Source organism: Pecten maximus, chromosome 12 (genome assembly GCF_902652985.1).
Source record: "Pecten maximus chromosome 12, xPecMax1.1, whole genome shotgun sequence".
NCBI lineage: Eukaryota > Metazoa > Mollusca > Bivalvia > Pectinida > Pectinidae > Pecten > Pecten maximus.
The window spans coordinates 17086756-17188890 of record NC_047026.1 but is presented as its reverse complement, the minus strand read 5'-3'; the positions used below and the strand labels follow the sequence as shown (position 1 = coordinate 17188890).

General features: G+C 36.1%; 2 protein-coding genes and 1 long non-coding RNA gene across 12 annotated transcripts; 2 read left to right on the top strand and 1 right to left on the bottom strand.

Annotated features, from left to right (window-relative positions):
* Positions 1–10498: 10498 nt before the first annotated feature.
* On the bottom strand, positions 10499–51572 carry LOC117339295 (pentatricopeptide repeat domain-containing protein 3, mitochondrial-like). 3 transcript variants are annotated; one of them, XM_033900807.1, is made up of 24 exons: positions 51483–51572; positions 50216–50277; positions 49844–49928; positions 49045–49090; positions 48519–48590; positions 40386–40490; positions 38458–38581; positions 37885–38020; positions 34400–34490; positions 34076–34136; positions 33525–33607; positions 32633–32774; positions 30829–30882; positions 24551–24613; positions 24196–24224; positions 22784–22893; positions 20369–20447; positions 19794–19884; positions 16809–16894; positions 15250–15314; positions 14825–14914; positions 13351–13404; positions 12590–12638; positions 10499–11327 (listed from the first exon to the last, which is right to left on the bottom strand). In XM_033900807.1, exons 1-24 carry the CDS (start codon positions 51530–51532, stop codon positions 11295–11297), a joined length of 1860 nt encoding a protein of 619 aa, XP_033756698.1. In that variant the 5' UTR covers positions 51533–51572; the 3' UTR covers positions 10499–11294. The 3 variants fall into 3 exon arrangements, with proteins under 3 accessions (XP_033756698.1, XP_033756699.1, XP_033756700.1); XM_033900808.1 differs by having other exon boundaries at positions 49844–49925; XM_033900809.1 differs by lacking the exons at positions 50216–50277; positions 51483–51572 and having other exon boundaries at positions 49840–49919.
* LOC117339297 lies at positions 42577–45799 on the top strand. The gene is made up of 2 exons (XR_004535160.1): positions 42577–42736; positions 44691–45799. It is a non-coding gene; the product is annotated as an uncharacterized LOC117339297 (long non-coding RNA).
* A 75-nt stretch (positions 51573–51647) lies between the features above and the next one.
* On the top strand, positions 51648–95267 carry LOC117340037 (proline-, glutamic acid- and leucine-rich protein 1-like). 8 transcript variants are annotated; one of them, XM_033901790.1, is made up of 17 exons: positions 51648–51804; positions 53212–53289; positions 54006–54116; positions 54624–54647; positions 60441–60548; positions 66234–66308; positions 67492–67539; positions 72494–72550; positions 74136–74183; positions 79051–79194; positions 79953–79977; positions 80357–80554; positions 84093–84289; positions 84892–85110; positions 86223–86306; positions 86638–86796; positions 87383–95267. In XM_033901790.1, the coding sequence occupies exons 2-17, from the start codon at positions 53221–53223 to the stop codon at positions 87491–87493; spliced, it is 1677 nt and encodes a 558-aa protein (XP_033757681.1). In that variant the 5' UTR covers positions 51648–51804; positions 53212–53220; the 3' UTR covers positions 87494–95267. The 8 variants fall into 8 exon arrangements, with proteins under 8 accessions (XP_033757681.1, XP_033757678.1, XP_033757679.1 ...); XM_033901787.1 differs by lacking the exon at positions 84093–84289 and adding an exon at positions 82866–83110; XM_033901788.1 differs by lacking the exons at positions 54624–54647; positions 84093–84289 and adding an exon at positions 82866–83110.
* Positions 95268–102135: the final 6868 nt, after the last annotated feature.

Here is a 102135-nt window from a genome sequence, read left to right as displayed (position 1 = left end):
TCTTGTTACATACAATCACAGGTAACCTTAATTGTTAGTCTCTTACTCTTAAATAAAACAATTTATTTTGTTACTCATCAAGAACATTGATATTGTTGTAGGATTGTCACTATTACCTTTGAGACATTGAAAACTGAGCACAGTCTTCTGCCGTGTTTTCCAGTAACGATTAAAATTCTTATGGACTATTCCATTAAAATATCTGCTCAATGGGAGGACTCCAGGTTTTTCAAACAGGAAGCACAGGAAAAAGTTATTTAATTCAAACATGACAAATATAAGTAATTTTTTCCAACACCTACCTTGGTAAGGATTTCTTTATTTTTGGAGACCTCTCGTGATAAATATTTCACTTGAATAAGTACTGTAGTATGTTTTTATAGATATATGTATACATATATGTTTGAAAAAAGAAATTGGGCGATACCGATATTATGCTGTGTGTACATGTGTAACAGGCATAAAATGGTAAAAAGCCACTGGATCTGGGTTTAAAGTAAGGGGCCGCGGTGGCCGGGTGGTTAAGGTGTACCGACACTTTATCACTAGCCCTCCACCTCTGGGTTGCGAGTTCGAAACCTACGTGGGGCAGTTGCCAGGTACTGACCGTTGGCCGGTGGTATTTCTCCGGGTACTCCGGCTTTCCTCCACCTCCAAAACCTGGCACGTCCTTAAATGACCCTGGCTGTTAATAGGACGTTAAACAAAAACAAACCGAAGGGTTTAAAGTGAGACTCGCTGTTGGCATGTCTTCTGTCCCCCAACTTGTAGGTCCATTATGTTTGCAACAGTAACCGTAGTGGACCAGGAGCTGCATTTTGTTTACAGCATTAACACAGTTTTTCTTGTTTTTATCATTTTTACACATTTATAAAAAATATTATGTAATTATCAAATTTTGTAAAATAATTGCTTTGATGTAATGTTGCAGATTTTTAGCTCACCATCATTAGATGGTGGGGGTTTACAAATTGCTTGTCGTCTTGTCTGTCTTCTGTTCATCCTTAAAAATAAGTTCAATAGGTTTCCTATGATATGTACATGTTAAGTTTCGAGTCTTAATAGGAAAAAATGGCCAGCAGGCAGCCATCTTGGATTTTGACTGTTGAAATAATTGCAATTTCTCAAAAAGTACAATTGCTATTTATCAGAAAGTATTGTAAACTAATAACTAAAATATTCCCTCACAAGTTTCCTTGGGCAAGCTGATACCACTCAGCAAATGGCTTACCGACTGAAATGGTTCAAGTTGAGCTCGTACATAATCAGAAAACAAAATGGTACTGCCCATGTAGAATAATAATGACTGCCATAAATTGGAAAGGAGTCTTTTAATTAGCTCATCTGGCCCAAAGGGTGGGGAATGAAAATGTTTCTTATTTCAATGGTAAATCCTGATGAGTTGCATGTTTTAAATCAGTCGATAGTGAAATGCTTGCGCTTCAACAAGTCACCGGCTGACCGGAACAGATATAAAGTAGGCCAATTCATCAGGAACAGATTGAATTTCCGAGACAAGTTACTTCTAACGAAATTTGTCAGAATTCTAATTAGGATACAGATCAGTTATTACATGGAGAGAAGAAAAAAAGCAGTAAATTGAGTACAATTTAAAAACTTACGGACCAAAATAAATTAATAGGAGAGTAATTCACAGGAATCTTATATATAGGGAATCGTGATGTGGTTTATCAAGAATCATGACAGACATCACAGATAAATCGATCAAAGAATTAAACTTAATCATAGTATGCAAATTCAAATGAGGTTTAAAAATGTAATTCTTTACTGTTCATCACCATTTTAAAGCAACCACAGCTTGTTTAAAGTAAATAAAATTCCTTAAAATGACAGGATAATCATCAGTAAAACAATGAAAAATGTCTAATTATTACATGCTATTTTATATTGATATAATATTTTGTTTAAATTGCAATCATGACTGCAATACTCTCCTGTAAGAGATCAAAAAATGAGAACTGACAGGTGGCATTTCTGCTATTTCTTGAGAAAAACTTAATGTTTCCAGATTTCCTAGGTTACTCTTGGTTGTGGTTGGCTTATTGGAAAATTTGGGATTGATTGTACGAAACAGGTGCCAACAGGTGAGAGAAATTGAAATATAATAAATTGGTGGGCGCCAAAGATCCCTTCGGGACCTCTCATAACTAAGGAACGCTGTGTATTATGTATAAATAAGAAACAGGGTAAAGGGATTACCTTATAAGTTTCTGTTAACAAACTTGTTTTTAAGTAATTATCAGTTATTTCTGACTAGTATTAAATCTTATGCTGGCACCATATAAGGAATCCTGTAACTGAAATCTCCATGGTAATAGATGGTTACCTGAAGTTTCCATGGTAATTATTGGTTACCTGGAGTATATATATCGTACACTTTCCCATCCATCTCTGTTCTGTTTCTTTAAATCATGTTCTCTTTCTTTAGATCATTTCACATTAACTCTTTGAAATGATTGGTGTCAACATTATATACAGAGTTACAGCCCTTTATTATATACAGATTTGCCTCCCTTTATTATACAGGGTTGCAGCCTTTGATTCACTGGGTGTCATACTGGGAAATATCTTGGAAACCACTTTTACCAACAATTACACAATTTTGTATGCAAACTCCTTAGTTTATGGTAGTATTAGTCACGACTCATTTTACCTCTGATGAGTTACGACTTAGTAACGAAACTGGTCAGGTATTATACTAAGTAGACGATATGGTTCTCTACACAACGAGGACAGCACGTTGGTGTCTTTTTCCCAGTCAGTTTTTATTATTAAACATGAAAATTCTTTGTATATCGGTTGGCTTGTCTTGAAGGAGTGTGATTGTAAATGTTGGCTACATTACTAAACTAAACTAAACTAGTTCTGCATACATTCTAGTTGGTTCTTTTGAAAGATTTTGGTCAATCTTTATGGAGAAACAAATCAAAACAAACATTCTGGAACTGGGAGGTCTTAAATCACACAGCTGCTCGGTCCATGTTCATTGTTGTGTTAACTGTACAAAGCAATTAATTCAGGGAAGCTATCAAGTGTGGGCAAGCGTCTTAATTAACCTGTGGTATTAAATAACCACCTCTGTTGTATTACAATGACTTCAGTTATTTTGGGTAATACTGTACTGTTGTAAATACATTGATATCAAAAGTATTGCGATTTATCTTACAAAATTATACTTTAAAATTTTGGTATTGAGCATACCTCATGTAATCTCCTGTTTAGGCCAAAATTGGTTTCAACCAGGTACTGTAAACAAATGTATTTTAGCGATTTTCGCAGTGGAAGAATTTCCCTAAATTTTGATTGTGTTAATGGTAGTTTATCTACATTGTTTTATATGGCAAGTATTGTCGATGGGCTAGTTAATCATTCCACTAATGCATTTAAATTGGCTTTTGTGCTAAAAGTTGAGTATGCAAAAATAAGTTTATTTACAGTTTTCAATGGCTAAAAAAACGCATTTACATACCTTGATGGTTTCTCCATAAAAATTATACACCAAAAAGTTGTGGCATGTTGTTTAATTCACTTTAAAAAAATACATGTACATTGAATACAATGCATTTTGAATTTGTAAACTTTTGTTTTTTAAGTTGCATCAGGATTGTAGTGACTTTTTTGCCTGTGACTTACATCTCATAATAACTACCTATATACCTGCATATCATACACTCAGCTATGAATCTTTTTTCTTGTTAATTCATTTTGTAGATGAATCTTTTTTCTTGTTAATTCATTTTTGTGGGACTCCCAACACACTGCTGCTTGGCTTGATGCCACCTAGAAATATATATTATCATGTAACTCATGACACTGGCTTTGAGTCTGCTTGCTAAGGGTAAGCACATCTAATGGTCCAGATATCATAAGTTACTTCTGATGATAGCTCTCTGGGAAAAAAAACATGAAGGACAATAAAAACAAACCATATATAAACATTTTTTCTTGTTGGGAGATATTAAATATTACTCTTGTTTCAAAATATAGTTAATCGGCATCATTTGTAATATATGCTGAAACATAATGGTGAAGGTATTGAAATAACATGAATGGCCACGGATAAAACTTCAGATATTTCACAACTTCATATATCTATTTCACAACAGTTGCAAAACAAGTTATATCAACTTATGTTTATCACTCTTATTGGCACGGATGGAAGCGCACGAGGGGTCTTAGTGTGGGAGGAAACCAGAGTACTTGGGAGAAAACCCACGTGGTCGGGTTGGTGTTCCCCATCCGATCAGGTTATCAAACACTGGATGCCTAGGTAAAAGATTAGTGTGTTACCACTTTGCCACCCGACCACCATAAATGACCAGTGCTCACCGAGGATACAATGTTAAACTAAGCAATAAAGTGATGAACATCTATATTCCCAATTAGGTAGTTTTGGTCTAATATGACCTGGAAAACATAGTTACTCGAATACCCCAATGTATTTGTGTTGGGAGTTAGATTAGGTTAAGTGAGCTTGTTCTCGTAGTGTACCATCTGTCTATCTTTCTTCTGCCGGACTGGCCTTCTTTCAAGGTCACAGGGGTCAAATGCTTTTAAAATATTTAAACAACTTACAATTTACCAAGAGACAAAGAGTGCCAAGATATTCAACTAGAAGCATTCATAGATTAGTAACTATGTCAAACTTTCAATGTCATCAGTGTCACATGTACTAGTGTCAAATGTGTTAAAATCTTCAAACGTCTTCTCAATATCCAAAAGACGTAGGGCCATTTTATTTGGCCTGGTATTCTGGCTTTCCTCCACCTCCAAAACCTGGCATGTCCTTAAATGACACTGGCTGTTAATAGGACGTTAAACAAAAATAAACCAAATATTTGGCCAACAGTATGCCGATTCATGAAGGTCTATCAAGTTTTTTCAAATAAATGACATTGATCTTTCTAAGGTCAAATGTGTTAAAATTAAAGGTTTTCTGTATTTCAAAATCACAATATATTTGACCCATTACAAAAAGAGTGTTAATTGAGGGTGAAATCTACAAAAAATGGTGCAGAAAAGGTGTGCAATACATGCCAATTGGGCCTTTATGTTTCATAATAAAAATAAGCAACACATGTACATAATGTAAGTAAAAGTTGAGTGTACTACCTGTTAAGTTCATAAGCTGTTAAGTTTGTTTGCTGTAAATGATTGAATCATTTTTGTTGTGAAGTTGGTATCTTTGTCTCACTTGTATACAAAATTTGAAAGCTGAAGAAACAAGGTTTTCTATACAAGTGAGAATTTTGTCTTGTTACTTACTAAGAGAGTAAGTAAGCTTTTGTTTCATCATGAGGTTAGTTAATAGCTTGATGTACAGCCTTGGGGCTAGTCATGACACAGTGATAAAATAATAAATCACATCTGTTGGCCCAGCCTTGCAACCCATTGAGTACATGTTGCTTGCTTTCCCAGAACGTAGGGACCGCGGTGGCCGAGTGGTTAAGGTGTCCCGACACTTTATCACTAGCCCTCCACCTCTGGGTTGCGAGTTCGCAACCTACGTAGGACAGTTGCCAGGTACTGACCGTAGGCCGGTGGTTTTTCTCCGGGTACTCCGGCTTTCCTCCACCTACAAAACCTGGCACGTCCTTAAATGACCCTGGCAGTTAATAGGACGTTAAACAAAAACAAACCAAATCCCAGAACGTTGTCAACAAAATTGAAAAGTCCTTGCAGAAAAAAAATGTAATAAAAAGCTAGTTTGTTTATATATGTAAATGTATGATGTATAATTGTCCTTGTAATGAGCATTATCGTATGACATAAATGTTTGTACAGGTATAGACATTGACATGTCATTAAGGATGAATACTACCTTACTGTGACATACAGAATGTATCTCCTTTTCATGAGAGTTCATACAGATACGTGAATGTTATACATAGATAAAGAACATTGAAAAAAAGATGCTACATCACTGACAGTGTATACACTGCTTGGCACAAAGAGGAAAGAAAATGACACAATATAAAACTCAAAAAAAAAATTCAAAAAAATTCTGTAATGGGTGTTGTATTAAAGGGATGCTATATTTTTGCTATTTTCCAAGAATAAAATGTCGGGAGAGAAAAGATACGCCTGACTGAACCCTGAAGTAAAATTAACAGAAGATATATACATATTTGGCCACATGTTATTGAAATTTGAGCAATTTAATAAAAAAAAAAAAGTCGAGCTTTTATGTGTTTAGTAGCATTTATCTTTTAAAAAGTTTAAATTTTTTCTTTCTTTCTTGAAGTTAACTTTGTATTGTTTTGTTTTTCCTCTAGTTAAATATGTCAAAGTACATTGTGAAAATAGATTGTATTCAAGAAGTCTAATGTGTAAAAATATCAATGTAATCAAGAAGTATAATGTGAAAATATAAGTTTGTGTTTTTAGGTGTGGTAAAGTAACCAAGATAAAATTTATTTCTTTTATAAATCCACCGTACTGGAGACATTCAGCCATTGATGCAGTCTTTGGATAGTATATCTTGTTATTTCCCTGGTCATGGCTGCAGTGCTCTCGTTTATCAATAAAATATAATCTGATTTCAGTTTTCTGTTTTTCTTCAATGACACTTAGAAATATGATCTACATGTATTACATTGCACTCAGCATATTAGCAGGTGTGTATCAATCAACTCTGCCAACATGGGTCTGGAACATTCAATTTCTGATTAACAAAACAAGAATGGAACCTGATACCCCCATTGCATGATTGTAGGAGGCGACTAAATTTGGGATCATGTTCTTTCTTAACTTTCTTCTTCCTAATGTCTCCCTTGACACAGCCTCACTTTTTTGGCTTTTAGTTGAAAGTTTGCCTCTAGGAGCAGGCTTACTGTTGTCTCATGACCCACCATACTATAACAAGCGTTTTCAGAAGCTATCTGAGTGGGTTGAATTTCAGAATTAGTATTTAACCAACATCAGGTGGTGGGCTTTTTCAAATCGCCTTATGTCGGCCCAACCCTTGTTACCACTATTTAGTGATTTTGAGTTTGAGCAGGAACAAGAGATCCCAGAGGGATCTTGGCGCCCACCATTGAATGATCTTCATAGGTTCCATGTCAGATTGATCTTTTCTCTACTTTTCCCTTCATTTTACTAATCTGTATAAATTGAGAAATATCCCTCCAGTACTTTTTAAACAAGGGAAATTAAACTTATATATGAAATTTGAGATTAAGCGATAATGGTTGTCTGTCGACAATGTTTTCAGATTGGTCCAAAAAATGCAATACGACGGACCAAGGAGAACCTACATATGAAAATTGAAAAAGATCCCTTCAGTACTTTTTCAGAAATAGCGATAACAAACTTCTATGGTCAAAATCCAAGATGGCTGCCTGTCGGCCATGTTGTTTTCTGATCGGTCCCAAAATGCAATATGCATAACTAGGCACCAAGGAGAACCTACATATGAAATTTGAGAAGGATCCCTTCAGTACTTTCTCAGAAATAGCGATAACAAACTTCAAAGGTCAAAATCCAAGATGGCTGCCTGTCGGCCATGTTGTTTTCCGATCGGTCCCAAAATATAACATGCATAACAAGGCACCAAGGGGAATCTACGTATGAAATTTGAGAAAGATCCCTTCAGTACTTGCTCAAAAATAGCGATAACAAACTTCAATTGTCAAAATCCAAGATGGCTGCCTAACGGCCATCTCGTTTTCCGATCGGTCCCAAAATGCAATGTGCATAACTAGGCACCAAGGGGAACCCACATATGAAATTTGAGAAAGATCCCTTCAGTACTTTCTCAGAAATAGCGATAACAAACTTCTATGGTCAAAATCCAAGATGGCTGCCTGTCGGCCATTTTGTTTTCTGATCGGTCCCAAAATGCAATATGCGTAACTAGGCACCAAGGGGAACCTACATATGAAATTTGAGAAAGATCCCTTCAGTACTTTCTCAGAAATAGCGATAACAAACTTCAATTGTCAAAATCCAAGATGGCTACCAAACGGCCATCTTGTTTTCCGATCGGTCCCAAAATGCAATGTGCATAACAAGGCACCAAGGGGAACCCACATATGAAATTTGAGAAAGATCCCTTCAGTACTTTCTCAGAAATAGCGATAACAAACTTCTATGGTCAAAATCCAAGATGGCTGCCTGTCGGCCATTTTGTTTGCTGATCGGTCCCAAGATGCAATATGCGTAACTAGGCACCAAGGGGAACCTACATATGAAATTTGAGAAAGATCCCTTTAGTACTTTCTCAGAAATAGCGATAACAAACTTCAATGGTCAAAATCCAAGATGGCTGCCTGTCGGCCATGTTGTTTTCCGATCGGTCCCAAAATGCAATATGCATAACTAGGCACCAAGGGGAACCTACATATGAAATTTGAGAAAGATCCCTTCAGTACTTTTTCAGAAATAGCGATAACAAACTTCTATGGTCAAAATCCAAGATGGCTGCCTGTCGGCCATTTTGTTTTCTGATCGGTCCCAAAATGCAATATGCGTAACTAGGCACCAAGGGGAACCTACATATGAAATTTGAGAAAGATCCCTTCAGTACTTTCTCAGAAATAGCGATAACAAACTTCAATGGTCAAAATCCAAGATGGCTGCCTGTCGGCCATGTTGTTTTCCGATCGGTCCCAAAATGCAATATGCATAACTAGGCACCAAGGGGAACCTACATATGAAATTTGAGAAAGATCCCTTCAGTACTTTCTCAGAAATAGCGATAACAAGAATTGTTTACGGACGGACGGAGGGACGGACGGACGGACGGACGGACGACGGACCACGGACGCAGGGCGATTTGAATAGCCCACCATCTGATGATGGTGGGCTAATAAAAATAGCAGGCAGGCAACCATCTTCAAGTTGGATTTTGAAAGTTGAAGTTTGCTATCTCTTATTTCTCAAACCTCACATGTAGGCTCTCCTTGGTACTAAGTTCTGCCCATTCAATTTTGAATCGGATCAAGAAAACAAAATTGCCAACAGGCAGCCATATTTCATCTTGACAGTTGAATATTGTTATTGCTATTTCTTGAAAAGTACTGGAGGAATATATCTTTTACTTCATATTGATGTTACCTTTGGTTCCTGGTTGTGCTGTGCCTATTCAATTTCAAGTTTGATCAGGAAAACAATACAGCCGATAGCCAGCTAGCTGTCTTGAATTTTCACAGCTGAAGTTTGTAATAGCTATTTCTTGAATGGAGAGAAATTTCTCAAAACTTCACAAGTAGGTTCCCCTTGGTCATATGTTGTATCCATTATAAATGGGTCCAATTAAGAAAACAAAATTGCTGACAGGCAGTCGTCTTGGATTTTCACATCTGAAATTTGTTACTGGATATATTTCGGAAAGATCTTGGGTCATCTTAGACTTCGTATGTAGGTTCCCCATGTTAACAGAACACAGGTCAAATATAAAAGCCCTATCTCGTTTGGTTAATATATTCTGGTCAAGGTTAAAAATTTAATTTGAAAGTAGGTCAAAGGTCAGCAAAAGGAACAAAAATCAGTAATGAAAACACTGTTTTTATGGATATGGACACAGAGGGTATAGCAATAGTCCTGCATTGTGTCCCAGCGAGCTAAAAAAGGCTATTTCTAACTTGCTATATATGTACTCCACATTTTTGTGAGTCTGACTACTGGTTTGCCAATTGTCAGTATAATGGGTTCCTTCAGATAGGTACCACTATAAAGTCAGCATATTTAACAATACAAAACCAAAACAGCAATACACTGAAATTTAAACCTTTAAATCTCTTCTAATTATATTTATTCAAAAACTAAATTCGTCTGTAAAGTGATTTTGAAAAAATTACTTGACTATGAAATCATTTGAAGACAAAAAAAAAAGAGAGACATTTTTATCCCCAAATGACAAATGACGAGAGGGATCTTCTGCAACTAAAAATTGACCTGTCATTTACCGGTACTCATATTGAAATTACGTACCAACTTTCACCAACATACCTTGAGGCATGGCTGAGAAAACTGAGTGGACAGACGTACAGGGAGGAAACCAAAAGTTGCATGTTAATACTGTACCAGTACCGGGGTATGTATTATTAGTGAAGATTGTAACTGGTTAGATCCTTGAGTCTATTTTTCATTAATTTGAATGTCTCTGCTGGCACATTTCATTCAGACATTCTTGTATATCCATGTATACATATACCTCATCTGCCCCTATGGTAAGTGACCTTGACCCAAAAACCCTGAAGCTCTAAGTTAACTTGTAGCTACTCATACTGAAGTTACATACCAATTTTCACCAACATACCTTGAAGCACGGCTGAGAAAACTAGAGAAAACTGAGTGGATGGACTGATTGACAGACAGGCAGGCTGACTGACACGGAGGAAACCAATTTCCCCTTGGTTTCACCTGTAGGGGACTAATAAATACCAAATTTTCATATCTTAATCACAAGTGACCATTTTTTAAATGATCTGTTTCTCCAGTAATCACAAACAACACAAAAATAATCTGTACATCATTCATTTTCTTTTATCAACTTGCTTTTATTTTACCAATACATGTACATGTATGTTTTTTTTAATTTTTCATACTATTTATCATCCAAAAACCAATGCCTACTGATTTACAATGTGTTCATCCCAAATGATAGATCTTATAGTTGATCACTCTCGGGTGCACACACACACACACACACAAAAATTCTGCCAACAATCACACAGATTTAAATTATACCTATCAAAACAATACAAATTTTACAGCAACAGTGACACATTCACACAATGATGGACCACACCATGTTTTCGCCAAATAAATTTATTACCATATTTTTCCTAAAATAATAGCCTAACCCAGTGAAAAGTTCAATTGTTCAAGTCTGATGAGGACTTACTTCTGAACCACTATTTTAAGACTGATGATTCTGAAAATGAAGAATGGGGCTTATTTGTGGGCAATGGCTTATTTTGCGGATAAATATGGTAGTGAGAGAAATCCTGGTGGATGCTTTAGTCAAGTTAAGCTGGCCTGACAGAAGAGATGGTCTCTTAAGTGGTGGCCTCGCAAGACATGTCCAACCGTACAAACTGACAGAAGATCCAGGCTCTGACTGACAAGAGAAAAGGTGCTGTCCTGACAGATGAGTGGTCTCTGAACACAAGTTCAATCAAATGATAAAAGGTACAATTCTGATGGGAATATTTCAACATTCTGGCATCACCGATTTACTATTGAAGACCAAACATCAAGGAGTCTAATGCATTGTTCATGATTTTCTGTGCCTCTTCAATTTTCAAAATCTTTTGTAGCAAAGAAACTTATAGAAAGTTTCTCATGTAAGCTTCAACTCTCTGAAAAGAAATTAGACAACTTTTAAAAATAATTCATTTGTTTTGCGAGTCAATTTTACTCTAAATCACAAACAACGAATCTGTGTAGCTTAAAAGAAACACAATTTCACTTAATATTTTAACTTCTGGTTTGCAAATAATTAAATCATAGTTTTTTTTCTTTAGTATTTCCTGTCTGAATTTTGTCATAAAAAGTACCATAAGATAGACTAACAAGATGCCAAGAGGGCCTGCATCGCTCTGACACCTGGATGTGGCAGTAAATCTGGGGAAACATTCTACATTTCTACAAAGAATGATTTTGAAGAATTTGCTATATTTTTCAAAAAACGCCCATGGCGGACCAGACCAAACCGTTTATACGAAACTGGTTCCCATTAACCCAAGGATGCTTCAGACCAAATATTGACCTATTTCTTTCATTCCTACAGAAGGATTTTAACCAATTTTGTGCAAATTGCCTCGTGTGGACACACCACTCAGGCCCACGATTTATACCAAACTGGTTATTCTTCACACAAAGATGCACCACACCAAATCTGTTTGAAAACTGCTCAGTGGTTCATGACCAATAGTGTAAGGTTGACAGACAACGAATGCTGCACCACAGCTAATTTAATCTAATAAATGAGAAGCATATCTGTAATAAGTGTAGCAGAGCAAATCTCAAGAGTCTAAGCTATACATTAAATTTGTGCTTCCTGTATTTTCCTGTATCTTACCTACTCTGGTGGACAAACTGTTAAAGAGGCTCTTTAAGTTAAGGGAATTGGTATAACCCAGAACTGATGTTATAGTCGTATTTAATACCCAGGCCTGATATTACAGTCGAACTTAATACCCAGGTATAATGTTACAGTCGAACTTAATACCCAGGTATAATGTTATAGTCGTACTTAATACCCAGGTATAATGTTACAGTCGTACTTAATACCCAGGTATAATGTTACAGTCGTACTTAATACCCAGGTATAATGTTACAGTCGTACTTAATACCCAGGTATAATGTTACAGTCGTACTTAATACCCAGGTATAATGTTACAGTCGTACTTAATACCCAGGTATTATGTTACAGTCGTACTTAATACCCAGGTATAATGTTACAGTCGTACTTAATACCCAGGTATAATGTTACAGTCGTACTTAATACCCAGGTATAATGTTACAGTCGTACTTAATACCCAGGTATAATGTTACAGTCGTACTTAATGCCCAGGTATAATGTTAAACCCACACCAGTAAATATACATAGCATTCATACCTCTGCCTTGTCACTGTCTCCCTTGTCGACACAATGTTGATGTAGTTCACTGAAACATTAAAGAAATATCTTCCATCAAATACACAAATTTCGATAACCTATAGCCATGAAGTTATGACACAACAATGAAGGAGATCAAATGGTTTAATAATAGCTAGCACAGATTTTAACAACACAGTACCCATACTGTGCACAAAACAGCTGTTCAAGGCCAATCCATGTCAGTTTCCATTTCTTATGATGAACTGGCTTGATAAATTTTCTGCTTATAAAAGAAGTTGAAATTCTGACTTTGGCTCAGTCTTATTCATTTTAAAATCCTATAACAAACTATTGTCTCTGGTCTTGTGAACTTCCTTACTATACGTTACGATAGAGTATATATTCTGGGCATAACCAACTGATAATGCGCTTTCAATTCATCATTTATAAGCTGTGTTTACTTAGAAGTTTTTAAGGGAATCAAATAAATAATTATGCACAAATATTTCAAATATAATGTAAATCAATCAAACTCTTCACTGTCTTGAATTTTTTTTTGTAAAAGTAATCTCCACAGATACATAATCTAAAGTTAATCAGAAAAAATGCTTTTGCATACACATCTGTATTCATTTGTTCCTGCAAAATAGCTGTCCCACTCTTTCATAAAATCACTTTAACGTATCACAAATCAAAATGAAACAAATTTTTTTAAAAGAAAGTTCAGATAAGAAAATATGGTATGGAGAAAAATGAATTATAATGAATTGAATACTTACACACAATGATTTTTTGTAAATCCTCTGTAGTCCTCACCCAACTCAAAATACTCCCTGAAACGATAACAAAATGACACTTAAACATCTTTCTATACAAGTTAAGTGTTAATGTCAAAATCTGTGGCATCTAACTTCCATACGTAATTTCTAAGTTCCCCAAGAATTCTATTATCAAACTCTCTTCAGTTTCATGGACTCGGTCAGCAGCATCCCCTGATTAGCTAATTATGTAACTTCCAATCTACCCGAGTGTAACTGAAGTCTAGTCAAGTACCACAGCTGTTATAGCGACGCGGCCCAATACAATGAATAAATGTTGTACAGTATTTAGTCTTATATATTTTTTTGTTCACAAAGTGCAGTTTATCATCATCTATACAAGTCTGGTTCAAACACACTCCCAATATTTGTTCAGTTTATCATTGTCTATTCAAGTCAGGTTCAAAACTCCCACCCCAATATTTCTACAATACCATCATCTATCTACAATAAAAAATGTATACAAGTCTGGTTCAACAAAACATCAATCCCAATATTTGTATACCAGGTAGTCAGACAAGAATGACCTGTCGTGTTGACCTTTTCGTGGAATATTCAAAGTAGGTGATTTTATTTGTGCATAGGTATGTCAACCTGTAAATTGATGTTTTGGTGCATCGAGTACATAATACACGTTGGGGAGTAACTGCAAAACGATTTCTCCAATACAATATTGCATATTGTATTAATCACAAAAAAATACAAGGGATTGACAGCGAACAGTGGAAGGTGTTATAAAAATATGCAATATAATTAAGCTTATTGTGTCACACGCTCAATGTGCCTATTCTCACAGGTAAAATGAAGAAGAAAAGATGACAGATGCCATTGTTGATTAGTATATATTAAATAACAATTGATAGTTAAGATTATGAAGCGTATTTACATATCTTGATTATCGCAGTCGTTGGGATATCTCATTGAAAGTTGTCTCAAGTGTTAATAGTTTAGTCGAATAGTCAAGTTTCCAGCAGTACGACATAAATTGAATGTAGAATTGAAAAAAAAATTTTAAAAAAATATGTACCGATACATGTTAAGCAACGCACAACAAAAACTAGAACTGTCGCCATGATGGCTGACTAATACCCCGCAATCCACATGAGTCAATGGACAAATGGAAAGGTGGCTGGAATATGTGGTGTTCAACCTAAAGAGAATTTAGTCATAAGTTTTGCTGAAATCAGTCCACAGGCAGACGGACGGACAGACAACCCAATTCCAGTATACCTCCCCCCTAATATCGTTGTGGGGGTATAAAAAATATATCTTACGATGGGAAAAATACCCTACAGGATTCTAACCCATAACACTGTCACCAGTACTTTGGTAATGTACCACTTAGCCCACACGACTGATTTGTCAATGTGGATAGTCATGAACATTATTTGTAACTGTTGCATATATACAAATCCAAAAGCACCAGAAAACTTACCATGCTTGCTCTAAGTGGCCTGCTTTCAAACTGACTTTGCTCGCAACCATCAGATAATTCAGTTCTGATTTATTTCTATTTGAAAAATTTCTGAAAAGCACAGCACAATACAGATTTAATATTAACAAAGGGCGATTCCATTATTTGTAGAGATAACTATTTTACCTTCACTTAACAGGTAAATTAGCATTATTGGTAGTGCAAAGATAAATCTGTCTTTGCATACGAAATGACAGCTTACACATATTTGAAAACAACATTTCACATTATGATTTGTCAAACAATGATTCTTTTTATATATACTTACATTAATTGATACATTTGAAAAAAAAATATGTGCAAATAATTTCCGAGCCTTACCTCAAAACGTGTATTTTCACAGAATAACCAGTGATTGATATCTACACAAAGAAGAATATTCTCACCTCTTCAACATTCTTACGGCATCATCCTTTATATATTCAAAGCTAATGGCTACTTCCTGTAACAACTGAAAACAAAGATTGATCCTGTTATAAACAATGAAATCAATCACCACTCATGAATATTCATTTAGTATCAAAATGACCTATTCTGCCATTTATTATATCTATGCAGAGGAGTTAATCAATAAAAATATATAATAATCGATTTGAAAATACCTTGTATGCTATAACCAAGAGGCCCAGAAGGCTTGGATATTTCGAGATTATGGCAAAACACTCATCCAAATAACCTTGATCTTTGGTCAGTTGACTCCTTGTTTAATTCTGACCAACAAAATATTTATCAGAAAAAAAAAGATACAAAATCTGACCTTGAACTTTTGGCCTAATGATCTTGACCTTGATTTTGGACTTCCTTATGTATTTTTGTGAATTAAAAGTCTTGACTAATTTCATGTAAATTAATCAATAAATACTAAGAACTATCAGCCGATGGACAGCGAGACAGACTTATGGACAGACAAAGTGAGTGCTTAAGGACACCCACATCTCTTATATATATATATATATATATATATATATGGGGACCTTAAATTAAGACAAAATCCTGTAGTCAAATATGAATGATATCCAGCACATAGTTATGGAGAAGAAGTCATTTATGGAAATATAGCCAAATTGCTCCCTTTTAGCCACACCCAAACGTCTCCTGGGCAGGGCCCAGCCCCACCATTTGTAAAATTTTGAATCCCCACCACCTAGCTTAAGAAGAAATTAAATTGTTGATGTATGGACACTGGACAACCGTCGACAGATGGACGGACACAAAGTTATGGCATAAGCTCACATTGGTTCTTCTGAAAAGTGTAGAGAAAATCAGTCTTCTATGGAAGATTAGTGAATGACTCTAAAGCTCCAGAACCAGGCAATATGGAGGTAATACTCACAGGTATGAAAACATGTCCGCAAAATTTGGAGTTGGCATGAAGGGGGGTATGTTTGTATGTACAAATGTAATATATTTATTCTTATTGATAGAACATCACACTCCTGTTATGTCATATATACTCTATAACCTTTCTGCAAACAAGACATTTCTTTAAAAATAAAAAATTCTTTATTACAATTTAAGTACAGGGTGTTCCAAAAAGCCTGTCCTGAATTTTTAACATTATAAAAACAATAAAACATTGATTGTAGAAATATGACATATATTATCTTAAAGAGTAGTATCATACAATTTCATTAGTGTGCAATTTTCATTAAAACTTCAAAAATTTCTTGCAGCATTGCCAAATTAATGCAAAATTCAAAAATGTCATGCGACATCATTTTTACCGATCATGCAACATGTAACGTCATTTTAAGCTACTCTTTGGTCTCCCAGACATGTTTTTGTTTTGTCATCAATTGTTCCATGTTGCTCAAACTGGAAACAATACATAATACATAGGACATTGTATTAACTTTAATCAAATTTCTCGGTGTGAAAATTTGAAAAACTTTTGAAAAATCCAACCACACATGAAACAGCTATATCTGTATGTAAATACACAAACCTCGGGAGGACCACTGATGGTATCAACGACATTCAAAGCCTCTTGAAAATGATCAGAATCCAATTTCTTTCCGTTTAGGTAAATGTCTGAAAAATAAAATAATAACAAGAGTTACCTATTATGTCTTGCCTGTACGGCATTGTCAGGATACAGTTAGTTTTAAGTAAACTCCAAAATTCACTAAAATTTCAGTATTTTTTCCAAAAACAACCAAAACAAAAGGCCCATAGACCTTAACAGTCACCTAACACTAATTGTAAAAAAAAAAAGAACCATGTATCCAACTTCTAGCATACAGATTTAAAACTATAGTACATTGGCCCTTGATAATCCGGACACTGTCGTTCACAGTCCAGTTTTCTGGACAGCAGAATTTTGTTGAATTCGTAAATAAATCTGTTGCGAAAGAGTTATTTCCCTTGATTATATACACCTGGAAACATTTAAATGACACCGAATAAATTATTTGAGATATTTTCGTGAATATGAATATTTACATATGTGTATTACATTTTGTATATGCTTCTTGTTTTGGTTTACGTTTCTTTCCTTCTAAAATTGGATTAAATGATTTTTTAAGAGGAACATCTTAAGTAAATTTTTAAGTTACCCATTACGGAGCGGCTTCCGTATAGCAAACGACGATGATGCTATATATGTTTAAACCGACGTTTCTGAATAATGTCAAAATAACGCAAAGGCTTGGTTCACATTTTTGTGGGACTTTTACGGGGTTTAAAAAACCTGAAATAACTGTGTATAATAAAATCTTTCAATGCATCGTTGTTACACACTTTGTCTTCGTGAAATACTTTCTATTTAAACAATATCTAAATTTGTGTGAATTATATTACAGAAATTCTTTCTGTATATCACTTATGATCAATAACAATCATATCTTGGTTACGTATGTTAGTTTATGGATTCGTACATAATAACTACAGAATAACATTTGTTGATATCATAGTTATCATCTGCTTTACGTTTGAAACAAAAACAAGACCAGTCAATAATCCTTTCATTAATTCGCTGTATAGAAAAGCAAAGTACCGTTACAAAAACTGAGTTGCACATGTAAATGGCTGGGGCCAGGACCTCACAGTGGTTACTATGACTACTCAGTTAATCAAGCGAGCTAGCTGTTCACCAGTAGACGGGTGGTTGACCCAGGTTTTTTTTCTCTATGTGGTGAGAAATCAAGCGAGTTAGCTGTTCACCAGTAGACGGGTGGTTGACTCAGGTCTTTTTTCTCTATGTGGTGAGAAAAATCGTCTGGAATATACTGTGGGAATTTTACTAATGAAAATACATTCCACTCCCAAACTGGAGTTCTGGATTTGGAATCCGAATTTCGGGACTGATGAGTACAAATAATGTTACAGAAATACGTTCCTGGACATTGCCGTCAGGATTGTGAGTTTTCCGGAAAATCGGTGTCCGGATTATCACAGGTCCACTGTATGATAATATTTTATAACTATATAACTCTGATATGTTAGGAGGCATACCACATTATCTCACCGGATACATCCTAACTACACATATGACATATGAGTGAAATTGGCCAACAGACCTTAAATAGTAATTGTTTGCGGAAACCAATATTCTATTTATAGGAACACGGACCGCTGACCTTCAGACCTAAAACACAGATCCCAAGCAAGCACTTCCACTAAAGAAACATTTAACAAAATTCATTATACGAAATTTGAGTGAAATCAGCCGACTTAACTTAAGGGTCATCTATATAGCAGAATAATGTTGAATTTCAAACACGAATAAATAGCTTAAAAATTGCACAAAAATAGTCATGTAATATACCAAAATGTTTGTTTGGACATGTAGTGTCTTAAAATCACAAATAATTTGATGTAGATGCTAACAATTTCTTCTATAGAGTTACTTTGTGGTAAGTTGTAGCATGGAATAATTCTAAGCCACAAAAATAACCAAACCTGAAAAATAGCCCAGATGTCATGCTCACAGATGTCTATAGCACAGGGTAGGAGCATTTGTTTGACCGGATTTGACTTTATGTAGGTATAAAGACATATTTTGTTTTGACCTTGAAATGCAAATGGCGGCTGTGGATGATATCCCACAAATATGGCATGAAGGGAGGCATTTCAGCCATTAAAAATGCTCCTATATAATACGTTTAAGACATCTGAATATAGTAAGAATGACCATTTTAAGACAAATTGTCAAACTGGTGAGTTTTGGACCTTTTTCAGAAATATATATCTTTTACCCCAAACTCAACGGATGAACATTTTTTCCTAAAAACAGTCTTCCTGCCATGTCTAGAGTTCTCTATAGTACATGTGTATCTAAAATGAGCATTTTTGACGTTTGAAATACCTTCTTATATGCCATAATTGTCTGATCTTATTCACAACCGCCATTTGCATTTCAAGGTCTAAATAAAATCAGTGTTAATACATATCATAAAGTCTAATCTAGTCAAACCAATGCTCCTATTTTGTGCTTTAGACCCTTGTGATCAAAACGACATGACTGTTTTGCACAATAAATGAGATACAAATGAGTTAATTATGTCCCCCTGAAACATGCATTTTTCTCATGTTTTGTTGAAATTTACGAACTACTGAACAAATTGAATGTCAACAGCAAGGCCCGCAGTTTGAAATGATACATATCAAAATTTTATCAAGTTATTTCTATTAAATAACACCCTAGTAGGGATGTATAACCTTGTAAAATATCAACTGTTTTGGCTGGATTTGCTGTTTACATGCCCCTTAATATATAATTGCGGACAATAATATTCTATTTATAATGCAGTGGCATTGACCTTTTACCTTCAAACCTATAAAGTAATCGTAATTGACTTATTCGGTAGAGTGTACCATACCCATCTATGATAGATAATATTATTCAGCTGTGTAAGCCTTTTGTTAAACATTTATAACACTTTAGCCCCTGTGGTGTATAATCAGTAAATATTTCCATGTATGATCCTACCTCTTAACAGTTTTGGCACGTGCTGAAAATTGTTATGAAGCTTCATAATTCTCCAAAGACGACGCAAAGGTAATGTAAATGTTGAGATTTTCTGAAATAAAACGCACCAAATGAAATCTTTAAGTGTAATGATCTAGAGAGTAAACCATATCTCAATTACAAAAAAATCATAATTCATATCTTCAATATCTATATACCTGATATTTCATTCCTTGTGTCCATGTGTACACATTTGATTTACGTGGACATAGCCTAACTACGTTTTTTCAGCTCTTTCACATCAAATTTGACTGCTGTAGCTACATGTACCTACACCATCTGAGAAGCTGAGCCACAACGTTTGTATGATAACAAGGATGTCAATAACCAATCTAATCTTTTTTCCATCACAAGGCGACAAAAATCATACAATGTTTTTTTTTGCTGTGACAAAGGAGCAGAATTCTTATAATACATTATGATTTAAATCCTGATTATGTATAAATTATAAAAAATAACTTGTCAAACAATATGTCCAGTTAAAATCTACAACCAGATAGAATCTGTCATCATAGGTATTCATATGTCATACTTACGTGGGGTACAAGTTTATCGTACATTTCCATGATATTTTCTAATGTATCGTTGAATATCAAAGCATACAACAATGAGCGGCTGAAACAAGAGGATTACAATAAGATATTACGGAGTAAATCTGAGATAAATACAAGTTTTTGTAACATTTTATTTTTTAGAAATTACATGTTAATTATTTCAATGTTTTAAAAATTCAACAAGGAGATTCAGTGAATTACAGCTCCCCCCTCCCACCAAATGTGAAGTTATGTGCCAAGAATGCTCTGATGATAAATAAACCCGATGAATATTTACTGATATTGGGTCCTGTTCGTTTATGCCGACAAACCGGTTCGTCAGTTTTTAAATGTAATATTTCAAACACATATTTTAACGGACCTGCAAGTTAATACAGGCCTTGGAAATCTTTGTCAATGCTCGTCTGAAAACAATATAAAATCACCAGGTCCGTATTTATTTCATAAACGAACAACATCAGTCAAAGTGGTCTAACCGTTTTGACCGCAAAAACGAAAACGGCCTAGGTGTCCTTTTGACCATGAATTTGGATTTAGTGTCACCTATTCATTATTTGATTGCATGTAAACATATAATCTTACTACCACTTCTTGAATAAGAAATATTTGAAAGAATATGGTTGTTTTTTTCGTGTGAATGGTCTCCATCACAGTAGTTCTGAAGTGTGGGTTAATGACTGACTTTTGGTACTCGGCACACGGCCTCATTAAGTTGAACCTATGCCTAAAGTATGAAGTGCCGATGTGGAAAAGTGTAGGAGATAGAGCCCGATCAAGATAATGTGCTGAAGGACAGTCAGTCGGAAACTGTCCCCTCCCCTCCCCCATTTTCCGGCAGGAAACTAATAAATAAATGTCAATATACAGGATAATTTCTATCCAAATAAAGTCAGGAATAGGGAATGATTTAAGCCGGAAAAATAGGACAGTACACAATGAATAACATAGTCAACCCTGTTTGTATTGTAAATTCAAAATGGAAACTGACTTACTAGTTAATGATTAAATTAAAGGTGAGATTTGATTTACTTACTAGTAGGCTCTAGATTCCTCCACGCTGTAAATGTATTTACTTACTAATAGGCTCTACATTCCTCCGAGCTGTAAATGTATTTACTTACTAGAAGGCTCTAGATTCCTCCACGCTATAAATGTATTCACTTACTAGTAGGCTCTAGATTCCTCCACGCTGTAAAAGTATTTACTTACTAATAGACTCTACATTCCTCCGAGCTGTAAATGTATTTACTTACTAGTAGGCTCTAGATTCCTCCGAGCTGTAAATGTATTTACTTACTAGTAGGCTCTACATTCCTCCGAGCTGTAAATGTATTTACTTACTAGTAGGCTCTAGATTCATCCACGCTGTAAATGTATTTACTTACTAGTAGGCTCTAGATTCTTCCACGCTGTAAATGTATTTACTTACTAGTAGGCTCTAGATTCCTCCACGCTTTAAATGTATTTACTTACTAGTAGGCTCTAGATTCATCCACGCTGTAAATGTATTTACTTACTAGTAGGCTCTAGATTCCTCCACACTGTAAATGTATTTACTTACTAGTAGGCTCTACATTCCTCCGAGCTGTAAATGTATTTACTTACTAGTAGGCTCTAGATTCCTCCACGCTGTAAATGTATTTACTTACTAATAGGCTCTAGATTCCTCCACGCTGTAAAAGTATTTACTTACTAGTAGGCTCTAGATTCCTCCAAGCTGTAAATGTATTTACTTACTAGTAGGCTCTAGATTCCTCCACGCTGTAAATGTATTTACTTACTAGTAGGCTCTATATTCATCCATGCTGTAAATGTATTTACTTACTAGTAGGCTCTAGATTCTTCCACACTGTAAATGTATTTACTTACTAGTAGGCTCTAGATTCCTCCAAGCTTTAAATGTATTTACTTACTAGAAGGCTCTAGATTCCTCCACACTGTAAATGTATTCACTTACTAGTAGGCTTTATATTCCTCCATGCTGTAAATGTATTTACTTACTAGTAGGCTCTATATTCATCCACGCTGTAAATGTATTTACTTACTAGTAGGCTCTAGATTCTTCCACACTGTAAATGTATTTACTTACTAGTAGGCTCTAGATTCCTCCACGCTGTAAATGTATTTACTTACTAGTAGGCTCTAGATTCCTCCATGCTGTAAATGTATTTACTTACTAGTAGGCTCTAGATTCCTCCACGCAGTAAATGTATTCACTTACTAATAGGCTCTAGATTCCTCGGAGCTGTAAATGTATTTACTTACCAGTAGGCTCTAGATTCCTCCACACTGTTAAAGTATTTACTTACTAGTAGGCTCTACATTGCTCCACACTGTAAATGTATTTACTTACTAGTAGGCTCTAGATTCCTCCACGCTGTAAATGTATTCACTTACTAATAGGCTCTAGATTCCTCCACGCTGTAAAAGTAGTGCCCTTCTCCTAAGATACGAAACACTCTGTCTACCTCCTTCGCCATATTAGGACTTCTCAATGGATTATCTACCTTAAAGATAACAAGATCATGTTATATATGATATCATTACTTAGAAGTTTTTGAGGGTTGTTATGGCCTTTTAAGGGGTTGTCATGGCCTACAAATTTAAGGGGATGTCACAGCCTACAAATTTAAGGGTATGTCATGACCTACAAATTGAAGGAAATATCATGGCCTACAAATTTAAGAGGATGTCATGGCCTACAAATTTCAAAGGATGTCATGGCCTACCAAGGGATGTCATGGCCTGCAAGTTTAAATGGATGTTATGGCCTAGAGGTTTTAATGGATGTCATGGCCTACAAGTTTCAAGCAATAGAATGGCCTACAAGTTTTAAGGGATAGAATGGCCTACAAGTTTTAAGGGATAGAATGGCCTACGAGTTTTAATGGATGTCATGGCCTACAAGTTTTAATGGATGTCATGGCCTACAAGCTTTAATGGATATCATGGCCTACAAGTTTTAATAGATGTCATGGCCTACAAGTTTTAATGGATGCCATGGCCTACAAGTTTTAAGCGATAAAATGGCCTACAAGTTTTCAGGGATGGAATGGCCTATAAGTTTTAAGGAATATAATGGCCTACAAGTTTTAATGTATATCATGGCCTACAAGTTTTAATGGATGTCATAGCCTACAAGTTTTCAGGGATAGAATGGCCTATACATTTTAATAGATGTCATGGCCTACAAGTTTTAATGGATGTCATGACCAATAAGTTTTAATAGATGTCATGACCAATAAGTTTTAATAGATGTCATGGCCTACAAGTTTTAAGGGATGTCATGACCAATAAGTTTTAATAGATGTCATGGCCTACAAGTTTTAATGGATGTCATGGCCTACAAGTTTTAATAGATGTCATGGCCTACAAGTTTTAAGGGATATCATGGCCTACAAGTTTTAAGGGATGTCATGGCCTACAAGTTTTAAGGGATGTCATGGCCTACAAGTTTTAATGGATATAATGGCCTACAAGTTTTAAGGGATAGAATGGCCTACAAGTTTTAATGGATATCATGACCAATAAGTTTTTATTAATAGATGTCATGGCCTACAAGTTTTAATAGATGTCATGGCCTACAAGTTTTACTGGATGTCATAGCCTACAACTTTTAATAAATGTCATGACAAATAAGCTTTTAAGGTTGTCATAGCCTTTAGGTATTAATGAATGTTATGGTCTATAGGTCTTAAGGGATGTTATGACCTACAATGAACAAATTAAAAGGACTGTCATGGCTTACAATTATACTAAACTGCTACTAAGTTAAGGGCATAATGAACACTATACATGTATATACTTACTGCTTTCATGGCATCTATGAAGAATCTCACTGAAAAGCAGATTGAAATAGAATAGACAAAAGACAAATATGATAATTGTCTTAATTCATTAAACAAATCATTAACTGGTAGGTATAGGGTATTACATTGTTTTAAAGTACCAATTGATCCATTTCTGTCCTATCCCTGATCCTATGTAATCGGTTTGAAATGGAATGAAATCACAACATTCTTTTTTTCTTCATATACTAAAAAAACTTCTACAACATAAAAGGAATGAAAAAGCCAACCCCAATTCTGAGAGAAACAATTAAACATTGAAGATGGCTAGATTTTTATCCACTTCAGTGACATATCAATCACACCAATTACTTACTTTCCTCTTCTGAGGCAGCCTTAATGTTTTCCGCCTCCACATGTTTCAGGATCTGTTGTAAATCTGTCATGAGGATAATAGAAAATAACTTGAGTTTTCTAACTTATTTATTTCTATTGCTGGGTAGTAGGGCTGGGGTAGTTGGGGTAGTAGTAGGGCTGGGTAGTAGGGCTGGGGTAGTAGGGCTGGGTAGCTGGGGTAGTAGGGCTGGGGTAGTAGGGGTGGGTAGTAGGGCTCGGGTAGTAGGGCTGGGTAGTAGGGCTGGGGTAGTAGGCCTGGGGTAATAGGGCTGGGGTAGTAGGGCTTGGGTTGTAGGGCTGGGGTAGTAGGGCTGGGTAGTAGGGCTGGGTAGCTGGGGTAGTAGGGCTGGGGTAGTAGGGGTGGGGTAGTAGGGGTGGGATAGTAGGGGTGGGTAGTAGGGCTCGGGTAGTAGGGCTGGGGTAGTAGGGCTGGGGTAGTTAGGCTGGGTAGTAGGGCTGGGATAGTAGGGGTGGGTAGTAGGGCTCGGGTAATAAGGCTGGGGTAGTAGGGGTGGGCAGTAGGGCTCGGGTAATAGAGCTGGGGTAGTAGCGCTGGGGTAGTAGGGCTGGGTAGTAGGGCTGGGATAGTAGGGGTGGGTAGTAGGGCTCGGGTAATAGGGCTGGGGTAGTAGGGCTGGGGTAGTAGGCCTGGGGTAGTAGGGCTGGGTAGTAGGGGTGGGTAGTAGGGCTGGGGTAGTAGGGCTGGGTAGAAGGGCTGGGGTAGTAGGGGTGGGTAGTAGGGCTGGGATAGTAGGGGTGGGTAGTAGGGCTGGGGTAGTAGGGCTGGGTAGTAGGGCTGGGGTAGTAGGGCTGGGTAGTAGGGCTGGGGTAGTAGGGCTGGGTAGTAGGGCTGGGGTAGTAGGGCTGGGTAGTAGTGCTGGGGTAATAGGGGTGTGTAGTAGGGCTGGGGTAGTAGGGCTGGGTAGAAGGGCTGGGGTAGTACAGCTGGGTAGTAGGGGATGGGTAATAGGGCTGGGTAGTAGGGCTGGGGTAGTAGGGCCAGGGTAGTAGGGGTGGGTAGTAGGGCCAGGGTAGTAGGGCTAGGTAGTAGGGCTGGGGTAGTAGGGCTGGGTAGAAGGGCTGGGGTAGTAGGGCTGGGTAGAAGGGCTGGGGTAGTAGGGCTGGGTAGTAGGGCTGGGTAGAAGGGCTGGGGTAGTAGGGCTGGGGTAATAGGGTTGTGTAGTAGGGCTGGGGTAGTAGGGCTGGGTAGAAGGGCTGGGGTAGTACAGCTGGGTAGTAGGGCCGGGGTAGTAGGGCTGGGGTAGTAGGGCCTGGGTAGTAGGGCTGGGTAAGAGAGCTGGGTAGTACAGCTGGGTAGTAGGGCTGGGGTAATAGGGCTGGGGTAGTAGGGCTGGGGTAATAGGGCTGGGGTAGTAGGGCTGGGTAAGAGAGCTGGGTAGTACAGCTGGGTAGTAGGGCTGGGGTAGTAGGGCTGGGTAGTAGGGCTGGGGTAGAAGGGCTGGGGTAGAAGGGCTGGGGTAGTAGGGCTGGGGTAGTAGGCCTGGGGTAGTAGGGCTAGGTAGTAGGGGTGGGGTAGAAGGGCTGGGGTAGTAGGCCTGGGGTAGTAGGGGCTGGGGTAGTAGAGCTGGGTAGCTGGGGTATTAGGGGTGGGGTAGTAGGGCTGGGGTAGTAGGCCTGGGGTAATAGGGCTGGGGTAGTAGGGCTTGGGTTGTAGGGCCAGGGTAGTAGGGCTGGGTAGTAGGGCTGGGGTAGTAGGGCTGGGTAGTAGGGATGGGGTAGTAGGGCCAGGGTAGTAGGGCTAGGTAGTAGGGCTGGGGTAGTAGGGCTGGGTAGAAGGGCTGGGTAGTAGGGGTGGGTAGTAGGGCCTGGGATAGTAGGGGGTGGGTAGTAGGGCCAGGGTAGTAGGGCTAGGTAGTAGGGCTGGGGTAGTAGGGCTGGGGTAGGAGGGCTGGGTAGAAGGGCTGGGGTAGTAGGGCTAGGTAGTAGGGGCCTGGTAGAAGTGGCTGGGGGTAGTAGGGCTGGGTAGATGGGGTGTGTAGTAGGGCTGGGGGTAGTAGGGCTGGGTAGAAGGGCTGGGGTAGTACAGCTGGGTAGTAGGGCCGGGGTAGTAGGGCTGGGGGTAGTAAGGGGCTGGGGTAGTATGGGCTGGGTAAGAGGGCCTGGGTAGTACAGCTGGGTAGTAGGGCTGGGGTAATAGGGCTGGGGTAGTAAGGCTGGGGTAGTAGGGCTGGGTAGAGGGCTGGGGTAGTAGGGCTGGGTAGTAGGGCTGGGGTAGAAGGGCTGGGGTAGTAGGGCTGGGGTAGTAGGCCTGAGGTAGTAGAGCTGGGGAAGTAGGGCTGGGATAGTAGGGGTGGGTAGTAGGGCTCGGGTAATAGGGCTGGGGTAGTAGGGGTGGGTAGTAGGGCTGGGGTAGTAGAGCTGGGTAGCTGGGGTATTAGGGGTGGGGTAGTAGGGCTGGGGTAGTAGGCCTGGGGTAATAGGGGCTGGGGTAGTAGGGCTTGGGTTGTAGGGCCAGGGTAGTAGGGCTGGGTAGTAGGGCTGGGGTAGTAGAGCTGGGTAGTAGGGATGGGGTAGTAGGGGTGGGTAGTAGGGCCAGGGTAGTAGGGCTGGGGTAGTAGGGCTGGGGTAGTAGGGCTGGGATAGTAGGGGTGGGTAGTAGGGCTCGGGTAATAGGGCTGGGGTAGTAGGGCTGGGGTAGTAGGCCTGGGGTAGTAGGGCTGGGTAGTAGGGGTGGGTAGTAGGGCTGGGGTAGAAGGGCTGGGGTAGTAGGGGTGGGTAGTAGGGCTGGGATAGTAGGGGTGGGTAGTAGGGCTGGGGTAGTAGGGCTGGGTAGTAGTGCTGGGGTAGTAGGGCTGGGTAGTAGTGCTGGGGTAGTAGGGCTGGGTAGTAGTGCTGGGGTAATAGGGGTGTGTAGTAGGGCTGGGGTAGTAGGGCTGGGTAGAAGGGCTGGGGTAGTACAGCTGGGTAGTAGGGATGGGTAATAGGGCTGGGTAGTAGGGCTGGGGTAGTAGGGCCAGGGTAGTAGGGGTGGTAGTAGGGCCAGGGTAGTAGGGCTAGGTAGTAGGGCTGGGGTAGTAGGGCTGGGGTAGTAGGGCTGGGGTAGTAGGGCTGGGTAGAAGGGCTGGGGTAGTAGGGCTGGGTAGTAGGGCTGGGTAGAAGGGGCTGGGGTAGTAGGGCTGGGGTAATAGGGTTGTGTAGTAGGGCTGGGGTAGTAGGGCTGGGTAGAAGGGCTGGGGTAGTACAGCTGGGTAGTAGGGCCGGGGTAGTAGGGCTGGGGTAGTAGGGGCTGGGGTAGTAGGGCTGGGTAAGAGAGCTGGGTAGTACAGCTGGGTAGTAGGGCTGGGGTAATAGGGCTGGGGTAGTAGGGCTGGGGTAGTAGGGCTGGGGTAGTAGGGCTGGGTAAGAGAGCTGGGTAGTACAGCTGGGTAGAAGGGCTGGGGTAGTAGGGCTGGGTAGTAGGGCTGGGGTAGAAGGGCTGGGGTAGAAGGGCTGGGGTAGTAGGGCTGGGTAGTAGGCCTGGGGTAGTAGGGCTAGGTAGTAGGGCTGGGGTAGAAGGGCTGGGTAGTAGGCCTGGGGTAGTAGGGCTGGGGTAGTAGAGCTGGGTAGCTGGGGTATTAGGGGTGGGGTAGTAGGGCTGGGGTAGTAGGCCTGGGGTAATAGGGCTGGGGTAGTAGGGCTTGGGTTGTAGGGCCAGGGTAGTAGGGCTGGGTAGTAGGGCTGGGGTAGTAGAGCTGGGTAGTAGGGATGGGGTAGTAGGGGTGGGTAGTAGGGCCAGGGTAGTAGGGCTAGGTAGTAGGGCTGGGGTAGTAGGGCTGGGTAGAAGGGCTGGGGTAGTAGGGGTGGGTAGTAGGGCTGGGATAGTAGGGGTGGGTAGTAGGGCCAGGGTAGTAGGGCTAGGTAGTAGGGCTGGGGTAGTAGGGGCTGGGTAGAAGGGCTGGGGTAGTAGGGCTGGGTAGAAGGGCTGGGGTAGTAGGGCTAGGTAGTAGGGCTGGGTAGAAGGGCTGGGGTAGTAGGGCTGGGGTAATAGGGGTGTGTAGTAGGGCTGGGGTAGTAGGGCTGGGTAGAAGGGCTGGGGTAGTACAGCTGGGTAGTAGGGCTGGGGTAGTAGGGGCTGGGGTAGTAGGGGCTGGGGTAGTAGGGCTGGGTAAGAGAGCTGGGTAGTACAGCTGGGTAGTAGGGCTGGGGTAATAGGGCTGGGGTAGTAGGGCTGGGGTAGTAGGGGCTGGGTAGAAGGGCTGGGGTAGTAGGGCTGGGTAGTAGGGCTGGGGTAGAAGGGCTGGGGTAGTAGGGCTGGGGTAGTAGGCCTGAGGTAGTAGAGCTGGGGAAGTAGGGCTGGGTAGTAGGCCTGGGGTAGTAGGGCTGGGATAGTAGGGGTGGGTAGTAGGGCTCGGGTAATAGGGCTGGGGTAGTAGGGGTGGGTAGTAGGGCTGGGGTAGTAGAGCTGGGTAGCTGGGGTATTAGGGGTGGGGTAGTAGGGCTGGGGTAGTAGGCCTGGGGTAATAGGGCTGGGGTAGTAGGGCTTGGTTGTAGGGCCAGGGTAGTAAGGGCTGGGTAGTAGGGGCTGGGGTAGTAGAGCTGGGTAGTAGGGATGGGGTAGTAGGGGTGGTAGTAGGGCCAGGGTAGTAGGGCTGGGGTAGTAGGGGTGGGTAGAAGGGCTGGGGTAGTAGGGGTGGGTAGTAGGGCTGGGATAGTAGGGGTGGGTAGTAGGGCTGGGGTAGTAGGGGTGGGTAGTAGGGCTGGGGTAGTAGGGCTGGGTAGTAATGCTGGGGTAGTAGGGCTGGGTAGTAGGGCTGGGGTAGTAGGGCTGGGTAGAAGGGCTGGGGTAGTACAGGTGGGTAGTAGGGATGGGTAATAGGGCTGGGTAGTAGGGCTGGGGTAGTAGGGCCAGGGTAGTAGGGGTGGGTAGTAGGGCCAGGGTAGTAGGGCTAGGTAGTAGGGCTGGGGTAGTAGGGCTGGGTAGAAGGGCTGGGGTAGTAGGGCTGGGTAGAAGGGCTGGGGTAGTAGGGCTAGGTAGTAGGGCTGGGTAGAAGGGCTGGGGTAGTAGGGCTGGGGTAATAGGGGTGTGTAGTAGGGCTGGGGTAGTAGGGCTGGGTAGAAGGGCTGGGGTAGTACAGCTGGGTAGTAGGGCCGGGGTAGTAGGGCTGGGGTAGTAGGGCCTGGGTAGTAGGGGCTGGGGTAGTAGGGCTGGGTAAGAGAGCTGGGTAGTACAGCTGGGTAGTACAGCTGGGTAGTAGGGCTGGGGTAATAGGGCTGGGGTAGTAGGGGCTGGGTATAAGGCTGGGGGTAGTAGGGCTGGGTAGAAGGGCTGGGGTAGTAGGGCTGGGGTAGTAGGGCTAGGTAGTAGGGCTGGGGTAGTAGGCCTGGGGTAATAGGGGTGTGTAGTAGGGCTGGGGTAGTAGGGCCTGGGTAGTAGGGGTGGGTAGTAGGGCTGGGGTAGTAGGGCTGGGGTAGTAGGGCCGGGGTAGTAGGGCCGGGGTAGTAGGGGTGGGTAGTAGGGCCTGGGTAGTAGGGCCTGGTAGTAGGGCTGGGGTAGTAGGGCTGGGTAGTAGGGCCTGGGTAGTAGGGCTGGGTAGTAGGGCCGGGGTAGTAGGGCCGGGGTAGTAGGGCCTGGGTAGTAGGGGTGGGTAGTAGGGCCTGGTAGTAGGGCCTGGGTAGTAGGGCTGGGGTAGTAGGGCCGGGGTAGTAGGGCTGGGGTAGTAGGGCTGGGGTAGTAGGGCTGGGGTATTAGGGGCTGGGGTAGTAGGCCTGGGGTAGTAGGGCCTGGGTAGTAGGGGTGGGTAGTAGGGCTGGGGTAGTAGGGGTGGGTAGTAGGGCCTGGGTAGTAGGGCTGGGTAGTAGGGCCTGGGTAGTAGGGCTGGGTAGTAGGGCCTGGGTAGTAGGGCTGGGTAGTAGGGCTGGGTAGTAGGGGTGGGTAGTAGGGCTGGGTAGTAGGGCTGGGTAGTAGGGCCTGGGTAGTAGGGCTGGGGTAGTAGGGCTGGGTAGTAGGGCCTGGGTAGTAGGGCTGGGGTAGTAGGCCTGGGGTAGTAGGGGTGGGTAGTAGGGCCTGGGTAGAAGGGCAGGGGTAGTAGGAGGGGAATTTTCATTTTAACATGTTTTGTAACAGGACATAATTATAAAGAAACATTTATATTATGAAAACAATTTTCTGGATTTTCTATTTCAAACTCATGACTTTAATTTGCTTGTAAAATTTAAAAATACATTTATATTACAATGTTTTCAAAATGTTTCAGGGACAAAGTCAGTTTGTAGAATTGCTTCTTTCCATATCACATTTATGAGATTCATCGTGCTTACCTTGTGAAGATATTATGAATTTCAGGAAGGGTCTACACATGGACAAGGAAGGTTCTGGGCACAAAATAAAAACAAAGTTAATTAAACCAGCATAACTCTAAAAACAATGTTACATCTTAGTTTCTGTTTAAGAGTACAAAATTAATGCAAATAAAAGCAAACTGAGCAAATACACTTATGCCCTCTATAGATGGCAAAGTGTAACATTTGACCTTTAACCTTGTGTGTGGTGTTGTGTGCTTATTAACTGATTTAAAAACCTTTAGTTTACCACTTTAAAATTGATGATTCTTCCAAAATGAAGATGGGGGCTTATGAGCACAGGATTATTTGCAGCTTATTTAGGTTCATGCTACAAGTATGATGTTCGATTGACAAGAAGTTTATGAAATACAGCCCAAACAATCTACAGCGTGGAACGATGGAAGGACAGATTCCCACAGGGGGGACATATTACAGTGTGGAACGATGGAAGGACTGATTCCTACAGGGGGACATATTACAGCGTGGAACGGTGGAAGGACTGATTCCTACAGGGGGACATATTACAGCGTGGAACGATGGAAGGACTGATTCCTACAGGGGGACATATTACAGTGTGGAACGATGGAAGGACTGATTCCTACAGGGGGACATATTACAGCGTGGAACGATGGAAGGACCTATTCCTACAGGGGGACATATTACAGTGTGGAACGATGGAAGGACTGATTCCTACAGGGGGACATATTACAGTGTGGAACGATGGAAGGACTGATTCCTACGGGGGGACATATTACAGTGTGGAACGATGGAAGGACTGATTCCTACGGGGGGACATATTACAGTGTGGAACGATGGAAGGACTGATTCCTACGGGGGGACATATTACAGTGTGGAACGATGAAAGGACTGATTCCTACGGGGGGACATATTACAGCGTGGAACGATGGAAGGACTGATTCCTTCGGGGGGACATATTACAGCGTGGAACGATGGAAGGACTGATTCCTACAGGGGGACATATTACAGTGTGGAACGATGAAAGGACTGATTCCTACAGGGGGAAATATTACAGTGTGGAACGATGGAAGGACTGATTCCTACAGGGGGACATATTGCAGTGTGGAACGATGGAAGGACTGATTCCTACAGGGGGACATATTGCAGTGTGGAACGATGGAAGGACCGATTCCTACAGGGGGACATATTACAGTGTCGAACGATGGAAGGACTGATTCCTACGGGGGGACATATTACAGTGTGGAACGATGGAAGGACTGATTCCTACAGGGGGACATATTGCAGTGTGGAATGATGGAAGGACTGATTCCTACGGGGGGACATATTACAGTGTGGAACGATGGAAGGACTGATTCCTACAGGGGGACATATTGCAGTGTGGAATGATGGAAGGACTGATTCCTACAGGGGGACTAATTACAGCGTGGAACGATGGAAGGACTGATTCCTACAGGGGGACATATTACAGCGTGGAACGATGGAAGGACTGATTCCTACAGGGGGACTTAACCTCCCCCCGGTAGTAATAGTGACTTTGACCTGAAAACCTTGAAACTTAAACTTGTCTGAGATATTATGGTCTTTTATCAATGTGTGAAGTTTGATCAAAATCCCTAAGGAATGAAGCTGCTGGAGTGCTGATGAACTTTGGCGGTACATACATATATATACACATGTACATGTATATATACGTACATATAGTCCCCCTTTTTACACTGATGGGGGATTAACAATCAAAATCCCAAGTTAGCAAAACATTTGTACCATAGAATCTAAAGATAATTGTTAAATGTGACATTACTCATTCCTAGGGCTTTGACTTCACTTAAGATCTTAGAAAAGAAGACAGATTCAGAACATTCTAAGCCTGGTCCAGAAGCTAATCGGGAAAATGTCTCCTGTGTGGGAGCCACTCCTGCTGCCTTCATGTCCCTGAGGAGGTCCTACAACACATAAAATGTAAAAACATTCATACACGATTCAATTCAAACACTAAATATCCATAAATAGGATTTGGATGTCCTTACAAGTATGTTAAAAATATGTATGGTATGTTTGCTTTGTTCTTTACTCCAGACAAATGATTACAAAATTGTCATACCATTCATAATTCCTGACAAATAACAACAAAGTACATACTATTTGAATTGACTGAGTAAAAAAGTCCTAATTTTTCTGATAAATGTTGACAAAACAACATACATGTACCTTGGTATATAACTCGAGTGTATATATATTGTATTTATCATGGATTAGTACTGTATTTGTACTCAAATAGCACCCACCCCTAGTATAAAAGTTAAGTACCTTATTTATCCTCAAATAAGCACTGTCTCCTGGTGTAAAAGCTTAGTACCGTACTTATCCTCAAATAAGTCCCTTCCCCTGGTGTAAAAGTTTAACATTGTATTTATACTCAAATAAACTCCTTCCCCTGGTGTTTAAGTTTAACACTGTATTTATACTCAAATAAACTCCCTCCCCTAGTGTAAAAGCTTAGTATCGTATTTATCCTCGAATAATCCCCCTCCCCTCTTGAAAAAGTATTTAAGTTTAGGGAGGGCTTATTCGTGAACCACTTTTAGCTCACCAATACTTATATTAATATTAAAATTGATAATTCTACAAAAATAACGGGGAGCATATTTCTGGGTATGGACTTCTTTACAGATAGATAGGATAAGACAACTTACTATCGCAGTGTCAGGAGGTAAGGTCAATGCCTTTGACCACCAAGGATTTGCTGACAGGAGAGCATGGAAGATGTCTCTATCACCTATCAGAGGACAACACATACATAAGTAAGGGTCATGTAACATAAGTAAAGGTCATATCATTTCCTTTTGTTGACTTCAGTAGTACTCCATGCTAACTAGCCACTGGCCACATGTTAATACACATCTATGCATTGTATTAGCCTCCAAGAATAATGAAATGTCTTCTCTTTGAGGTATTTTGGATATCATCACGGATATGCAGTATATCCTAGCAAAATCGGTGGAAATTGGCTGAGTGGTTCTTGAGAAGTTATTTAAAATCTATGGACAGATTCTAGTCGTACTGCCAATTCTATAATATCACAATAATTAAACAAATAAATGAGAACTAAACTCAAAATTACAACTAAAGAATGATAAAGAATGTTGTCATATCTGATTAAAATCACTGATTATCTTTATTTGGCATGCTAACTAAAGAAGAATTTGTTTTAATTAGAATACTAGACATTAATTTTCAGACTTACATTTCAATCCTTTGCCTTTCATCTCTTTATAGTATCCCAGTGCTGTCTCTATATGTTCATTCTGTGAAAAGGTAAATATAAATTAATGAAATAACCTGACAATGCCTTGTTTGTAGTGTTTCTGAAGATATCATGGAATATCAACTAGGAATTCCCATGTTAAAATTACATACAAATATTTTGAGAGACAAGACAGAAAAAGTTCTTACATCTCATTTTTATCAGTACCAAGGGGCCAATTTCAATCAAGGGTTCAAACTCTATATTATAGAGGTTAATGGATATTGATGACTTGAGTTTTAAATTACACTCCTCATACTTTACCTTACAACAGCCAAGGATGACAGCTTTATATATCCGTGGAGTCTTTTCTACCGTCAGTGAGGACATGAGCTTGTGCACAAACTCGTCAGATCTGAAGAAAGTTGCGAACAATCTCATATCATCCATAATGATTTATTTTTTTCATATGAATGATCATTTTTTGATATGTGTTGGTGTAGGAAAATTACAATTTGTTTGACATCGTGTTGGTGTAGGATTGTTACAAATTGTTTGACAATGTGATGGTGTAGGATTGTTACAAATTGTTTGACAATGTGATGGTGTAGGATTATTACAAGTCATTTGACATTGTGTTGGTGTAGGATTGTTACAAGTTATTTGACATTGTGTTGGTGTAGGATTGTTACAAGTTATTTGACATCGTGTTGGTGTAGGATTCTTATAAGTCGTTTGACATCGTGTTGGTGTAGGATTGTTACAAGTTATTTGACATCGTGTTGGTGTAGGATTGTTTCAAGTTATTTGACATCGTGTTGGTGTAGGATTCTTATAAGTCGTTTGACATCATGATGGTGTAGGATTCTTATAAGTCGTTTGACATCATGTTGGTGTAGGATTGTTACAAACTGTTTGACATCATGATGGTGTAGGATTGCTACAAATCGTTTGACATCATAATGGTGTAGGATTGTTACAAATCGTTTGACATCATGATGGTGTAGGATTGTTACAAATTATTTGACATCATGATGGTGTAGGATTATTACAAATTATTTGACATCATGATGGTGTAGGATTGTTACAAATCGTTTGACATCATGATGGTGTAGGATTGTTACAAATTATTTGACATCATGATAGTGTAGGATTGTTACAAATTGTTTGACATCATGTTGGTGTAGGATTGTTACAAATCGTTTGACATCATGATGGTGTAGGATTGTTTCAAGTTATTTGACAATGTGATGGTGTAGGATTGTTATAAATTATTTGACATCATGATAGTGTAGGATTGTTACAAATCGTTTGACATCATGATGGTGTAGGATTGTTACAAATTGTTTGACATCATGATAGTGTAGGATTATTACAAGTCATTTGACATCATGTTGGTGTAGGATTGTTACAAATTGTTTGACATCATGATGGTGTAGGATTGTTACAAATTGTTTGACATCATGTTGGTGTAGGATTGTTACAAATCGTTTGACATCATGATAGTGTAGGATTGTTACAAATTATTTGACATCATGATAGTGTAGGATTGTTACAAATTGTTTGACATCATGTTGGTGTAGGATTGTTACAAATCGTTTGACATCATGATAGTGTAGGATTGTTTCAAGTTATTTGACAATGTGATGGTGTAGGATTGTTACAAATTATTTGACATCATGATAGCGTAGGATTGTTACAAATCGTTTGACATCATGATGGTGTAGGATTGTTACAAATTGTTTGACATAATGATAGTGTAGGATTATTACAAGTCATTTGACATCATGTTGGTGTAGGATTGTTACAAATTGTTTGACATCATGATGGTGTAGGATTGTTACAAATTGTTTGACATCATGTTGGTGTAGGATTATTACAAGTCATTTGACAATGTGATGGTGTAGGATTGTTACAAATTATTTGACATCATGATAGTGTAGGATTGTTACAAATCGTTTGACATCATGATGGTGTAGGATTGTTACAAATCGTTTGACATCATGATAGTGTAGGATTATTACAAGTCATTTGACATCATGTTGGTGTAGGATTGTTACAAATTGTTTGACATTATGATGGTGTAGGATTGTTACAAATTGTTTGACATGTTGGTGTAGGATTGTTACAAATCGTTTGACATCATGATAGTGTAGGATTGTTACAAATTATTTGACATCATGATAGTGTAGGATTGTTACAAATTGTTTGACATCATGTTGGTGTAGGATTGTTACAAATCGTTTGACATCATGATGGTGTAGGATTGTTTCAAGTTATTTGACAATGTGATGGTGTAGGATTGTTACAAATTATTTGACATCATGATAGTGTAGGATTGTTACAAATCGTTTGACATCATGATAGTGTAGGATTGTTACAAATCGTTTGACATCATGATGGTGTAGGATTGTTACAAATTGTTTGACATAATGATAGTGTAGGATTATTACAAGTCATTTGACATCATGTTGGTGTAGGATTGTTACAAATTGTTTGACATCATGATGGTGTAGGATTGTTACAAATTGTTTGACATCATGTTGGTGTAGGATTGTTACAAATCGTTTGACATCATGATAGTGTAGGATTGTTACAAATTATTTGACATCATGATAGTGTAGGATTGTTACAAATCGTTTGACATCATGATGGTGTAGGATTGTTACAAATCGTTTGACATCATGATGGTGTAGGATTGTTACAAATTATTTGACATCATGATGGTGTAGGATTGTTACAAGTAATTTGACATTGTGTTTGGGTAGGATTGTTACAAATCCTTTGACATCATGATGGTGTAGGATTGTTACAAATTGTTTGACATCATGATGGTGTAGGATTGTTACAAATTGTTTGACAATGTGATGGTGTAGGATTGTTACAAATCGTTTGACATCATGATAGTGTAGGATTGTTACAAATCGTTTGACATCATGTTGGTGTAGGATTGTTACAAATTGTTTGACATCATGATGGTGTAGGATTGTTACAAATTATTTGACATCATGATGGTGTAGGATTGTTACAAGTAATTTGACATTGTGTTTGGGTAGGATTGTTACAAATCCTTTGACATCATGATGGTGTAGGATTGTTACAAATTGTTTGACATAATGATAGTGTAGGATTATTACAAGTCATTTGACATCATGTTGGTGTAGGATTGTTACAAATTGTTTGACATCATGATGGTGTAGGATTGTTACAAATTGTTTGACATCATGTTGGTGTAGGATTGTTACAAATCGTTTGACATCATGATAGTGTAGGATTGTTACAAATTATTTGACATCATGATAGTGTAGGATTGTTACAAATCGTTTGACATCATGATGGTGTAGGATTGTTACAAATCGTTTGACATCATGATGGTCTAGGATTGTTACAAATTATTTGACATCATGATGGTGTAGGATTGTTACAAGTAATTTGACATTGTGTTTGGGTAGGATTGTTACAAATCCTTTGACATCATGATGGTGTAGGATTGTTACAAATTGTTTGACATCATGATGGTGTAGGATTGTTACAAATTGTTTGACAATGTGATGGTGTAGGATTGTTACAAATTGTTTGACATCATGATAGTGTAGGATTGTTACAAATCGTTTGACATCATGTTGGTGTAGGATTGTTACAAATTGTTTGACATCGTGATAGTGTAAGATTGTTACAAATCGTTTGACATCATGATGGTGTAGGATTATTACTAATCAATTGACATTGCTGTGTTCTGCTATTATTACAAGTTGTTTGACATTGTGAAGGTGTAAAATTGTTACTAGTCTTCCAGTTAAATCACTTACGGTGGATCAGGAGCTTCTTTACTGAGCATTGCCTGTAGATTGAATGGGTTGTCATTGATTCTATCTGGGTCCTTTCCAAAGTGAAACATGACCAACTCCATCAGCTGTTCTACTGTTTCCACGGAAACATTCACACCTATTACAATAATATAAGGCAATCATTTTCAAGATTGGGTGAAACTCAAGGGTAAAGATACTTAAATGTAATAAATATCTTATACTGAACAGTCCAACTCCTATTGCTTGCCACGAAAAAGAATTCTTAAATTTTTACCAATCAAATGTTTAATTTTCAAGAAATCTGATGCGGGAACGTAATCTCAAAGCAAGAGCTCCAAAGGGCCTGTATCAGCCATATGCTCTCAACAGACACTGGTCAAGAACAACAGATGATTTTGGTCACACAGGAATAATAAATTGCATAATTCTAACCCAAAATTGATAAAATGAGGCCAAAAAACCAACAAACAAGAAATATGTTGGAGCATCATAAATGTCCTTGCTCCCTGCTTTAGGATTTAAAAAAAAACTGACAATGTCCCTCTCTAATTAAGAGGTGAAATCTTGTTTTACCTTCTTCAATAAGCTTCTCAAACATCTTTAAAGACTCTGACACCAGGTGTATCTGTATCCTTTCCTGCAATGCCTCTTCTGACACATCTTCCAACTTAGCATAGCCTTGTTTTGGCTCAAATGCCTAGAATATCAACAAAAACAATTACATGACTTACAAATTACATTTAATTATGGTTATCATCTTCCTTAATTGTACGTGGGGTAGGGTCAGTGATTTTTGGTACTTTGCTATTTCAGTCCTGGATTCATACTTTTCCTGTGGGACTCTATATTTCACACTAATTTCTAAGTATTAGGGGGTGATCAAAATTTTGAAAATAGTGTTTGGTCTCACTTGAAAAAATTCTACAAAAACTACAGGTTATAAAACCAACAGGCTCACTGAAAACATAACTAGAGCTGTCACCGAGGGGGTGACAAATATACCCCCCGCTTTTCCATGATTTGTTTGGATACTTTGTGAAGCTGCCTATTTATGGTACTATAACCAAATCAAACATGTTCTATGTTTAGGTAAGAACTAAGTGAATGCATAGCCGAACAAAATTTAGCTCGTTTTTAAAGAAAAAGGGGCATAACTCTATTAGAACTGGTAATTCGGCAAAATCTTTGCATAGAGCTAAGCCTCATAGGGTCCTCTAACTACATACCAAATTTTAGTAAAATCCGTTGAAAACAAAGCAAATGCATAGCTGGACAAGCTAGTAACCATTTTTTACATAAAGGGGCATAACTCTGTAATTAGGGTTTTTCAAAAGAAGCCGTAACTGAAGACACAACTTCATGCCATCCGTCAACTTTGTATGAAGTTTCAAGAAAATCCATCAAAAACTAAGTGAATGCATAGCCGGACAAAATGATGACACATTTTGTATGAAAAAGACCATAACTCTGTTAAAAAGGGCTAAAGTGGCATAATTTGTTTAAAAGGACTACTTGGGGAAAATCACAACACCATATGGTCTTTTAACTGTACACCAATTTTGTGAAAACTGAGGAAATGCATAACTGGACAAAATTATAACCATTTTTCAAATAAAGGGGCATAACTATGTTAAAAGCATTTTTTCGGAAAAACATTTACTGGGGGCATGCAGTCCTTCAACTGTGTAAGAAGTTTCAAGAAAATCCATTGAAAACAAAGCAAATGCATAGCCGGACAAGCTAGTAGTCATTGTTTACATAAAGGGGCATAACTCTGTAAAAAGGGTTTTTTCGGAAGAAGCCGTTACTGGAGACACAACTTCATGCCATCCTTCAACTCTGTATAAAGTTTCAAGAAAATCCATCAAAAACTAAGTGAATGCATAGCCGGACAAAATGATGACACATTTTGTATGAAAAAGGGGCATATATAACTCTGTTAAAAAGGGCTAAATCGCAAAATCACTACAGGGGACACAAGTTCATATGGTCTTCTAACTATATACCCGATTTGAATGAAATCCATAAAGAAATGAGCGAATGCATATCCGGACAAATTTTGTGACAGACGGACGGACGGACAAGGTGATTCCAGTATACCCCCCTAACTTCGTTGCAGGGGGTATAATTAAGTAATAGTATCACCAGATGTACTTTGATAATGTATGGTAATGTGTATAAGTACAATGATTTACCAAAAATAAGATAATTATTGACACAATATATGGGCATTGTAAACCATATATAAATGAAAACAGTCACTAACACTCATCGAAAAAAATGTGAGGTTATGAAAATTGATTTATCTGGTATGCAAATTTATCAATGATTTATGTAACAGATATTCAAAAAGTATATCATTATAAAAGATGATAATATTGCAATATATAATATATAACACTTGTTTCTTTATTTATATTCCACTTATTCTTCTATTTGTGAATTAGTAGTTAACAGGTATGCAGATATTTTATGTCACATTGCAACGACTGGATACTTACCGGTATATGGGGTGCACTCTTCTCAAATGCAAAACATTCTGGGAATTTCTCAATGAAATACTGAGCAGTTGCTCTTCCAGATTGTAAAGCGAATCGGTAATTTATCTGAAATATAAACATAAGCACCTGGTTGTTTGTATCTACTGTACAGTTCCTATAATGCTGAATATCATTACACTTGTACATCATGAAGAACATGCAACATATGGATTGTTGACTTATGGTAGTATTAAATTTTTGATTTAGCCCATAACATATGGATTGCTGAGCGTATACGTATGGTACCATTAAGTTTGTGAACTAAGCCTATTATTTACAGATTGCTGAATGTATGGAATTGTTAAATTTTTGAATTAATCCACGACTTACAAATTGCTGAATTTATGTTATTGTTAAATTTGTGAATAAGTCCATGACTTACAGATTAATGAATGTATGTTATTGTTAAATTTGTAAATTAGTCCACGTCTTACAGATTGCTGAATGTATGGTATTGTTAAATTGAATGCTAGTCTTTCGTTAACAAGTCGTTTCGGCGACAAGTCGTTTCGGGAGTCCCGAAAAGTCTTGGGGTCGTTTCAGTACATAGGCGAGATTTTTCGGGACTTCGGTAGGACGTTTCGATACTTAATGAAACAATGCAGATTCTACTGTTTTTGTGTTTTCATTGCATTTTTAAGTGACTATAATTGCATCAACAATCTATTATTGGTATATAATGCTATAATGCTTACTAGCCACGACTCGGGTTAATGTCCCTTACAACGTTTACTGTAGACTACCACGTGATAACGTTAAATGATCCACACAAAAACAGCAAAATTCTTGCTAAGTTTTTTTTATTCATATCAAACAATCATAATATACCATCCATAACAACAATATCGATAATTAATATAACTCGATGTTACAAATCAACAACAAATATGAGATGCGACCGTTGGACACTACCATTGGGCCAACGTCGGCATACGACCATCGCGTTTGTGCGAATTCAATTATACTTAATCGATTAGAAAAAAAAATACATATATTATATGGATAAATGGAGCATTTTGGATTAAGTTCTTTTTGTAATTATAGGAAAATGGCATGAGAAGAAGGGGAGAGGGAGAGTTAAAACTTTAATTACTGTATAAGATGAAACATAATCTAACTCCAGATTTGTCAGATATTCTAGTGCCCTAACAACAATCTGTTGGTCTAAACACCCTTATGCATTGAGAAATAGAAATAATTTTGTTATTCCTAACTATCGACTTTCTTATACAAATTCATCTTTTTTCGTTCAACTCTTCGTCTAAAATAATAATATTTGATATTCTCCTAGCTTGAGCATTTTCAAAAATGCTATTACACCAGATATAAAAACATTAAAACCTCCCAGTTATTATGGTTTTGGTGATAGGAAAATTAATATAATTCATACTAAGTTAAAGTATCAAAACAGCTCTCTCATATATATGACTTATTTCGTTTTAACCTGATAGAAAATGCTGAATGTATTTGTGGTAACCCTTGCGAAAATGCCTTTCCTTTATATTTCTCTATCTTCACGTATTTCTATACATGTATATATTTCTCAATCTTTACGTATTTCTATACATGTATATATTTCTTTATACAATAACACAAGTCACATTAGCTCTAAAAGTTACATTTATTGAAAAGCTCTACTTTCATGTATCAACACATTATAATTTTTTGGCATTCTTAGGGGCTACTCTGTAGGATTATTCCTTAAGGTAAATTTGGAATTAACTTGGTAATTTCCAATCCATAGTGATAACCGCAGCCCCTGGGAAATCCCCATAGGTGCAGGGTTGTACATGTTTGCATATAAATCCGAATTGGGGGTAAAATTCAAATATATTGAATTATAAGGCCCCGAATCAATTATTAATTAGGGATAACCTACAGAGTAGTCCAAATTTTTTTTTTGGTTAGACATAAATTGAACTAACAGCATTAACTGTTCATGTACACGATATAGTTGTTACCAATATCTTGATAGAGAAACAGACATTCAATGTTAATAATATATAATAATGAAGTTGCCACTACAATCTTTAATTTGCACACAATCAATAAACTTACTATATAAACACAAGACTATTTATTCACCTTAGCCGGATTGATTTACATTTCGATTCTAAACAACCATTAAAATCACACCCGACAAATACTGTGGGAAACTTATTGGATAAGTGAGCGGAGCCCATAGACAACCTGTAGGCCAGGGAACCCAGTAGGTCAGATGTGGAGACCCCTGAGAGAGCCCCCGCTGGTCAGAAGGCTGATCCCCAAGATTAAAGTAACAATCAGGAAAAAACCTGTGGGAAACCCAGCAGGTTAGATTGGCCAAGTCTAGGACATGCAGGATAATAATAGACCCAGTGGAGACCCTAACATGTCAGATGGACAAAGCCCAAATTTAAGGTAAATATGGATGAAAGCCTGTGGGGAACCCAGCAGGTTAGATGGGCGGAGCCCACGACATGCAGGATGGCACTAACCTGTGGTGCACCAATCATGTCAAATTGGCAAATCATAAACTAAAAATAATGGCAAACCTGTGGGGAACCCAGCAGGTTAGATGGGCGGAGCCCAGGACATGCGGGATGGCACTAAAACCAGTGGAGACACTATATATCTAGTAGATCAGATGGGCGAAGCCCAACTAAAGTAAATATGGAGGCAAACCTGTGGGGAACCCAGCAGGTTAGATGGGCGGAGCCCAAAAACATGCAGGATGGAACTACATAAGGTAATGAAAACGGAAAACCTGTGGGGGACCCAGCAGGTTAGATGGGCGGAGCCCATGACATGCAGGATGGCGCTGAAACAGGTGGAGACCCTATAGCTACATATAGCTAGCATTTCAGATGGGCGAGGCCAAACTTAAGGTAAATATGGAGGAAAACCTGTGGGGAACCCAGCAGGTTAGATGGGCGGAGCCCGCAACATGCAGGATGGTACTAGTACTAAAAACCTGTGGAGCACCCCGCAGGTCAGATGTGTAAGCCCAATTACGTTAATAAAATGGCAAACGTGTGGCCTGGGGCACTCAGCATATCGATGGTTGAGTCCCAGGGACATGCAGGGAATTTATGTCATATAAATGTATAACACTACTAACACTTGGTAAATATATACACTGGCGACAGATAGGGGCAGGAGGGCGGGTCGTCAAAAGAAACATGAACGTAATTCCACCAGCCTCCTCAACTGCTAGACAAAGACTGAAATTAGCGTCACCTAAACTCTTGACCATTGGTCACTATAGTCACGTGATTACTAACAACATACTTAATATTCATGCATAATGACATCATCTAATTACTGCTGAACAAACGTTACCGAAGGTTAACTCTCCGGCTTATTATATATAAAACCTATTTACATAGATATATGAAGTTGTACATTTGTAACATTAACATGAAAATTCCCTTCCAAAAAACATAAGTCCCGTATGACCTTACAATATATAATAATCTGACGTTAGATTTGGAGTTAAAGAAACTCAAGATTGTAGAGGACATGTGCTTGTATAAACTTAAATTAACACAAAATTTAAATTTTATACAATAACACAAGTCACATTAGCTCTAAAAGTTACATTTATTGAAAAGCTCTACTTTCATGTATCAACACATTATAATTTTTTGGCATTCTTAGGGGCTACTCTGTAGGATTATTCCTTAAGGTAAATTTGGAATTAACTTGGTAATTTCCAATCCATAGTGATAACCGCAGCCCCTGGGAAATCCCCATAGGTGCAGGGTTGTACATGTTTGCATATAAATCCGAATTGGGGGTAAAATTCAAATATATTGAATTATAAGGCCCCGAATCAATTATTAATTAGGGATAACCTACAGAGTAGTCCAAATTTTTTTTTTGGTTAGACATAAATTGAACTAACAGCATTAACTGTTCATGTACACGATATAGTTGTTACCAATATCTTGATAGAGAAACAGACATTCAATGTTAATAATATATAATAATGAAGTTGCCACTACAATCTTTAATTTGCACACAATCAATAAACTTACTATATAAACACAAGACTATTTATTCACCTTAGCCGGATTGATTTACATTTCGATTCTAAACAACCATTAAAATCACACCCGACAAATACTGTGGGAAACTTATTGGATAAGTGAGCGGAGCCCATAGACAACCTGTAGGCCAGGGAACCCAGTAGGTCAGATGTGGAGACCTCTGAGAGAGCCCCGCTGGTCAGAAGGCTGATCCCCAAGATTAAAGTAACAATCAGGAAAAAACCTAACCCAGCAGGTTAAATTGGCCAAGTCTAGGACATGCAGGATAATAATAGACCCAGTGGAGACCCTAACATGTCAGATGGACAAAGCCCAAATTTAAGGTAAATATGGATGAAAGCCTGTGGGGAACCCAGCAGGTTAGATGGGCGGAGCCCACGACATGCAGGATGGCACTAACCTGTGGTGCACCAATCATGTCAAATTGGCAAATCATAAACTAAAAATAATGGCAAACCTATGGGGAACCCAGCAGGTTAGATGGGCGGAGCCCAGGACATGCGGGATGGCACTAAAACCAGTGGAGACACTATATATCTAGTAGATCAGATGGGCGAAGCCCAACTAAAGTAAATATGGAGGCAAACCTGTGGGGAACCCAGCAGGTTAGATGGGCGGAGCCCAAAAACATGCAGGATGGAACTACATAAGGTAATGAAAACGGAAAACCTGTGGGGGACCCAGCAGGTTAGATGGGCGGAGCCCATGACATGCAGGATGGCGCTGAAACAGGTGGAGACCCTATAGCTACATATAGCTAGCATTTCAGATGGGCGAGGCCAAACTTAAGGTAAATATGGAGGAAAACCTGTGGGGAACCCAGCAGGTTAGATGGGCGGAGCCCGCAACATGCAGGATGGTACTAGTACTAAAAACCTGTGGAGCACCCCGCAGGTCAGATGTGTAAGCCCAATTACGTTAATAAAATGGCAAACGTGTGGCCTGGGGCACTCAGCACATCGATGGTTGAGTCCCAGGGACATGCAGGGAATTTATGTCATATAAATGTATAACACTACTAACACTTGGTAAATATATACACTGGCGACAGATAGGGGCAGGAGGGCGGGTCGTCAAAAGAAACATGAACGTAATTCCACCAGCCTCCTCAACTGCTAGACAAAGACTGAAATTAGCGTCACCTAAACTCTTGACCATTGGTCACTATAGTCACGTGATTACTAACAACATACTTAATATTCATGCATAATGACATCATCTAATTACTGCTGAACAAACGTTACCGAAGGTTAACTCTCCGGCTTATTATATATAAAACCTATTTACATAGATATATGAAGTTGTACATTTGTAACATTAACATGAAAATTCCCTTCCAAAAAACATAAGTCCCGTATGACCTTACAATATATAATAATCTGACGTTAGATTTGGAGTTAAAGAAACTCAAGATTGTAGAGGACATGTGCTTGTATAAACTTAAATTAACACAAAATTTAAATTTTATACAATAACACAAGTCACATTAGCTCTAAAAGTTACATTTATTGAAAAGCTCTACTTTCATGTATCAACACATTATAATTTTTTGGCATTCTTAGGGGCTACTCTGTAGGATTATTCCTTAAGGTAAATTTGGAATTAACTTGGTAATTTCCAATCCATAGTGATAACCGCAGCCCCTGGGAAATCCCCATAGGTGCAGGGTTGTACATGTTTGCATATAAATCCGAATTGGGGGTAAAATTCAAATATATTGAATTATAAGGCCAAATCGATTGAAATAGATTAACTTAGTTTCAAGAGAGCCCCCTCTAACTTTACGTATTTCTATACATGTATATATTTCTCTAACTTTACGTATTTCTATACATGTATATATTTCTCTAACTTTACGTATTTCTATACATGTATATATTTCTCTATCGTAACGTATTTCTATACATGTATATATTTCTCTAACTTTACGTATTTCTATACATGTATATATTTCTCTATCTTTACGTATTTCTATACATGTATATATTTCTCTAACTTTACGTATTTCTATACATGTATATATTTCTCTAACTTTACGTATTTCTATACATGTATATATTTCTCTAACTTTACGTATTTCTATACATGTATATATTTCTCTATCTTTACGTATTTCTATACATGTATATATTTCTCTATCTTTACGTATTTCTATACATGTATATATTTCTGTATTTCTATACATGTATATATTTCTCTAACTTTACGTATTTCTATACATGTATATATTTCTCTAACTTTACGTATTTCTATACATGTATATATTTCTCTAACTTTACGTATTTCTATACATGTATATATTTCTCTACCTTTACGTATTTCTATACATGTATATATTTCTCTAACTTTACGTATTTCTATACATGTATATATTTCTCTACCTTTACGTATTTCTATACATGTATATATTTCTCTAACTTTACGTATTTCTATACATGTATATATTTCTCTAACTTTACGTATTTCTATACACGTATATATTTCTCTAACTTTACGTATTTCTATACACGTATATATTTCTCTACCTTTACGTATTTCTATACACGTATATATTTCTCTACCTTTACGTATTTCTATACACGTATATATTTCTCTAACTTTACGTATTTCTATACACGTATATATTTCTCTAACTTTACGTATTTCTATACATGTATATATTTCTCTAACTTTACGTATTTCTATACCTTAACATATATTTCTATAACTTTACGTATTTCTATACATGTATATATTTCTCTAACTTTACGTATTTCTATACATGTATATATTTCTCTAACTTTACGTATTTCTATACATGTATATTTTTCTCTAACTTTACGTATTTCTATACATGTATATATTTCTCTAACTTTACGTATTTATATACATGTATATATTTCTATAACTTTACGTATTTCTATACATGTATATATTTCTCTAACTTTACGTATTTCTATACATGTATATATTTCTCTAACTTTACGTATTTCTATACATGTATATATTTCTCTAACTTTACGTATTTCTATACATGTATATATTTCTCTAACTTTACGTATTTCTATACATGTATATATTTCTCTAACTTTACGTATTTCTATACATGTATATATTTCTCTAACTTTACGTATTTCTATACATGTATATATTTCTCTAACTTTACGTATTTCTATACATGTATATATTTCTGTAACTTTACATATTTCTATACATGTATATATTTCTCTAACTTTACGTATTTCTATATCTTTACACACAATGTATATATTTCTCTAACTTTACGTATTTCTATACATGTATATATTTCTCCAACTTAACGTATTTAATTCTATACCAACATGTATATATATATGTGTGTCTCAATTTTGAATACGTAATGATTTAACAAACCTAATACAAAATCAAAAAAAGTAATGAAATCACCCTGTATAGCCTTTATTTCTCGGGCATGGGTTGTTACATACCAATTTTGATTTTGATTGTATTGCTTCTGTAATAGAAGTTTGAAATTATGAACCAAATAATAACGTGTTTAGGTACGATCATAAAGAAAAGAACCATCAGTGCTGGTTTAAAGAAAACACTGCGCTTGGGGGTTAAAACAATGCTGTTTGTATTATCGATATATTTGTTGTCATAATCAAAATATCTGAAGCGTAATAGGTGTTTATACTGACTGTATATTAAGTATGAATCGTTTTAAAAACAGATTAATTCATGTTAATTATGCATTAAAAAAATTAAGGTGTTTATTCTAATGTTGATTGAAATTACCGAAACGACTTGCTCATGTCTCCCGAAACGACCCGGACTTCTACCGAAACGACTTCCGAATGTCCCGAAACAACTTCCGAAAAAGTACCGAAACGACTTGTTACCAAAACGACTTGACACCGTTAAATTTGGAAATTAATCCATGACTTACAGATTTCTGAATGTATGTTATTGTTAAATTTGTAAATTAATCCACGACTTACGGATTGCTGAATGTATGGTATTGTTAAATTTGTAAATTAATCCACGACTTACGGATTGCTGAATGTATGGTATTGTTAAATTTGTAAATTAATCCATGACTTACGGATTGCTGAATGTATGGTATCAAATAAGAATCATCAGTGTATGTTGGTTTGTAGTCAGGCATTGAGTGATCCTGTGGAATGAAATAAAAAATGTAACAAACTTCAACAAAGAAGAATGATTTCTATCAAAGTAGATTTTAAACCGAAATAAACTGAATATTAATTAAATTGATTTAAAAAAATTAATTTCAATTTAATAATAATTTTCTCAATCTTATGAAAGTAATGAAAATTTTTAATATACCAAAAATTCTATACACATTTAGAGCTTTCTAAAGATGATTGGGTCGTAAAGTAACTGTTGTGACTGATCAATTTACCAGTTTATGGTACATCAGTTGAGGGTTAATCTTCTTTTTTAAACATTTACGGTTAATCTCATTTTTTCATTTTCCATTTTGGAAAAGCACTGGTTTTAGGTGCATCCTGATAGGTAGCTTATAGTACCAATTCCAATTGGGAATGGGGCCAATTAATGGCCCCAAAAAGCCCCCAGAAAAAGCCCTGAGTACATTCAATACCCACCTTGCCAGCAACTTCTGACAGAGTTCGAAGAACAGACAAGGAATCTCTGAAACACACAAAAAACAATGAACTATAATTGATAACTATAAGCAGTTCATGTTGAATTTGTCTCAAGAGCAACTCAATTCAAGACCCCATGAAATCGACCAAATCAAGATTCAATCCTTATATTTCAATGGTTTTTTTTTCGAATAAAAAAGTCGGTCTTGACATCAATGTCTCGAAGCTTGTGCAAGTCCAAATGCGGAAAAGCCCGAGGAGTTCCGGATTGTGCATGTCTAGTCGATCGAGTAAAATAGTCTGCAATATTAGGATTAAAAACAGCATTATTTTGTCAAAATAGAAGCATTTAGCATATCTGGTCTTTCATTAAATACAAGAATACATTATAAATTTGATAATTGTAATAATTATTCCATGTTTATAACAACAATGTAGAAAAAGTGAAATTGTTCCGCGGAAGGATTTTAACCATGTATTCATACGCACTGATCAGTGTTAATCTGGTCAAATTCATGAGCAAATGAAACAGATTAAGTTTGGTAGTTTCCTTGAGTCCAACTTGAGTAGAAATTGAAATATTGAACTATAATTGATAACTATAAACAAAATATGTTTCTTTTACCTTTCCGTTGTTCTTACAATGCTGTTATTGGTGCGTAATGGTAGTGTAATCTTTTGTATTTCAGGATGCCAAATGATATTCTCAGATATATTTTGCCTCAGGGAAAAACTGTTTTGATATACAATTTCTTATATATATAATAAATTTTGAGTTAACTATCAAACATTTACCTACCTCTTCTTCTTCAATGGTATCTTAATATCTCTTTTTATTCGCATCAACTTTGCTTGGGTAGGTGTGACAGTTTGGACAGCTGCTGCTAAAAACCAACAAATTTGAGATTGAGTATAGTATTATATTGACCTGTATTCCACGGTTCCACCAATCCTAATTACAACATTAAAATTGATTTAAAATTTAGCACCTGGAAGTAACTATTTACAGTGTATAGAGTGAAGTGACCGTTAACCTTTGACATTCAATTTGAAAGGCAATCTCAAGCCATCTTCGATACTCTCGCTGCTGCAAAAAGTATGTCTAAAATAAAGACAAAAAGTCCTGAGTCTTCCTGAAGATTAGGAAGGGCTGATAGGACTAATAACTCACCCATATGACAACACCGTTGCTGTATATTTCCATAAAGATGATTCAAGGTTGCTTGCAACAACCTGGAAAGAAAATATAAAAAATTTTGTTAACTTGATGAACAGCTGAACTGTTTTAAAGACACTACATAAAAACATAAAATGTTCTAAATGTGCAATATATGTCACATCAAAGTGTATGTGTGTGTATATATGTGGAGGGGGGGTTGAATATTGCTCCTGAAATATATATGCATTACAATAAACTTTAATAATGATTAAATGCCAAATACTTTTCATTTCATACTTTTGTATAAATAAATATACTTTATATGTACATCTGTCAGATTGTCAAGTCGGCCATCAGAGCCAGAAGAGGACTGCAGTAACAGACATACATTAACTGCACCTTCACTGATAAATTCCGAGTATGTGATTTCATTTCATGTTTCAAACCTGAAGGTAGCCCAGTTATACACATACCTGGTAAACCAGCTTGATAACTGTTATCCAAACCATAAAAAGGAGAATTTCTGTGGGAAAACGCGAAACAAATGTACCAGTGAAAATAACCAACGTTACACCAGTTACAATCATGAATATATATATAAAGTGAAAACCAATACGTGATTTTCATATAGTGTAGAGGAAATATGTGACCCTTTACTAGTTTAATCCAGACTGCCCAGAGTCGTATCTCATTCCGAATAAAAAAACAAATACTCTCACTGGCCATGGCTCGGCAATTCCAAAGATGTGTCGGATTAGCTGCGATGACGTAGCTCTGGATGACGGACGGACAATTTCTGACAGATGGTCGTCGTCGGACCTACCGGAGAGCAGTGTAGGCAGGGTATGAATATTCGTTCTAGTGTCTGATGACTGGCACTTAAGAGTTTTATGCAAAAAGCTGATTTGCTTCTGCTGTTTATCTTTCGGTTATATTGATAACCCCGACTTTTATAAGGTTTCAAAGAGTTTATGAATAGTGAATGTATAGTGTTGTGGTTGTTAACCGATGTCATATGTTACTCTAGCCCAAATATCATCTGGATCTGGCCTACACCAAATATGGTGTCTGGCCAGAGGAAACTCGCACTTAGGAAATTAGTCCGAGTTTCCTCTGGCCCTGACATTAGGTTACTCAAAATCTCAAAACCCGAACCCCTGTTCCTATCCTGATTAAATGGTCAGTTTATCAGGTGATTAACTGCGCACTTCCAATGCTTTGCTTTCATTCATAATATACACATCGTGAACATGATATAGCTTCGGGAATTAGCACTCACCGGTGTGAAGTATTATATCGCTTCCATGCTATATGCATGGAGGTCGCCATTATTTCACATTTGTTGAGCGTTTGACCGACAAGATGGGGTGCTACTAAAAATCGGAAAAGAAAGTCAAAGCGTCAACGTGATCGAGATTCTAATGAACCCGGAAGTTTTGAACAAGGAAGTAAGACGGTGAACTTCGAAAACTTATGCGGAAAATTAAAAGTTGAAATCAAGTGTGTTTGACGGAAATAATAAGTGCGCTTTTGAATAGAAAAGGACAAGTTTGTATCTAAAATTATCAGTGGCATTCAACTGATCTGGCGTATCGCTGAAGGTAAGTCGGTTCTGGCGTTTCCCAGCTACCTTGTAAAAACATTGCAGATTGTCAATAAATAATCAGTAAATCCGGTTTCAATTTTTCCAAGTTAGAAATTTTCAAACTAATCCATGTCTCTATTTGCACAAAGCGATGGCAAAATTGTGGACGCACTCAACGCATTTACTATTTGTCTATGTTATGAATTGGAAAATTTAATGCATAATAATATAATTCATATAATAAGTCGATATCATAGAAGGCAAAGAGTCACGCTCTGTTGGCTATATAATATATATATATATATATATATATGCATGGTTTATTAAACGTTGTATACATATGTTTGGCCAGGTAAGGGACGCTTCTTTCCCACCTTGAAATATGTTTTTGTTGATTTTTAAGCATTAATTCTCCTAATAAAAAAATACAACCAAAATATTTATGTAGGATAATATAAGAAATCAACATCAAACTCTTATTTTTCTCTGAATAAGGTATGTCACTGTAAACTGACCATTTTATTTACCCTTTATGTCAATTGCAAGACAGTCTCAATTTAATGAGGTGTCTTTTGTATTTTACATTTGAGTGCACAACCTAATGTATACTTGTAATACCAGTTCAGAATTTAATACTCTTCAATACACTTTTGTATTATTTAAAACCAAGCATCATTTACTATAGTGATAATGGAGTGTAAAAAAAAAAAAAAACAAACAAAAAATGCCATGTTTCCTTCTTGAGATATACAGTTTAGAATTAGAATTCTGCTTTTATGGACTCAGCAATTTTCAAAGTCAAAATTATACAGTGTATGTATAAATATCATAGACATGTATATAAATATCACAGATGTGTGTTTGTTTTTGTTTAACGTCCTATTAACAGCCAGGGTCATTTAAGGACGTGCCAGGTTTTGGAGGTGGAGGAAAGCCGGAGTACCCAGAGAAAAACCACCAGCTGGTACTGACCATAGGTCAGTGGGTTTTCTCTGTGTACTCCGGCTTTCCTCCACCTCCAAAACCAGGCATGTCCTTAAATGACTCTGGCTGTTAATAGGACGTTAAACAAAAATTAACCAAATCACAGATGTGTACATATGCATATGAAATATCACAGACCTGTATGTATGTAAATATCACAGACGTGTGTATGTGTAAAATATCACAGACGTGTATATAAAATATCACAGACGTGTATATAAAATATCACAGATATTCGTGAATGTATGAAAATATAACGGATCCGAGTATGTCAAACATGTCATTTTTTGCGTGTAAGTAAGTATCAGACATGTATGTATGAAAATATCATAGACGTGTGATATATTTATTGCATAACTGGTATGATTTAAATAACCAGAAATAAATTTATGTGCATCAATGTGGTTTCCTGTACTTGTGTATGTGTATGTCACTACAGCTGATTGTCATGATGAGTCGCCAGAAGAGAGAGCTTCCACTCCCGGGAGATGTTGCCCCTCCACCTCGTCGCCCTTTGGTAAGTTGGAATAAAACTTAAATTTACTGATCAGATTGATTGGAGAAATATTTTACAATAGCCTGGTTCATATGCTTTGCAAACATAATTATGTAACATGATTTAAATGAATATATACAATGTGACCATGATTAGGAGATTTAAAAGTTGTTCTTTTTAAAACAATTAAACATTTGAAGGTACATTTGTACATATTTGTACATGTATATTAACAGAAAGGTACAACATTTATCCACAATAAGACCCTGGCCACAAATAAGTCCTCCAATATATTCAGAACTAAAATTTTGCACTAGGGGATGGGGCTTATTTTAGGATGAACACTGTAATAATAAATTCTTATTCCTAAAACCTCAAAACAGACTTGTGAGACCTTTTTTAATGTAACGTGTATGAAATGTTTATTTGATTTCTGCATCTCTTGTATTTGATTATTTATGTGCATTAGAACTTAACAATGCAATATAATGTGATTTTTAACCAATTTATATCAATGATTTTTAGATTATTTGTACCTTTTAACATTTTAGCGAGAGTTTAATGTATTTTCTTTCAGTGGATGTCTTTTAATAAAAAAATCTGTTGTTGTTTGGCCTTAAATGAATCAAATTGACGATTGGCCATTCAATAATACAATACAATTTCGGTTAACATTCCTATCCAATGTGAAAATCTTAATTACCCTTTGAAGTTAAGATATTTTCATTTTGTTTCAGCCTGGTACTCCAATGGCGGGTCCTAACCAAGGTCCAGCGCCACCCCTACCATCAAGAGGGGGTGGTACGCCTGGCCGGAAAGCCCTTCCCACTCCTGAACCCCCAGGCAAGGTAAGGATTGACTGGCTCTGACAGAGTTATCTACCTTTATACCGTGTATAGTAATCGTGACATCCAAACATTCCTTAACAGATAGTCTGATTTGTGTTTTGTCAAAAACAAGCCGGATATACTTGGTTCATATCAGTTCTGATCCAAGGATGTTTGACTATGTTTGACCTGTACTGGTTAATTTTTAAATATTCAAGCCATACATACCGGTATATACATTTTGTATGTGTTGGCATAGCCCTGAATGAGGAGAATACTAAAATCTCATATCTAATGTTCATTTAGATTCATTTCCAAATTCAGATGGAAAATAATTTACAACTCCAGATAAGAAAATGAGGATCTTCTTGTCAAAATGTGGACATTTTAATCTTGTGTTAAACTAAATTCCAGACATCATGATTTGAATGGTCATGACTTTATCCATGAACATTATCATTTAATGAACGCAGGCGGACATTATATAGTAAAGTATTTTAGATATATTGTATTTTCTCCCTCTAACAGTTGCCTTCACGGAACCCACTTGATGTAAGTGAAGTATTTATCAGCCAAACCCTATACAATTGTACTGTGTTTAACTTACATAATTTCCAGTGCCATTGTCAATTCTGTTGTGTGTTGGAGTAGAAGTAATATTCATACTAACACTAGCTGAGTAAAACTACTATGTACACAGTATTCAGACGTCACATAAACTAAGATATAGGTAGTCGGGGATCACCACAATTTCAAAATGATGGGTGGAGGAAAATTTTTTGACAATTTTTTCAGAACATGTACTTTTGTGTATGCCATGCAGTATCGTGGTGCGACATTTCGAGAAACAACATCAATTAATTATGACAATAAGAATAGAGATTTAATGATGTTGTTTTATTTAATTCTAAATAAATGTGCATTTTGACAATCATCAATTTATTTTCACAAAACCATTCCAATCTCAACTTCAACTCGCTGTTCTTTAATAAAACATTAAATAAAACAAACTCAAATAGCACCTAGGCCTATTGCTGTTATAAATATGATTAATATTCACATCAAGATCATAATATATTGTCAAGTATCATAAGTTAAAACATTTCAATTATTAATTTAATAAATTGCACTATAATATTATCAGTGAATATCACTTCAGTAAACTAACTGAATCATATTAATAGCAACTATTATATCTATGATACAGCATCTACAAATCAAACTAAATAGCAACTTTTACTGGACATAATATAAGAATATACAGTCAAACCTGCTCTAACGGCCACCTTGAATAAGCGGCCACTTCCGTTAAGTGGCCAGTCTGTGGTCCGCCTGATGGAAAACACTATATAATGAACCTTAAATAAGCGGTCACCTGTCTAATGGGCCAATGGCCACAAAAATCTGGCCCAAGTCGTTGTATCGTCCAGTATTAAGCAGCCATTTTGTCCGGAAGTAGATATCCGCGATGATCACATGACCAGGTATTTTTTATCAAATTCATCAAAACTTTGATCTTTGTTGGTTTTCATTTCAAAATACACTGTACACGGTATATTGTTATCAAGTGCATTATGATATGATAAATTCAATAAACTGTTGAAAAAAGAATTGGGCAACAGGCTGTTTCTGGCCAACCTGGTTTAAGCAGCCACCTGTCTTAAGCAGCCAATATCTGTCGGTACCTTGGGTGGCCGCTTAATACAGGTTTGACTGTATAAAGTATTTAAAGCAATGCACAAGCCACAATTTAATGTCAATTAAGATATCAATTCAACACATGTACAGTCATTATAATTTTCTCCTGAAAATAATCTTCACTATGAACAATAGACGCCAAACACACTTTGTCTCTCCAAATGATGTGGACATTCTGCTGTTGTACAGTACTAATCCCTTCCAGAGAGAAGCAGCTTTCTTGTAGGGAACTCCCTGGGTAGACACCATCATCAGAGAGTTCCAAGATCCTCTGAAAGAGCATGTTCCTGCTGTTGGTAATAAATAAATATTTTTAAAAAGCTTAGTGAATCTTATTGTGGTCATTACCATATTATAATTATGAACTTCTTATTGCTACAAAGATAAGCAAAACAATTAAAACCATCAATAAATCTATGAAAAATAACCCAACAAATTAATTATATTTTAACAAATATTTGTATAATTAAATTAGTACATATTAATTACATGTTACATTGTATATATACTTGATATGCTAATTAACTTATCTATATTTAATAATAATTAAAGAAAATCAAATACCTAGATAACACTTATTAATTTATAAATACAGAGATTTAGGAGAGATTCTGAGATTATTTATATTATTGGACGTTACTACCGGGTAGTAATTAAATGGCTTATTATTTCTTTATTACCATTTGATAATTTACATTTTATTAATACCATACTTTGTCCACTTATAATCCTTTTGTACGTGTATTCAATTCTATTTGTCAAGATTTTAATTCTCAAATAATTACACAAATATTGACACTTTAATTATTTACATAATTTTTGATAATGGATAAAATTTATATTTTTAACTAAAATTTTAAAACTCATTGAGTTAAAGTCTTGTCAGTCCGTTGATTAATAAGACAGTTAAACACGATTTGTATAAATGTAAAACAGGTTTGATTTTAAATCATATATACCTGGTACATCATAGTTTCTAATTAACATGCATAATCTCCTATAGTGTCTTAGGTTAGTCTTCATAGTGTCTTAACATATTGTCTTACATAAAACTCATAGTGTCTTAGAGTTAACTCACATAGTGTCTTAGAGTTAACTCACATAGTGTCTTAGATAAAACTCACATAGTGTCTTAGAAAAAACTCACATGGTGTCTTAGAGTAATCTCACATAGTGTCTTAGATAAAATGCACATAGTGTCTTAGATAAAACTCACATAGTGTCTTAGATAAAACTCACATGGTGTCTTAGAGTAAACTCACATAGTGTCTTAGATAAAACTGACATTGTGTCTTAGAGTTAACTAAAATAGTGTCTTAGAGTTAACTCACATAGTGTCTTAGAGTTAACTCACATAGTGTCTTAGATAAAACTCACATGGTGTCTTAGAGTAATCTCACATAGTGTCTTAGATAAAACTCACATAGTGTCTTAGAGTTAACTCAAATAGTGTCTTAGAGTTAACTCACATAGTGTCTTAGATAAAACTCACATAGTGTCTTAGAGTAATCTCACATGGTGTCTTAGATAAAATGCACATAGTGTCTTAGATAAAACTCACATTGTGTCTTAGATAAAACTCACATGGTGTCTTAGAGTAATCTCACATGGTGTCTTAGATAAAACTCACATAGTGTCTTAGATAAAACTCACATGGTGTCTTAGAGTAAACTCACATAGTGTCTTAGATAAAACTCACATTGTGTCTTAGATAAAACTCACATAGCGGCTTAGAGTAAGCTCACATAGTGTCTTAGGTAAGACTCACATAGTGTCTTAGGTAAGACTTACATAGTGTCTTTTCAGTATAATCATTGTAAGAACCATTATTTATAACTGATTTTAATGATGATTGATCATAGAAAATTGTGATTTACTATAAAAAAAATCATAGAAAATCATGATTGATTAGTCATTATAGTCAAAGCTAAAAAAATCATAATAAAATCAATTACCGGGGTGACTCATTACAACACAAGTATCTTTGTAATATAAATTAATATAAATTTGCCATAATTTAAGTACAGTGTTAGTTATAGCAAGGAAATGGGTACCCAGCTTCACTACTAACTTGTGTTAAAGTTCTCTGTATGTAGTAGATTAGAAAAACCTATTTACCCACTAACCAAGATCCATTTTCTCTTTTACTCTTAATAAATTTAACAAATAACACTCAATACATTACAAAAATCTTCCTAATGTAAAATGCTAATGGATAAATGTTGGTATAATTACGGTTTTCCTGTATTTCTTTGTTCTTTCCCGTGTTCCTGTACCTAATCTGCATGTCATTGTCCTGTAATTATTTTGCAGTTATTTTGTTTATTTTTTTCTTTTGGATGATTTAAAATCAAATATGGCCGTAGTATCCACTGTTTGTCTGATGTATAATTTTGTTTACAGTAAATATTTGGATGCATATGATGATAATTTAATTGAAATGTGAAAAAATTGCACTAAATTATACAAATATATCATGGTTGTCTGTGCATTAGTCCAGAATATTTTACCCTCAGTACTGGTAATCGACTAATGTTCTATAGCGTTCGACCTTGTGCAATAGAACATCAGTCGATTACCAGTACCGAGGGTCAAATATTCTGGACTATTGCACAGACATCCATGTTATACTTGTTTTATTACATAATTACTAAAACACACTTGGAATCACCAAAATACGACTTTCCTGTAGGCCTAGAAATCACAATGACTGTCGTCTGACAGTGTTGACATCTGAGTGACTTAGACTTAAAGGGTAGGACCAAATTCAAAATATAGCGTATGCATATAAATAGTTAAAGAAAATCAAAAGTAGGATGCAATAAATACGAATACAAGCCACTATATACACAAATTCTGTACAAGCCACGCTACACAACTGCGTCTTTTTCTGGCCATGTGGCCAGATTAATGCCATGTTATTTTACATATGTTATCATGGTTTCCATTTGACAACGGCAGGATTACGATGTAGTACTTGTTTAAATTATTTAATTTGTACTAAGAGAACCAATACTATTTTTTACCAAGAATATTGTGTATAATATATATTTTGTTGTCATATCTCAAACTTAGTGATGGATTTTTTGCTCTATAAGAAATAAAAAATATGGTCTCTTGTGTTACAATAATTTAATATATACATTGTAATGAGTAATAAGGGTTGATGTTGCTGTTCAGCACGCTGTGGCCATATTCACATAATTGTGAAAATTTTAACGATATCCATGTTTTAAAACCTTGATAAAATCCTACAACAAATATGTAATTGCAGTTTTTGATACACATTCTATTCAAACTTCGTTTTTCATTGAGGATAATTCAAATCTATCTCCTTCAGCTTATCAATCAAGTTTTAAGTCAATCTAATTAAAATCTAGATGGTCATTCTCACTATGTTGCATGAACATCTAACAACATCCCATAAGGGGTCACGTTCTGATGACCTTTGAGATATGTGTAGTTCACTTTCAGGGCGAATCGTCAATTTGTCGATGTCATCGACGCAAACCATTTCGTCACAGTATGCGTCTGACGCAAACCATTTCGGCACAACATATATTTACATGTTTTCTTGGACGAAATGACTTACAAAAAATTGACAGATTATGTAAGCTATGCACTCTAGTCATGCTAATTCGGACATATAAAATTCACTTCCAAGATTCTGGAAGTAGTCATTTGATTGGCTAATCTAAAAGGTCACCCGACGTGACCCCTTATGGGATGTTGTTAGATGTTAATGTAACGTAGTGAGAATGACCATCTAGATTTTAATTAGATTGGTTTTAAGTGTATTTCTTACAGCGTACATGCGGTACAGGTTATCCAGATAAGAATTTTGGTATCAAATGTGTAGTAGAGTGAATTAATCATTCAAAGGTTTTAGCATACTGATTAAACATGATCAGGTCATATCATTATTAAAATATTTCGGCATCATCAGAAATTGATCATATCACAAGGTAGTCTTGTTCAAAGTATTGGTGTAGTATATCAATTAAGAAAAAAGGAAATGAGACAGGATGAAGTAACACAAAATGTGGATATATGGCGCAAGTCTCTCAAATGAAAATTATATTTTCACTTTGGGCTGAGAGGAAGACTTCCTGCTTGGTAGTTTTAATGCTATTTCTTAAAACATAAGATCATACCTGTTAGATTTTGACAAGAAATGTAAATATTGAGCGAGTTGTCTCCCCTGATGAAGCAACCCCTTTAATACGGAATGTATAGTTTTTATGCCTACTTGGATTTTTTTTGTACACTTTAAATGTTACAATATAAATCCTATAGAAATGCTATCTATGTACTGTCATTGTAACATGAAATGTCCCTTGGCATTTTTTCTTGGGATTTGAAGATAAGGATTTGTTTTCTTGTTTTAAAAAGCTTACAATGTACCCTGTAGGGTAGGTAAATTGTTGTATTCATCTTTTTGTTCTGTAATATCATGAAAAACACAAAAAGATTATGTTCATACACATTTTTTTCAATTTACATGTATGTGATATTTTAGTATGGACCTTTCCACATTACAATCATAAAACATTAAACAATAACTAATTAGATCAGGGAGATACAGTATATGTCTTCTGTTTTACAAAGTGTTGTATATCATTTATTGACATTTTAACCCCTGCTCAGCGACGAGGAGATGCACACCCAATCCCGTCACCTCGACAATCCCACGCCAGTCGTCTACCGCCACCTACACCCTCTAGGGGTCCTCCTTCACATGTACAAAAGCAAGAGGTTGATTTTAATTTTTGCATGCCTTGATTATTTCTTCTTCATTCTAAGAAAACACTAATCCTATCTGTCTAAAATGTCTCTCTCAAAAAAAAGGATGTTTATTTAATCAATTGGAAACATGAAAACACCTAGGGTGACCTCAAGTGGCATTTGTTTGTTTCAACTAATTGTTGTACAGACATATGAGTACATTTTGTATATCAAACCTCAATATTTCTGGATCAGGATCACCTCATGCTGATCTTTATATACCTTATAAGGATATACAAAATATTTGTAACCCTGGTAAATACTAGCCGCAATATACCGCTCGGCTAGAGAGATCTTCTCTTTAGCTCGATCGGTTGAACGTAAGACTAGTAAGCCAGAGGTCCCTGGTTCGATCCCTAGCAGAGGCAATGATTTAAATTTCATTAATCATGCACTCTATTACATATTTAATATGCATATCTTATTAAATGGCAGCATTCTGATACAAGATTGCATTATCCCTCTATACCAGAATCAAACATGATAAAGTTAATTACCTAATAAAAAAGTTTATTTTAACAACACTTTTAAAAGTTCATACATTTTCTCTGAAATTATTTTTAACAATCAACATTTTTCCTAGTGTTCATTTAGTTCATTTTTGAAAATATTTTATTCTCATCAGATTTTTTCTTATATAACTGCCATGAACTCATATTTTCTATGCAGTATGTATTATCATACTTGTCCAAGAGTAAGCCCATGTCAAGTTATAAGCCCATGTCTGGTAATAAGCCCTTATCTGGTAATAAGCCCTTATTTTCTGATAATGCACCTTTGTCTGGTAATAAGTCCTTATCTGATAATAAGTCCATGTCTGGTAATAAGCCCATGTCTGATAATAAGCACATGTCTGGTAATACGCACATGTCTAGTAATAAGTCCATTGGCTGTAATAAGCCCATGTCTGGTAATGAGCCCATGATCATGAGTGGTAATAAGCCCATGAGTGGTAATATAAGCCCATGAGTGGTAATAAGCCCATGTCTGGTTATAAGCCCATGAGTGGTAATAAGCCCATGAGTGGTAATAAGCCCATGAGTGGTAATCAGCCCTGTCTAATCTAATATTAATGCAGGTTATAACCAAGGCTATGTCAGAGTCCTACAATGAGCCCCCCCCCCCCCCCCCCTTTTTTTTTTTAATGCCTAATGTAGTCAATGTAGTCAATTCAACAGTTGAGAAAATCCTAACCTGCATGATTACTTGTACACATGTGTGGATATGTACATATATTGTACATGCTATACATTTGCTCTAAAATACTTCTGTACTATTATAGTTTAAAATGTATGTACATGTGTAAGTATCTCTATTTTAAATATTTATGAAGCTCACCGATATATACCTCAGGTACAAATATACCTGTGTGATGATCTACAGTTTCCAGCTATGTTGAATCTGTCCTATTTTCTATCTTGGATTCTGTCCTTTTATTTTTTTCATATCTATGGTGGCATTTTATCACACATCTGCAATTAAATTATGGATGTGTATATATATATATATATGAATATTATGTTCTTTCAAGAATTACCGGTAGCATAATAGTTGTAAAGTTTGTTATTAAATTATCTTTTTAAATAAAGAGAAAAATTGGCATATAATAATCTGTATTAAAATGCTGTTTATCAGTCCTCTACTTGTGAAATGATTATAAAGGACCATATATTATAATATCTCAGACAAGTTTGAGTTTCAGAGACTTTGGGTCAAGGTCGAGATCACTGTTACTATTTTTAGCAGGGCTGGTATATAGGGGACATGTATTATGTAATACTCAGTATGCTTGTTAAGAGTGCTTGTTTTAATGGGTCTGAGGTGTCAAAAAATAATTCTTGTTGATACTTCAAGTTTAATTAGTGGCTTATATTATATTTAAAAGAATACAGAGAATTAAATTTTTCATTATTATGTACCCAATCAAAAGCTATATGTAACAAAAAAACGCCAATTTATTGGGTATAGTAAAATAGAATTACCAGCCAATACAAATGCTTGTTTCAAGCAGGAATGAATTCTTTGAATATTACCATAAATCACACTCTATATGGTCTCTAACACATTGTGAAGGGTTATTTTGGTTTTTTCTCAGGTGGCATGTCTTTTGAGGATATTGAGGGTGTATGTGCATGTTTATTGAACCTTCTTGTGGAACCCTAATGTATTTCACTTTTTTTTTACAGTAGGGATACATTTTTTTGTCATTCAGAATATCACTTGTGTTCACATATGCAGCCTACATCCTGGAGTCGTCCACCTAATAGGAAGCTAACACAGACATTATCTTTCATAGATAATATTCTAGAAGAGTGTACATTTAACACATATGAGGGGCCACCCCGATAGCTCATGCAGTCAGCTCATGGAGTCAGTTAGAATGTCCGCGTTGGCCATGTAATCTCAGGTGAAGATCAGAGATGTATGGTTTAACACTCCCTACTGGTGTCAGTTTGTGTCTCGGGAAGCTGAGAAACAGCCAATCTGTGCTGTTGTGGTTGTGTCCTTGGGCAAGACACTTAACACTAATTGCTCTGGATGGTATATACAACAGGCCTCCAATATATTGTTCAGTGAGGTTCAATTTATTTATTCCAAATGCAACACAGCATATAGGTTAACAGGAGGTAGTCACCAACTACTACAAGGAGACACCGCCTCAAAATGACCCTGGCTGTTCACTGGGCAATAAACCATTAATAAAACAATCAAACTCCATGTAATTGTCACTATTTTTAATACAATAAGTTAGATTAATATGACCTTGAGTGAGTGGTGTATTTTTATGCCTCCGCCATGAAATGGGGCCATATAGTGTTACCTATGTCCATCACATCCTGTGGCATCGCGGTGTGTCCCGTCCTGCCCTGTTGCGTCCCGTCCCATCCCTGCAATGTAACCAGCTAATCTCAGGAACTGATGATGCGATCCTCACAAACTGCATTTATGTCTTACAGATATTTTCTAGTTTTGTGTAGTTTCACAGTTTCATTCCGGACCTGTCTAATGCTCTCTCTGTATCCCCTCTAGATCATAAAATCTGTGGGAACACATTGTAAAGGTAGGATTGGTGTCCTAGGTGACTGTGATGTACACATGTCAGAGATAGCGGCACGATTGTGGAGGAAGTATGCGTCAAGCACTTGTAAATGTGATTTTACATAATATAATATACAACAAGAGGAAGGGAAACTGATTCAAGTTCCCTATACATAAGTCAGATAGTGCGTGAAGTTTACAGTCAAAAAGGCACAGAGAATAAGATTGAGGAAACGAATACATAACAATTATAATTAATACTGAAATGCACTTAACTTTAATTATTTCCTTAATTTAAATTATTTCCTTTCTTTAATGAAAAGCATGGAGTTAAATTCATTCTGTGGAATGATTCATTTGCTAAATAAGGGTGTTTTACCGTATTGAGCATGCCTCAGGGATAATTTACAGGTCAAAGGTGTTTTTTTTTACATAAATTTCTTTGATACCTGACATTACTGACACTGTATGGGTCAATGAGTCAATGTGTTGGAGAGTCAATGAGTATTACTGTATGGGTCAATAAGTCAATGTGTTGGAGAGTCAATGAGTATTACTGTATGGGTCAATGAGTCAATGTGTTGGAGAGTCAATGAGTATTGCTGTATGGGTCAATGAGTCAATGTGTTGGAGAGTCAATGAGTATTGCTGTATGGGTCAATGAGTCAATGTGTTGGAGAGTCAATGAGTATTGCTGTATGGGTCAATGAGTCAATGTGTTGGAGAGTCAATGAGTATTACTGTATGGGTCAATGAGTCAATGTGTTGGAGAGTCAATGAGTATTGCTGTATGGGTCAATGAGTCAATGTGTTGGAGAGTCAATGAGTATTGGTAATGTCCTTGTGGTTGATTGACATCGGCCAGATGTCACAGGATGTCATTTAAGTCACTGATCCTTTAAGTAAGTTTTCATCATATAATACATATATACATATATATAAAAAAAATAATTAAAAGTCAAATATAAGCAATGCAATTTGGAATGTTTAGCTCACCTGGACCGAAGGTCCGGTGAGCTTATGTCATGGTGCGACGTCCATCTTCCGTCCATCCGTCGTCCGTCGTCCGTCGTCCATCAACATTTGTTTCAAATCGCTACTAGTCAAAAAGTTCTTATTGTATTTTGACCCAATTCGGTCAGAAACATCCTTGGCGGAAGGGGATCAGATTTTGCATAAATGGTGACCCCCAAGGAGCCGGAGGGGCAGGGCCCAATAGGGGAAATTTAGGCAATTCCTTTAAATCGCTACTAGTCATAAAGTTATGAATGGATTTGAACCCAATTTGGTCAGAAACATCCTTTGGGGAAGGGGAATAGATTTTGCATAAATGGTGACTTTGACCCATAAGGAGCCAAAGGGGTAGGGGCCAATAGTGGAAATAGAGGCAATTCCTTTAAATCGCTTCTAGTCATTAAGTTATGAATGGATTTGAACCCAATTTGGTCAGAAACATCCTTGGGGGAAGATGAACATATTTTGCATAAATGGTGACTCTGACCCCAAGGGGCCAAAGGTGCGGGGCCCCATAGGGGAAATAGAGATATCTCCCTTAAATCACTACTAGTCATGAAGTTATAAATGCATGATGTGAAAACAATCCTTGAGGTCTTTTAGACCCTTAGAGAGTCTTGACTTCGTTATTTCTTCAAACCAGTTGGGATCCCCACACTATAACCATATATAGCATTGTTGGAGATTGACAAATAAAACAAATTGAACATGAACATTATTTTGATATTTGGTCAAATCCAACCAGGTGAGCAATACAGGCCCCATGGGCCTCTTGTTTTTGTTTTTTTGAAAATGTTTCATTGGTTTCTGACATAGAAGTATCAAATTATATAACACATTTAAATACCAGGTAAGCCTCATTGTATTGATATATCATGAATTTTAAGATTCTATTACTACATGCACAATGTTACATATATATTAGAGAATAAGTGGAAATATTGAAAACTTAAAAATAAATAACGGTTTGGTTTGGAAAAATTGATTTTGAGGATTGACCATAAGTCAGTTTTCATCATATGATACATGTAAAGTGTACTGTATAAAAAAGAATAATAATTAAGCGTCTAATGTTAACAATGTTTTTTTTGTTTTTTTTTGTTTTTTTTTTGTTTTTTGTTTTTAATTTTTCATTGGTTTCTGACATTTAATTAAGCATCATTATATTGATATGTCATGAAGTTTAAGATTCTATTACCACATAACATATATCAATGAATTAAAGAATAAGTGGAAATCTTGAAAACTTGAAAATAAATAAAGGTTTGGTAAAAGCATGAAATTTTATTGGATTTTAAGGATTGACCATTACGTACTCCATCAATTAAATTCAGAATGACTCAATATATTGTGCAACCCTGTCTTTTGGGGGATAATCAGTCAGAATTGTTTCTTAAGCTATTATGTATTTTCAAATCTAATAATTTTGGGGACAAATTGATTGTTAATAACACTACTGTCAGTGATTTGTATATTTGTCATCTGCTCATAATTTCTGTCAAAAACTTTTTCTCTGGCAGATTCCATAATCAAACATGGATATTTTTGTAAATGTTTGTTATGCTAAAGTTTTTGACAAATTTTAACCATTGTTTGTTGCAGTCTGTGACATCAGATGATGGAGACATCTACAACGAAGCTGATGTTGGTGAAGTGTACCAAGAGTGTGAGCCTGAGGTAAGGTCAATAGGTCAAACACAAGGTCACACGCAAGGTCACACGCAAGGTCATACTCAAGGTTAATGTAGTATGTCCAGTGACCAGGTCAGACATTACATGAGGCTTCAAGGTCATTCACAAGGTGATATTCTCAAGGTCACTGAACCGAACACATTATTATCAAGCCAAGCACATAGGTTATATATACTTACATTACAATATATCTTCATCTCTGAAATCCAAGGGTGACAGTCTCAATTTGTTATCTTGTTACAGAGACTGTAGGTGAACTCAACCCCAGGAATTTTAGGATATATTGTCCTAAGATCAAAAGAAGTTTGTTTTAGGTCTGCCATCATATGCCATGTCTGTAAATAATTTATCTGTTCAAACTCTTCTTTTAAGCAATTTAGAGATAAAGTTTTGCAGGAACTTTCCATGGCGAAGTAGGATGAATCACACATGTTGGTGATATGATCTTTTGACCTCTTGTATTTGTTGCCAGTAATTGGCCTATTTAAACAAAATGTGTAATTTATTGTCACAGTAGTCTTAATATTTACAAAATAACATTAAGACAATAGTTATTAGCTCACCTGCCCGAAGGCGTCAACTTTTTCATTTAAACAACTTCTTGATAACCAAAAGGCCCAGGGACTTGATATTAGGCCTGGGATGAAGGGCTACCAAGTTTGTTCAAATAAGTGACCTTTACTTTCATTCAAGGTCACATGGGTCAAATAGGCTATAATCTTCAAACAACTTCTTCTTAATCAAGAGGCCCAAGTACTGGATGTTGGGCCTGTCTTTAGCATTCGTGGGTGTAGGACTACCAAGTTTGTTCAAATGAATGACCTTGACATATATTCAAGGTCACAGGGTTGAAATAGGATTAAATCTTTACACAATACTTTTGCGATAGACCTGAATATTAGGCCAATAGTATGCTGGAATGAAGGACTAGAAAATTTATTGACATGAATAAACCTTGCTTACTCTGATATTTGAATAAAATGGTAATCAGCATAGTATCTGTAGAAATGACCTCAATCAACTTCAAATTTGCTGTAGAGCCAGGTGAGTGATACAGGCCCATTGGGCCTCCTGTTTGTTTTGCATTAATGAATGAGTACTTGTTTTACCATTGTTTCAGCTAATTAATATATAATCGTTATGATAAAGTATGTAACCCCTATTTCAGCAAGATGATTATGATCAATTTGAGTACCAGGAGGATTCCGACTCGGAGGTTGATATTTTTTTTCTGTTTTTTTTTTTCCTCTGTTCTAAACCCTTTCTCTCACATATGGTATACCATGGTTTGCTGTGTAACATTATTTGTGTATATGTGGAGCTATTTAAAGCCTCTCTTTCATTGCTGTTGGACATCTTGTGCTGACATTTCTGTAATGGACTAATTACAGCGGAACCGCTTATTTGCATATGCTTTTTCCAGATGAAAATATGCAAATAAGCGCAGTATTCAAATCAGCAGAGTTGGGACTTGTCTTGATGTGTGCATCGTCAGGTAGACATCAAAATGTGCACTAGATGCATGCTAAAATTAATAAAAAGCATTTTACATCTTTGCAAGAATAATAAATGTTTAGTATGAATTAAAAAATGAATTAATTGGAATGTAATTTTGATTGAATGGTGAGCATGAATTGCATTGTTTACATTTTGACCTGGCCGATACCGATACACACGTAGATCGCATTTGTTGAAGATGCAGACGATGTTCAATGTCATCTTTGTGATGTCATGATTAAGTTTTGGTGAGTTTTAGTAAAAAGTGAAAATTGCTTTTTTGCTGTTACGCTTAAAAATTGGGCAGGGCTTCAGTGCCTTATACAAAGAATCTAGCTTAGTATTCTGAATTTTTGTACCATTCCCATGACTGCCGAATTTCTACAAAATGAATAGCATTTTAAACTTCAAATGGAGTTTTACAAAATTCTCTCTGAATACATCAATTTCATTGGTCAGATATATATAGTGTTTGTATTGTAAACTTCTTGTTTCTTTTATAAAAAAAATCATTCTACGAAAAAATGTTTTAGAAATATAAATAACAATTTAATCAGTATGATATTTCTTCTTCGTTCTAATCAGGTACAAAAACATTTAATAACATAAAAAGTAATTGATATGTTAATATTTTGTTCATTTCATTGTTCTTTTTGTAGACTTGTTAAATATATATACCATGAAATGTCACAAAACAAGATATGCCTGAATGAGTTCCGCATATTTAGTGAAAATTCTCTCCACACATTTTACAGTAATGATCTAATAGGGCTCAATAAATCACATAGTTCAGTATATAGCTACTTACAGTGTATTTAAACCATAGCCATTGATGCAGTCAGCCATTTTATGACCTGTTAATGTCATAACTTACTGGTAGTATTTTAGTCAAAGCTGTGAAATTCAGCAAGTGTTTTTTTAAAGAAATTTTTAAAAAATTCATGATGTACGTACTTCAAAAGTTGTTATATTTGTACATCTGTTTAAAAAAAGAAATGGAGAGGACAAATTTTTGGTTGGTTTAATTGTTAACATCATATCAATTTAACAGTCAATACCATATATATTTTTATCAACAGCTATGGTCATTTAAGGAGGCCTCCCCTGTGTATGATATGCATGCTTTAATTATGATGAGTGTGTGTGTGTGTTTTTGGAGGATGTGGTATGTTTATGTTTAGCTTGTGCTGATGCCGACTTTATAGTGTTACCTCACTGAAGTATACTACTGAAGACACCTAGCAGGACACACCACCTGGTCACATTATACTGATAATATTGGGCAAACTAGTTATCCCACTCCAAAAATGCAACTACCATTCTTATAGACTCTTGATATGTCCGAGGCTTGTCTTGAGGCAGTAATTACCAGTTTTAGAGACTCTGCTAAAACTAGAGTAAAGACTGCTGATTATATATGATATGAATTAAAAATGTTCAAACACTTTTTTCTTGAACATGTTCATCTCAACTTACAATGTGTAAGGTTTTACAAATTGAGAATTTAGTTTTGAGCACTCCTAAGTTATTTGTTTTCAGAACTGTTGGAAAATATTTTGAAGTTTGAAAAAAAGACAATATTTGAAATCTCATCTTTTAGTTTAGACTTCAGTTGATCAGTTTGATGTGCCCAATGAAAGCTTAGCCTACTATAGTAGTAGGTGATTTGTAATATTAACATTGATTTTTTGGCTTAAGTGCCTTAAGAAGTACATTTATAGATAAGGCTATAGATATTTATAGATAAGGCTAAGTTATAGATATTGACTCTAAAAAATTCATTCTTCCAGTTCTGTCAGATCCAAAACATTATCATTTTGTAAATTGTAATAAAATGTGTATTTACGAAATCAGAAAGTAATATATTACATTATAACATTATGTAATATGTATATAACATTATTTGAATATGTAATATGTTACATTATCACAATGTGTAATATAATACATTATTGCAATTTGTTAAATATTACATTATTACAATATGTTATATATGACATTATCAAAATATGCAATTTATATTACATTATTACAATATGTGATATATTATATTATTACAATGTATAATATATTACATTATTACAATGTATAATATATTACATTATTACAATATGTAATATAATACATTATTACAACATTACGATCATTATATATATTCAATACTATTTATTATATTGTCATATGCCACACCTGTCAGAATGCCACTGCAACATGTTATTGATATAGCATGTCACATGTATCTGTTTCTATCATAAGTAACTTACCAAATAAGATAATCCTTTAAAACATCTTATTGTCTTCAACAATAATGTTCTAAACATACTTAGCCAATCTAATTAAAATTAGACTTGTAATTTCCGCTCCTCTACAATACTTTACGATAGACTTCATTACAAGATCTAACGATACCCTGTAGAAGGTCATCTCAGCATTTCCTTTGAGCTTCAAATATAAGCCAATGTTAACTGGTCAATGACGTCATGAATCAACCAATGACAAACAGTCTTATACGAGCCTTCGGTTTTTGTCTCCTTAGTATTTTCGACTCAATTCAGCACTTGATTTGAAATACATGTACGCAAAATTTCATAAACATAACTGCATTATGTTAATGGCCACGGTAATAAAAATATTGCTAATCCTCTGGACGTTAAATTGAAAGAAGAACAGAAAACGATTAAACAATATCTCGTGGACAGGACGGATTGTGTTGCCAACTGGATTTTGAAAATCGTTAACTTACACGTTATGATTATACAGTAATCCCTTTCAAACTAATTTTTTTCACGAGGCTGTTGCCTTAACTGTCTATCTCTCGTATGATGAAGGAAAAAGCAAACGGACAGCAGAAGTTTGTTAAATTATCAATTTGGAAATTACAAGTCTAATTTTAATTAGATTGCAGACTTAGCTGATGAAGATGTTAAAAGTTTATATCAAGTTTTCAGATCTAGTATTATTTTACTTTCTTCAGTACTTAAAAGATTTCATTGAATCCTTGTTTTGTGTCTTTTAACATGCTAGCTCTGTACTGTAGTGTGTCCTAGTCCATACTATAGACTGGCCACCGGCCCCTTATAAGTTTTCTGTAAAGAATTGCTCCTGGATAGCTATTTCTAATACTGAATTATCTCCTCTAGTTTGAAACTTAGAATCATATAGCCCAGAGACCAATTATAAAGCTCAATTTTGTTTACAATTTTAGTATTCTAAAGGCAGGGGGCCAGTTTAATTCCAATGCCACCTCATTTCATATCCAGGTTGAAACACTCAATAGCTTTATCTCTTCTTGTACATGTCTTGTAAAGAGATTTTTTCAACAATATTTGTGGTCTCAAAAAGAAACAATTGAAAAAGCAATCCTGCAAAATCATTCTTCTTTTGATAATAACTCTTCCTCATCTGATAGTAGATTTAGTAAGACTGGAAATAATGGATATCAGGAATCTGGACTTTAAATTTTTTTCTTAGCTCTGTTCGTTTCTCAAAAAGTTATATTATTCCAACCAAACCTGAAATATAGTTGCATTGTTAATTTAAATTTTCACTATTTTTTTTCAGTTTAAAAAACTTAGATTGTGTGAAATTCATATAAAGTCTTTATTGCTTTTCCAATTGATTTACAAATCAGTTTATTGCTAAATTGGAATGAATTCTATATAAAATCATATAGCTAATGTTTTTAATTCTCAATTTTAAGAAAGAGTGATTTTTTTTAGTTTTTTGTTTTGTTTGGGGTTTTTTTGTAAAAAATTACATATCTAGATGAAATTTGAGAATAAATGATTTTGTCAACTTTGATATTTGTTTTGCAATTCATCAATATTTACACATGTCTGTAATATATACAGGGTATTAACATCATCCTATTAAGTGGTTTTTGAAAAAAAATACTGGAATTTTAGTTAATTTTGGAGTTTTCTTAAAAGGTACTACATGTACAATTGTATATTGTCAAAACAGAACAGGCGAGACATATAAGTACATGTAATTCTTGTTCCATCCCTTATTCCTAAGAAATTGACCTTTAGCGTAGTCAGTATTAGTAAACATGTAGTTACATTTGTTCACAGATGCATTGTACATACAGTTACAGCATTTGTTGGTTTCCAGAGTTGCTATGAAAGGCTCCTATATTAGGACTGACTGTTCAATTATACAAACACATCATCTGAAAATATTGACATTTACTATCACAAATCTATCTGAATGAGTGTCAAATTTAATAAAATTTGATAATATTTTCTATATATACTATATACATACAGTATTTATCGGCAAATAAGCCCTTGTCTACAAATATATATAAGCTTGTCTACAAATAAGCTTCCTCTAAATTTGCAGAATCATCAGTTTAAGATATATTACATACTTAGTATTCACTCTATATGAATTCAGGGAATGCTTTTCAATATGTTTATTTTTTTTTAAATTACTTCTTCAGATATTTTATGAAAACGGTGTAAAGTTATCTCCCTTTAGGGTTGCGTTGTAGTATTGTTTTTGGAGATAGGCAACATAATTTCTTCATTATCAAAAAAAGCTATAAAGTATATCATGAGTTAATCAATTCAGAAAATTAATTAATGTCTCTATGACAATGATATATTGACACACAAAGTAAGTTGCTGTTTCTTCTGTACCTGACATTGTAATGTTATTTATCTCCACAGCAAGAGGAGTATTCAGAGTTTGATGTTGGAGCTGAAGTGGAGGAGGAGCCACAGGAGGTATAAACTTATACAGACATTTATCACATACAGTACATTTAAGCATTGAACGGCTTTCAGTTGGCATTCATAGTCAATATGAATGCCAACTGAAAGCCGTTCAATGCTTATATTTACCATCTGCGATTTTTTATTTGTCGTGCGATTTTTTTTTGAAATTTTCAAATTCAAATTTCATTGTTGGCAGTTCATAAGCTGGTGAACTCGCAACTGAATTGGTAGGGTTATATAGTGGCAGTGCCATACAATGGTAAATATACCATAATTATCCTCAAATAAGCCCATGTCTGGTAATACACCTACCATATTATATCTGTAGCAGTTAGGTAAGAAATAAATGATAAATGCTACATGTATTGCATTGTCTTACAATAAACCCATCAACGTAAGTCCAAGTTGAGCCCCTGAGCTGCGATTGCTTCAGTCAATTTGTGCGTCTGCCACGTAACCTCAGGTGAAGATCCTAAGTGTGTGGTTCGACGTTCCCTACCAATGTCGGTTTGTGTCTCGGGGAAGCTGAGAAACGGGACCAGACTGTTGTGATTGTGTCCTTGGGCAAGACACTTTACTTTACCCTTATGGCTCTGGATGGCATGCAACAGACTTCCTTCCTATATGTTGTTCAGTGAGGTAGACACCAACTACAACAAGATGACCCTATTTCAAAATGAACTTTGCTGTTCACGTGGCAATAAACCCAGCAAAACAAAGCCCCTGGGCTTATTTCAGAACCCCTTGCTTTGAGTCCAGGTTTATGTGGGCTTATTTGGGGATAAATATGGTACTTAACAAGGCACCAGTTGTGAGATACTTTGAACAGTCATGTTGTCAGTGTACTTTCATCACCAAACTACTTATTGTTGTATACTTAATTGAAGGTGAAATAATAAAATCTGATAATTTCAGTAAAACTGTCAAAATTTGTTTGGCTATATCATTATTATAAGTTTTTATATTTGTTTTCTTTTCTATTATTGTACATGCATGTCCTTCAATTTTCTGTCGCTAGATATATATATGAAGTATATATTAAACATGTTATACAACATGTAACTGAATCAATATATGTTTTGTTCTGTCAGTTTATTACAGTTATTATCTATATTATATATATGTAACCAGTATATTGCATATTATTTAAAGATGCTACATTGCTGTCAGTGTGTACAATACTTCTCACAAAAAGACAGAAAATGCCAAAAATAGCATCCTCGGTATAGAAATGTATCTTATTGATATAAACAAGGGGAAAAAATAATAACAGCATCAGAATTATTATTGCTTATAACACTGAAAGTTATATGGAAAATATTAAGGTCATGCAAGAAAAAATTCTTTGGGATTCAATTAATTATTTATGTAAATTTGAAAGTTTAAGATGAAAAGAGAAGTTCAGCCTTTTGGAGGGTTGTAATAGTGTAAAGGTGACAAACCCAATAAACAAACAAAAAAACAAAATCTTGTTTTCATTCGATCATAATTACTTTTTGTTGGCAATGTAGCAACTTTAGATAAATGCTAGAATCATGACAATGAGACATATATGATGGCTGAATTATTGCTGCCCATGTATTCCCCCCTCTAGACCTATGACGATTTTGATATCCATGCCGACCAGCAGGACACCTATGAGGTAAAGACATTCTTGATTGATTAGCTTAATTATATATGAGTTCTTGAATTCTTAAAATCAAGATTAAATGATAAAAGCTAATTTTATAACATTTTCATTTTACACTGACAGGTAACATGTTATGCAGGCTTATCTCACAACATTTATAATCCTTTTGTGAATTTTTCTGTGATATCTTAATGTTTTTGCTGTAATGCTTTTCAATATTGTTTAGTATCACATTGGTCAGTTTTCTTAATAGAATTGTGTTTTAAATTAGAAAAAGTTGTTTTTATTTGATGAATGTAGCAATGAATATTTCATGTGATCATTGGATGGTTGATTACAATGTAGATACAATTTATACTAGGAAATGGTTTATGAAGATTTTTATTTACCAGGTTGTTTTCCATAAAGAGGCAGAATCCATCCAAACAGTTAATAATGTACATTACTGTGCATACTGTTTCTGTTGATAAATCAGTATAAATAATGAAAGAATGATTAAAAAAAAAAAAAAAAGTAAAAAGAAAAAAAAACAGACAAAACCAAATGGTCTTGACACCAATATCCATACCTAGATTGTTATAAATGTACATTTTTTATTACGATAATTGTATTTTAGACATAATTTTTCAGTACATATGACCCATGGATAGGAGATTCTGCCAAGTCCTTCTAATAAATATTAGTATTGTTGATGCATGGTTATTCTAGATGTTTAGCTAGTACATTTCTCTGCTAGGCTGTATGGCCAGATCTTAGATTTTAGATAAAATGAAACCTGACTTTACCGACAATAATGTGGGCTGTCAGTAAAATCAGTTTGTCAGTAAAGTCAGTGTGTCAGTAAAGTCAGGCTGTCAGTAAAGTCAGGCTGTCAGTAAAGTCAGGCTGCAGTAAAGTCAGTGTGTCAGTAAAGTCAGTGTGTCAGTAAAGTCAGGCTGTCAGTAAAGTCAGGCTGTCAGTAAAGTAAAGTCAGGCTGTCGGTAAAGTCAGTGTGTCAGTAAAGTCAGGCTGTCAGTAAAGTCAGGCTGTCAGTAAAGTCAGTGTGTCAGTAAAGTCAGGCTGTCAGTAAAGTCAGACTGTCAGTAAAGTCAGTGTGTCAGTAAAGTCAGTGTGTCAGTAAAGTCAGGCTGTCAGTAAAGTCAGGCTGTCGGTAAAGTCAGTGTGTCAGTAAAGTCAGTGTGTCAGTAAAGTCAGGCTGTCAGTAAAGTCAGGCTGTCAGTAAAGTCAGTGTGTCAGTAAAGTCAGTGTGTCAGTAAAGTCAGGCTGTCAGTAAAGTCAGTTTGTCAGTAAAGTCAGTGTGTCAGTAAAGTCAGTGTGTCAGTAAAGTCAGTGTGTCAGTAAAATCAGGCTGTCGGTAAAGTCAGTGTGTCGGTAAAGTCAGTGTGTCGGTAAAGTCAGTGTGTCGGTAAAGTCAGGCTGTCAGTAAAGTCAGTGTGTCAGTAAAGTCAGTGTGTCAGTAAAGTCAGGCTGTCAGTAAAGTCAGTGTGTCAGTAAAGTCAGGCTGTCAGTAAAGTCAGGCTGTCAGTAAAGTCAGTGTGTCAGTTAAGTCAGTGTGTCAGTAAAGTCAGGCTGTCAGTAAAGTCAGGCTGTCGGTAAAGTCAGTGTGTCAGTAAAGTCAGGCTGTCAGTAAAGTCAGGCTGTCAGTAAAGTCAGTGTGTCAGTAAAGTCAGTGTATCAGTAAACTCAGTATGTCAGTAAAGTCAGTTTGGCAGTAAAGTCAGGCTGTCAGTAAAGTCAGACTGTCAGTAAAGTCAGTGTGTCAGTAAAGTCAGGCTGTCGGTAAAGTCAGTGTGTCAGTAAAGTCAGTTTGGCAGTAAAGTCAGTCTGTCAGTAAAGTCAGACTGTCAGTAAAGACAGTGTGTCAGTAAAGTCAGTGTGTCAGTAAAGTCAGGCTGTCAGTAAAGTCAGTGTGTCAGTAAAGTCAGACTGTCAGTAAAGTCAGTATGTCAGTAAAGTCAGACTGTCGGTAAAGTCAGTTTGGCAGTAAAGTCAGGCTGTCAGTAAAGTCAGTGTGTCAGTAAAGTCAGTGAGTAAAGTCAGTGTGTCAGTTAAGTCAGTGTGTCAGTAAAGTCAGGCTGTCGGTAAAGTCAGGCTGTCGGTAAAGTCAGGCTGTCAGTTAAGTCAGTGTGTCAGTAAAGTCAGTGTGTCAGTAAAGTCACTGTGTCGGTAAAGTCAGTGTGTCAGTAAAGTCAGGCTGTCAGTAAAGTCAGGCTGTCGGTAAAGTCAGGCTGTCAGTAAAGTCAGTGTGTCAGTAAAGTCAGTGTGTCAGTTAAGTCAGTGTTTGATCCTGTCACATTTCTGATGGATTTGGTCAGATGATACAGGATGTCGTTAAAGCCAGTTGTCGGTTAAGTCAGGTTTCATTGTATTACTTTATTTTTGAGCTTAACATTGATGATCATCATACTACTCAGCCAGTAATCGCTGGAGGTTTTATAAATTCAATGTGCTTTAAATTAAAATTCGATAAAAAGTTACACTTGAATAATTCTAAAAAAAAAGTACAAATTTATTAATAAATGAGTTGTTTTTTTTCGGGGAGGGGATATATCATTCCGTTTATATGTGTCACATGTGTTATCATATGTTTGTCTGGTCACCTTATGTCAGCTCTTTAGGGACTTGATTTTGATAAAACTTCCAAATAACGGTCAAGTATAAGAACGCCTCAGTCAAGTTCGTGTGTCGGGTGCCAAAATCTAGGACTAGGTCACTGTTACTATTTATAGAAAATCTTTGTCAGCACTCTAGTGACTTCATAATTGCAATGATTTTTATCAAATCATTTATTGATTCATGAGAACACCTCAAGGCAGTTTGTGTTTCAATGTGCCAAGGTCGAGGACAAGGTCACTGTTACTATTTATAGAAAATCTTTTGTTATCACTCGAGCCACTTAATTTTCCTCTACAACATCTTAGTTATCAACATTTCACTTTTAAGTTTTGCGTTTAGTTCTGTTTCTGAAAAAGTTTAAGTCAGATTTTAACCAAACTTGGTATGTAGCTAGATCTCATAGCAGACATCTGGGCATACCCCTCATATACAGAATACAATTTAGAATTTATGGTCAAGTGATGCTGGAAACTTTTATTAGAAACCTCAGATATTGAGAAATCAACATGGCATTTTCCATTTCATTTACAAATTAGTTCATAGTAGAAACGATTCCGTAATACATTAGATAAAGTGTGCTCTTTACTCTTCAGGAGAGTGTTTTTTGGTTAAAAATTCCATATTTTAGGTCAGTTTTGAGAATTAGTGTTCTCACAAAATGTGTGATTTTTATAGTGCGATGCATTATTTACAAGTCTATGAGGTATACAGTACAAGTCTATGAGGTATACAGTACAAGTCTATGAGGTATACAGTACAAGTCTATGAGGTATACAGTACAAGTCTATGAGGTATACAGTACAAGTCTATGAGGTATACAGTACAAGTCTATGAGGTATACAGTACAAGTCTATGAGGTATACAGTACAAGTCTATGAGGTATACAGTACAAGTCTATGAGGTATACAGTACAAGTCTATGAGGTATACAGTACAAGTCTATGAGGTATACAGTACAAGTCTATGAGGTATACAGTACAAGTCTATGAGGTATACAGTACAAGTCTATGAGGTATACAGTACAAGTCTATGAGGTATACAGTACAAGTCTATGAGGTATACAGTACAAGTCTATGAGGTATACAGTACAAGTCTATGAGGTATACAGTACAAGTCTATGAGGTATACAGTACAAGTCTATGAGGTATACAGTATATATGTATATACAGTATATATGCTAACATTTTGACTATTACTTTATTAGGAAGGTGGGGCGGCCGAGTGGTAACATATTTACTTTTAATCAAGGCAGCTGGGTTTTGATTCCCCGATTGGATTTGAAAAGGTATGGGGTCACCTGCCCAATCGCGGGTTTTCCCGAGGTACTCTGGTTTCCTCCCACAGTATGACCCCTCGTGCACTTCCAATCTGGGCCAACAAGAGTGCATGATCAAAATAAATTGATGTAACTTGTTTATCACTTATTTTTAAATAAACAGTTTAAATTTTTGTCACTTTATTCACGTTTGATTGGTTGTTTTTGGAGAGAAAAATATACAGAAATTTGAGTGAATTTTGGAGTTTGCTTAAAACTGACTTTACTAATTACATGTAATATTTGTTAAGCTAATTTTGAGCAAGCTTCATATATTTGTCAAGTGTGAGAAACCTGGGGCAGGTTGACCTCTGGCCTTATTGCAGGATATTTCAGCGTGTATAAATAGCATGTGAGGGGATTTGTATCACTTGTCTTGCAATGCATTTAATCTTATATTCTCATCTTCGACCTGAAATTGTATATTCATCATTTACAAAACAAATTCAGTCATAATCTAAGTGATTAGATTGATGGAACGTGCATCCACACTAAGTTCAGAGGTTCCGAGGGTTGATCTTTGGTGATTATATAGTTCAGTTGGTGAACGTCTGTCTGTAGTAAGTTCCGAGGTTCCGAGGGTTGATCTTTGGTGATTAGATAGTTCAGTTGGTGAACGTCTGTCTGTAGTAAGTTCCGAGGTTCCGAGGGTTGATCTTTGGTGATAAGATAGTCCCGTTAGTGAACGTCTGTCTGTAGTAAGTTCCGAGGTTCCGAGGGTTGATCTTGGGTGATCATATAGTTGAGTTGGTAGAACACCTATCTATATAGTTTAGAGGTTCCAAGAATTGATCTCAGAATTGTTTTCCCAAATCTTCAAATTCTCAACACTAGTGAACTGTTTTGACTAAGAAAGGAGCTAAAAAAAATAAATTCTATATTTCTAAGCTACAGTGTATAACCAATAAATATGGATCAAGAGTTGAAATATGGACTGTTTTCACACTAGATATCTGATGATGTGACAGACGAAGTTTATCAGGAGATGGCAGAGGCTGATCCGCTCCCTCCTCCTCCCCCTTCAAGACCCATCCCACAACCCCCCAAAAATGCCTCCCCTGCACCCCCTCCCCCTCCTCCACCACAGAGCAAGGTAAGTTTCCTACAACAGAAATCTCATTTATTTTACTTATGCTAGGTAATGAGGAAATTTCATCTAGGGCGGTGATTTACAGATTGTATTAAAATTCAAATTTAAATCTTTAAAAAAATGTTTGACCTTGCCCAGCAGAATTGTGTGACAATAGATAGAAGAGTTCAAGGTTTGCATGTCTACAACATAATATTTTATATAACCGATGTGATGATATTATGTATATAATGTATCTTATTCACAATTATCATGTACATGTATATCTACTTTTTATTGCCTCAATATTAATGCATGTTATATCATTGGGAATCTGAAAATTTAATCAAAGGTCTGAATTTAATGTTTTCATGCAAAGCTATAAGCTTCTATAAAGTCAATTTGGAAGGTGCTGTGATTCAGTTAAAAAACCACCATGTTAAATACACTAGATTTCTGTTTTCTATGAAGTACATCTTTGGTATCATTAATTACATTATGACGTTAAATAATATATTTTAAATGTTTTCATATTAGTTTTGGTATTTGATTGGTATTAAACAGTAAAAATAAGTCTCAATTGACCAGACAAATTTTGTTATGTACAATAGGTACGTAGATGACTTACTGTACCAGTTGTATTGGCATGTTACCCTCCTGTTGTGCTATTTTAGTGTAGTAAATAAATAGCTGTGCTAATAAAGGAGAGTTTTGTAGTGCTTGCTTGCATGCTGAATTGTTTGTCAGGGGAGGTAATTAATGGTGGTATGATTATTTCACAGAGAGCCCCATTAGAGAAGAAGCCGGGTAAGTGTGGAGTGTAGTCTACAGTTACATCTTCCTGTCTAAACCTTCAGTTAAGGAAATAATTTTTCTTAAGACCTTCTTGGCAAAAAGGAAAATTTGCTGCACAAGATACATGACTAAGAACTTTTAAGCATATCTGAAATTTGATTGGTGCAAAATTAAATGCTTTTATCTGTTAGATAATGAACACCCAAAAAATTTTTTTTGATAAAACAGATAAACTTGTATAAAAATTTTATTTGAAATATCACAATAAACTTTTATCAATACAATTTCACCATAGTAACTGTATACTAAGATAAGTATTTAATTATGATAGTCACAGCCTCCCCAAAAGTTATCTTATGACCTTATCATGATTAGAGTTGTCTCCCTTTAGCTCGACCCAAACCTCCAGCAGTACAGAAGCCAATGGGAGGTGGCCTTGACCTCAGTGAAGTTCTAAAGAAACGTGGAAATCTAAAAAAAGTGGAATCAGCCGAGGAGCGACCAATCAGCTCCAACGATATCAAGGAGTATGCCACTGGGGAGGACGTTCGATCAAAGTTTGAAATATTCAGGCAAAAGGAGGAGGCAGGTCAGTGAAATATATGTAGATAGGAAAGTGCTAGGGTTGATGGTAAGATATGTACATCTGTAAGGATTTCTGGGGTCAATTTGGGGATATTTGTCTATAGGGGTCAGTAGGGATTACTGGGGTCATTGACGATTTGTGTCTATAAGGGTCAGTAGGGATATCTGGGCTATGTGTCCATTTGGGTCAGTTTGGATATAATATCTGGGGTCAGTTTGGGAATATGTGTCTATAAGTGTCAGTAGGGATATCTGGGGTCATTGGGGATATGTGTCCTTAGAGGTCAGTAGGGACAACTGGGGTCATTGACAATTTGTGTCTAAAGGGATCAGTAAGGATATCTAAGGTCATTGGGGATATGTGTCTATAGGGGTCAGTAGGGATATCTAGGGTCATTGGGGATATGTATCTACAAGGGTCAGTAGGGATATCTAGGGTCATTGACGATTTGTGTTTATACGGGTCAGTAGGGATATCTAGGATCATGATGGAGATATGTATCTAAAGGGGCCAGTAGGGATATCTAGGGTCATTGGGGATATGTGTCTATAGAGGTCAGTAGGGATATCTAGGGTCATTGGGGATATGTGTCTATAATGGTCAGTAGGGATATCTAGGGTCATTGGGGATATGTGTCCTTAGAAGTCAGTAGGGATATCTAGGGTCATTGGGGATATGTGTCTATAGGGGTCAGTAGGGATATCTAGGGTCATTGGGGATATGTGTCTATAATGGTCAGTAGGGATATCTAGGGTCATTGGGGATATGTGTCTATAGGGGTCAGTAGGGATATCTGGGGTCATTGATGATTTGTGTTTATAGGGGCCAGTAGGGATATCTGGGGTCATTGACGATTCATGTTTATACGGGTCAGTATGGATATCTGGGGTCATTGGGGATATGTGTCCATAAGGGTCAGTAGGGATATCTAGGGTCATTGGGGATATGTGTCTATAAGGGTCAGTAGGGATATCTAGGGTCATTGGGGATATGTGTCTATAGGGGTCAGTAGGGATATCTGGGGTCATTGATGATTTGTGTTTATAGGGGCCAGTAGGGATATCTGGGGTCATTGACGATTCATGTTTATAAGGGTCAGTATGGATATCTGGGGTCATTGGGGATATGTGTCCATAAGGGTCAGTAGGGATATCTAGGATTATGATAGGGATATGTATCTAAAGGGGCCAGTAGGGATATCTGGGGTCATTGACGATTTGTGTTTATACGGGTCAGTAGGGATATCTAGGGTCATTGGGGATATGTATCTACAAGGGTCAGTAGGGATATCTAGGGTCATTGGGGATATGTGTCTATAGAGGTCAGTAGGGATATCTAGGGTCATTGATGATTTGTGTCTATAAGGGTCAGTATGGATATCTAGGTTCATTGGGGATATGTGTCTATAAGGGTCAGTATGGATATCTAGGGTCATTGACGATTTGTGTCTATAGAGGTCAGTAGGGATATCTTGGGTCATTGACGATTTGTGTCTATAGAGGTCAGTATGGATATCTTTGGTCATTGGGGATATGTGTCCAAAGGGGTCAGTAGGGATATCTAGGATCATGATGGGGATATGTATCTATAGGGGTCAGTAGGGATATCTTTGGTCATTGGGGATATGTGTCCAAAGGGGTCAGTAGGGATATCTAGGGTCATTGATGATTTGTGTTTATAGGGGTCAGTAGGGATATCTAGGGTCATTGGAGATATGTGTCTATAGGGGTCAGTAGGGATATCTAGGGTCATTGATGATTTGTGTTTATAGGGGTCAGTAGGGATATCTGGGGTCATTGGAGATATGTATCTACAAGGGTCAGTATGGATATTTTGGGTCATTATAAGTGGGGATATGAAGGACTAGTATGATATTTTTAGCATGGTGGAGTTGTGAGGGTATGGTCAGGGCTATGTGGAGTTTTCATTCATTTAGATTACTCCACCTCCGCCATTCTGAAGGTCCTTAATTTTGTTGTATACAGTGTATGTTATGTTTAGCTTCAATTCCTGAACTTGTTTGCAACCAGTTCATCACTGATAAAATTGATGACTGATATCACTTACTAACAATCATACTGAACTGAATTTTATGACAAGAACTGTACTTTCATGGTGTTAAGGTGATGTTATAATTATCACTGAAGCTTTACCAATCAGGTCTGAAAAATATTGCAATCAACTGAAAACTTTTACATTCTGAATTTGGTACTTGAATGTGTTGAATATCATTGTTCCTGATGTGCTGTGAAGGACATTATTTCATAGACATTGGATGAGGCTATAGTCAATCTGTTTATGTGATTGATTTCAGATGATTCCAGCTCACATGCAGACAATTTGTCTGTCTCTAGTAATATACGCGATAGGATGAAAATGCTCCAATCTAATTTGCCTCCTCCCCCCAAGTCCCAGAGAACCCCTCCATCTTTACCAAAAAAAACCATTAGTAACCAAATTCACCCACAAACACCAACTAGACCAAGCCAAATGAAAAACAATCAGTTTGGCCGTTCAGCATCACCGGATTCTCACAACTTCAAGTCGAACTTCCAAACGGTCAGTAATATAATTTTTGAAGCATGTGTTCCACTGTTGAAGCCTTGCTGCATCCTCTCTGTCCATTCATGTTCTTAAGTGGTAATGTGCATCCTCCCTGTCCAACTGTGTACTTTCGTGGTAATGTGCATCCTCCCAGTATATCCATGTACTTAGGTGGTAATTTGCATCCTTCCTGTCCATCCGTGTACTTAGGTGGTACAATTGTAATGTGCATCCTTTTTGTCCATCCGTGTTCTTAGGTGGTAAAGTGCATCCTCCCTGTCCATCCATGTACTTAGATGATACAATTGTAATGCACATCCTCCTTGTCTATCTGTGTACTTAGGTGGTACAATTATGCACCCTTCCCCAGAAAAATACTGTACCGCTGTTTAGCTCCCTCCATATACTGTCTGTCAGTGAAATGTCTCCCCAGAAAAACACAGTGGAGCTATTAATCTCCCTCTACATACCGACTGTCAGTGAAATATCAGGAGTGTATATAATATTGTATGGACTAATACAATCTTTCAATAATCCTATGTGATGTGGACAGCAAATCTCATATTAGGGGTAATATTAGTCATGTCTATCTTGAGGCTTTGTTGAGTGCTGAACTTCAAAAATCATACCCTGTGTATTGAGATTTCTGTCCACATTACACAGGAGGAATTATTTTTTCCCACACTCTCCTACATTAAAGTTGTAAAAGTGAATCTAATGCATCCCTCAATGGCATATGAAATACAAGACAAAACTGATAATATTATCCTTTTGTGAATGGATTCATAAAATGTATGTATGCATACAACAGTCATTCTCAAGATAGGTAAATGACAGATTTGTATTTACAAAGTGTGGGAGAAAATTTAAACTAGCATGTGTTGAAGTCACTTTCAGTTTCTTAATCATGTTTGGTTGTGGAGAATTGGAAGTGTTTTGTATTTCCTGCATGTTTATGTTTCTTGCATGTTCCTTTCTGTTCCTGCCTGTCCCATAGCTGGCCTAGTCAGTCCAACCAGAACAAGTGCTCTACCAAAGTTTGCGAAAACTCCAAGCACAGAAACCGCACCTAGCCCTAAATCACCTGGCTCTCGAGGAGCTTTGCCTCCAACCCCAGATGAAAAACCAGCTTTACCTGCTAAACCTGCTGATTTACCCCCTCCCCCTCCACCATTGAAGAGTTCCAATGGCAGGGTAAGGGAGACAATCAATGGAACACCAAGTTCTGCTAGTGTACAGGGTATTTTAAATCAAACTTGTAATACAATTCTGGATTTAATTCTGCAGATCTTAAGATATTTTATAGACCCTATAATCTAATAAATGATAGTATGTTTTTTATTGAATCTTGTAAACAATTTATAAATTATTTTGAAGATTTTAATGTAATCAAAATTTATCTTGATTACCAGGTATTAGAGTCAATTCTTTCTGTCCTGTTTATGTAGTCTATATATGTGTTTGGTAACATACAAGGTATCCTGGTGATCCTGTAAAGCTCTGTCTGGTATTGTAAGTACAAAAAATGTACATATATGTATTGGTCATATTTAAAAATATATCAAGTTTGAATGTTTCTGTTTTCATATTTTTCTTCAAGCTTGATACATTTAAACAAATTGTATAATAATTATGATTGTAAAATAATCTCTCCGTTTAAATAAAAAAGCAAGTAAATAATTCTTCAAGCAATCAATGTGAAATTTAAATTCTGATGAAAATGAAATCTTAAAAATTTACAGATTAAACTTCAAGAACCTGTTTGTGTTATTTTGCCTAATTATCTCATTGCACAGGGCTCACCTGAACTTCCACCTCCCCCAAAAATGGAAGATCTTCAGCCTCCTCCCCCACCAAAAATAAAAGACTCCTATACGAAAGTTGATCCAAGTACGAAATCCAATGTTGATTCTGGAAAAAATACCCCTCTGGTTCAAAATGGCAACCAGAATGACTGGCCAGACGATTATGATGATGATGACGGAGAAATTTATGATGACGTGGCTGCAACACTGGTAAATTTTATGTTTTCTTAAACTTAATTTTCACATTTTATGAGTGAACATAACATTAATGACTACTGTAAAATTGGAAATGTTCGCGGCGTGGACATTTTCTCTTATTTCGCGATCATTAAATATCTGCGAAAATATCCACACGCGAATATAATAACACGTGAAAATATTGGCGCGCGAATATTTCCACCAAATAAACTAAATACATTTAATATACAAGACGCAAGTTCCTGGTAGTAAACTATGTCGTCCGTGATGTGTAACGTTGTCATGGTCGGTCATTTGTCTGAGACATGGTTATACTAATTTCAGTAATTAGTAAAATGATACTATTTCAGCTAATTTAATGTTGATTTATCATTAAACTTTCTTCATTTCATCATAATTATGATCGCTCTATCTTTCTGTACATACCAATCGCAAAGCTGGTCGGCCATTGTGTAGCTATAGGCCCAAAAACAGCAGACGTTTCGTTTGTGACAAAATAGATAAACTTGCTTGTATTAGAAATGCTAATGTTGAATCTCCGTGTGGTTATATATTTTATTTTAATCAGAAACTATCGATAGTTAACTGTAATGAATGGTCCGCTAATTAAGACACCTGTGAATGTTTTGACATCGCAGCGCGAAAATATATTTTCATCATGACTGACAGCGCGAAAATATCCACACCGCGAACAGTTTTGAGGCTGTCTAAGCGAAAATTTCAACGTGCGAAAATAACCACTTTTACAGTATTCATATTTTAGTGAGTAAACATAATTATCATTATTTAATTTTCATATTTTATGAGTGAACATAGCAATTAATTAATATTCACATTTTACTGAGCAGACATAACGTTAATCAATTTTCACATTTTCTCTAGTAAACATAACATTGATTAATTTTCAGATTTTATTAGTGGACATAACATCAATGAATTGTTCACATTTTAGTGAGTAAACATAACATCAATGCATTTTCACATTTTAGTTCTGAGTAAACACAGCATCAATGAATTTATCTACTCCTAAAAAGTATTATTTCAGGTATTTCCATTATCAAATACAAACACTTTTGAGACATAGATTCTTAAAGAAAAACATTTTGATGATTATGATTTTGCAGGCAGATCCTCTTTGTGCCTTTCCTTGGTACCACAATGAGTTGGAGAGAGAGGAGGGCAACAAAAAACTCAAGCAAATTAGCAAGGTATGTTTATAGTAGTGAAAGGGACATTCTGTAAGGTAAATATGTGATCATGGAATGTGACATTTGTAGGGTAAACACGTGATGACAGAATCAGCAAGGACAGACTGAATCTTAAAGGACTATTGTTGGCAACTTGCAAAAGTTCTGTGTGTTCTGAACCTTAATTAAGAAACCTTTCTAATAACTTTTGAAAGTGTTGTCAACATAAAAATTGCTTTCCTGTTGTCTGTCAAGCAAAATTGGGGCAAATATTGTCAATCCAAACCTCAGATGTATTATTTTATATAGATGTTTTGATATTTGTGTAGTATCAATAGTCTCTTCTGTTTAGGATGGCTGTTTCCTGGTGAGAAAGGCTAGCAACAAACAAAGGGCACTAACACAGCCCTACACCCTGATGGTATACTACTCCGGCTACAATTACAATCTTAAAGTACGCTTACGCTCTGACCAGAAGTTTGCCTTGGGCGAGGAAAAAGCAGATGAAGTGGTATGTTGTGATATTTAAACATCATGGAAGCTTTCTCCTGTTTTTTTTTATTTGAAATATATTGATATCCGACTGTGCAAAAAATATTCACCCTGATGAGAATTCTATAGGGTTATAGTTTTCAGCTTATTAAAATGTTAACACATGTTATACAAGTCACAGATATGATATGTTGATCACCAAAAAAAACATTTATGTAAAATGGTAAAACAAATGTGATAATAAAATATGCAAATGCATCATATTGTTGGCTATTGTTAGCCTACATTGCCAACAAAATCCTGTTTTTGTACCACCTTCAACAAAAAGGTGTGAAAAATACCCAATTTGTGAAGATGGTAGTTAGAAAAGGTTCATTAGTTATCAAAAGTTACCAAACGTAAACTATACGCATGGGGGTAATTTTCGTGATCGATCCACTTTCGCTTGTAGTTCAAGATTACGCAAATTGATATCAAAATAATATGTGTGGGGGTAATTTTCGCCAACAAAAGGAGTCCGCATAATTAGCGTAAATTTCAATGTTTGCAGTAGCGGTTTTCTCAGAATTGTTAATGGATGTTATTTTCCTTTTGCATTGTTTCAGACATTTGAATTAGTTCAAGATCTTATCTGCCATCACCAGAAAAATGAAGTGATCTTAGTCCACAAGTCTGGAAAGCAGTACAGCACACTTTTGACAGTGTCTCCATCTTGACAGTGAAATTTCTTTCCTGAGATTTCGAAAATTTTATCAAAAATGATATACTCAATCACAGTGTAAGGTTTTATAGCTCTCTTGCCAAAAAAGGTTTGACCTTCATCATGTGACCTTGTCAGAGGACACAATGGCAAACAGAGAAACAAATGACCTAATTGGTAGGTACATAATACCTTTAATTAATTACTGTCAATCAGATAAACTAAAGGTGAAATAAAGTCTACAAGATATGGAGGTAAGCCTTTATATGGATTACATTTTTAACTCAGTACTTTGTGATTTATCAAAAGTTTTAATATAACTCTGGTCCAGAACAACTAGAATTTGTGTTCTGTTGAAAAACTTTATCTTATAAAGCAGGCTCTTAATAAAAGAGTAATACCAAGTAAACTCTTAATATTTAGATCATCTTCAAATATTTTTGAACTTAAAAATTTATCAGCAATATTTTAATTTTTAAAACTTTCGAAAATATGCTTATCATTTACATTATCACATTGTCAGATTGTATCCCCACCACCCCAGGTGATACATGTAAGAATAACTGATTGTGTATATTGAAATATTTTCTCAGATATTGGAAACTAAATTTTGGTAAATCTGCTAATACCACTTTGTCATGAATTACTTACCAAAATTCCACAAGTAGTCATCATTTGAAAATATATTTTGTAAGATTAAGATATGAAAATACAGTCTTTTTTGGTAGTGTCTGTCCCCAGTGATTAAAAAAAAAATCAGATTTCCAAAAAAGTGTCTGTTTTCATAAATACAGTTACTGCATCAAACCCAAATCATTTGCTGAATACCATGACATGTTTGTTGTTTATAAACATTGTATAATAAGGAGTCAATATTTACTATTTTCCTGGTTGGGTCCTGAAATGTGAAGTAAAATCAAATTCATGTAAGGCTAAATAAGATTAATAACTTAGTTCTCAGGCCAATTTTTTCTGAAAAGAGGGAGTAAATTTTTTATCAATTTATTGGTGAAAAAACTAATGAGGACATTTTATTTTCAATTATTTTTCGAACCAATCATTATCTATTTTCATATAAATCACTTCAAAATGTGGGAAACAATGATTTATCATTGTTCTTTGTCTTTATTTCACATTGATGAACATGTGCTCTAATTTCTTGGTTAAATATAACAGATATTACAGGAGAAAACAGTGTTTGTGATACTTTTTTTCCACCCATTTTTCTCTTGAAGAATATTGAGGGAGATTTTTTTTCATTCAACTAGGAAAAATAAACATACGTATATGAGATGAGGGGCATTTTTTTTACTTGAAAGCAGATAAGGTAGGGCGAGAGAACCAATTTTTGTTTTTGTTTGTTTGTTTGTTTTTGCCTTAGGATAATAAGCTACTGTAATGCTTAAAGGGTGAAATCCATGAAAATCTTGAAACCACGAACAAATTTTCCCACAGATATTTCATGTTAAGCAGTAACTCTAAGAGAGATTTTGTTGACTAAATCGATATTTTAGCACACAATCTAATCTTAACAGATAAATCTTTTAATGAATTGGTACACTCGTGAAATATTAGAAAATTAATGCTAAAATAATTTTGCATGACAATTTAGCACAACTACCTATAAATGCTTGATGCATCAAAGTAAGACTGCTGGCGACGGGGGTGCTAAAATACATATAATGGTATGATAATACTTAAAGTTATTACTGCATTGAATACAAATTGTTTTTCTATTTTTTAGTGGAGATTGCTATTTTTGTAAATAACACTGTCAATGTTGTTTGTGCATGTACATATTATTTTCTTGGTTTGTTCAAATGTATCTTTGCAGTAAGTGATAACCATATTTAGCATAATACATCATATCATGCCGAAGATTTTTATTCAGCATTTATTTTAAAATATAGAATATATTATACACATGCTATGATTATGCATTCCAGTATATGTAAAACCAAATCAGAAAACTTTATATAAATATAAAATCAGCTACAGGAAATGCTGAACTGTATATATTTTTGTATCTAGAAATTTACTTAACTGTAATATTTTGTAAAATTATAAGCTCAGAATATTAAAGCTACATGTAGATGAAGTGATAATGTTCCTAAGCAGTCTTCCACTCAGTAGCCTTGATCAGGAAGGAATTCCAATGTTTTGTTAAATGTCTTGCTTGTTTTATAGATAATTCCAAAGCTTTGTAAAACATTCCAACATCCTCTTAGACCATGGTTCACACAGATATGAAAATTCCTTGAATTTCAGCACCAAGAAAAGAATTGGAATTCAGTGTCATGCCTTCAAAGTCTTGAAATATGGCATAAATGACTTGAAAAGTCCTTCAATTCAAGTCTTTTGTGTTGAAATAAACTACAATAAGATAAACCTACATTTTTCTGAAATTTTCAGAGTGTTTGTTCTTGTCTTTGTTAGGTTGTCATGAGCAACCAATTTAGTGTTTATAATTGTACTATTACAACATTTTAAATGTGAAGGCCACAAAACTATAAGACTGTATATTGTGTAAATAAGTAACTGTCAAAATCACCAAATGCTGATCAGTACCCCTTAATAGTCTTGAAAAATTCCTTGAATTTAATGAGAGAATGTCTCAGAAAAGTTCATGAATTTATTTAATGGAAAGTCCTGGAAAAGTTCTTGAATTCATTCGATGGAAAGTCCTGGAAAAGTTCTTGAATTTATTGGAAAGTCCTGGAAAAGATCTTGACTTTATTCTGTGGAAAGTCCTGGAAAAGTTCTTGAATTTATTTAATGGAAAATCCTGGAAAAGTTCTTGAATTCATTCGATGGAAAGTCCTGGAAAAGTTCTTGAATTTATTTAATGGAAAGTCCTGGAAAAGTTCTTGACTTTATTCTGTGGAAAGTCCTGGAAAAGTTCTTGAATTTATTTAATGGAAAGTCCTGGAAAAGTTCTTGAATTTATTTAATGGAAAGTCCTGGAAAAGTTCTTGACTTTATTCTGTGGAAAGTCCTGGAAAAGTTCTTGATTTTATTCTGTGGAAAGTCCTGGAAAAGTTCTTGAATTTATTTAATGGAAAGTCCTGGAAAAGTTCTTGAATTTATTTAATGGAAAGTCCTGGAAAAGTTCTTGACTTTATTCTGTGGAAAGTCCTGGAAAAGTTCTTGACTTTATTCTGTGGAAAGTCCTGGAAAAGTTCTTGACTTTATTCTGTGGAAAGTCCTGGAAAAGTTTTTGAATTTATTTAATGGAAAGTCCTGGAAAAGTTCTTGACTTTATTCTGTGGAAAGTCCTGGAAAAGTTCTTGAATTTATTTAATGGAAAGTCCTGGAAAAGTTCTTGAATTTATTTAATGGAAAGTCCTGGAAAAGTTCTTGACTTTATTCTGTGGAAAGTCCTGGAAAAGTTCTTGACTTTATTCTGTGGAAAGTCCTTGAAAAGTTCTTGAATTTATTTAATGGAAAGTCCTGGAAAAGTTCTTGAATTTATTTAATGGAAAGTCCTGGAAAAGTTCTTGACTTTATTCTGTGGAAAGTCCTGGAAAAGTTCTTGAATTTATTTAATGGAAAGCCCTGGAAAAGTTCTTGAATTTATTTAATGGAAAGTCCTGGAAAAGTTCTTGAATTTATTTAATGGAAAGTCCTGGAAAAGTTCTTGACTTTATTCTGTGGAAAGTCCTGGAAAAGTTCTTGACTTTGATGACTCCAAGTTTGTAAGAACCCTGTAGAGGCAGTAATGAAATCAATGCTGTTTTTGTAATAGTTTTACATTGTCATCTGTTCTATTATATTTGTATTTCCATATATTGTTATCAGGAGGTGAGTGATCGGGTGGAGATTTGTAGAGATGTTTGCAGACCTCTACAAATATCAGCTGGTTATGTTGTTAGAGTTCGGCAAACTAACGAACCAATTTGTTAGAATAGTCTTTCATTAAAGCCATACATTGTTATGCTACAAAGTTTAACTACAAAGTCATACTACAAAATTACATAATACAATGTTATATTTGTACAGTGTATATGCTAAAAAATATACAAAATTACACAATAATGTTATATTTGTATACGCTACAAATACTATTTTGCGCTACAATGTGTTACAAAATTACACTACAAAGTTTACTACAAAATTACAATGCAATTTCACACTGCAAAGTTGTGCTTCCAACAAAGTTACACTATGAAGTTATACTCGAAATTTACAATACAAATGTAAATATGTTTACAATAAAGTTATAGTTCAAGTTACATTCAATATTTTAAAATACAATGTATTGCAATACTACAATAATACTGCAAATTTGTTATACAGTGTAATACTACAGTGCTACAACTGTAACAAAGTTATTTCATTATTACAAAGTTATACTACAAAGTTATATACTACAAAGTTATACTACAAATCAATATACCACAAAGTTCTACTACAAAGTTCTACTACAAAGTTACAAATCATATTGTCACTAACACTATAAGTTACAAAGTTGTTTCTATGGTAACAGTAGTAACACATATTACAAATTGTTACAAAGTATTTTTATCATGATTTTACATTTGTGAGATCACACCACACGTTCACACCACAGAATACTGACTTTATTGGTGAGACGAGACCTAGCAATAGGTGGAGGCGTGTAGGTGGTAAACCAGAAATTATCTAACGGCGACAGAACAATGACTATAGTTGGTGAGAAGAAACCTAGCAATAGGTGGAGTCGTGTAGGTGGTAAACCAGAAATTATCTAACGGCGACAGAACACTAACTTTATTGGTGAGACGAGACCTAGCAATAGGTGGAGTCGTGTAGGTGGTAAACCAGAAATTATCTAACGGCGACAGAACACTAACTTTATTGGTGAGACGAGACCTAGCAATAGGTGGAGTCGTGTAGGTGGTAAACCAGAAATTATCTAACGGCGACAGAACACTGACTTTATTGGTGAGACGTGACCTAGCAATAGGTGGAGTCGTGTAGGTGGTAAACCAGAAATTATCTAACGGTGACAGAACACTGACTTTATTGGTGAGAAGAAACCTAGCAATAGATAGAGTCGTGTAGGTGGTAAACCAGAAATTATCTAACGGCGACAGAACACTGACTTTATTGGTGAGACGAGACCTAGCAATAGGTGGAGTCGTGTAGGTGGTAAACCAGAAATTATCTAACGGTGACAGAACACTGACTTTATTGGTGAGAAGAAACCTAGCAATAGATAGAGTCGTGTAGGTGGTAAACCAGAAATTATCTAACGGCGACAGAACAATGACTATAGTTGGTGAGACGAAACCTAGCAATAGGTGGAGTCGTGTAGGTGGTAAACCAGAAATTATCTAACGGTGACAGAACACTGACTTTATTGGTGAGAAGAAACCTAGCAATAGATAGAGTCGTGTAGGTGGTAAACCAGAAATTATCTAACGGCGACAGAACAATGACTATAGTTGGTGAGACGAAACCTAGCAATAGGTGGAGTCGTGTAGGTGGTAAACCAGAAATTATCTAACGGCGACAGAACAATGACTATAGTTGGTGAGACGAGACCTAGCAATAGGTGGAGTCGTGTAGGTGGTAAACCAGAAATTATCTAACGGCGACAGAACAATGACTATAGTTAGTGAGATGAAACCTAGCAATAGACAGTCATGTTGGCAGTAAACCGGAAACTTATACAACACATCAAAAATACTGTGTATATATAGTCAGTACTTGCATATATAGTCAGTACTTGCATATATAGTCAGTACTTGCATACATTGTCTGTACATGGCGCATTATCTAAAAATCGTGCAATCTAACAACATACAAAATAAAAAACCTGATGTTATGTAATTAAATGTTATATGATTTGTTATTATTGCTCAACATACAATGTTACAGATTGTTTTATACAATGTTGTACCTCTGTGTTTTTAAAAGATGTACTGCACCAGTAGTTCTATATTGCAGTCTTCTAATGAATTAACATTGTGAAGATTAATGTGGAATTGAAATTTTCCATTAGGCTTTTTTTTTTTTTTTCAAGATTTGACAAAAGACCTACAGTATTACATATTCTTAAACATAACATTTTTTTAATTTTCACAGGGTGTCATATGATATGATGTTATAGTTTTTCTGTAGGAGACTTAAAAAAGAGCTTTCAAACTTTATCCAATTAACACCTATACATTTTAATAGTAATAATAAATTAAATTGCATGAGAGCCTTTTTTCTCACTCATCATAAACGTGTATGCCTTAAATAATTTTCATATACAAACTCTGATTGTATTGTTATAGTATGTATATGATACCGTTCTATTTTTAGAAACAAACTGTTAATGACATAACAATTCCATGGGAGTTCACAATACAACATTCAGTAATTTGAATGAGAATATATTTCAGGGTTCTGCAAGGTCAAATTCACTTAGGTTTTTTTTTTCATTTTTAGCTCACTGGAACAAAATTCAGCTCTAGGTTTTTTTTTTCATTTTTAGCTCACTGGAACAAAATTCAGGGGAGCTGTTGCTATACCCCCTTAACTTAAAGTGTTCAATGGGAATTCATGATTGAATTTAAGGAAAAGTCTTAGTGGAATTCTGTAAATGCTTCCTAGTGGAAAAATTTAATTCAAGGAATATTGAATAAAAATGGAGCCAGATGAGCAAGTTTATTTGTCGCTTTCCTTAAATTCTGTAAATGCTTCCAATGGAAAATTTTATTTTATTATTAGGGAATCTTCTTATATTCAGTTGAGGACAATGTTGAAAGTGGGACCAGATGAGCTTGTGTATTTATCATTTACACAGCTGTCTAGGTACATGTGATGTAGATGTGATGTAGGTATGTCTGGTCAGATCTCAGATAAGCTGGAGAAAATTGGTCCTTTTGACTCCGAGAAGGATTTAAATGTATTTTGGGATTATTTTTTTTTTTAAATCACTGTTTTTCAAATTATTGTATTCATTTTATGTTTATCTATGTCTTAAGTTTTTGAAACCAAAGGCCAAGTGTTGATATTGAATTAACACAGGAAAATAACTCTAATTGATCCCTCAGATATCTAGTGCCTAATTAATTATAGTGGTTAATTAAAGGCTAATTATAATGACTATTTAAAGCCTAATTATAGAGGCTAATTAAAGTAATGTGTTCCTGTGTTGTATACAGTAATGTTATCAATTAATCATTACATTGTATTATTGTATGAATATTTCCAATTACGTTCTTAGATATAAATTTCCTTTTGAAGAATATATATTTAATATACAATGTATAGGCAACAATTTTCTTTTATATACATTATATATATATATATATATATATTCAGTTCTTACAATAAATGGCTTATTCCAGTTGTACTTAAATCATCAGATACATGTTTTGATATCCATTTTTGCATATTTTGAAGCTAGAATAAATTTATCCTAATCAAAACATTTTTTGTGACATATTCCTAAAACAATTATGTCTTTTCGTTATGATTATAACATAACCGTTATGTTAAATATAAAGAATATAAAGTGTTGAAGCATAATCATATCTTCTTTCAAATTGTTTTTCATTATTTTTGCCATAGTTTAAGCTTGAGTAATTTTAGTTAAGGGTGTATGCTATGTTACAAATTATTCTCCTGATGTTTTGTAAGAGTATTCTCCCTTGAATTTTATTGAACTTTATTTAAGGTTTTCTAATAATTAAGGATTCTGCAGATTATCATACATCCTTGTGTACAAGTTATATGTTTCATTAACTTCAAATTATTAATCCACCTAAACATCTAAACGAAGGAAGGAGTGTGTTAAAAGTGTAAAGAAGCACCCCCCAAAAAAACCCCAAAAAAACCAAACTATTTTCCACACACCAGCTACATTAAATTACAAGAACATGAAACATTTTTACATTAAGAATCCATGAAGGGAAAAACTTGAATCATATGTGCTGTGATTCCATTACCATTTACCATTACTTAAAAATGATTCCAGTTAATTTTAAATTAAAAAAGAAGATACTTTGGAATTATTTTTGGAACTTTTTGGAACAAAGTAACATTGTTTATAGCCTTAACAGACAAACTTCATTTTTATAATTTTTTTTAATAGGATTAATAATAGATACAGGCAGATACCTCTAAATCCATATCTTGATGTATTTTCAAGATAATTTGAAAATAATTTTCATTTAATAATTGTCATTTTCTGAGATTTCTGTGATTTTCAACAACAGTTCAGAGCATACCTATATTTCATATGACAAGTAGTAGACACATACAGGTAATGTGTGTAAGTTCAGTTTGTTTTTCATTAAATTTGACATATACTGTCTACTGACTGTACAACTTGTCGCTTGCTCACAGACAATGTAGATGTATGTGTGATACTTTTACTGGAGTAAATAAAAAACGGATATATGATGGTGAGATTTTCAGAGTTTGAAAAGGTCTATGTTAGAATACATATATCACATAATCAGCCTGTTATCCTATGAATTTACCCATGTAATATTTTTGCATATGTCATCATGGCGTGTAAAAATAAAAATTCTAAGACTTGTTTCATAAAATGAAATGAAAACTCATTTGAGATCCTGTATATGTGAATTTTTATGTAAATGTATATGTTAATGTATATGTAAATTTTTATGTAAATGTATATGTTAATGTATATGTAAATGTATATGTTAATGTATATGTTAATGTATATGTAAATTAATATGTAAATGTATATGTTAATGTATATGTAAATGTATATGTTAATGTATATGTAAATTAATATGTAAATGTATATGTAAATTTGTGACTTCTATCTATACCTCATGCTATATTTTATCCGCATCAGAGCTTAAATATTTGTCATCATGGCATTTGTATGTACAGTAAATTGTTGGAAATGACCAGTGTTATCGGTCATGGCCAAGCTGTTGGAAACGGATGTGGTCAAGCGACTTATCATGGTCAGCTGTGGTCACCTAGTGACCATCTGTGTATCTGTGTGATAGGGTAGGGGGTTTGTACAATTTAAGTGATTCAAATAAAATCAATCCATTTTACTGCAGTGTTGGTTATTAATTCGCATTATCATTGACATCTGTGTAATATATCATCGGACTGACCAGGTCATTAAGGAGCTTGTATTGAATGCAGTGTAATATCTGCATGATATATCAACTGCTTAACCAGGTCACTTAAGTGCTTGTATTGATTATTGTAGAGGGGATAATAAGGATCATTGTCAGGTTGATTTGTTTGCTATGTCAGTCTCAAGGTTTGATAAAACTTTATGACATGAGCCACCCCCTAGTTCCACAGTTATCTCTCTAATCCTCTTGCTGGGATTGCTGTTTAGCCGTTTGAGAACACAGACTTTCAAGATATGGTTTCTGAGACTGATGATCCTATCTGGCCTGAAGGGATGGTGTCTTCCATCATCTGCATGATTGTCTTTCTTTCTTTCATAAAAAACTTCGCAACCAGATTTGGTCAAAAACATCACTGGGTGTAAGAGAACAATTTTGGGTAATTCATGAGTCTATCCTTACTGAGGGTCAGGGCCAATAGGGGGGATTTAGCAAATTCTTCAAAATCTTTCTTCTGTAGAAATTATAAAAGTTTCTCCAAATATGGTATAAAGCTTCCTTTGGTGAATTTTGGATAAATGGTATGGTGGTTGTGATGAAAATCCTCCTTCTGTAGTGCTAGATGGTGTTTGAAAAATTGGTCTAGAGTATCATTAGGTGAAGAAAACTAAAAGTTGTGTTACAGTTCTGACTCCCAAAAGGATGGACGGCAAGGCCTCATAGGGAAAAAGATGATTTATTTTCTGTATATAAAAAATTGATCAAATTTGTCTGAATATTAAAAGAAGACTTGATGTATTACATATGGAGGGTCTGGCAGTCCAGGGATAGAGTGGTCAGGTAGGAAAAAAATAAGGGGCATTTTTTTTCTTATCAGATTAAATGATGAATTATGTCATTGCTGCCAAATTAGCATTAAATCGTTTTTTGGAGCCAGAAGCCAAATGTTGTTTCAAAGGAAAGTGTTGATTGCCATGCATGGTAAAGAGAGACAGATCCCAAACGAGTTCTTGTATCTTTTATCAACACATCACACTAATAATGCCGATTGCTGAGTTTAATTTGGGTTCTAGGGCGAAAAGAATCCAATTTCTGTAAGGGTTCCTATGTCGTCTAAATCCAAAATTCAGCTTTTTCTTGAATTTAAAAAGTTCAAAGCAACGGTTTTGAAATACATTGCACTAGTAAGAAATTATCTGACCTAATAAAGTAATACCGATTTACAAACGCAACCATTATTATATTACACAAGCTCTGATAAAACGATTCACATGAAGACCATTGAGTACAAGAAGCCTAAGACCAGGTGTCGCGACAGAGTAAACGTCTTCTGACGACACCCGCCACGTATTTTCAATCTGAGAACTGAAGTAAATCGATAATGAAGGAGAATGTCCAGGCAGATAAATGGACACGCCAAGCTCTATATCACCAACGATTTTCTAACGAGATCATCATGTCGTCCATAAAAACACTTAATTGATTTTCTTCGTCTGTTCTAACATCATGTCAATAACGATCATTATTTTCTCTTCGAGTAGTAAACAAGGACTCGCATTTGTATTGCTGTATCCTGTCCTGGACTTCTAATTACACTTCATAGAACAGATTTGCTGAGAGTATCCCTCTCTGGATAACTGTCCAGTTTTTGTTGTAGTAGTTGCTAATATCATTGTGATTGCTAGGAGGAATTGCAATTCTTTGTAGTCTAAATCATTTACTTTAATACTCTTTCTTTACTTTGAAATCTCGATTTACTTGAATTCGGAATTATATTCTAAAGAGCATCTGTTTGTTTGTTTGTTGTGTTAATCGTCCCGTTAACCATCAGGGCGATGTCTCCTTGTAGTTCTTCCATTGAGTGTTGAATTACTAAGAAAGTGTAATTAATAGACACAGAAATGAGTTCGTTATGAAGTAAAATTCATTGTACAAGTAGTTATATTACTGATATTAGATAGTGTCGCAGTCGGGGATTGACTTTTATTTCGTTATGCGTGAAAATTCGTCCAAATATTCGAGTTTTACTGTAGTTGGTGACTACCTCACTGAACAACATACGAGAGGCCCGTCGCATACCATCCAGAGCAATTGGAGTAAAGTGTCTTGCCCAAGGTTTGGTTTGTTTGGTTTGTTTTTGTTTAACGTCCTATTAACAGCCAGGGTCATTTAAGGACGTGCCAGGTTTGGAGGTGGAGGGAAGCCGGAGTACCCGGAGAAAAACCACCGGCCTACAGTCAGTACCTGGCAACTGCCCCACGTAGGTTTCGAACTCGCAACCCAGAGATGGAGGGCTAGTGATAAAGTGTCGGGACACTTTAACCACTCGGTCACCGGGGCCCCTCTTGCCCAAGGAAACAACCACGACAGCACAGACTGGCCCGTTAATCAAGGTAGGAAATGTTGGAAGAATAACGATATACATATACAGTGATTCTAACATAGAGGAATTCGGGAGACTTAAAAGTTGGTATTTGAATAACGTGTTATTTATAATGACATTCAAGAGTCTAAGTGAACATGTACCCATGTTTGAGTGATTCACAATTCATGTTATTTACAATGTCATTCAAGAGCCTAAATTCCTACATTTGAGTGGTTCACAATTCATATTATTTACAATATAGTTCAAGAGACTAAAATCCGGAATTAGGATGAACTGTTATTTACAAAAGTGTCGAAGAGACTAATATCGGATCGGATCAGTAATTTCAACTAATAGAAAGGGTGGTCTAGGGACCAAAGACATTGCGATAATGTGGACAGCGATGATCCCGTCTGATCACGTTTTATACACAGAAACTAGTAACGTTGCTATATCCATTATAAAAGTGTTCAATGAAGAATCAAATTATGGAAATGCCAAAGCTTAGTTGTGTTTGTATCAGGAATGGACAACTGAATGTGTTTATTTTAGATATAATTATATATTTATAATTTTCTCTGATAATGGCACAATGTGTATTTCATTCAGTACAGCATTCGTGCAGAATATGTGTTGGTTTTTCTCATGATTTTATCAGAGAAGCTGTGAAAGCAACATTTTTAGGTGTTGTGAAACAGCAACCTTAAACGGTCATCGCCACATTTCGCTAGAACAAATTCATTCGGAACTCAAGGGGGAATCAAAATGTCGCTTATTTCAATGATAAATCCCGGTGAGTTCAGGATGGGACCGGAAATAATTTTCCCCCCAAAACGCTAACAACACACTAGACAATCTTGTCTTCTTCCGCGAAGTATTTGTCTGTAATTAAGTAATACGATTCAAGCTTTTATATGTTTAAACACATTTGTTGAATTTAATTAAATTATAGAAAAACAGCTTAAATCCTACACAATGACCTGCTTTATGCCTGAGTATTCCGAACTATTTTCTGTGTAAATTATTACGCTTGCTTCCTGGTTTGTGTGAGGGGAGGTATAACTCGTATACACTGTAGTTGATGCGACATTGGGAATTCACCTCGAGCTCTTACGTTAATAAAAATGGCCCTCGGCCGTCGAATACTTTTTTAGCCTCGGATTTTTCAAAATTGAAATCGATACGTGAAATCTCCGATTTTTTTTTACGTTTGATACCTAAAATGAAAGAGTAATACTTCCGATTGGTTCGTCATTTCCGAGAAATAGGCCACACAAAAACGGCCGTGCTGGTTGAGTTGGTTGAAGTGATTATGAGGCCAAACCTAACGTTAGCATGTTTCCACAACAGAGATTCTGATAGCAATAAAGAGGTTGCATGTTTTAAATCAGTTGATAGTGAAGTGCTTGCACAAAGTATATAACATGAACGTGCGATTCAACATGTCACGGTAACAGATAAGGTAGGCCAATTCATCGGGAACAAATTAAATGTCCGAGACGAATTTCTTCTAACAAAAGTTGTCAGATCTCTAATTAGGATACAGGTCAGTTATTACACTGAGAGAAAAGAAAAAGCAGTAAATTGAGTACAATTTTAAAACTTAAGAATCAATATAAACTGGGAGAGTAATTCATAGGAATCTTATATATAGGGAATCGCGATATGGTTTTCCCAGAAACATGACGGACATCACGGATAAATCGATCTAGGAATTGAACTTAATCATAGTATGCTAATTCAAGTGAGGTTTGAAAACTTAATTCTTTAATGTTCATCACAACTTTAATGCAACAGCATTTTTAGAAATAAATAAAATTCCTTAAAATGACATAGGACAATCATCAGCAAAACATTCAGGAATGCACATAACAAACTATAAAAATGTCTTCTTCTAACATGCCGTTTTGTATACAATATAATAGCTTTTCTTCTGTACAGCACAGCACCTATGAGTGGCCTCGACATTTTGATTTAAAAGATTCAGAAGGAGCCGAAACATAAAATACCGTCGCACTCTGACATTTACAAATCAATGGAATTAGATATGATGTCATCATGTTGCATGGTTAAGATTGAAACAAAAACAATGGATCTCTGTCAATCTACTAATTGTGAACCTACAACCAATCACAGCTCTACTTGGTGCGAACCTACAACCAATCATAACTCCGCTAAGTATGAACTTACAACCAATCACAGCTCTACTTGGTGCGAACCTACAACCAACCAAAACTCCGCTAAGTATGAACTTACAACCAATCACAGCTCTACTTGGTGCGAACCTACAACCAATCATAACTCCGCTAAGTATGAACCTACAACCAATCACAGCTCTACTTGGTGCAAACCTACAACCAATCATAACTCCGCTAAGTATGAACTTACAACCAATCACAGCTCTAGTTGGTGCGAACCTACAACCAATCATAACTCCGCTAAGTATGAACCTACAACCAATCACATCTCTACTTGGTGCGTCCCTTTAACCAATCACATCTCTACTTGTTGCGTCCCTTCAACCAACCACAGCTCTACTCTGTGCGACCCTACAACCAATCACAGCTCTACTTTGTGCGAACCTTCAACCAACCACTGATCTAATTGGCGCGAGCATACAAATAATCTCAGGTCCATTTGGTGGGAATCTACCCCCTATCAAAGGGCTCCACTTTGAGCGAACCTACAACCAATCACTGTTATATTTGTTTCAAACCTACCGTTCCATTTGTTTCAAACCTAAGCCAATCACATATCCGCTTAGAGCGAGCCTACAGCTAATCACAGCTTCGCCTTGGGCTAGCTTACAGCCAATCACGGCTCCGATAAATGCGCGACTACAGCCAACCTCAGCTCCGATAGATTCGAGCATACGGCCAATCACAGTTTCGTTAGTTATAACAATGGAAACTTACAGCCAATCAAAGCTCCACGTTGCTTGACTAAACTTGTGACAATATTAATATACGTAACACTAATTATTAAGTAATCAAAAATTCACTTCAATGTAGCCTTGCACAGCAAGCATCTTTACCCATTTGTTTTTCATTCAGAATCTCTCTAAAAACCAGTTTTGATTGACAACACAGATGTTTTATAGCCAGGTATTTTAAAACTTATATCTCAGCTACAATATTTAATATGTTTATATCTAACACAAGTATTCCGTATTTGATATAATATTGAAATGTGAGACCAAAACTTCGTAACTTTGTGTTTATAAATTAAAAACAAAATCGATATTTACGAACG

What these genes read in the sequence shown, in the direction of transcription:
- LOC117339295 (XM_033900807.1), bottom strand. Translation starts at nt 51,532, where the DNA reads ATGGCGACCTCCATGCATATAGCATGGAAGCGATATAATACTTCACAC. An exon ending in TACCTCCTGACACTGCGATA is followed by an intron (nt 32,775 to 33,524) that starts GTAAGTTGTCTT and finishes TATGTGTTGTAG; the next exon opens with GACCTCCTCAGGGACATGAA. An exon ending in GAGACAGTGACAAGGCAGAG is followed by an intron (nt 11,328 to 12,589) that starts GTATGAATGCTA and finishes ATTTCTTTTCAG; the next exon opens with AGAGTTGAAGCTTACATGAG.
- LOC117340037 (XM_033901787.1), top strand. Translation starts at nt 53,221, where the DNA reads ATGATGAGTCGCCAGAAGAGAGAGCTTCCACTCCCGGGAGATGTTGCC. An exon ending in CTTCACGGAACCCACTTGAT is followed by an intron (nt 54,648 to 60,440) that starts GTAAGTGAAGTA and finishes ACCCCTGCTCAG; the next exon opens with CGACGAGGAGATGCACACCC. An exon ending in TCAAGTCGAACTTCCAAACG is followed by an intron (nt 83,111 to 84,891) that starts GTCAGTAATATA and finishes CTCATTGCACAG; the next exon opens with GGCTCACCTGAACTTCCACC.